At 42.8% G+C, this 144,179-nt stretch overlaps 3 protein-coding genes across 7 annotated transcripts; 2 read left to right on the forward strand and 1 right to left on the reverse strand.

Annotated features, from left to right (window-relative positions):
- The first annotated feature begins 8,705 nt into the window (after positions 1-8,705).
- LOC142087366 (hepatocyte nuclear factor 4-beta-like) lies at positions 8,706-32,278 on the forward strand. Its single transcript, XM_075161523.1, has 10 exons — positions 8,706-8,871; positions 15,350-15,521; positions 17,443-17,537; positions 25,106-25,212; positions 26,329-26,484; positions 27,035-27,122; positions 27,946-28,098; positions 29,981-30,217; positions 30,854-30,967; positions 32,002-32,278. The coding sequence occupies exons 1-10, from the start codon at positions 8,757-8,759 to the stop codon at positions 32,136-32,138; spliced, it is 1,374 nt and encodes a 457-aa protein (XP_075017624.1). The 5' UTR covers positions 8,706-8,756; the 3' UTR covers positions 32,139-32,278.
- Positions 32,279-36,192: 3,914 nt separating this feature from the next.
- ZDHHC7 (zDHHC palmitoyltransferase 7) lies at positions 36,193-59,357 on the reverse strand. Of its 5 annotated transcripts, none has more exons than XR_012675425.1 (9): positions 59,157-59,293; positions 52,513-52,598; positions 49,366-49,688; positions 46,485-46,609; positions 41,397-41,493; positions 40,840-40,921; positions 39,462-39,592; positions 38,151-38,412; positions 36,193-37,711 (listed from the first exon to the last, which is right to left on the reverse strand). XR_012675425.1 is itself a non-coding variant. In XM_075161520.1 (8 exons), exons 3-8 carry the CDS (start codon positions 49,669-49,671, stop codon positions 38,236-38,238), a joined length of 918 nt encoding a protein of 305 aa, XP_075017621.1. In that variant the 5' UTR covers positions 49,672-49,688; positions 52,513-52,598; positions 59,157-59,357; the 3' UTR covers positions 36,193-38,235. The 5 variants fall into 5 exon arrangements, 3 of the variants coding, with proteins under 3 accessions (XP_075017621.1, XP_075017622.1, XP_075017623.1); XR_012675426.1 differs by having other exon boundaries at positions 36,193-36,521; positions 37,562-38,412; XM_075161520.1 differs by having other exon boundaries at positions 36,193-38,412; positions 59,157-59,357.
- Positions 59,358-64,523: 5,166 nt separating this feature from the next.
- Positions 64,524-76,290, forward strand: LOC142087368 (uncharacterized). Its single transcript, XM_075161525.1, has 11 exons — positions 64,524-64,892; positions 66,890-67,024; positions 68,275-68,399; positions 68,717-68,785; positions 69,376-69,489; positions 70,320-70,435; positions 71,360-71,415; positions 72,877-72,929; positions 73,563-73,690; positions 74,215-74,371; positions 75,775-76,290. Exons 1-11 carry the CDS (start codon positions 64,689-64,691, stop codon positions 75,875-75,877), a joined length of 1,260 nt encoding a protein of 419 aa, XP_075017626.1. The 5' UTR covers positions 64,524-64,688; the 3' UTR covers positions 75,878-76,290.
- Positions 76,291-144,179: the final 67,889 nt, after the last annotated feature.

Below are 144,179 nucleotides of genomic sequence, written 5' to 3' on the forward strand. Positions count from 1 at the left end.
TTTTAGACCCACAAGTAGGAATTTGTAATATACAAGCCACAATCTAAGTCCTAGGTTAATTTTTGGAAATGCGGGAGATTACATTTTAAGATATATGAGCATGACTTTGATAGAAGAATACCTTAAAAAAGGTGCTTTATACGATAGAAAAGGGCTTATAAAATAATACGGGCATCCCCTAAAATAGAAAGAACAACAGCAACATAAAAACTCATCGTGTTTTCAGTGTGAAGTGAGAACTTGCACTCCTAACCTCCCACATTGGATCTGGGTCTTGAATAGCATTTCTGTTTTCTCTTCAGCGGAGCTAATGACAGATCTGAAGAAGTGTCAACACTGCAACCGAAAAAGCTCGAAGCGGCAGGAATGTCGTTCGCAGGGGAGATGGGAGTCATAGTAAATACTCTTTTCAAGGTTGGTTACTTCTGACTAATGGCATGTCATTTTCAACAAGAAAAACCCAAAAACTTGCCCACAGGCAGCGGAGTGCTCCAGATGAGTCCCATGCCTACTCCAAGCAGCGGCCGGTGAGGTAATGCTGCTCCTCTCTCCTCTCCCGCTGCCAGCCCCGGTTCAGGCTGGGGGATTTGCTTTACTCAGAGGTCGACGTCACCCACGGCTGAGGAATCCAGCCTAATTCTTGATGGCTCTGGGTGTCATTTTCTCTGTTGGCAGGACGAATTCATCTTATGTGACTTCACCTTCCAAAAAAATTCCCCATGCACTCTGTTTAGACAGATTGACATTGCTATGCAATTCATCGCCGGTCCCTTGGAGACCTGTCTTAGTCTGGGATGAATCACCCTCTGGAGATAGGACAAGAGGAAATAGCCTCAAGTTGTGCCAGGGGAGGTTTAGATTGGATGTTAGGAAAATTTTTTTCACTGAAAACGTTATCAAGCATTGGAACAGGCTGCCCAGGGAAGTGGTTGAGTCACCATCCCTGGAGGTATTTAAAAGACGTGTAGATGTGGTGCTTAGGGACATGGTGTAGTGGTGGACTTGGCAGTGCTAGGTTTATGATTGGACTCGATGATCTTAAAGGTCTTTTCCAACCTAAATGATACTATGATTTTATGACATGCCAATTTTTCTTTAGTGACTGCAGAGATACTGATGTTTCTAATCCAGATACGAAGCCTTAGTCTGGGATGGTGAAAATTAGGAGGACTGAGTTGCTCGGTGCAGTAGACAGTGATCTGGAGCAGGTGGTCTGCTGCAACCCTGTATTCCTCTGACTGGCATAAATCTGGATTAGCGTGTAGGGAACATCTCATCCAGAGGGCAATGAAGTGGGTGAATGAGGGAAGGACTGGAAAGTTGAGTACTTCTCCTTTGGTTTTCTTCATATGTTTTGGTTCTCCGGATAGCATGCTCCAATGTGTGTTTTCCATTTTCCATTCGGTGTTGAATATGTTGACAGTTTGGAGGAGTTTGGGCTGGATTGGTCTAAGACAGAGCAGAGCTTGGCCCAAACTCTTGTGATTATTTGAGTCTGGATTTTCCCATGTAAGCCCAGCCTAGAAAAGACTCGTGTGGAAAAGAAGTGGATGTCATCTTTGTTTTGTTTCTGTCTTTTCGATACTTTTCATTTTGTTCATTACTAAATATTTTCATTTCCCTCCCTTCTTCTGTGACTTTCAAAGTTCAATTACAAATGAGAAATCCTTTTGAAACCAACAAATATTCCTTTCCCCAAAAATTATTTACTGAAGTTTGTTCCATTTTTTTCATAATTATTTCAAGTGTTGATCAGCTGATCTCTTTCAGGAAAGGAAAAGAAACAAGAAGTCCTCTGAAATATCCCCGAGGAATACCCACTGATAGAGGTATTTGTTGATGTGAGGAAAAATATACCGTTTCAAAAATACTGCCGGCATTTCCTCTTTCTGAGAACTTACTCCTGCTTATGGAAAACAAAGAAGAGAAATTCAAACTGGTGCATGCAGGCATCAGGTGTTTGCTATGAGCAAGGGACAGGTTTGCAAAGGGCATCGGACTCTAGGAGACCCCATGTAGATTGGGAAATAAGATTTTATTCAGATTTTACTCAGGTGTCCAAAAAAGGGGATTTATTTGTAAAACACCAGTGACCTGTGGCTACAGGAAGATATCTTTGGAAATCCAGTTGTTATTCCCAATGGGAGCTCCCGTTTCTCAACAGATCTGAAATTCAGGCTGTTTCATTTTTAGAAACTTAAATGAGCACTTAGCGCTTCTGAAATTGAGGCCTTGGCCAAACACACTGCAGCCAAGAACAAGTTATATGAACTCAGAAAGAATAAGCCATCAGGTTAACCTTTGGTCATCAGAAGAACGTAAAACATCTTAGATTTATTCCCCAAATCCAATTCAGGTTTCACCTGCACTGAATAGTCAGTACATCAGTGAAATAACTGGGAATTTCATGAATTAACCAACCTGAAGTCATTGTTGGCAGTAGGGTCGTCTTTGTGTGATTTGTGCTTGACAATTTGTGAAGACCAGAATCCGTCATTCAAACCTGGTGAAAAAAGTTTTGTGGTGGGTTTTTTGTTTTGTTGGGTTTTTTTTTAAATAATCCTAAAGGAATTTTTTCAGCATAGTGATTAGAGCTTGCTTAACTTTCTATTTTCCCCGAAGGGTTGAAATGGAAGATTGAATCTATTTGATCTAAAAGCAAAATGAGTAAATGGTAAACGAATGTGTTGGGCAGCAGTAAAGCAAAATAAATTTGTCTGGAGAGAAAAGAGGTGAAAGTCCTGATCTTTTGCTTTTCTCCTCTCTATCCTCCTGTATGACAGGTGATGTTATCCCAAGTCCATCACGTCATTGTCCATCATGTCATGTTCATCATGGGGTCTTGAAGAAGGCTCTATGGTTAATGCCATCCCTGCTGGAGATGCTGTCAAGCTGTCAAGTCATTGCAGAGAAAAGTGTATGTCCTTACTCAGATTTTGTTCACCACCTCGGGGTGTGACTCATGACTACTCCAGAAATTTGATATGTCTCTAAACAACCCCAGATTTGGTGGGTTTGGACTCTAAAGGATCTCTGTCATACCTGGAGGTTTTTGAGGCACAGCTACTGAAGGATGGGTTTCCAGCAGGGGATGAAACGAGCACTAAGGCAAAAATGCCACCAAGCCAAACCCAAGACGTGTTGAGGGTTTTGGCTAACGTTTTTGGGGGACATGTTATTTCTTGGTCAGTTGACATTAGCTTTAATGGGAATGGTATGGAGCCTTTTGGAGACTGTAGAGAAGTGATCAGGGGATAAGACTGGAGCCAGATCTCATTCCCCCTTCCTTGTTCGCATACCTCTTTCACAGCACTGGACGAAAGAAATGGTTCAGCTTCGATGTCACTGATGGAGTAATTTGCCTCTGTTGGGTTTCCACCTATTCAGAGAGTGGATGAGCCTGGAACCGGTGGTGGTCCATATGGCTGTTGCCCAGCACCACAGGATGCTGAATGTCAGCCATAAACCGCATCAGCATCCTCCATGATCAGCCCTGTGACCTTCAGCTTCGGCTGCCGTGACGCTGACACTCCTAACAGGTACCTGCGTGACTGTCCTGTTTTTTAAACATACAGTGAATTTAAAACACAGTAAATTAATTGGCCTGATGCTTTTTGGAAAAATAGAAAGATGTTACCCAAGAAATTTCTTAAACTATTTTTATTTTATGAATAATCACTACACAGACAAAATGTTTTTAGGAGATAACAGCTGGAAGAACAAGCAGCCCCTCGTTATACTGTCAAAGTCACAGCACTGTGGAAATGTAATGTTCATTGTAATAAGAAATACCTGAAAATGTAAAGAGAGATTTTGCTGCTAACGGTATCACAAATATCATTCAGTGATATATACCATAAGAAACTGCACCCATGAGAGGAGGGAATTGATTTAACAGACATCTGGTCTAGATAAATTTGTCGTGTCTGCTGTTGTAATTATATGCTAATGATATGATTTCACACTGCTTATAATTTCAGAACATACTGTTTCTAATTATACATTACCCAGAAAAAAGGCCTTACTGGCTTTTGTCTTTCAATTATTGTTTTTATCCCTCTCTCCAAATAGGTAATTTTATGGCTACCGTTGCTTCTGGGACCTGAGAACCGCCTCAACATTGGTGAATTTATGCTCACTAATCCCTGCAAGTTCAGGAAAAGTATAATTATTGCTGCATTTCAGATGGAGAAAATCTTCGAAACAGTGGTAGGGCTTTTAAATGTGCTTCTAAGAATAAAAGAAGAAAACTTCTGTGCCAAAAATACAGTTAGTGACTTAAGTCTGCCTCATCATTTTGCATAGCAACAAGTCTTTCGTTAGGTTTTAGTGACTCAGAGACCTCTCCCCATGTGCAGCATGGAGTTACTTTCCTTTAAAAACCGGCCTCCAGAGATCGATGTGCAGCTGCCATAGCTTGCAAACATCTCCTCCCATCGCTTACCTTGCCAAAGAAATGTTGTTTCTGATGGCTTGCTCGCAGTACTTTGTGTTGTCTCTTAATTAATCAAAGAGTTCTTATCTTTTCTGCACTTCATCTTGTCTAACAAGCATTCCCAAAAGCATCCAAATTTTATTTCTAGGAATAAGCGTGTTGTCTTATTGGGACCATGTGTTCGTCAGAGCCTGCCCTCGGTCCTCTCTGCAGTACTTATGAGAAACCATATTGATTGATTCCCAGAGCACTACCTTTGAACATTCATACTATTTTTATTAAACATAACTCTGGTTTTTTCTCCCTTCTCCCCTTTCCCCTGCACCCTCCAGCTACATCCAGTCTCACTGAGTCAAAAAAGGAATAAATGGAAAACATATTAAAAAGAGGCTTATGTCCATATGGAGGAGGATTGACATGAATTTGCAAACTGGGAAGACTGCGTTATACCGTCCAGTTTTGCCTTTGGTTACCCATACACGTAAGATGCCTGTGCAGGTGAGTCAATGCCCGAGCACCCAGGGAAAGGACAGATGCCCCCAGTCCTGTCCCCTCGCTGGAAAACCAGCAAGATGTTTTGCAAAAAATGCAGTCATCTCTGTATGCAATGCATTGTGGTCAACTCACCTATGCAAGCATCAGTTCTGCAGCCCAGAGGGAGTGCTCTTACATAGAAGCTCTTCTCCTCTTGTAAGGCTGCTTGCTAAGACTGGCCTGTGGGGCGTAGGATCCCCAAGGTTCACATGTGGCCCACAGCTGGGTGGCTGCTCCCCCCTTGCAGCCCCAGCAGGAGCATGGGCATCTGCGCTGAGCATGTGCTCCCCACACATGCTGCTCCTCCTCTTCCTCTGGGCGAGAAAAGGGAGCAATGTGGGACAGGCAGATGGTTTTTTTGCTTTCCTGATCCGTTCTGGTGAAAGCTCTTCAACCCCATAGATCTACTTACTGGGGTTAATATCTCTGGATCATGTTGGAGTTACCCTTACCTGTGGTCAGCTCTTGGCTTATGCAAGGACCTGAGCGGCCCCATCTTTTCTGTGCACTGACAGAAGATAAGAAACGGGTGGTGGAGAAAGATTGGAGCCTGGTTTGAGTCCCACCAGGTCTCCTCTCACCCCAGAAGCTGGGAGTTTCTCCCAGAGCCTCGTGCATTCAATGTAATAGTCCTTGTTTGACCTGGTTAGCTCTTCTCAGCACTGGCACATTGCAGGGAGGGCCTGAGCGCCCACAGCCACACGCAGATGTAGCTGAAGTAGCTCCTCGAGAGCTGCCATGTCGGTGTTCCATGGGGAGCTCAAGTCCTGGGAACAGTATCTCAGCGGAGAGCTGTAGATCAACCCCACAAATCTCTGCCTTCAAAACTTTCCTTACTGTTGCCCCACTCTGTGAAGGATTTGAGATTTCTTCTGTCCCCAAAGTGCCTCTTGTGTGCTTGTCATCTGTTTCCACCAGAGACCGCCCAATGCTGATGCATGTCCTGTGGACACTCTGGGAGATGACGGTGAGAAGAGCAAAGGGACTGCAGGCTTGATGTCCTTCGGGGTGATGCCAGAGCACTGAGAGCCAAACACCAGCCCTCTCCCACCTGCCACCAGCCTGTTTCCCACATCAAAGGTAGCTTTCCAAGAGCAGGTTTGTATGTCTAACACTTGCTTGAGGTCAACTGGAGAGAGATCTCTCCCTAGTTCCCCAACTGGTCCACTATGTCAGATTAAATCATTGTAAGCTAATGAAGAAACCGGCTAGAGATTTTTCTGGTTCTCAGCTAGGTGTTCTCTCTGTTGCAATAATGAACAGCGCTGAGTTGACGTGAGGGCACCTCAAAGTGAGCTACATTTCTCCTGATGTTAATAAAATTCAGTCCCAGCCATGGATATATCACAGTTGAATTGCAGCTGTGACTCAGAAAGTGATGTAAAAAAGCAGGGAAAGGAAAAAGAAGAAACTGTTCAGCCTTCAGCAAAGTTTTGGTACTCTTCAGGGCTGCTTTTGTGCTGGAGTGGTTTGGAACAGGGCGCTGACATCTGTTTGAAATAGATAGAAATGCCGTGTAGCATCACTCCAACACCACCTTCCATAACAAGTCAGTCCTGATTATCAATATGGATGTGATGTTGAAATCTGGTCCTGAACTATGAAATTTGCTCTGTAACCTTTTCTCGTTCCCAATACCCTTTTCTCATTCTCAGGATGAAAAAATGTCCAAGCGCATCCTCACCATCCAGCTTTCTTTGGAAGTAAGCCTTAACCCTCACTTTGGACTGAGAAATCAGAGCATTGAGGGATCGCTAAAGCCAATGTCTGTCGATATCAAGGTAGGGGCCCAAATGTCTTTTCTCTGGGCCACAATTGCCCAAAAGCGTGGTGAATACCAATATGACTCTTTTCACAGTGAGAAACCCATACAAAAACCCCCTGGAATTGTAGAAACCTGAGAACTCTTAGCTGTGATATAGCAGAGTGCTGAGAACCAGGCAGGATTGTGCCCATAGCTCAGTTCAAAAAAATGTGCCAGATTAATACGCATAATCAAGACTGACATTGAGTAAGAGGCAAGAATGACTAATCAGATGCTAATTTAGCTGATGCTGGCATTACTGAAAGCCTGGGGGCATAGTCCAAGGATAAAAACATAACGTCTTATCTAACCAAGGAGTCATTTGTGCACCACTAGTTACAACATGTTCTTAAAAAAGGAAAGAAGGAAAAAAAAGTATCATCTATGATACATTAAATTATTTTATGCCCCAGAAATGATAAGAAAATAAAGCTACGTGTTCCTGCACCCCATCTTTATAGGGGAAAAGCCTATCTACAGTTAACCCATTGCAATGTCCACTGTAAGTCCCCAGTGGAAAAACACATTTAAAAAAAAAAAAAAAAAAGTAAAATGGGGATAAAATCAAAATGAGTATATCTAAGACATTTCAAAACTCAGTTTTGGTGTATTTCTTGCTATTTGGAGTTTGCTAGGATACACGGGGCCGCCTTACTCCTCGGTTCAGTGAGAGTTCAGGCAGTCTGGCAATCCCCTTCTTTTGGCCAAGGCTCCTTTTCTGGCAACGTGTCTCCCGATTTCTCAAGACTCTTCTTTTCCTCCAGATTCAACAGGATGTTGAACTGGATCTTACAGAACAGCTCATGGAAAGGAAAGGCCCTCTGACACAAAACAACGTCACTGGAGGGGGAACTGTAATGTCAGGGAAGGCATCTGGAAGATGAAACCAGGAATAAACGAAGCACTTCAAGCTATATCACTTTGCATGGCTGTGTTTTATTTCCAGTCTTTTGCGGTACAGCTCATGAGTCTTAACAAGGAAAGAACTTCTGTGCAAAATTCAGTAAATTAAAAAAAAAAACAAAAACCACAGTCCTCTGGGGAAAAACTGGAATTGTACTTCCATAATACGGGCCTTTCCCAGAAAAGCCAGGCATGGGTCAGCGTGAAATGCAACACCACACATCTGCAAGGGAGTCTGCCCGGTTCCTTCCAGCCTTTTCCATTTTCATCATTTGCCATTGCTTGAAATCTTCTGCCCTAATGACTCGCAACCACAACCGAGCTCTTTCTCAATGGGAGCTCTGGGAGATTGGGGCTGCTGGAGTCAGGAAGGAGAAGATGCAGGTGATAGGGACAGTGGATGGTGGGTGGGAGAAGTCACCTCCTCTCTGCCTATGGGGCAGGGTGAAACCGCACGGACAGCTGCAATGAAGCCTCATTTTTCCCTTCAAGAAGTAACTCAAGGTGTAATCCGGTGTGCAGCACTGTTGGTGTCTTATGGCAATGCCTCAGGTTCTCAATGCTGACCTGTCTTGGTAGTCTTCAACCAGCGGTGAGACGGACTTATTGTCTTCACCAGCTCCAAGTGACATCATTTGGTCTTTTCCCAAAGGCTGGTAGCCGAGCAAGGTGACATCGGCACGGGTGTTATTTGACGTGACCACTGCTTTGCCCTGGAAGAGCGGCGCAGGGGCGCGAACGCCTCTCCGCAGCCCTTTTCAAAATGTTTGTGCAGGAACAGCCATAAAACGGGCTGTATTGACCCGAAGATGCAATCCAAGTCGTTTGAGTCTAGGCCTTATCTACATCATATTATCAGGACCGAGAGACCACAGATGCACCCCGGGAAGGGAGGGACTGCGTGCGCAAGAGGGAACGGCTTCGTCCCCTCTCTCCTGGCACGGGGAGGGGACTGCGGGCAGAGCTGGGTAATGATTTGTCATCGCAAGGGCTGGGGTGTCTCTCTTTGCAGAGGAAACCTTGGCCGTGGTTGACAGCAGGGCTGTTTTTTGCTGCTTCCCTTGCTGTTGACAAGTAATAATGAAGCTTTGTCAGTCCATCATGGACATGGATATGCCAGATTACGTCGACTCCTTGGACTCCTCTTACACCATGCTGGAATTTGACAACCTTCGGGTGCTCCCCAATAACACTGGTGAGATTTCTGTTCGCTTCCTCTTGAATAACCTCCACTACCTTTGTTATAAAGCTGAGCGCCTAGGAAAGGCAGGTAGGAGGTGTGGGGCAAAGGGTGGAAGGGGTAATATTTAAGCAGCTGACCTGTCAACTTCTGTTGCATCTGCAATTATGTTTGGGCTGAAATGGGACCCTTTCACTTGCTGGTCCTATTTTGAGTTATTCTTTTTCTTGGTGGGCTGAGCGTCATGTCCTGAAGAGCCCACAAGGTATTGTAAATGTTGGTAGAGCTCTTCGTGGCACGCCATAGGGTTGTCCCCCTGTATGGCTTATAAGAGGAGTTATTACCAATATTTCTTCTTTAAAATGTGTGTTTCATTCCCATATATGACTTAGGTTCATGTTTAATCCTTGGAAAAAAATGCTGTCTCAAATGGCCTGTGTCCATTACTCAGACCATACGCCATGTGTCTAATCTAACTTGCTCCTAGGTACTTGGATTGAGAAGCAAATCGTTACTTGCCTTATATTTTGTTCTGGCTACCAAGATGGTCTAAAAGTCTTTACAGCACACAAAGAACTTGGCTGCGAGGCGTGAGTGTTTATATGCAAAGACTTCTGCTTTGTTCACAGAAATAAAGCGTATTGCACGATATTTAGGTTTTGAGTAGTCACAGCTGACAGAAAGTGAACAGTATTCTGTGAAATTAACTGTCCGCTGTGTGAAAAATAAAGGACATTTGAGATATATAGCATGAAACCAACCATGTAGCTGAACGAGATTCCAAAGTTAGCAATGCCTTTGGAGGGTTTTGGCAGCATTTCATTTAATTTGTTAAGAAGCTTAGTGAAATTAAGATGGGATTTTCAGGGTCTCACGTTTGCTCACTAGCTGTCTCATCAGAAGAAATCAGAGTTTCAGTAGGGCTATTGTCTAAAATACAAAATTATTAGACATATTATTGTGGGACATGGGGGAACGTCAGGAGACAAGTAGAGTTAAAAAGCCCAAAGAAATCTGAATTTAAAGTTGACTTCAAGAAAGAGTCTGTCTGTCCCTAAATAAAAGATTTTCAATTTTTTTTTTTGCCAACTCCAGATACACTGAATCTTATTTCTTATTCTTGCAGAAAAGTTTCCATCTGCCATCCTACTCCAGAAATGTTATTTAACACAGATGTTTCTGTCACTTGCTGATGAACAAAAAGATACTTTAAACTTTTTAGAGTGGTACAAATTTCCTCAAAATTCAATATAATTTTGCAAATTAACTACCAAAACCTGTTTGGGGCTCTCTGTTGTTTCATGCTGTGGAACTGACAGGTTGATTTTTTTCTGAAGTTTATCTAGATCAGTATTGTGTTATTTGTCTAGCTGTTAATGAGTAACCGGTTCTCTCAGGAACTAGCTGTTTTGAAATTAGCTTGTTTGTCTTGGGTAAGTGTCCTCTTCTACAGTTTGTAAAAATAACTTCAAAAAAGACCTGAAATGTCCATGCATGGAAATATATTGCTAACCAGCTGAGTTCAGTTCCCATAGGTAACCCAAAATAACAGTTCACGCAAATACTCTGTAGTTTCAGAAATGTTTTCAAAGTTGTTATAATCAAGAAATAACCTCATTTTAGGTATTTTTTAAAAATATACTGCATTGTTTTAAACCATATCTTTCCCACTGTGCAAGATTATTCTGTATTATTTCCCTTACTAAAACTAATGGCAGTTTTGCCTTCTATATAAACACGAACAGGAAGGGGTGCAATATTTATTTTAATGGACTCAGGACTGTTTCTTACATTCTGAACAATTTTTAAAGTGAAAATTAGAATATTTTCAAATAAGGTCATGCTTTCTTAAAACCGTTTCCTTCTTTGGAATATTATTTCATCAACATTTTGGGTTGATTAATGATGTGGAGCACTTCCGGTGCTAAGCTTTCTGCTTCAGGAACCTGTTATCGTTTTGAGATTTGCCTAGATATATATTTTGGATTTTCCATCGTTAAGTAGCCCATAATTTGCCAAATATTTTGAGACTAATTCAAAATAAAGAATAGAATCTATTATGGGAGTGGAGGAGGAGTATAAAAAATTGTCTGTTTTAGATAGAATAGCAAAAGGAAATGAACAAAAATCAATGCTAATCCTGTCTTTCCTTTATAAAATATGTGTTGTAACTGCAGAAATTTTCCCATTCTGTACAAACTTGTTTCCTTTACCTTGGCTGGCATTACAAGCCATATTCTCACTTGGTTTTTATGTGCTGTTAATACCCATTTCCTCACGCTCTTGTCAGAGTTGTCATTTTGCTTAAAATATGAAGCATTATTGAAATATTGCACTAATTCTTTAGTCGAGTGTCGGCGAACACTTTCTCCCACAGTGGTGCTCGTTTTCCCATCTCAGCACTCAGACATCACGCTGATCCTTGGGACTTTGGCACAATGTTGGCGAAACAGCGTTCCCAGCCCCGCTGCAGCCTGACCCAATTCAGACCATGAAAAAGCCATCAAAGATATTTTGACAGTGCCTGACCACCCCTCAAGCTGCACACAGAGGTGTTTGTGAGGAGCTCTGGCCTTTCTGGCTGGCCTTTTCGTCATTGTCACTGTAGGATTTGGGAACACTAAACCAAAGCTATGTTTTATATCTCAAAAACTCCCCCTCTATTTGCTAAAAGCTGATGTAGAAAGTGGCTGACCTGCACATGGCCAGGGCTTCAGAGCCAGCCCACGTCCAGCCCTACATTGTATGCACAGGTTTCGCAATGCTGGCATTGGCCACCAAGTTTGACTACGTGTGCATGCCCTAAACCCGCATTTATGTTCTCTTTACATTCTAGCCCAGCACATGTAATTCTGGGATTTGTTAGCTGCAAATTATGTGCACCACGACTGGCTTGGATTTCTGGGTAGATAAAAGCAAAAGCCATTCTGGAAAGTATTGCAAGGTAATTCTTCTATACAATACGCATCTAGAGGACATGTAGCCAGTAACATAACTGAAAGGAAAAGCAGCAAAGAGGTCTGCAGTGGTCAGGTGTCATGCAGAACTCCAGCTCTGAATGGAAGCCAGATACCATTCCGCAGCAGCATCCTCACTGAGACCATCCTCACCGTCATTTCTTATCACTATACAACTTGGCATCTTCATTTCAGCCCTGGTTAGCTAATAACTTACATACAGAGGCATCAGATAACAAAAATTTGTATGCATTTTGGTTGACCCCAAAGCTGGTGAAGCCACTGGGAAGCTCTCATCAGCATTAAGTAGTCTGTAGTTCCCAATCTGCACGCTGCTTATATATAACTCACAAAAGATGGTTGAAACTTCAGATTTTTCTGCCAGTGAATGTCCTAGTGAGGAGTCTGCCCACAACCACAGGTCTTCAGCTCAGCCTGGGACCCACGCAAGGTCAAGATGAGTTATGGTCTCTTCTTGGAGAACATCATCAGTTGCACCTCTCCAGGAGGAATTTCAGTGGCATGGCTGAGGAACTGTTCTGTTATACCACAGGGATGAGCATCTATAACCAATACATGTCTCTGAGCGTCTCTCTCGAGGGTGGTGAGGGCAGTTGTGAGCTTGTTTCAGTAGTTGTGAGCCAGCAGGACTCTGACCAGACCCATCCTAGCTGCTCTTGAGCCCATCTCGGTGCGGTGCTGAGCTCCAGGTAGCAACCCCTCTAGAGAGGCACAACACGTTCCATGAAGTTCTGAGCAGGTTATCCCCTTGTGTCAGGCAGGGCTGAAGTAAACGGTCTGCAGTTTTCAGCTGATTTCTTGGGCAGGCGACTGTGCTGGCAAGGATCCTGGCGTTCCTCTGCCTTTCCTAGCAGTGATCAGACCAGGGGAAACCCAGACACTCCCCAAATACTGGGTAGGTTTGAAAGCCACATCGAAACAGTCTTCAGATGCGTGCGATATTGGTTGTGCCTTTGCTCTTCTCTGAGCTAATTCTCATTTGGAACTCATCATTACTTGGTGACAGGATTTTGTAATTACAATTTATCATCATAATTAACATCTGCTTACTGGCTTAGGGCTTTCCTTTGCTTTGTTTTTCTTTTTAAAATTCTGTTCATGTTCAGCCAAGCTGAAAAGGACACGTGGCTACCTAACAGGGACTGAACTTTTAGCTATGTATCTGCCCTGACATAGAGCCACCCAACTCAGCCGTAGTCCATGGGCTTGCCTGTGTTTTCATGGGTACAAGCGAGGGCAAAATTTGGTTTGCTAACTTCCGTGGACCCTCACAGGTTCAGTGCTGATGGTCCTTCTTCCAGTAATACTTGGTTTAAGGCCAGGTTATTAATTTCTTCCTTATACCAGCAGGCAGCTCCTCACATGTCCTACTCACATAAGCGAAAAAAGTCTCCTCTGGTGAGTAAATGCTTTCCAGCATCAGCAACATTTTGCAATCTGGACACAGCTGAAAGATGAAGGGTCGATTGGAGACCCAAACTGTATGACCTCGGCTTGATTCCTCTGAAGTCAGTAGAGAAAGCATGAGTGGAGTGAAGGGAAAATTGGCTTTCTTATCTTTATTTTTGTTGTGCAATTTTTTAAATGGAATTCAGCACACCCGGCGTATTTGTTTATGGTTTATCTGAGCAACAGATGCACGAACATTTAGCAGGACAGTTACCCTCAAAGGAATATTCTTGTACAGCTCATTTAATACTGAGTTATCAAGCAAAATACAATGAAGAATCAATGTAAAAAAAAAAAAAAATCAGTGCAAATTACCATTAAGCACCTCTGATACAGAAAATGTTCCCAAAGGACCCAAGTGCCACTGACAAATGTCAGAGCTGGGAGCATCTCACATGGATTTTCGGAAAGGTAAATCTCAATTCCTGTCATTATGACCTAAGAATGATTTTGATGTTGTCATTCTTTCTTGTCATGTTGCTCCCATCTTGCTGCAACCTACTTATTTATTCATCCATATGTTAGAAGGTGAAATATACATCAAAAGGGTTTTTTGAGGGAGCGAAAGGAAGTCTGACCTTTGCATTTGCGAATTCTTAGCTAAAAATGTCTTAGTCTTAGCCTTAGCTAAAAAACTTTCCAGTTTTTGAAAAACTAAAGCTTTATTGGCTTTTTTTTTTTTGGCTTTTGATTACAATTTTCATTGCATAGCAAATATTTTCACTATAATTTTTTTATGTGTATTCATATACAAAAATAGCCTTCTCTCTCTCTCTCTGTATATATGCATGTTGTGTGTGGATTACCCCAAGCTATTTTTATGCATTATGCATTAGAAAACTTTTTCTAGACTGTCCAGATCAGATGCCAATTCCTTCCCTTTGAGTAATTTTCTCTAAGATTTATCATTGCTCAATACAACAGCAGCAGCTGAGCTTTTCTCATCACCGCCCGTCTCTTCTGCGAGGCAGGATGCGTCTTGTCCCAGAGACTTTGCCGAGGTCACTGTAGCACGAGACCGGCTCCCCTGGAGCGAAGAACATGCTCCCAGAGGTGCGATGAATTCATAAAACCATCCTGCAGTGAGTGCCCAGGTCAGGACAGACTCCACAAACATTCCTTCTCTCAGCGAGATGTAAACACTGTCATCTGCGTCTTCTCAAGTGTCTCCTCTTCTTTTTTTTCCTTCCCCAAGCTGTGCCTCAAATTAGGAGGATTAAGAGGGCAGCGAGTCTGGTGGTTAAGGCTAGGGGAGAGGTTTAAAGGGGAGTTTTCAGCAGTGTATACACAGGCCAGGCAGGGGCAGAGCTATTCCTGCCCCAAATGAGTGGGTGCAAACAGAGGACATGACAGAGGGCATTCATATGACCTAATTTTAGGTCCCTAATTTAGAAGGTCGATCTTCCTGCACCCCTCTATTGCTGTCCAGTGGAAAGCAATGAGCCTCTTCAGAGGGCAATTCAGAGCAGGAACCAGACTTAGGAGAACTAAAGTGACCCCTGTGGAGCTGCTGTCTCTGTCTTCCAGCTGCAGAGGAGCTCTCAAGAGCAGCCTTTTATCTCCAACACCTTTGTCGTGTTCATCCTTCCTGCCTCTGCTGTCTCTTCTCTGCTTTCTACTTATTCAAGTTAATGATGTTCTTTCCACTGCTTTTGTGGGCACCAACTTTGAACCACATTCTCCAGGCATCTAACTGGGGAGGTGGCTCCCCATCCCTCAAAAGCATGTATCTCACATCCAGGTAAGGTCTCTGCATCTGTCAAGAAAAGTAGTGGTAATTGTTAAATTCTCATGAGCATGTTGGGTTATGCAGCTTGAAACTCTCTGTTCACTGGAGTGAAGGAAAACACCAATATCAGAAGACAAGCAACTGAGTTATTCTCAGTTGAGGTTGAGAAGAGCATGACCATCAATCTGGAGGCTTTACTAGCAACACATACCGCGTGTGCACACGTGTGTGTGGCTGGGTCAGTGCGTGCTTTGCTTAAAAGAAGCAACTTGCTGTCAGCTGATTCTGGTTTCCATCACAAAGGGATCTTCTAATGGTCCCTGTTCTCTGCCCGCAGAGGCCATCGCAGCCGAATCGGCAAACACCAACCTGCTCACCAATGGCATCGGCTCCCTCTGCTCCATCTGCGGGGACCGGGCGACCGGCAAACACTATGGGGCATCCAGCTGCGACGGCTGCAAAGGCTTCTTCAGGAGGAGCGTCCGCAAGAACCATGTCTATTCCTGCAGGTACCTGCCCCTTCTGCAGTAAATAAATACAATTTATTGACGCTGTAAATAATTTGGGGTGGAGGTCGGGTTGTACAACGGGTTCCCTATCCCAAATGTCGAGTTACCATGCCATGAATGCTAACAGTAACACTGCAGTTTAGTTTCTGGCTGGAAGACAGGGAGCTAAGGCGTAAGCTAAGTCCTATCTCATCTTGGACTCTGACACCTTTTGTGACACTGAGCAATCAATTTCATGAGTTCACTGTCGTTGCTTTCCCCACGGTGTAAATCAAGGGAAACTTATAGACCTGAGGTTTGACTGGTGTGTAAAATACGTAAGTACAGATTCTGGGTGTGGAGTGACACCATGACCTCGTCACAGCCCAGCAAGGGAAAGCCAAGGTGGCAGAGGACCAAAGCTCCGGAGATCTCATCTCAAACGCAGTCTTTCTTGATTTTCCCAGTAAAAAGCAACAAGCATCCAAGAACTTGTCACCTCCGAAACCTCCACCTCCCCCACAGCCTCCACCTCCCCCACAGCGTCTCCATTTTTGTTTTGAAATACATCAAACTAGCTATGCTGACTGATGATTTTACAATCATTCTAAGAACCTAGCGTGGACCAGCGATGATTCATGTCCACTTTGGCACACAGGTATACATTTGAGAGAATTTTTTTGCCAGGAGGAGGCTATAAATTATACAGCAGCTATCTTGGTTGACCTTAGAAAAATGGTGTTTATTTTAGTACAGGAGTAAGCAGAAAAAAACCCAAGTACACTCAAGCCCTTCATCTCTAATTAAACCCTGGAAGTTTTCTTTCTGTTCCAGAGCTCTTCCTCCTTTAAGAGCATTCCACATTTTTGCAGCACAAGTGACCCTGTTTGTTCAAAATGCTCCTGGGGTCCTTATCGCTCCAGGACACACCAGCCATGAAAGACACGTGGGGTGACAGCAGTGTCCGCCCGCACGGTGCCCATCCCAGGAACCATGGGATCCCTGCAAGAGGAGGCAACAGCTACTACTGATTTCTTTGAAATTTCAGCTATCAGTCTCCTAGGAGGGGAGCTGTTGCCCCTCCCCAGGAATCCATGAATCTTTGTGATATTTGGCAGCTCAGGGAAGATCCACAGCATCGAAGCCAAGCAAATGGCAAACGCTCGCTTGTCTGCAAACCCTTATTTGGTGAGCCGTGCTGTATTTAGCCCAGCTCGGAGCTCTGTTGTTTATCGCAGACGTGAATTCCTTGGAAAGTCTTTGGGCCTTTGTACCTTTGGCTTTTTACCAAACTGGGAAAGTGCCTCAGCTTTTACAGCCTGATGATGGTCCCGGAGCAACCCACACTGTCTCCTCCCTGCATGGCAGATTCCTCTTCCATCGCTTCACCCACTGTGGCAAGAGCTGCCAAGTCTACGTGGGCCACCCCTTGAACAGCACATAGGTTCTTAAATCCCCCATTGAAATGAATAGAAATTAGGAGGCCACGTGCCTCAAAACTAGGCTGAAGACACAAAAGAGCTGGTGGCCCATAGTGTAATTACTCTATGCAAAGCAGGACAGTGTTAACAAACGGGATCAAACGAGTCCCGACGCCGAACACCCAATAACTGTCTGAAAGTGGGAGAGTTCCTACACTGCCAGGCACCAACACAACTTGAGTCACCATCACGCTTTCACAGCCAAAACCATCACAGTTCTCGCAGGGTGGGTGGTCTGAAATCGCTGCGCTGCCAGCTGGCAGGAACGGCGGTGGGGAAGATGAGGAACCGGGCCATGCCAACGTTGATTCAATCCATTTCATGCAAACCTTTGGCACTTCTCTAGGTTCTGGCAACGCATAGCTTGGTGAGGTCTGGGATTGTATTTGGGGCTGCTCGAGGTGCGTGGGGTGCAGATGCCAGGCTGATTGCTCCATGTTCTATTTCCCACCTCCTCCCAGGTTCAGCCGACAGTGTGTGATAGACAAAGACAAGAGGAACCAGTGCAGGTACTGCAGGCTGAAGAAGTGCTTCAGAGCTGGCATGAAGAAAGAAGGTAGGTGCAAAGAGACATTTCAAAACTGCCTGCTGCTGGCTCTGGCCCTGCTGCCACTGCAGAGTATGGTGGAGAGCAGCAGCAGCCCTGGCCCAGGGAGATGATGCTCATGTGTCGCAGTGAGAGATTTCCTGTTGTCGAAGCTGAAAGCCCCATTTCCTATCTTATCAGACGGGAATTTCAGTTAGAGCCTTGTGACAGTATTCTCCCTTCCTGGGAGGCTGGTCTCTTTAGGATATTTTTATACTGCGAAGGAGATAGGCTTCTTCCGGGTTTATTTAGCCTCTAATTGTTTCACAACAGAAATTCCCTTGCTACATACCTGCTAGCGCGACTCCTCATCCCAGCTGTGACAACCGCAGTGAGGACCTGCCGTCCTCAGTCTCATGAATGCCAACAACTGACTACTGCAGAGTAGCGTTTGGCGCTTGACTTGGCTGATGCTCATGTAGCTTGGTGCCACCCTTAGGGCAAAGCACAGCCTGACCACGATGCCTTGTGGTGCTGAGGGGCTCCTCCGTGGCTCAGGGCAGATGGCTCCTGTGTCCCCTGAGTAGGGACCTGACTCAGAGTCAAACCCTCTGGTAGTGCTGTCCTCACGGTGGACTATTGAGCCACCATTAGCACGAGTACTGAAAGGCCAATCCAATATTGGCTGGTGCCTTTTGTTGGCCTTCCCATTGGCTGTATTAAGAGGGAGGTGGAGCACTGTAGAGCATTTGGGTACCAGTGACCATCGGGGAGTGCCCTTCCAACCACTAAAGGAAACACTAAGTGTGACAGCGCCTAATGTTAAGCAAGAGAAAAAACACTTCTGTTCACCTATGCCTTAATTCCCTACAGCCAGCTTCCCTGGGAAACTTTGGGCCCTATCACAGCATTTCTGAAACTCTGATCATGCAGTGTTTGCACAGTGGGAGAGCACGGGTGATATTAATTTACTTACTCCAAGCTTTCTGGGCAGAGACTGTCTTTGTACGCCGCGTGTTTAGCAACGCGGGGGCCCAACCCACAACAGATGGTACATCCCCCTGATGTGCAGGTAGTTGGGTGATGGTTTCAGCACGCTTCACCCTCCATTTGCCCTGTTTTCCAACCCACCGACAGCTAAAGGGTGAGGGAGCTAGAAAGGAACTTGAGAGTTTCTTTCCATGCCACCGAGTTAAACCTCCCTTACCCAAGGGGTGAAATCATGGTCCCGCTGAAACCAAGGGAAAATTTGTCACTGATTTCTGGTAATTCATAAGATTTCACTGGTGATGAAAAAATCTTTCCAACCTTCTGACCATATGTTTTCCTGGAGAACAAGGGTGTCTTGCAATTTGGCATAGGTCATGGATGTAGCAAAAATGCCTGCTGGTTTAATTTAGGAGAAATTGGAGTAAATAGAGCAGATGGAAAAAAAGTAGCCCTCAAAGTAATAAAGACCAAACGGAAGCGTATCTGGTCGGTTCTAGACGGGGATGGAGCCAATTGCCGATGCAGCAAGCTCCACAGCTTGGAAAGGCTGAATTCTGGTTATCAGCTCCATTCTTTGAGCTGAAGCATGATTTTTATTGGTTTTATGGTAAAAGTTATAAAACCTTGGCTCACGCCTTCATTATTGATTGCAGCCCGATGGAAGGTGACTCATTTCAAGTTCCACATAGTCACATTCTTTGAAACTTTTTTATAAGTGCACAGTCAGGTTGTGTGCTCACAAACTGCTCCTGTGTTTGGTAAGGAAGATTATAAAGCACCTTGAGCAACTGCTTTGCAGAAATCAGCTTAGCTGACCAGAGCTATATCCAAAGCATGTGTGCAGGAAATTTTCTTGCACAATTGTGTGCACAAAAAGAACACGGTTATTTGCTTTGGGGTGGTTCTAGATTAATATTAAACAGTATTGCGAAGCATTAGGGGAAAAAGAGAAGCCATGTCTTGGGATAGAGCAGTACGAGGATGATACAAATGTTTGTGCATAATTTTTTGGTGGCATGCACCGATTCATGTTGGGAGACCGCAGCTGTGACATCCACACTCAATGTGTCCCGTTGTCCCCGCACTGGCACGCAAGGGCTTGACACTCTCTCTCTGGCACACCACTTTCCAGCCAGCCCATGTAATAGCAATCAGACTTTCCAGGGTGTGGTAATAGCGTTGTTTGTTCACAGGAGAGGGGAAGAAGCTGGAAACGATCCTTTTTCTAGCCTGTCTGTGACAATACACCTGGGGTGGGGTTAGCAGGGTTGTGTCACCCTCGCACGCTCCCCACTGCCGGCGTCCCACTGACCCACTGCTCGACGGGTGTGCGCGCAATATGGGGAAACTTGCTCTTCCCCAGCAAAACTAACTGATAAACTGGAATTTTGGATCCAGAGTGTTTTTTTTTTCCAATCTTCCTGTGTTGTAAGACGTGACGTGACACATTTGGATCTTTCTTTCTCTCTTTTTTTTCCCCTGTTGGAAACAACTCATAAGAGATTGAGAGGGGCTATGTTATCTGGCCTGGTAGAAGGGAAATTTATGCCTGAAAAAAGCCATATGATGCAAATACCCGAGCTAGCTTTAAACTGGCTGTCTATAGGGGCAGCAGCGTAGGTGCAGGACTGAGGGTCTCAGCGCGGGCTGGTCCTGGGAGCACAGTGCAGTCGGGCTACAGGTTCCCTATGGATTTGGGGCAGCTGGGCAGGGTATGTTGAGAAAAGCATCAGTAGGGTCCTTTAGATTGTCTTGTTTGTACACTCATCCTGCTTTTGGAAAGGACCAGGACCATCCCACACGAGCCCTACGCCTCCAGGCTTGTGCATTGAGATGGGATCCAGGTTCCATCAGCGCCAGCGAGAGCAAGAAAGGGCCAAAACTTGAGTCTTGTGGAAAGTTCAGTCCCCAGATTTCCTAGAAATTAGCTCATTCAGGAACACTCCTATCCCAATTGCATTTTTGGTATCAATAATTCACTTCAATAACTACAAGTAAACAATCATTAAAGTTGGGATGAGGGGAGAGGAAAAGGCTTGCTTGAACGCAAATCCCTTCTTGTCTCCTGAAACACCACCATGAACAGGACTTAAGGTTTTTACTGGAGATTCACTCCTTTATTCTTGTTTCGTGGTTAAGGCTGGGACTGTACTGCAGGGCGGTCTGGGTGTTTTGGGGATTTTCTGGCTCTTCTCTCTGATTTTCTCTCTTTGCACAGGGGAAGGTTCGATTTCTATTGTTTCACATATCGTTACTGGTCAGTTTTTTGGTCACTACAGCATCAGTGAATGAGGAGTGCACCAGCTACTTAAACATCCAAAGAAAACAGCAGGACACTATTTTTAGCATCTTACTGGGATCATGTTTAACCTTGACTAAATTAGCAGGGTGTGATTTTTCAAGTGAGCCAGGTCATCTACTTACATGGACTTGAGCATCTGAAAACCTGGAAGCCTTTTGAAATGCCAGCGCTGCACTGTCAGGATTCAGTTTGCTGGTGAAAAAAAGAGGGGTTAACATTTAACCTCTTATCCCCTTTAAAGTAATTTATGTGTACATGAACTCCTTTAGTTTTACGCAGAACTAAAAAGAATTATTGTATCACTTACGGCCACAACACAGTGGGAGGATTTGAGATTATTTTTTATTTATTTTTGTTAAATTGGACAGGTTTATAGGACAGTTTTATTAGCGTTTCACAGGACCTCTATCTTGTTTCATGCCTTTTGTTTGCACATCTCTTCTGCCAGCTTTTAGAATGCTGAAACTGCAGTTTATTGCAGAGATGGATGGAAAAGTTAAAGGATCTTCCCCACTTTGTGATAGTCATAAATCAGGCCAGAAGCCCGTGAAATGATTAAATGTGCATGTACCATTGGGATTTATTTGTAAATAATATATACCACACCTACAAAATCAGAGGTAGCCTGGGGAAGAAAATTATTTGTGCATATAAATTAACCAGGCAGCTATTGGTGGAGACAGAAACACCGTGAGCGCTGGTGAATGTCGGCACCGTGCTGCGGCACTCGCACCTCCCTCCTCCTGCTCTCTCTTTATGCCATTTATTAATACATTTCCAACTCCATCGGCGTTAAATGAGGATGTTTTTAGTGAAATAATAATGGAAACGGTAACTCCCACGTAGGCAGGGCTTTAACCTCTGCAGTTGCCATGGAAAGTTACTGGTTTGCTGCTGTCCCCTTCCAATCAATGCCTGTGCCCATATTTATTGGCCTCCCCGGAGGTTCCTCATCACAGGCTCTGTACCTATGTGGCAAGGCAGCAAGGACAAAATGTTTGGGAAACACGGGTTTGTTGCAATCCCACAAACACACCGCTGTTTGCTCAAGAACCGCCGTGCGTGCTCCGCAGCCTGCCCGGCCGCCGGCATCCTTGATGTGCTCGTGGCAAAAGGACCCAGGCTTGCTCTGAATAACAAAACCCCTCCGATGGCTTCTCTACGTCAGACGGAGAATATGTTTGTTTTCCCGTCCGCTTCCCACAGTCAGGACATGCCGTAGCCGTGGACAATTCCCTGGAGGGAGATGCGGGAACCATCTCGCCCTCTCTCCCCTTTTGCCGGGGGAAAGCCCGGGTCGGGGCCACGCTGGCCCTGGCCGGCAGCACCGCGGGGGCTCGCTCCCGCTGACGTCCCCTCGTGCGGGGCTGCAGTGGCCCTTCCCGGTGCTTATTGACTTTGGGAACTGGAACGCTGTGCAGAGGACAGGATTAGAGAAAAAAAATAGGCGAGCAAAGCTTTTGCCAGGCATATATCGGAAATAGTAGTCTCTGGGAGACAGTGGGATCCAGCACTGGGATTTTAGTCCTTCCCGCAAGTTTGCTGAGTTTTATTGACTGCAAAGCCAAGATCACGTCTGAGCCCCAGCCCCCTCAGCGCCAGCACACCCCTCGAGCGCTCCCGATGCCTCACCACGGCTGACCTATCCCTTCCCTTTTACAAGCACAATAAATATAGCAATATAATTACCACACAGTAATAGATTCATTTTGTGGCAGGTAAAAGATTAACTCCCTTTTGTAGCTAATTCCATCACATCTTGGGTACTTTCAGCGATAACACCCAAATCACCTTGAGAAAGTCGGTCTGTACCATCCACTTACACTTGAAGATTGAGCTTATCAGAGCATGAGGGAAGCACTGAAATATGTGCCATAAAAGGACCCGGGAGAAAAACAGGCTGAGGCTTCTTAAAGGAGTCTGTCATCGGGGACCAGGACCAGGTCTGCTTGGGTTTGCGGGACTTAGGTAAAATAACTCAGTTGGAAAGGCAAAATTTGTTCCTTTTCTTTTAAGTGGGCAGAAAGAGCCAATCACCCCCAGAGAGCGACGTGGGGGAGCATCTGATATGAAACCAGGCATAGAAGGTTGGGTGGGGACTTCCCAAGGAGGTCAGCGATGACATGGATTCGGGTGGGCTTGGTTCTACTCAGTGCTGGATGCTGCTGCTCATCTTTCTGGTGTACCAAAAAAAGCCGTGAAGGGTTAATCTATTCTGCAAATTAATCATAGTTTATGGTTCCTATAACCACCTTCACCTTCAGACCGGTGGGGGCTGAACAGCCCTTTCCATCCCCCCCGCCATGCACAGGGTAATGTGTGCTGCTGGTTAAGGTAGGTAGCGGAGCCTCCCAAGGGCTGTAGTTGTTTTTTCTTTAAATTGATGTCTAATTGCCTCTACGTAGTATCCATAGCCTGAAAAAGCTCCAGTAACACATACGTGTGTTGCATCTTTTACAAATCGATGTACCCACCCAGCCCCCTGCAGATGTTCAGGCAAGGTTGGCTCCGAGGCGCAAAATGGCTTTGGTGGCTGGACCCCCGCAGCCCCCCAGCACACCCAGCTCGGCAGCGAGCGGGTCCCGACTGACAGCAAGGCTGAGCCCCAAATCATGGAAAATAAATATTATGCTCCTGCTGATAACAGGAGATATTGATTTTTGTCACTGATACTTGTTTTCTGCCCTTTTACTTTGTTGGCCTCCCATCAGAGGCCGGTTAGGAAAAAAGATCAGTGGTTGGACCCGAGCTGACAAAAGACCCCCCCTTCCCACCCTGTGTGCGAAACGGTGCCCGCGTCTCCTCCTTTGCGTGAATTCAGCGAAACGTGCCCCGTGCAAAGAGTGATGCTTGCTCTGAAGCAAGGCCCAGCAGCGAGGTAAAGTCTCGAAAGAGTGATGGCGAAATGATTTTGCTGACTCTGCAAAAAAAACCCGTTGCTGGAAAAATCTTCTCCAGTGGCCACCTTTGAGGCAAAACCCCGCACTGTTTCACATCCAAGGGGTTAAAGCACAGAGTGAGTCGCGCTTTGACAGCTATGTCTGAGTCATTCCCCCTAAATAAAACCAAAAGGAGCCTGGAATTGCTGTACGCAGGAGGAAGGATGTGCTGCGTTATCACCACATGCTAAATCTTCCCTCTCCCTCTGCTTTAAGGACCTGACAACTGCCTTTCCGAGCTTTACCTAGCCAAGACATATGAGCTGTCAGGAAAACGCTGAGTCTGCGTTCAGGCTCCTTCCTCCAGCTCCATGTGGGCTTGTTTGCTGCTGGACGGAGGCAATAAGGCTCAGGGGAGAAACTAACACTGAAACCAAAGTTGATCTAAGTCTAAATTCTGCTTTTTCCTCTGCTGCTGTTTTACTTGATGGCCGCAGCGGAAGCGAGTCGGCTCTTGGATCCTGTGTTGCAAAAATAAGCTGCTGAAGTGCAATAAATCTCTTGCATTCAACACGCAGGGTTGACGGAGCATGGGGCTAGATGTGGTTGTGCTTCAGGGAAAAGGATGGTTTAAAGGGTGGAATGGACCTCAAAAAATCAGCATTTTTTTTCTAATTTACCGTGGCACGGCTGTACCTTTCTGTTTGCAAAAAGCCCAGGGCTGATCTTCACTCTGCAGTGGTCACTCTAGTGTGTCCAAGTAGCGTTGTGCCACTGTTATTAACAGTTTGGGACACTCTGATTTGCACAGGGTGCCAGCAGAGCTGGAGACAAACCCCAGCTTGGTTCGTAGCCCGGCTGTGTGCCCGCACTGCTGTCGGGGTTACGGGCTCGTTGAAATCAGCAGTGGGATGGGGAAGGCTGAGGGAATGCTTTTAAGGTGGGATCGGGGAATTTAAGCTTGCTTTCTTTGGAGCTTCCTTAACGAGGTGACTCTTCCTGCTCCCCGGGAGTGGTGGAGATGTCCCCTGGGGACCACCACCTGCGATGCCTCAGGGGCGGGGGGCATTTCAAGGCTGCTTTGAGGTGGGATCAGAGGTGGTTTTTCCAGTGCTGCTGTAAGTCGAGATGCGACCTCAAGGACATCCCACCATACCAGGAGCTCAGTGGGACCAGCTGATGTCCCACGTGGGTTGCTCTGACTGCCAAACAGCTTTATCTCCCTCTGTTGCTCCTGTGCTTGGTCTTCTCCCTCACTGGTGGTCTTTTCCTCTCCCTGGTGCTCTTATTCCAGCATCCAACAAGGGTGGAGGGTCTTGCAGGGACTAAAGCCCCATCCACTCCGCTTTGGGGACCACAAGTATCAACAGCCATCGGTTGTGTGGGGAGTTTCTTGCTAACACAACCGCTGCTCGCTCTCATTTCAGCCGTCCAGAATGAACGCGACAGGATCAGCATTCGCCGGAGCAGCTACGAGGACAACGGCTCTCTCTCCATCAACGTGCTCACTCAGGCCGAGGCCATGGCGCAGCAGGTATGAAACGCGGGGACAGCCCTCCAAAAAAGCACGTGGCCTTCAGCTCTTCCATATGGGGTTATGAACTCACTAAACCAACCAGGGCTGGATCTTTTTCTGCCCTTGGATGGCTTTTGCACAAAGCCCCAGGGAAGAAAATGCATTAGAGATATCCAAAAGCAGACAGTAAAAATCCTTGGTGCATTATCAAGGCAACATGTCCTGCAAGGAGCAGATGCAGCTTTTGGCGTGCGAGATGCAAAGCTGAAATTCCAAGGGCTGAGGGACGTGACAGACCCCGGGTTCCCTCTGCCCCCATTCTAAATTGCTGCTGTACCCCTAAAAACTCACTGCATTTCATGCAGAAGTTGATCTCTCCTTGCTGCACGTTATGTCCTGCTCAGAACATACCGTTCCTGTCATGGTCAATTATATCTTTTCTTGTAACTTCTTTACCAGGGCAACAATTTTAGGGGAGAAAAATAAAGCTAATAAAATTGCTGGGCTTCAGCTAACGCTGATTGCTTTCTTATTTCATGTTCCACAACGAATTTCACCCTGCGCCTCCTTTAAATTCTTATGCAAATATCCTTTCTCCACTGAAACATACGGTCCAGATGTTGCATATTACATGCAGCGATGCGTCCACTTCCTTTTCAAAAATTATTGTGTTTTAACCCTCTCCCCCCCATGCAGCTCTTTAGAGATGGAAATGTGTGGTTTGTGTCCCAGACAGCTGCTTGGGGGAGGAAGGCTGGATGCATTTCATGCGTTTGGCTGATTTAAGGGATTGATGGGAAGCTGAGACCCAGTGCTGCTGGCTACTGCTAGGAACGGGAATATTAATCAGATTTTGTCCTGAGCCAGCCTGGAGGGTGGGGAAGGAGGCGGAGGAGGGAGGGGTGTCTGTTGGGACCGAGCACCACCTCGTGGAGGCTTCACCATGGGCTGTACATTGGACAGTATACACCGCCGAGCAAATATGGGTGCAACCGCAACGGCAAACATCTCGTCAGCGAGCTGATGAGGTTAACGTCTGCGAAGGCTCCCCATGTTATCAATGAATCGTTGCTATCGAGGATGGCAAAACGGCACAGATCTGGTCCCAGTGCAGCCGGGTTGTTTCTCTTTCAGTATTCATCGCTGAGCCCGGTGCACAGCGCGGACATTGCAATGAAGAAGGTTGCAACTATCAATGACGTGTGTGAATCCATGAAACAGCAGCTTCTGGTGTTGGTTGAATGGGCAAAATACATCCCGGCGTTTTGTGAGCTCCCACTTGACGACCAGGTAAAATGCAAATGCCTCTTCCCTGCAAACCCACCGCCTTCGATAGGAATTCCCAGCCATACCTTCCAACAGGAGAATCTGACATTAACATATAGCTCACCCTATGCAGAGCAATAAACCAGCAGGACAGGAAGAACAATAAAGGACAAGGGATCAATCAAAATTAGTCCTGTAGCCAAAATCCCCCAAAATATAATAGAGTCGGTCACTTCAGTATGCACAGGGATCCAGACAAAAAAGGTCTGGTTTTCCCTTTATTGATACCTGATAGTTGAATATAAAAGCCATTTATTTCCTAAGAACTCAAGTTACTCGAGCCCTTCTTTGCTCTTTCAGTCGAAGACAACTTTTTATTTAATTTGCCATGAACGTAGCACTTCTGAAAAGTGGAGATATACTAATAATTTCTAGCTCTTAATGGTTCTTTATCTGTAGATCTGACATACCTAAACAAACATCAAATTTGGCTTAATCTAGACAGCAACAGCTCACCATTCTGTTCTCTGCTTTTCAAACGTGATGTTATTTCTTCCTGCTGTGCCATCTCCAGGTTGCCTTGCTCAGAGCCCACGCAGGGGAACACCTGCTCCTCGGGGTAGCCAAGCGGTCCATCCCGTACACCGATTTTCTGTTATTAGGTAAAGTAGTGAAATAATACACTCCTGCTTTTATAATTCGCGCACCCGAGTCATTGCCAAGTATCCTGCCTGCCTGAAATCCTCTCTGCACTCCTGGGCATGGTCTGCACACCCGGCTTAAGACCGAGTGCTTGAGAAAGTCTCTGGAGAAGCGTAAAAAGGAGCAAGCAAATTCACTGGGACTTTTACAGCCATTCCCTTACTGCTTTGAGACTGTGGATGAGAAAACCCCCAATATTTAAATGGCATCTCAAACTGTGTTGCCTTGGTTTTGTAACTGAAATTGCCAGGACACAGGCAATGAGGTATTTGGGTGTCGGTGCTTAAAAACTTAGCAGAAAGGTCTATTAAAAATTATAGTGCAAATACAGGCATTTCCTTTTCATGTAGCTCTCTGCCACCAAAAACACAGGTGGGATTATTCTTGGAAAAATGAGAATACTGACCTTGAACGCCACACATTAAAGAAAGAGGGAGGGAGAACTTTGTTTTAAAAAAAAAAACCACACCAAAAATAAAGATGCAACACCACTTGCAAACAGATGCTAGGTACAACGGAGGGTAAACCAGAGCTGAAGGTGGAGCAGGCTTTGTGTGCAGTGTGGGTGCACCGACATGTGCAAATGAGATAATTAAGCACCAAAGAAGGAGATCCACAGCTTGCTTTTCAATCGTGAATCTGAGTACGAAGCTGCACACTGGAAATCTGCTGCACATGGGCACTGGGACTATCTGGCAACATGCCCTGGGGTAACTTCTGGATGAGACTGTGTCTGCAGAGCTAGAGCGAAAATCTGACGGTGAATTTGTCTTGTCTCCCCAGGGAATGACTTCATCATCCCAATGCACTGCCCAGAACTGGAAATCGCTCGTGTGGCCACCAGAATCTTGGACGAGTTGGTGAAGCCCTTGCGGGACATCCAGATCGATGACAATGAGTACGCTTGCCTTAAAGCCATCATCTTCTTTGATCCAGGTAAGCTTCCTTCCTGATTGCCAAGCATGAGGCTTGAAAAGGAGTTGAGGGCTCTGCAATAACCAGGAAAACCCCTCGGCAGCAGCTCTACATTTCACCCTGCCTCTGCTGGAATGAGCAACACAGCAACAACGCAGCAAGGACATGTTAGAAGTGACTTATTCCTGAACACTTAACTATTTAGCAAGTATTAACTCCAGCCAGACCGATGTGCAAGACTCTGCAGACCCTCGAGGAGTTTTGCTGCTTCTGTAGCTTGGCTTCAGGAAAGTCCATCGGTCTGAAATGAAGATGACTATTAAGGACATATATGCCTGTAGTGAATTATGCATAAGCGAAGGGAGTCAACTGAGCAGCAGTATAGAGCATCCATCAGAGTTCAGAAAGCAGCATTAAAAACCACAGAGAGCTGAACCCTTCCGAGTACCCAGAAATATCAAGGCTGTCTGTTAATGGATCTGGCAGCCAGTACCGACCGAGGGCAGGGCTGATCCGTACAGGATGGAGAAGAGGGAAACACACAGAGGCAAACAAAAGCTTGTTTTGAACCTTTGCTGTATCTCATTCCACAAACACGGGGGTTTCTGTCCCAGCCCGGGTTCCCCCAAGCACTGCTGTTTCTACATGCCTACAGCAAACACACAATCCCCCCTACAGCAAACACACAACCCCCCCCTACAGCAAACACACAATCCCCCCTACAGCAAACACACAACCCCCCCCTACAGCAAACACACAACTCCCCCGGTACAACACTCCTGTCCCCTTACTGTGTATCGCCTTGTAGCTTGGGGAAGAGATGGGGAAATGATCCCAAGTCCAGAACAATGCCCTTTTGTCTTTGGCATCTATTAGCACGGAGAAATTAGAGCATCTTCCATGAGTTATTTTTTGCTGTGTTCGCTGATTTGAAATCAAGATACAGGAGTTTTACAAACATCATGAACTTTGGCTCGCCAAAGAGCCTGCTGCAAATCTGAATAAGAATCGCGTTATTAAATTGAGTTTGACAAATTACCTTCTCGGCTGATCGGTATCTCAGTGAAGCTTTAGATCATTGCGACAGTGAGGTGCTGTGATTTCATCTAAAATGAAAGTGTGAAGCTCTACAGAAGTGAAATTCGTTCATGCTAACAAGTAGGCATGTCCATGGAATTACACACTGACATACAATAATTTGTTAGCCACTTTGTCTAATCTCTTGATGGTCTCTAGAATGTGGTGTGGATTCTTTGTAGACAGTGAAGGAAGTGGTCCAGTGAGTCAGAAATCTGTTTTAGATAGCAGAAGAGGCAGGAGTGGAAAGCTGTAAACCCCGGCACTTCACCCTACCCAGAGTGCACATTTACTTGATGATTAAGCAAAACTGGACCAGTGGCCCATGAAAACCGGATCGACCACAGGTCAAAGACAGGAAATCAAGAGAAGAATCTGATGCTGCAGTGGGTGTATTTGCAACAGATAGGCACTAAACCTGCATGGATTTAGTGGCAGTAGTCGGCACTCGAAGTTTTCACGGGAAATTCCAGGCTGTTTCCTTGGAAGGACAAATACGGTTCAACTTCTAAATGCTTCCACTAATGGCAGAGCCAGACATATCCATCTGAAGCAAGCTCTTATTTTCTTACTGTTTCCCCTCAAATTACTGTTTCCCCTCAAATTACTGTTTCCCCTCAAATTCCCCTTACTGTTTCTCTATTCCATATGAGGTACGAAATGTGGCAGCCCAATGCTAACCTGTCCGTTAAACTTGGAGAGTCTGAGAGATAATTATCAGAGGATCACCAGCATCTCATCCTTTTCCCTCTACAGAGCCCGACTGACAGGGTAACACTTTCTGGTTACACAGGCCAGCAATTAACCTCATTTTTTCCCCTCCCAGACTGCAAAGGCCTGAGCGAGCCCGGGAAGGTGAAGAACATGCGCTTCCAGGTCCAAGTCAACCTGGAGGACTACATCAACGATCGCCAGTACGACTCCCGAGGCCGGTTCAGCGACATCCTCCTCCTGCTGCCCCCGCTGCAGAGCATCACCTGGCAGATGATAGAGCAAGTCCAGTTCGTGAAGCTCTTCGGCGTGGCCAGGATCGACAGCTTGCTGCAGGAGATGCTGCTGGGAGGTACAAACCCTGCTGAGAAAGGACAGCAAAGTTCTTTTATTTCAAAGCCATGATGGGGCTTTGTGTCTGGGTGGAGGATGTGTGGTACAGAGAACTTGATCTTGGGAGGAGGGAGGTGAAGGCTCAGGTTGAATTGCAGCTTGAACACGGGTCCTTCTCACTCCAGTCCCATCCCCAAGACATTTCTTTCCAGCCTATCTCTGAAAATCTGACCTAGGCACAGTTTTATAGAAGTGGGTGCACTCTGTGGTGCTTCACACCAGCGGGGCACTCGAATTTTAGGCAACCTACCAAACTTTGCAAGAAGACAAGACTTTTTTTGTTAGCAATATGCAAAAGTGATAACTATATGGGAAACCCTGATAAGAGCAGTAACTGGGACACACACAGGGACAGATGAACAGCGCAGTCGGTTGTGAGCTGAAACCCCAGCCACCCGGGGAGGTTGTCCCTAGACAGTGAGAAGGCTGAGAGCAGAGAGGACAGCGGAGCAGGAAGGAAGCGAAGACGAGCCAGGACGTTAACCCCCACCCACAGAGGTCTCCCACAATCTCTGGAAAAAAGAGACTTGGCCCAGCGCATCTGGCTTCTCGGTAACTATGCAAAGAATGATGTCTTTTCCCACTTGCACTGCAGGAACCACCATTGATCTCCAGTACCAGTCAGGACCTCCCAACCTCAACCTGGAACCGCTGCCAGGACATGTCCTCCCAAGCAACATGAGCTCTGTGATTCACACCGCTCCAAACCGTACGTGTCCATTTTTTACGCTATTAGTGTCAGCATAATGAAGGGACTGAATAGGAGAAGCAGTTAAGAAAAAGAGCTTTAGGTTTATTTATATGTTTAAGCGTTGCATTTGAATGAGCGTTCACAGCCCCCCATGCTGAATTCTTTACTCTGAAGTCTGGAAATATGCTTCCAAAAGAGAAGCTGAGATTTTCATGTAATAGCGTGATCCAGAGGGATTCTGAGATGCTACTTAACATCACAAGATTAAAAAAAAAAGAAATCAAGATTGCCTACGTTTCTATGAAGGTAGGCAGCGCTGGGACATACCACAAAGCAGCACACACAGTTATTAGTGGCAAGAGTTTCCCTACGTAAAGCAGCTTGGTTGCTGTCAACCAGAACACAATATGACCTAAATACAAGACCGTCTTCAACCACTCTGGGCACTGCTGCTAGGCAATGGCTATTTGTTAAGCCATTTATCCGCTGTAGTAGCAAACAGACCATGCTATTAAAAAAAAAAAGAAGTAGAACATGAGTTGCAATTTAACAACCGCTGCCATGTAATCACAAGGTCTTGCACACACAGTCTCCTCCTGCCAGTTATGATCATCTACCTCTTGTAGCATATTTTGCTATTTCTCGGCTATATAAATGTTGGCATCATGTCTTTTAGCTTGCTTTTTTTTTCAAGCCACCTTGCAATAAGGGAGATTAGAGAGATGCTGTGTTCTGTAAATGAAGTATAGTGGCCAGCAGGTTAGGCTTTCCTCTGACGTGGAGAAGAAGGATTAAAAAGCAGTTGGGGGCATTTCCCAAGTGCCAAACACTGAGAAGAGTTGGTCCGTGCCTATCAGTCCACCCTGTGCCTCATCACAAACCAGAAAGGAAGAATATGCCTGAACATGCCTGAATTTGAGATGGATCCCCCTGCCCCTTCCCCCAAGCTCCTGCTCCTTGGTCCATAGGATGGTTTGCTGGTTTTATTTGGGCACTGCTCTGTTGAACAGCATCCAGGTCCGTGTTAATTCTGTTTCTTTTCTCTCCTACAGCATCTCCTGAAACATCCCTTCCATCTCCTTCTACAAGCACAGGCAGTGAAGACTATAAACTAGGCTCTAGCGCAGGACCCAACACCGTAGTGCAGCTCTTGCCTCAGACAGTGATACCCAAGCAGGAGATTTTATAGGGAGAGGTGGAAGGAGAAGCTGGGAGCAATGTGGAAACCGTACTGAAAGTGAAACGGGCCCTTTCTCTTTGCAGAGGCAAAGCACAGCAACCCCCTGCCTGTAGCCGGACCTGTCAGTCACACTCTTGCCCGTCCGTGAGTCGAGCACCAGGTACCAGACTGCAGCAGGAGCCTCGCCACGGGTCTTCCCACCACTCATTTCACAAGTGATTGGGGTTAACGCTCTCTTCAGTCGGACCGAGACTCTAAGCTCTTTGAAGCAGGGCTTCTGATTGCATTTGTTATCACCTAGCTCGGTGTGATCACGACCCTTTTAAAGCCTTCAGCCGCTACCTTCATAAAACCAAATGCCTTGCACAGCTCCTGGTAATCGTTAATGAGTACAATGTGTCTTGAATTGTCAGTATGAAAAGGTCTATTCCCATTAAAAATTTAATTACACTCCCATTTCTCCTGCTGCATGTTAAGCTTTAGGAAGAATATCTTCATAACCCTTAGCAGCCCAACGCTTTCTTATTCTACACAGATGTGTCTTGTTCCACATAGACCAGCTAACACTGAATGCTGGTCAGTTATTATTTGTCATCAGGAATGCCAACATTTGGTTATTTTCCGTAATTTCCAGTATACCTAGAGTCCAGTTGTGAGTCGTTTGATGCATCCTCTACTTCGTGTGCACATCTAACGCAGCCCCAAGATGCCAGCAAGGATCTCTGCATCAGACCGTGGCTGCTGGGTCCGATAAAACCCACAACTGGCAGGAAGCTGCTGACTTACCAAGCCACTGCTTTGTATCTTCTGCAAACATATTTGGAAGAAGCAACAGTCATAACAAATGCCAAAAAACCCCTTTTCCCAGTACACAGGTATGATTTTGCTGTAGTTGTATATATCTTTGTAATGCCTGCAACCTAAACTTCAAAGCTCTAAATTAGCAAAAAAAGGGAGAGGCAGGTCTCCTATGAGGCATGTATTTTAAAAAATGTTTGTATTTTAAAAAAAGGTGCTTCTGCACTTAATGTAAATCTTAATCAGCAGTAGGTGACCAACTATTAACCATGTTACAACTATTTAAAACGATCCCAGCAGATGACTGTACAACCTCAAACTTTCCTAAAGCGCGGTCACTGTGGTACGGTGTTTATTTTGCACAAATTGAACCTCATTAGAAAGCAGACTGCTGGACTTCTACAAAACTTATGCTCATCTGCATAGAAGTCCCACGACTTCCATCAGACAGCTCTTGAGGGGTTACAGGCGGCTGTACGGAACAGTAGGACACGATGGAGAATTCTTAGTTCTGCCACATCGCACAGATCTCTCAACCACCCCTGTTCAAGGCAAAAATGAGACAACAGTGCCCAGCTGTGGCTTTGTGAGGCTTATTTCACTAACGCTTGCGAAGCGCTTTGAGATCCTCGGATGGAGAACACTGTGGACATGCAATCTCATCGACTGAAAGAGAAGTTGGGAAGAGCATCGAACCTTCACCAAAATGGGAATACTCTGTACTCAAGCTTACCTTTCATTTGCTGGGGAGGGATTTTGGAGTTGCCGTTCTACAGCGTGAGAGAGATCTGAGAACCATGGAAGACTGGGTTGAATTTCACCTAGGACCACAATGTTTTATTTTTCTACCGCCTATGATGAATTTGATCTGACATTACATGCTGATAACTGTGCTTTGAAACAGCTCTATCTGGAAACCAGGTTCCTCTGCAAGCATTCCTGCTGCGTGACAGATGCAACTATACTTACCTGAATTGCTTCCAGTTCCTCCGTCATATATATTACATTACTTTTCTAGAAATTAAATGTACATTTATACTCGTTAATGGTAAGAAAATAAATCTATGGGGGAAATAAATTCCATATTCTCATATTTCATTCGGACAGTTTGCCTTTTTTCTTTAATTCAAAACCAAGTTTTCAAGTTTTCCTATTGATTTTTCCAATGCAAATAACCTTAGGGATTTTCACTTTAGGGATTTATTTTTCTTATTTTTCATAAGAAAGAATCATCTATGGCTGCAAACCCCAGCTTTCACTTGAGACTGACGTAATTAACAATCTAAGATATCTGATAGAAGAAAATAAAATTGTCCAGGAACAATCAGGTATCAGACTCAGCCTCCAGTGTGAAGGTTTACAGCAAGAAAAATTTACTGTCTTACAAGGGGCCTTCATAGCAAAGGTTTCCTTCTGGCTTCCCTATGTCAAACCCAACTCTAAATTAAACCAATATTCTTATGCAAACACGCCTTGGAAGTGACTATATTATTAGATTTCTGCTTTATCGGAATCATGATTTTGTTAACAAAAGAAATTCAAAGCCATCATTTAAAACTATTTTAGTTGTCTGGCAAGATGCCAGCTGCTTTGTCAGAATCTCAGGTAATAAAAAGTCTTACCTATTTCTCTGCAAGTTATCAATTTCCTTGCCAGTTATAACATTTGGCTTTATTAACACTGAATCTAGGTCTCATTTTAACTTTATCCTGCACTACAGTATTAAGAGAAACTGCAGAAATATTTCAGAGATGCAAAGTTACACTTATGTTATTAAGAAGCTAAGACTGTGATTGCTTTGATGCATGCTGGCTATTTTCGAGAGCTCTATTTGGGTATGACAAGACTAATGTGCATCACAGTAGCATATATGCTACTGCAATACAGTCAGGAAATACTGCAAAAACTGAATGAAAGTATTTCTCCATGAAGAAATTCAGAACACAAAAAAAAGAATGAGTAAGTGACACAAGCAAAAAAATTTAACAATCTCATCGATCAAGAAGCACCAATCCATGTTCAACCACAAAGTACATTGCATGAATTGAACTGTTATTCTGTCAGAGGAATAACACTTAAAAAATATACAGAACTGTAATGCTGCTGCATTTCATTTTAGTGTTATTAACAGATTCAAGAATCGTTTTACAGTCTGATTTCTGTATTTCAAAACCTCTTATGCCACTTTCTTTCTCCAAAAGCATTGAATACATTCACATATTAACACAGTGCCAATAGAAAAAAGTGAGAACAATCATAGAAACGCACCACTTCTGCACAGGATAGGCACAAAGAAGTCCATAAATGAACTCTCACTTGTCACCGCTGCCATCTAAGACTTCAGAAAGGGTTAATGAAATAACCTGACATTGCTACTAGTAATTAAACAAGAAAAAGGAGATAAATTAGCAGGAACCAGCTGCAGAGACATCTGTTCCATTTGGACAGTAAACAAGCTCTTCCCTAAAACATATGTAAATACAGCAGAGCCTAACCATTGTGTCATACAAGTATAATCAAATCATTAACCTGCTTAAAAAATACAAGAAGCAGTGGCACAAAGTTTACATGAATGTATTTGGAGCTATTTTCTCCATAGAAACAGCAGTGTACAAAAGTGTGATATTATACCCAGGAAAGGTACCGAAGTATTTTTTAGAATTCTTGCAAATGGGAAATAAACTGCTTCCAGTCTCTTCATCCTCTACTGCCTTCGTAAACCTTGTTTCCTCCTCGCCCTCACCCTCGCCGGGTCAGTTGTTCTGTTGACAACTACCTGAACTGATGCTTTCTAGGCTGCATAATTGGCTGTCTTTGTATCTGAAGCTGCAGAACTAGTGGAAAAAGTCAACATCTGCACAGAGAAACTAGGGAGTTCAAACCTGTATTTTTACACAAATACCTTGAAAGTGCGAAGCCTGAGATACTCTGTTAAGAGTTTTCAAATAGGAAATATTCACCACATTTTCCCACTCACCTTAGACAAACAGGTACTAATAAAATAAGCAGTTACACCAGAGGACGCAGAAAAGGAAATGCCTACGAACAGCTGAGCAGTTAGCATAGCTTAAAACCCTTAATAAGCAGAGTAGCATCTTTAATTTGGGGCAACATCATCTGTTACTTGATATACATGTACATATAAATTACAAGCCAAAGGATGCAAGACCATTACCCTGAAGTTGTTGTAATCTAAATATATGTGAATATGCACGTATATGTGCAAAAAAAGTGACATATAGAGCAGAAGTTAATCAACTAAGACTTCAATTCATTACTTTATTTTTTTTACATTAAAAAAATTACAACGTAACAAGGGTTTGAAAAGCCAAGTAAACCTGATTTCACACACGCACACACTTGCTAAGTCACAGGGTTCAACCGCTTGAAGTGATATTTTCTGATTTTCATCGGGATATTTTATTAAACAATATACACATTAAGAGCCTCATGACAAAGCCAGACACATTTTTTCCCAGTCTTTAAGACGTGCAACTGAATATGCAAAAATTCTTGTGGAACTTCCAACTTTCCCCTCGGTTACATGAGACGTAGTTTTGTCCATTTGACTGCAATTTCAATGGATGTGTCCACCTAGAAATTGTCCAGCGTTACACACCATCTCCCCAGGCAAAGTGAACATATTACATAGTATTGCACAGTTTTGTTCGCAGGGCCATAGACAATAAATGGATCCCTTAGTAATTTCACCCACCGAATGGTATAAAACCTAATGAAGCTGGAATCAAGATGCCACAAACAGTTACAAAAAAGTGGAGGTCACTGAAAAAAGAAAGTATAGCTTCCGTAGTACGTAAACTTTATAATGCAAAATTCTTCAGCACATTTAACTGCTTGAGGTGGGACAGATCATTAGTGCTACTGGCAAAGCAAAAGCAAGAACAGGACAATTTTAAGGCAAGTCCCAGAACAGGGAGCTATTTACTTTCTAGGCACGATATCAAGCTATGCATCAAGGCTCCTGCTTTATCCTTTATATTGTCGGTAATTTATAGAACAGATTAACAATACAAAAAATAGTCTAAATATAATTTTTAAAGAATCCACTTTTAGCTGAATTTCATTACTTGCAGCTTGTATTTCATTACTTGCAGATTTATAAACATTTCTTAGCACTACTGTTATTTGACAGGCCCACAAAAAGCAGTTCTAGATCTATATTGCCCTCATTTCTTGAAAGTAGTTTTGGTTGGAAAATGGTTAAATTCAAAATAATTCCTTCTACCGCAGATCTTTCTACATTTAAGATCTGTTGTACTTGAGAAAAAGGCAACCTCCCTCGTTCCTCTGATGTCTTTGTTCAAGGGATCATTAAGTTAACAGCCTTCCTTCTATGAAAAGTCTGTACAATAAAAAAGGGGCAGAGCAAGACCTTACAAAGACAACTGTTTTCAGTCAATTAACTCCGATCTGCAGTACATTCATTTTAATCTCACAGAGGAGGATACAGTCACTGCTCCCACTTACGCAGAAGACTAGATACAATCCTCAAACACCTACCCTTATGTTCCTCTAGAATCAATGCATTAAGGATTGGAGATGTATATCTGAGGGCAGAAATTGGCCCACAGCCGTTAGTTAAAAGCGTTGTTTACTGAAGATTTAGAACTTACCCAAATGCCATATGAGATTAATACTGCCAAACAGAAGACATGCTTTTGTGAGCCTGGGAAGACATTTGGCAGGGGTGTAACAGTGCCTCTGATGTGTTATGCTGTTGTGTGCACCAGTCCTTTGAATCGCTTGCATATGAGGATGTGTGCCTGAAGTGGGACACAAGAGTACAGCTCTGTTTATTAGGACAAGCAGAAATATAAATTAAAACTAAACAAACCACTATTCCCTGAAATCTGAATTTAGAAGGCTAGGTCTCATTTGAGATCAACTTTCACCGTAATGCTCCTCCTTATGATTGACAACTGCACCTAAGTATATACTTTTTATAAAAACACACAGGTAATTCCCCAAACATTTATCAAATAAAAAGGGTTTAACAAAAATGGATAATTAATTTCAGAAAATAAATTACAGTAGCATGACAACATTTGGCTTCTTTAGTGTGACCACGTGCTTTTCCTTTGTTATCTTGCTGTTAAGACCATTACAGATCCAGTTCGCGTCTCTGAAAGTTAATGAGATGTCTGTGACGATAAACGTATAAAACTCTGCTTGCTACAAGCAAATGTCTGATATCAGTTTCACCTGGTCACAGATTATATGTAGACAGCCTTCTCTGGCCCCAAATAAATATTATATAGTATTCTTGCAAGTTCCAGCATAGTTAGATTCAAACAGAAAACTCAGGTCCTCCTTTCTTTGCTCTCAGTAGAAGTCGCCTGATTCGAAATCCTGCAAAAGGATTGATCCACAGGAGTGAAGGCTGACCCCCAAAAACAGATTTCATTCCTTCCCAACGTAGTCTTCGCTCCCATGTTGGCTTTTCACTCTTCAGTCTTTCAATCTCCTGTATATAAACAGACATGCAGTGACGCACTGTTAAGTCTGAAGTTTAGTAGTGTCTAATAGCAATTATCAGAACATATGACTATTTTGCATTCTTTTGATTTATAGCTAGCGAGCTGATTCGTTTCTTACTGTTATTTATTTAGTAAGGAAGAAATAAGAATGGCCGATTTAGCCCTGTGGGTACAGGGCACCAGACTTAGAACATAAAATGTGTACAAGAAGGTTGGTCTACCTCTTCCTCCCTCAAACTAAAAGACAAAATGACCAGAAAAGCTGATGTTAAGGAAGAGGATCTGCAGGCAATATACCTACACTAGAAGTTGTTTACTCAGTTAATGAAACCAGACAATAAGGCTTCCAAGAAGGCTCTGGTACTGCAATTACTGAAGCTAGGCTTACTCTCCCAAATGCATTATTCTGATGATAATTTTTTGTACTTCACACTAATGAAGGCTGGATATTTACCAATTGTTTTTCACAGTTACTCTTCAGTACAGAAGTACACTTTCAAACAGCCTCACATGAGAAAATTCTGAACAGCCACAAGATTCAAATTCCTTATGTTTCCAGTCAATTATCCATCACAAAACATCCTCTCAAGGCTTAACACTGAAGGTCTAAGGGCAAGGGGGCCAAACGTCCAAACTATGGTTATACTCTAATAAAGTGTATCAAAGTAGAGGAGAGTGTGATAGCTAGTGTGCGTGTAAACCTGAGAAAAGCAGACATTTCTCATGACAGGTATCAGGAGTTTGTGACACTTGAGAAGTGCAAGTACAAACTGAAGCCAGAAGCTGAGCAGTCTTTGTAACTGAAAACCTAATTATAAAATTTATGTCAGAAAAGCAAATAATGCAAGAACTTCTGTTAGAAAGCAAACCCCAAGAAAGTATTTCAATTCTTACAACTGTAGAAAATAAAAATGATGAGCTATTTCAGATTTGGGGTCTTCTCCAAAATAAGAGCCTCCCTTCATGCAAATAAAACAACATCTAATCACATCTTCCTAGAATAATCGTTACAGCATACAGAAGTAGAAGTCTTTACCGTTTCATCATTGCATATTGAGTGGATTTGGGTGCCAAACATGACTGCAGTGAAAGTGAGAAACAGAAAACCCTCAAGGCACAAGAAGATCATCAGGATCACAGTTACAGGTGGGGAAAAGTCACTGCATTCTGTGAAAACAACATATGTAGTTATAAAAAAAACCAAACCAAACAAAAAAAATTTATAGAGCATGTTCATACTGAGACATCCCCTCTTCAACAAACAGCAATACAAGCTAAATATCTTACATATGAAACAACATTTCACAATTATGACAAACTTCTAATTTCTAGCACTGCAAGCAGCTTTATTTGCTGCCCAAGGAAATTAAGAATTTTAACAAAGTAAGACTTTTGGCTTCCTATAAAGCACATGGTACTGCATTATTGCAATCCTGCCTCAATATTTCAAGAACATCAAATAAATGTTTGCACATGAGATGATTTAAGTACTTGGAACTGCACATATATAAAGATGAGAGCAGCTTGAAGTTTCATGCCTGACAAAGGCTGTAAAAACCATCACCACTGTCAGCTCTGACTTGCTAGTTAATCCAGATGTTCCATTTTGCTGCGATTGCTTTTTTTTTTTTTTTTAATTCACCAACAAAGCAACCAGGTTCTGACTTACACTTACAGTCACGTCTCTGGAGATCCTCTGATCAACTGATTAACTCAATTATAGTTAAACAAAGAAGAAATGGGATAGTATACAGGAAGCAGAATGTTTCAAGTAAAAAAAAGGACTAAGATTCCATCCATTTAATAGAATATTCAGCAAAAAACAGTCACGTGGATTCCCCTGTTGCTTCAGGTACCAGGAAGAACATATGATCAACCATCTTCTGTCAAAAGCACAAGATCAGAATGAGCTCTGGCATACTGGAACATTAAGACATGCAAGTCAGAGCCCTAAACAAACAACTGGGACAGTTTAGGAAATTTCTTTTCTACAGGAGCCCCACAGTTGGCTCCAGTAACAGAATGAAGGAGAAATTTTCAGCTGTCGTTCACAGAACTGTGGTGTGACACACAAAGCCCAGCTGGCAGCTTCAGGTAATATAGTGCTGAGGCGGTTTGAGGACCAGCTATCTGTTTCCTTCTTATTACAGAGGTGGGAATTTTTTACTATGTGGAAAGGAAATTAGAATGCCCTTGACAGCCACAGCTGTGGGGAAAGGACTAAAGGAGGGGAAAAAAAAAAGAGAGAGAGAGAGAGAGAGATGGGTAAACAGGTATGAAACATTTTCAGGACCTCACTTTAAAAAGATCAAAGTCCTGTAAGATTTCATACACGGGACTGAAGTAAGTGGAATGCTATGGCTTCCCCTTAATATCTGCTAGATTACGACAGTGAAAGTTAAGTATTTGCTTACCAGTCCACTGCCCTCGGACACAGGAGAAAAACTGAAACCCACACAGTATGAGCGCATGAGCTGAAATTAGGGCTATATACATCTGGAAATAAGAGAGAGTGCTTACTTTTTACTGCTGCCAGGTAGTAAACCAGACATTCCTTTCAGCCAGCCTTCACCACTGCATGGTGAATATACTTTCCTATTTCAATTTTTAATTCAATACAATGATGTAAAAACAAATTCTAATTAAGCTTGAATCTAAAAATGTGGGCAACAATGAAAGTTTAAGGATTAGCTCCCTAACTCACAGTACCATTTCACTAATTGTTACTATATAAAACACAGCAAAATTAAGATAGTTTAAAATAACAGCACTTTACAAAACACATTAAAAATGAGTATGAGTAGAAATATCTTCCTGCTTGGAGAATATCTTGCATAGAAGGAAAAAAAAAAAACCCAACAACACAACACATTTGTGCCTTTAAGCCATTAGTCACTAATAAGCACAACCAAAATTGTTATAATCAAGGTAGATTCATACTGAGATCAAGCTGCTGTTGATTTTCACTTACCGTAAACAGAACAAAAAATCTCTGATTTTTCTCCCCCACACAATTATTCACCCACGGGCAGTGGTGATCCATCTTTCGAATACATCGTTTGCAAATACTAAAGGAAAGGAAGAGAGACTTCTGTTGAGAAACAATACTTTGCATTTTAATGTAGAAACAAGGGTATCCAGTGGTCATAAGACGATGTGCTGAAATCTTTCCTGACAAACTGCAGCAGTGATTTTATTTGTATTTCTTTAAAGAAACTATTTGCTCACTTACATCTCAGCTTTTGGTTGTTACAAAACTGACTGTGTAGATAAGATCTTCTTCACTAAGAAAAACGGTATTAATATGAGAATCACACACACAATCAAGTGAATACAGTAACTTGTTTTGGACACTTGTGGCACTGAATGAGTAAACTTCAGTTCTTTCCAGATTCAGTATTTAAAAAACCCTTCCCTTCTGGAGAAGCTTTTTTAGACAAAGTAATTCTTTCAAGTTTACAGACTTTCAAGTTGTAAATTTAGTTTGAGAATCAGACAAAAAAAAAGAAAATCACATCTTCAAGACAGAAATTGTCACTCTTGAGGTTTCAACTGGCCATACAAGTCTAAACATATGCTATCAAAATCTCAACTAAAGAACAGCTTACAATGTCACACCTCACTTTTTCAACATAAAACAAAAATATTAAAACTATAAGCAGCACACATTCTTTGCCTACTCATTAATGAATACTTAAACACTACTGTTCTTTGCTAGTTCTGCAACTTATTGCTTAGTTTCTGCCCAGTTTTGAGTCAAGGTTATTTCCAGAAAGAAAAGTCAAATATTTCAGTAAGTCCATTTTACATGTGCTAGGCCATACAGCACCAGAGGGCTCATTTCTCTTACATTCAGGTCCATCTGCAGCCAAACATGAACAATTATACAAGAGAAACAGAACAGCTGCAACATGTGTTGAAGTTCTGTAAATCAATAGCTTAAGTAATGCTGATATTTCATTTTCCTAGCTTTGTGCTTAAGATAGCCACACACTCAAAATGTTACAGATTTGCCTGCAGAACATCCAAAATACCAAGCATTTTCATTTCAGCAGTTACAAAGCCAAATAAGCGTAAAAAATGCAGGCACTATTATTCAAAACCCTTTGTTTTTAACGCATGCTTTTTTATGTATGATATCTATGAGCGCTGCAGTGACAAGCCACAAAGTAAAGCTAGATGATCATCACTAGAGTGAAGAAAGGACTGGGGGGAGCAGGGGGAGTCAAAAAATAATATTTAAGTCATCGCATATGCATGATTAGAAGGTAATTCAGCAAGAGGCAGAACATACTCCTGAGCAGGTTGTATGAGAGAATCCCAAATCTCTCACTGCTCCTCTGAAGCTCCCTTTGCCCTGAGCTATTGTAACCCAGCCCCTACGTTCCCATTGCCTCTTGTTTTATGGACATTAAGGACGATTCATCCTGTGATGCAAATTACTTTTTAAATACTGCCAGTTACACACAAAAATCCCAATATCACAACTAAACACTGCAGCCATTCTGTAGTGCAGAAGAAACAGGCATCATTCAAGAGAAGGCATTCAGAAGGCTCTCCATGAGATTTTCATTTCACAGCCTGCCGCCTGTAAGTTCAGCCTCTCATTAATTTCCCGAGCTCTGTGGGAAGGTGAGCTAACTCCAGTCACCACAACCATGCAAGCCTCCTAATGTAACAGAATATATACTGTCACTCTAAAAAGAATATTAATGTGAAGTACTGAGTAAAATCATATCCAGGCTCAATCAAGCCAAACACTGGAGGATGTGAGGTGGGCAGGACACACTTTTCTCATTCAGTATTTCTCACAAGCCCACGCAGAGCTCTCCAAGACATCAGATGTCTGGAACCCTGCCTTCATTTCTAATCTCACACCAAGATTCAACCAACACTTCCAGCCAAAAAACTTGCAGCAATGCTGAAAACAGCGGTCCTGCCTTCTTGCTACCCCCATCACTTGTATTCTATTCCTCCTCTTGTCCAAGCACAGATGTTCATGTGGCAAGAGTTGGGGAAGTCACTCCATTAGCTGCAACCTGGGTCATTCCACTGTGCATGAACACTCACGCCTACACAGAGGAAGGAGCAGTATGGTAGTGAGAACAAGGAGCTGTGGACAAAGGAAGGTCTTCTCCAGCTTGGCACTGCTGCTGAATGCACTCGGGCAACTGCAGGTACAATTACGGTTTTGAACGCCAAAGATAACATTCAGAAAGGCACAGCTAATGGCTTAAGAGAAATTGGTCTGGATAACAGAAATTCACAGGAAGACTGATGCAAACATCTCAGTGATTTGATTCGGAATAAGTTTCCCACACACAAACACAGGCACTCAGAATAGGCCAGAAATAATGACAGCTGTGCTCCTTCAGTGAAAATGAAATAGCATTCAGTCCGGATAAGCCTCTTCCTTATGCTGAAAATGTTAACTGCTTAGTAAAATATCAGTTTAATGTAGGCTAGATATTTAGCTGTAAATAAAGGTTCCTTGTTCTTTTTCCCATCACTAATGTGTATTATGAAACTATTTTTCTTCCTCAAAAGAACTTCTGCTGCAGTGTTGCACAACAATTTTCATAACTACATTATAAGAGCCTCTTCTGTTAATAATTTACTACTCAAAACATGCACTGTGGCTTTGAGCGTAACTATTTCCCAACAGGAACCAACTCAATTTCCATTTTCAAGTCTCTTCTATCAGCAAATTGCCACTTCGACTACTTGGGACTAGACCATCCTTTTAATGTCCTTGGAATGGGTTTCTAAGCCAATAAAATGTTGGCAGTATAATCAAACAAACCTTTTTTCTGTTCGGTACACTTCTGCAGTGCTAAATCTATGGCAAAGAATCAGATTCTGGTAGCTGCTCTACGCAGTATGTATTCAACATTCAAAAAATTGCAGAAAAATCTTTTGTTTTACTTAAGAAAAGTTAACAGCAACTACTAGTAGCTTGTATCGTATGAGTAACAGAAATGAAGGCAATTAAACCAGATATCCAATTGCTGAGAAAAACATGACAGCAGGCTTACAAAAGGACAGCACATACACTTTCAGGCTCTGGCTTTCTCTTTCAGATGTTCTGTGAAGCCAGCTATACACTGTGCAAGCATTAAAATGCATCCTTTGCTCTTATGTGGAACATCTCACAGTGTATTTTACCAAGGCATCGAAAAGTAAAACAATTCACAAGACATGCAAAGGTCCCTGAACCAGTGGTTAGTAAAAACAAACCCTTTGAAAGCATTGCAGATTTCCTTCATTGTAGACACTATCCATTCTTGCCCTGCTTTAACAATAAATGCCACTCAAATTCTTGCTATAAACAATGCATTCAGAGTCCCTACTTAGTTTATTTTTATTCTTCTTCCACGAAGAAACAATAATTTTTCAATCAACACCACCTTATCTGGGATGACAGGCTACTGCAACATCAAAGATAATACAGTGCCTGCTGAGGATGATGGCCCAGATGTACCCAGGGGCCTCTGCAGGGCACAGAGCTGCAGTGGCTCTGGGCTCTCCAATACTCCAGTTTCTTTCCTCATATGTAGAGTTCAACATAAGATGCCTTTATTTAGGGCTACTTCCAAATTAGTAAATCCTATCAGGACCGAAGATGTGGGAAACACTTTACAAAGATACCTGCAAAGTCTCTGTAGGAGCCAGCCTAAATCTGAGATGAGAAAATTAGCAAGATCCAACCTACACTCAGCAGAGGCTCTCAGGTGTCCCTTTAGCACACCCCATGAACACAATGCCAGGATATCTGAACAGACTGCACAAAGCTGTTTTGGATCCCCAGAGATTAACAGCTTATATTCTGCCACAAGAAAGCAGCTGCGCTGCTTCCACCCCCAGGCCCACCAAGCAATCGGTACAGTTGTGTCCATGTAACACTCCACCAGAGCTAATACAGCCAGCCAGAACCAAACTGACTGCACATGAAGGCAGGCCTGGTATCTGCATCCATGCAAAAGCTAACCTACAACACAGATAAACTAACTGAAGATAATTCCATACTTGACTATTTATACATGAAACTTTTCCCTTCACACTCCAGATACAAAAACCCACTCACATCTGAGAGAAGACCAAGATTTCAGTGCCAAGGCAGAGTATTTCTAATGGAAATAGCTTCTCAGCCATAACTTTCACACAGATAAGTGACATACACTGAGACATTTAATTTAGAAACCAGAAACGTACAGAATAATTTGAGAGTCCTGACAAGACTTCACTCTGCCCTTTTGACGGGCACTAACTTGGAGACTTAAATGTAATATGCCACACAATTCAATACACATAACTCCTCACAGCTAGAGAGAGCCACCAGGAACATTTACATATTTATGTAAGTCTCAATTATGCAGGCATATCTATTTTCAACTCTCACATAATAAACATTACAAATGCATATCCACAGTGCCTGAAAATTCAAAAGATTGAGAATTGAAAATGGATACATTTACTATCTCTTTCATAGCATGTTAAGTTCAAATTATCATCACTTCTGTCCTTATTAAAATGAATCCTCAATAAGCAAAAGTGCATTTAACCAATTATGCATACAACTTTGGGAAAATAATCTGCCAATTCACATATAACTTCAAATGACGCACTATGAAGACACAAACTAAAGTGGTAGTTTAAAACTAAACTGTATATTTTCTTAATTTAAGATTGCAGGAGTCATTTCTTAAATCAGCTTCTATCAGAAATTTCCTTGAGATTCTTCCCTTTGCCCTGCATTATCAACAGTACGGCACAATAATTAGAATGACACACAGGAAAAAATATTCACAGATCAAAAAGTATTTAAGACCGCACAGCATAAATATTCTTAAAGACTCCCGAGTCTCTTGCTTCTTTCCCCTCATCCACATTCATTTTTGGCCATAGTATATTATATTTATAAAATACTCTGCAATGTATGCATTTGAAAGTTTACTGGATACCAAAAGAAATTTGTGGGGAAAAAAATCAACACATAAATAACAGGAACATTATTCCAAGACTCAATATGCATAACTGCTTTAAAGAAAACATGGCCTACCTGCAATGGTGTGCACGTTCAGGTTTGATACTACAGCACTTTGGACATTTGTAGATCACTTCTCCTGGTTTCAGTTGCAAATTATCCATGTATTCTTTAGTGGCATTTCCTTTGGGTACAGCCCCCTGAAATCATTTTAATTAAAGGAGAGAAAGCTTCTTAAACGGTATGAGAGCGTTTAAAAATACCTTTTATAGACTTCATAGCAGTAATCTCAGGATTTACTCAAAGCTAGTCTGCATAAGTCCAAATCATTTCCAAATGAATAAATTACCTCCACTTGACCTCAAGTTCAGTTTCATTTCAGCAAGACTCATCTATGGCCAAGTATTAGGATAATTCTGATAGAATCTGCTGTCACCAGCACACACAAAATGACGAGGAAGACACATCTTTACATGCAGTTACAAGCACTACAGGTACAATATTTGCTGAGAAGTTACTCTGAATGAGCACTACTAAAAGAGACGTGCTTTCTTACAGCAGCGTATGTTAATTGTTGCGATGTTCGATTATTAGGCCAAGCCATCCACTAAAATTAGATCAGCAACAACTACTTGAAGGATGTTATTTCAACCCTCTGAATCCAAGATTTAGCCACCTGCCTCATGTACACAAGTTTTTGAGAACCAACGGTCATTCTTTTTTCCTTTATACTTAAGTTTTTAGCTTGGACACTGTCACCATGAACCACCACTGGCTTCTTTATTCTACATCTAGTATCCTCTGCTGCCTTCTGCTACTGTGAAAGTTTGTGTAGCTACATGGTAAACAGTTGAAGGAACTGATCCAGGAGAAAAATAACCCATTAGGAAAAGGCATTATTTTTTAGTGATTAGTTGTCTGATCTGTTCCAACACAATGGGAAGATGATGAATGGACAGGAATAGTAGGCAGGATTGCTTCTTCCAGTAACAATATTAATCTAAAGCCTCGTGAGATCGGAATCTAACTTTGGATTACTAAGAAGAAAATAATGGAAAGTACCACTGTCACCTTGCTTATTTATAGAGCTAAAGGCTTATCTGTGACAGGAAGGGATTGTGAAATAAACCGGGATGTGAAATGAAAGTGCAATGGCCTTTCTGTACCAACTCCTCCAGGCCAGCACTTACTTCACACAGGGATAGTCTTCTCCAGGTTGGCTTAAATCATCTGCAACATTCTATAATTATTTCTCATTCAAAAAAAGCCCACTGGCAACATCATTACTTTACACAGACCTACCTGAAGGAAGTTTTGGGGACAGAATTAACAAAGCAGCAGGCACTTCAGATTCAATTGCAAAACACCTCTCTACTTAGGCAGCAAGTTTTTGTTGCCTATTGCCTGGAATAACAATCTTGTGTTTGTATTGCCCGAGAGTACAGCCCAGGTTCTGCCCCAGATGAACTCTTTGGCTAAGTGGTGCTTCAAACCTGAGCCAGCTGGCCTTTGCAGGGATACGAACTGAGAGTTTCTTAAACACTCATGTTGTATTGCTGAAGCATCTTTTGCAATATGAATGTTCTCATTGAAGTTAATACTTCGGTGTAAATGTGGTGAACTATCTCAGAGAGAACTCCTAAAGCACAAATTTGTCTTGTTCCAGGTAAATTTATGCTTATAAAACACATCTCACATTCACCTATTCACCTGTCACTAAGGACAAAAACTTCAGGCCATGCTTTTAGCATTTTGCTGATAAAAATATGCTCTATTTCAAAAACATCTTTCATAGTCCCAGACGGTCACCAATTCCTTTCAATGAAAAATCTATTTTTATAGTTATGAGTAAATTTAATTCACACATGTTTTGAGGCAGTTTATTCCTTTTTTCCTTCAATCTTAGTTTCTTTCACACAGTTGTGTCTTCCATTCTGGGAGTCAGCAAGAAAGGAGTGGAGAAAAAAAGGTAGTGATTCATCTCGATTTCTATCATGTTTTATCCATAAAGAACAACATAGGTCTAGAAAGACACACAGTTTTACCAGGAAATATTTTTAAGCAATCTATCCTTAAACCATTAACTTTCTTAGCTGTCACAGTCTGTAGAAGTCATAACATTTCATCACTGGGTGTGGGCTCAGGAGTAAATCAAAGACCTAGAAAACCAGTAACTACAACACCCTGCTGTTTTTCTGAACACTCCCATAACTTCTATATACACTGTTAGTGTCTCAAAAATCTGGAGAAATGTTTTTCCCCTCACCCCTTTCTCCCCAGATTTATTCCCCAAGAAGAGTAAGAGATTTTAATACAAAATAAACAATTTTGTCTCTTGAACTCTTTAATTGAAGAGTAAAAGTCCTAAAAAATTAGTACTTTCAAGACCTCTTATACCTACACTGTTCCAATGTGGGTTCAACATAAATCTCCCATCCCACTGACTCCAAATGCCTAAACACAAAAATGCATGAATCATGTAGGACAGTAGTTCTTACTTTATGTCAATATGTGATGGAGGTTTTTCAGCATGTCTACCTCTAAAAGTTCTTTCATGTGGCATAAATGGAAGATACATTTCAAATGATACAACAGGATGAAGCTACAACATCTTATGAAGTTTTGAAAATCTATCTGACGAAAAAAAGTAAGAAAAATTAGGACAGCTTCTTCAGAACCTGGGTTAATATTTAACAAATAAATTGTATTTCTCATGACCCTACCTCTCCCTTACAAATTAATTTTATACTGCCTCCTCCTCAAGTCAAAAATTATTTATGGATTCATTAACAGAACAACAGGAAAAGCACAGATATCATCCCTTCAACTTGAGGGTTCTGCATCTAATACTACTTTTCCTAGCAGGAGGAGACTGATACCACTTCTCCAAATTTCTCTGCAGATGATGAGCTACAGGAGAGAACAATCCAACGTCAAGGAACGATCGCATACTTACTGGATCAGTTAGCATAGTTCTCAGATGCGATGACAAAGCTAGTACTGCCAAGCAGTTAAAGAGAACACCGTTGATCACAGAGTACCAAAAGTCTTTGGAAGGCAGCAACATGACAAAAGTCACTACGAAGTCTGCATAGACAACCAGAAGCCATGTCATTATAGCACAGACCATACCACAGCCGTCTCGGATGAACCAAACCCTCTCTGCCATGTCGGCCTCTGAGGAAGAGGAATCGTAGCTGTCATTTTCAGCAAGAAGCGGGTGGTGCTCAACATCACGGAATCTGTGCCCTGATGACTGCATGGTTTTCTGGCCTTGCCCTGCAGGAAGCAAAGATATCTTTATTAAGTGTGACGAAACGGGAAATACAGGTGGCTCTCATTTTTTATTTCTGTAAGATAAAACATATCCAAGTTCAAAATAGATTACTGAGATTTTTTTTGATCAAAACCCGAACTGTTCTATGACTACATAAAGATGAAATATTCCCGTAATCAAAAGATACTAATTTACAAAGTTTCATCAACAATTTTGTAAGCCGTTTACTGAGTTTTATAATCCCATAACTTTTTTTTTTATCATGCAACTTCAATGCTTGACAAAGGGATTTTAGAATGGTTTCATTTCCATCTTGCTGTGCCCATAAAAGAATGTGCCCATTCTTCCCCTTTTGTTAAAAGTGCAACCTCTTTCTTTTATCTCAAACTGAAATGGCAAAGTCTTCATTAAATTACAGCTCATGTCTCTCAGAAAACAGCAAATTATGGCACCAGACTGCTGACTTTTCATACTGATCCAGCAACCCGGAGAAGAGTAGAAGGAAAAAACAGAATGGAAATAAAGCTGCTTTAGTACATTGTTCACAACAAAAAACAGAGCAAGTTAGAAAGCAGCTAAATTTGTTGACAAAAGCGCTATGGTGTTGAAAAAAACCCGAACCTGTTACAAAGATATATTGGATAACTTACAAAATGGTCTCGGATCAGATCAAACTTAAGGGAAACAAATGGTAGTGGTTAAATTAGCATGGCAACGGATTAAATGAACCAGATTTTCAAAGAACACACTAATTAATTTAATTTAATGAAAACTCTTTTAGGCCTTTGTTGTTGTTCCAACATGGAACAAAAACAAGACTTGAAACCTTAATAGTTTTCATAAAAACAGAATTTCCAGATCTCTCTAGCAAGCAAAGATATGGAATAGCAGAACTGAAGTGCTATCAACAAATAGGAGACAAATTAAAGCTTAAACATTATGTATCAAGAATAGCCTGCTATTTTAAAAGCATACTGGGTTCCAAAAATCATATTGATTCATCCTATTAAAGGCCATTTCTGAGATAAACTTGAAAGCATTATATTGACTGATGACAGTCACACAGATATCTCCGGTTTTCCCCCTTATTAATGGTAGCCTATATATATGACTGCTAGGAATTATGGCACTTCCATTTACATCCCGAGACCTTGAATATAGGATCACTTTATTAGTCTAAAATGGTCAAAGTGACCATTACAGGTAAGAGACTCACACAGATCGTTTTCAGATGAAGTTATGGATTTCTAAACCCTTTAAAAAACTCTCAGTCCTATCTACCAGGAATCAGATAAACATATTCTACCCAGTAAACCTTTCTGATTCCTAAGCCTTAATGCTAGAACTAGGCAGGAATAATCCAAGAGACTAGAAATGAAAACAAGTATATGCAGATTGCAGTGTAGAGATCCCAGAGCAACAGTTAAAATAGCTAGCTGCGATACTCATAGGACACAGTTAAGTGTGGGCTACATTCTCTTGTTGTGAAACAGAACAAACTGAAACACAGCTCTGGTGCTTGGATTTAGTCGCTAACAATGCAATATTACTATTTCTAGTCTCTGTGTTTTCTATTCACATGTTGGGGTTTTTTTGATTTTTTTTTTAACACAGAAGTCCCCTCTCTTACCAGAATGCGGCTACTAAGCCATGGATGAAAGTAGTCACATACTAGAAAAATACCTTAGAAAAGAATAAACTTCACTTTCCTTAAAAGCAATTCAAGCTTAACTTAACCTATATAAGGTGCTCTTTTTAGCCACTTTAAGTTATTCTAATCTTTCTAAATGTTTACGGTTAAAATTACGATCTATGCCAATTAATTTCAATAGCACTTTGGGACATCAACCACCCCTTGTGGTCAAGACTTGTAAAAGAAAAGTCAAGTTTCATGAAGCCTACAAAATTAGCAGCTGGAACATGAAGATAGCTAGGCAAATCAACTATTATTTCATCAAAAATGGGCATATAAAACTTTTAAGAAATGTTATTGTCTAATTTTTTCTCTCAAAAAAACAGGACCCACAAAAAAGTAAGTACAATGAACTATTTCAACTAAGCCTTGAATTGTATGAAGAGCTGACAGCCAAAGTTATCACACACACAAAACACCCAACAAATGCTCTAAAAAGCCAAACTTCTTCTAAAGACATAAGTGGCAGTACTGCAGAAAGTGTCAAATACAGTGCATTCACATGTTAGTATTTTGTCAAAATATTTTTTCACTGGCAAATTCTGTTTCTGTTAACTCAAATTTAGGATAAATTCAACCAAATTTACAATGGCAAAAGTACAAGCTTTTTCCATTTTCCCTCCCAATCTTATCTTTTTGTTTAAAAAAGTCAATACATAGTAATTTGGAACATTTTTTTCAAACAAAATGTCTTTTTTTTTTTTTTCTTTCATCAAAGGACTGTTTAGAAAGCCCAATCCTTCAAGACCTCCTGCTGCATAGATGTTTTGAAGCGTTTGAGAGAAATCAACGAGCCAAAACCAACCTCCCAATTCTGAAACTTCCTATAGAACACAAATTTGGAATTCCTTCCAGCTAAGGTGCAATACCTCAGAAGAAGAAATACACAATTATTTTTCAATCAAGGCAAGTTTTCAGCTGCTCAAATCAACAAGTTACCTTAAATCAGAACAGACAGCAAGATTCCGAGGGGAAAAAAAAAAAATCCGTATTTGTGTATGTCACGACAAATGTGAATTTTAGATCAATTCTGCAAGCAACTCCTTTAGCATACAAATGAAATGGCATAAATGTTTAACTGTATTAAAGACAACCAAGAAATTTTTTAGCACAACAGAAAAAACCTCACATACCTCACAAATGTTTTGTACGTTATTCTGACATCATGTCCTTCCTTTGGGCTATCCTAGGCTATTCACATAGTCATATCTGATGTAATCTGAAAAGACATCATCAACAAACTGATTAGTAAAGCACTCTTCTTTCATCAGGAAAATAGTGTTAAGCACAAATAATATACATATACATGTGTGTATATATATACACACATATATACCACTTTGAAATACACTACATGTACTTACAGCAAACGAGCTTCTGATCAAGAGAAAAAAACTTTTAGATTAAGCTATCAAACTAAAAAACTAAACAGCGTTTCAAGTAACATTATATTTGTCTTGTTCGTTGTTTTTTAAGATGAGTTGGATATCCAGATTTTAGCATTACAGACTAATGTATCCAAAGACCTACCTCTTTTTTTTGTTTGCCACTCCTGTATGACTAAGAGAGAGAGTATGCAAAAAATAATACTCTTACTTGATTGTCTTCAGAGCTTACAGCAAGGTTTTTGGTAGCAGGTTATTAATAACAAGCATGCACACCTACCACTGTTTTTATAATTGTAAGGTAAGATAGGAAAAAGATTGTTTTAACTCTAATTATTAGACCAAGCTATGGCCAATTTAAAATAAAGAAGCTACCCACTGCAGAATCTGAGGTATCTGCAGAATCTAAAAGAAAGTGACCCACAACTATCTAAAGGGAATATGCACTTGGAAAGTTCTCCTTGCTAGAATACCACCATATAGGCAAATAATTACCACACGACTTAAAATATACAAATCAGTATAAGGAAGGACTGAAATGCTAGCATAAGCCATTCTAACCATGCTTAATTTTAAAATACAATTGTTCCACCATCTTGAATCACATTCCTTCCTTTTCACAAGGACATAATACTCAAATCCAACACAGACTGTGCAAAGTAAGAGAGCACCAGTAGTTTTAAAAGTGTAGAAGATTTCCTTTTTCATAATGAGGAAGAGGAACTTACTTTCTTTAGAAAACCAGGTGCTTCAAAGCTTGACAATTTTAGTAGTTAACTTGTGGAAATCACCACATGGCATTTGGAGCAGGACTGCAGCACAAAACCTTGAGTTAGATTTCCATTTGGGGAAGAGAGCAGAAGAGGTGTGGGCCTGAATTTCTGAGTGGAAAAGTTCGTGACCACATGCGTGATGCACAGAAAGCGCTGCTGCACTGGTTTCTGGCAAATTAAGTCGGGAGCCCTGTTTTGCGCAACAACATTGACTGCCGTTGCCGTTCTCTCACCCAGTCCTACTGCTGCAAACTAGAACATCTGCCTGGCAATTAAATCCCCAATACGTGATCAAGGAAGATTTTCTTGCTTTTATATAGTACAGAATAAAATTATTAGCTTGGAGAAGGAATTTCAAATTTGTGTCTGATTAAAGTTGGCTAAAGAAGTACCTCGGTTTATTTCTTCAGTTGTTTTATTTTCTAGTATTTAAAATAAGCTTTGTGACATGGAAGCTTCACTCTTTTATTTGGAACGTTAATTTAAATTAATATATTTTGAGAGCAATGTACGGATTCTGACATTTAACAGCTATAGAAAATATGAAGCCATTTACTTCTAAAGGAAAGCTTCTGACACTAGCTTGTTACAAAAAAATATTCCAAATACAACAGTACTGATGGAGTTCTTCAGTACACATTTTCAAATTTTCCCGATTCAAGGGGAATTATACCAATGCAGACTTCCCCTGAAAATGAGAAGCCTCTTGTCTTATTCAAACTCATATATTCTATTACAAGCCTAAAAGGTAAAGCAAATGCTTATTATGCACACATAACTGCATGAAGCTACTGATTGCTTTCTGTTTTGCTTTATAAATAAGCTTTCATACTTTTGTTAAACAAGTTTTCACAATATTGTGAAATCCACAATCATTAAGCTGTCATTGACATGGCATTTTGTGGAAGCTAAGTAGAAACACACAAGAAGAAGGCAGGCTGAGTGTATCACATTAATTTGCAATGTCACCCACCCATTCTCTGAGTCGAAGATGACTAGCAATAGAAGACGACACGCTAAGCCTCTGCAGGTGAAATATTAAAGTCAGAGTAATCATTTGAAATTGTTAACAGAGAATTCATTGACAAGACAGGGACATGATTTGTTCAGACAGTTCCCTAATCCTAAATGCAATTCTGCGCAAAATTTCAATGTTTATTGTAGCCTCATCAGTTATTGGTTTACATGGAAGTGCCACCATAGTTCAGTTTTTGCGAGAATAATAGATTTAGTCATTCTCATGTGATTTCTTCCTCCCCTCCCATGTCCCCTGCTCCTGTACGTTGTTCTCCTCTCAAGCTGCCTACACCATTATCCCCCACCTTGGTCCCCTTCAAGGGGAAGAGGATCAATGTTTGAAAGCACTTAGACTTCATGAAGAGCTAAGCATCCCCACTGAGATGCTCACAGCTTCTCTCTAGACTATTAATTTATTTGCTTCAATGCCTGTCCTAACCAAATTTATATTGAGTCTTTGTTGTATACTTAAAGCACAAACCTCCAGGACAAAGCATGACACTTTGATCTCTAATATGCCAAGCAACAGTTTTTAATTTGACCATTTAAAAATCTTTATCTAGCATAGGAAGATAAAAGTAAATTATTCAATGTTTCATGCAAAATGTCATCTCTTTGCACAGGTGATTATGTTAAACCTAATCCGATGCCGTCCTACTCTTAGGTATTATTTGAAATTCTCAGATTGAGAATGTCTAATCTGACTTGCACCTCACTGTTAATGAAATGTAGGCCCAAAATGCAGGTATGTTATTGGAATAAAAAAAAACTTCTGAAGAAGTTACATTACAAACTCATGATCACCGGAAAGATGATCTTATAAAATGAGTGTGGCTCAGATGTTTTTAGTTTTCTGATGGGGCTAAAGAAGAGCCACTGCAACAGCAAATCTTCCTTCTCTACGTTTACTGGAATAAGGTTACCAAGAGCATAAGGAAGATGAACAATACAACACAACTATTGCATCATGAGGCCCCTGTGCTGTCAATTAAATAAAAAATAAGGGCACTTCAGGGTTAAGCACAGTCCTTTTCCCTGCTGTTTTTTGAGGAAGAAAGGAAGAACATTGTTGTAGGGAAAAAAAAATCTAATTTTTCTTTCTTCTTTTTTTTTTAAAAAAAAACAGATATACAGATAAGAATTTATATACAGACTAAAAATCCATCAGCTGTCAAAGCCTAAATCTTTTTTGGTCACTTTTTCCTTTAAGCTGTACAATGGACAGTTCCTAAGATTCCTCACATTTCAGTTAAAACACAGTAAAGAGAATGCTTTATTTCACAATTTCTGATTGCATACTGGTAAGTCAATAGTTGTAGGGACACTAACAGATATCACACACTAGAATAATAATCCCGCAGCACTTACATATGGTGGATTCAAATCCTACCTAAAAAGCACAGCATCGATGGCAAATCAAAATCACAGAACTGTAGTCTCATTAAAAGGTTACAGTGTAAACATTAACTTCAATAACTGCAAAAATTTTAAGTAAACCAAGCGGGCAAACCTACTACTGCATCAAATTCTATGGGCAATTTGGACCATTCATTGCTGACAGATAAATATCCATCAGATAATGTTTAGACATAATCACGCCTAATTTAGGTGAGTAACCTACTTTTTATTACAGATACATGCAATCCAAATTGCAAAGCCATTTAATAAGTAAACTGTGGCTTGTTTCAACTTCTTCTCAGTGACTGGTTTAGCAAACAACCTCAGAGCAAACAAATAAAACTACTCCAATAACTACATCAACCAGTAACTGTACTGAAAACGCTTTAGCTCAGCCCCAGCAACAGCCTAGCTCTGTACAAGGAAACTCTGCCAGGTAAGAGGGCTTCAAGGCTGAGCTTTCTCAGCAACCATAACACGTGTAAGAACTGCTAGAGTCGCAAGCATTCAGAAGAACCAGTCCATCAACTACAATCCCAATCTAGCCCTGACAGACTCAACTTTTGCTACCTGTAATTACAAAGAGATATGCTCAGTTTAAACAGTCTGGGTCATACGTAACACAGTGCACACAACTCTGGAAAAGAACGGCTGAAATAGGTTGTGATGGCATCCCATGATACAACCTCAAAGTGTTATTATTAACTTATCCCCAAATCTATCCCAGACGCTCAGTGACACAGCTCATCATCTCTCTAAATCCTTGTTGCTTTTGCTCTAACTTAATATATTTTGTACCATATTTATTTCATGAATTTCCTGTTTATGCCTTGTAGCCCTTCTTTGTACTGACCCGTATCAGCTCTCCTGCAGGCACACAGTGACACTTTACACTGGAAACACGTAACCAATGTGATGCTTTTTACATACAAACACCTGGCAACAAATTCAAGAGAAAATCTTCAGGAGGTACATATTTAACACAGTCAAGTTTTACGCTACTGTAATGATTCTCCTTATGCCAGTCTCTTACTAAACAGCAAGTGCCAGGCCATACTACGACACTGGAATTGTTTCTTTTCAGCTGTGAAAAGGGGATATGCTGCTTCTAAATAATCTCAGAAAAAGGGTATATAGAAGAAGTACTTAAGCATAAGTATGGATCTTACTGGGAAGCTGGTCATCTAATTACTTATGTCTTTATGCTGGTAGCATCTGTATAAACATCCTCAAAACCGAGCAATGAGAATTCAGGGTAAAACAAGTTATGCAAAATAAAAGAAAAAAAACTATGCATGTCTTCAGAACACATATTTACCGAAAGTATTAAAGAGCTTTGCTATCAGCAATAAACCCGACAAATTTGCGATACCAAGTCACTTTTCCATAAGCACAAAAATAACATCCGAGATGTTCAGCAAGGTATCTTCTCAATAACAGATTTTTTCCCCCACAGATGTGGAAGTCAAAGAAAACATATTTCACAAGACTTTGGTGCCCAGCAAAGATACACACTGTGCGATACACAAAGAGCTCACCAAGCTACAACAGCAAGGACAGAACACTTCTGGATTAAAGAGCAGCCTTTACTTGAGGGGACACGAACACAATCTATGGCTGGGCTTTGTATCTTACCTCTTTTGGAACAGGGCCACAAACTCAAATTCAGATTAGACTCCAGAAAGCTAGATGCTTAAACCAATATCAGTATTGTTATGTGGAAACTGAAAAGTTTTACTCCTTTGCCAACAGCAATTGGATGAATCACATTCTACTTTTAGCGTATAATTTTTCAATCCTAATTTTTAGATTCATCAATATATGCTATATCCTCACACTCAACTGAAGATAGCTTGCGTATCACATTTACTGATTGCACTGTGATACCAGGTTGGTAAGCTCATTTTTCTGTCAGTTATTATACCCATATCCACATGTGATTCTTCCTTCCAGGCTCCAAAAAGTAATATCATAGATCAAAGCTGAACTGTTTCCACCAGCAATTTTCAATATCAATTACAGGAGTGTTAAAACCTTTGTTTCAATGGTTCGCATATCAGACACATATAAAGCCTCATATTTCCTCTATATTCTTCATCTTCAGCCTTTCAACTGCTATAGAATTCTATCAATTTACTTCCCTTAAAAGTTCTGTCTTCATAAAAGGCATAAAAAAGAAATCCATCAGATACATACAATACAAAACATACTGCTTTGGAGCAAAACCAAGGAAGTTTTAGAGAGATGAAAAGTATTAACAGTTTATTTTAGCCACAAAGAGCTTTCAACTATTTAACTCTAATCTAAAACCACTAAAATTTTACAACAGTTTCATCTACTAATGAATTAGTACGGCTCTACTTTATCTGTAGATTTTCAAAGTCAGAGAGCATCCACTTCAAAAGATCCAATTTAAGTCTATTAATGTGAACAGTCACAGTGACTTCAACCTAATTATGTCTTCAGCAAAGCGAACAGTTACATCACTCTAATTCAGCATCCTGATACCATTATACAACTGTATACGTAGTACAGAAAATAGCCAATGATTTCCCAACCCTTTTTTGATGGCACCGACCACTTATGTGCTGTACTGCACGAACCTACCCTCTCATTTCTCAGAGTGTGAACTATTTGCATTCCCACTTCCTCTAAGTGCTGTTCTTCCCTCCTGGAAATAAGGAAAACAGCAAAACTCCCTAGAGCAAGTGCCAGGACATTACTGAAGAGCGTGGCGTGTCAAATGATTGCCGCTCCCTCCCCTTTCAGCTTCCCACGGCGGCAGATGAGACTCTACCACACAGCCGCGCTGGGGCACAGGGACACCTCCATGCACTTGTTTCCATGGCTGCTGACAGATGGGTTTTATTTTTTTTTAAATAACTCGAATAGAGGCAGGAGCACAGTCAAGACCTAGAAACACCCCATTAACAACTGACACCGAACACCGGCAGGGACGGAGGCTGACGAGGCGCCCAGCCCTCAGCCCGACCTGCCCCCGGAGAGGAGGCTGATCCCCGCTAACCTTCCCCGCTCGTCCTTCGCCGGGGCTTCACCGGGCCACCGCGCTCCTTCCCCGCGGGGCCGGACCCCCGCGAGAGCCAGGGGGAGCGCAGGGAAGGCCCGCGGCGGCGGCGGGCACCCTGAGGGGAACCGGCTCCGTGAGGGGAAGGTGGTCCGGGGAGGGAATGGGGGTGGATTTACCTCAGCGGCGGCGGCCCCGCTGCCCTCAGAGCTGCGGCTGGCGCCGTGCCGGCGGCGCGGTGGGGCGAGCCGGGGCCGAGCCCCCGCCGCTGGACCGTCGCCGCCGCCACCGTGCCCGTCGCCGGGCGCTCCGCGGAGCCGAGGACTCCCGGAAGCGGGAAGGGCAGCGCCGGGGGAGGCGGAAGCCGGGCGCCCCGCACTGCGCAGGCGCCGCGCCGGGCGGGGCTGGCTCCTGGGCGCGATGCGCAGGCGCCCACGAACGGAGCGGGGCACGGCCCGCTGTGCGCATGCGCGCCCCGAGCGGGACGCCCTTGGCGCCGAGTGTCCGGCCGGAGGAAGGTCCGCCGGTGCGCATGCGTGCGGCGCCGCCGGCGGGCGGCGTGCAGCGCCGAGCACCGCCTCGCCTGAGGGCCCGAGGCGGGAGCTGGCCCACATCCAGTAACCGCACCCCCTCCGGCCGCTGCAGCTAGACGGTTTTCCCCTCAGATTTTCAAATAATCATGATGTGAGGATAAAATTCGATTCGTAGGTTTCTGAAGTGGTATCGCCATCTTAACAAGGAGTCACAGAGTGAAGGCGGGCGGCCTGCTGACAGGGCGGCCTCTGCCCCGCGCTCCCCAGGCAGTGCCCGGGCCGTCAGCATGGGGCACAGCCCGCGGCCTGCCCGGAGCCATGGCGGTACGGCTTCCCTGGGGGAGCAGGCACCCGAGGCACAGTCCCGCCTCCATCCCCCTGAAGTCTTCACCACCAGCGGTGTTGCAATCCAGCAGCAGCACATCTGCCTGCACCTGCGATAACCGAACACGGATCCAGAGGTTTTACTTCAGATCTAAGGAAGGGTTTTTGCTTTATGTCTACACACGTTTTAGTGGTGATGTTTCATTACAGTCCCTTGTTACTTCAGGGAATCTCAGGAGGGTGATTTGGCACCTAAGTCAAGAGCCTGTTCTGTGGCTATTTACTAAATTTGGTCAACTTAGGCTTCAACATCAGTAGTTAAATTAGACAAATTGGTTTATATGGAAATACTACTGCATGACACTCATTCAGAATTTTCCACGGCATATTAGGAAGAATACACCCCCAGTAGCTTTAAAAATGAGATGCAAAATAGCAAACCTTGCAGTGTCTAAGCTGTTAATACATTTAAAACACATAAAGATAAAAAAGCTGAAGGATGACAAACAGAAATTGTGACCGCTCGGGCACGCTTCTGCATCCTCTTTTTTTTCTTGTAGCATGAACACCATCTAGTGGGACATGGGCAGCAAGCACGGAAGGGGTTGTGTATGCTGGTAAGCACAAAAAAATACAGCTGCCCACATGGCTATGTGTGTTTCTACTTTTTTTTTTGCATTTCCTTCTTCTGTGCTGAAATACTAGGGACTTCAGAAGAGCTTGCTTTTTCCGTAGTCTTCTATTTCCCAACAGCTGGGTTTCACACACTACAAGAAATTAGTTAATCTAATGCCAACCTCACTGCTGTTCAACTGAAAGTATGTAAACATCTATAGACACAAAATCATAGGAGCTGATCTTTTTCCAAAGCTTCCTTCTCCCTCCATGTTTTCCCTTAATATAACTTACATGTCATTTATCCAGGAATAAAAACTGAATCAAAAAAAGCATTTTTTCTTGGGTACATACTTATGGGGGTGCAGTGCTGATTATAGTGAGCTTAACCCTTGAGAAAACTGAAACACGTTGCCTTCCTTGTGCTTTTATCTCAGGATGGCCGATACATGACAGTTACCCAGAAGCTACAAAAAAGTTAGGTACTGTGTTGGGTTTTTTTAACAGTATCAACTAGACAGGACTCTAAATGTTGTCATGCCCAGGAGGTTGTATACTTCAGCAGTTCCCACGCACGCTGCATCAGTGAGAGCTTTTGATTCAGTGGAAGTTTTGCAATCGATTTTGGTGGAACTGATGTTTAATAACTTGTCAACACAGTGTAGCTAGTGCGTTTGTCCACTGGATGGTGCATCACTCATTTCTGCAGCCCTGGGGCAGCCTAAATAGTGTTTGTCGTACTGGCCATACGACACTGGCAAACGGCGTGTCTCCAGATGCAAATGCAGGGAGAAAAGGTTTATAGACAAGGCAGTTATTTGACTTTTTTTTTAAAGAAACATCACATATAATGACATGTAACTTAAATATAGGCTGAAACCAGGAAATTCTCTCCCAGATCTGAGCTTTCTTGAAGTACAGGCATGTCTGGGTCTCACGCTACGGATGTGAGTGTAGCCATTATTTCTGGATGTAGTTCTGAAAATCCAGTTACATTTGCAGCTCTCTGAGGAGAAGAGGCCATGGTGCATGTTTTTCCTCTTGGCTCTGATTTCTGCTCAAACACCGCTAGAGAGACTGGATAGCTTTGCACAGCGAATACAGTCAGTGCTCACTGCAGTGCAAAGATCTTGAGAACCACTTTGGACCTCAGAGCTACACTTAAATCTGATTTTGCAGGCCCTTGATTTCTGAGGGTGCCAAAGTATTTTTTCTGATGGAATGCAGCCCTAACATACCAATTTCCTTTGCTAGGCAGCTGGATTTAAAAGAGGCAGTGCTGTTTAAAGAGTTCACTACGCAATGAGAAGTTTGATGGTCAATATTGCAGATGCTTAAGAGCAAATTAGCAAATTTATGCTAACCAGAAATTCTTAAATTCAACTTGCTTTGTTTTCTGTATTTTTAGCACCACGCATCAGTCGCAGGTTCCTCATTTCCTCCTGAACTTAAACAAACCAGTTGAATACATTCCTCCCCACATTTTTGCTAAGCGTGTGGAGCAGATCTTAGACTTGTTTTAATACGCACAGCATTGGTTTTGCCATGCTAAAAACATTACCAGACATGTCAGGACTTTGGTTCTTCTGCAAGTCCTGCTGGTTTGGAACCCATTTCCACAGCAAACAATATTGCCAAGATAAATTGTTTGCCAGAGAGAACTTCAAGTCCTCAAACAAATTACCTAAGAAATGTTGAAACATAATGCTGCACGAAGCAAATTGTTTCCATGCTTCCTGTCCTCGTAGGAAGGAACGGAGCTTATCTCTGTTACAGATTCCATAGAGACAGCCACAATACCTTAACCGATGCGTTGTTTAGACTATGGGGGTTTTTGAATACTTCACATATCAGAGGGACATACGAAATATTCGTGCCCCATTTATCCTCCCCTCAGAAATGCAAAAGCTGAAATTCAAATGATTTGCATAAGGACTCCAACAGTTTGGCAAAGTGCAGGAAAGCTGCTCGTGGATTGCGTTAGGAAAAAGGGCTTTTTTTACAAGTTTACAAGAATATGTCGTTTGCCATAGGCCCTTACATCTCAAGCAGACTAATGCTGCTGAGGGTTTAATTATGCGCATGTTTGTAGAGTCCCAAAGGTTTGTCATTTGTATGGATTTTTCCCCGTGGAGTATTGCTTTGTGTCAATACTGTGTTTAAATTTTAACTAAAAATGAAAGCTGTTTTTCATAATCCATTCCCTTTACAGCCTTTCTCTGTACTGAACCACATCTGCTGTGCTGCAGGTGCAGGGTGATAACTTTGTGACACGTCTCCTATTTTTAGACCATTTTCAGTCCCTCGACGACACAATCTGAAGCAAGAAAATAACCTTATTACCTCTCTGGCTCTCTGCCTACTCTAGGTGGTTAACTTTAAGACGTACCCCTTGAATATTAACTGAAGCAATGGCGATTTACAGAAATAAATTTCTGAACTTCATTGTCTTAATCTCTGGTGCCTTCTGCTTTTTAGTTCCTGCCCTTCTACTTTTGATGTGGTCCATGGGTAGCAATAAAGCAATACAGAACAGTTGTGCCCGGTCTCAAAAAAGGGGAACTGTGTAAAAATAAGGAAACTTTTTAAGAAGAAAGTAAAAGGAACATCTAAGACACTGAAGGCTTTTGAAGGATAGATAGAAACATGATCATAGAGGCAGAGTAAGTGCACATCAGTACCAAAAAAGACTAGATAAAGGGCAAAAAGAAGCAGCAGAGCCAAGGAGGTTATTAAAAACAAGTTGTATTCAAAGAAGAAAATCGAAAGAACCATAAGCATTGATCTGTTAAACACAAACTGCAGCACAGGTGGTTTTATAGCCAAATTAAGGGACAATTGAGACAGGGCATAAAAAATGTAAAATAAATGCTTTTCCAAGGAACAAGAAGTCCATTGAGAAGTCTGTAGAGCTAACAGGGAGTCAAAACACTCAGAAAAAAAGGAAAGCATGGGTTCCGAGAGCCCCATTTTTCTCCAAAGCGAGATCAGCTACACTTCAACCACTCCTGAGAGGTTGGGTTTATTTTAGTGTAGGGAAATGAGACTAAATGCTTGCTAATTGCAAAAGGAATAAAAAGATCTATTGTGCAGCCAGCCAAAAGCCTCCAAAAATATGGCCTCTAGAAATGGTACCTACGAGAGACGCTGAAGGGATGCCCGTGATTTTTTTTTTTGGTGCCTTGGATGAAATGGGCTGGCAAGCCTTTTCGCTGCCAGTTGGCTGGAGCTGGCAGCGGGAGCAAGCGAAGGACCTGCTTACGCTGAAAGCCCAATAAAACAGGGTCAGGAACAGAATCATAGGATCACAGAATAGTTTGGGTTGGAAGGGACCTTTAAAGGTCATCTAGTCCAACCCCCTGCCGTGGGCAGGGACATCTTCAAGCAGATCAGGTTGCTCAGAGCCCCATTCAACCTGACCTGGAATGTTTCCAGGGATGGGGCATCTACCACCTCTCTGGGCAACCTGTGCCAGGGTTTCACCACCCTCAGTGTAAAAAATTTCTTCCTTATATTTAGGCAAAATCTACCCTCTTTTAGTTTAAAACCATTCCCCCTTGTCCTGTCACGACAGGCCCTGCTAAAAAGCCTGTCCCCATCTTTCTTATAAGCCCCCTTTAAGTACTGAAAGGCCGCAATAAGGTCTCCCTGGAGCCTTCTCTTCTCCAGGCTGAACAACCCCAACTCCCTCAGCCTTTCCTCGTAGGAGAGGCGTTCCACCCCCCTGAATCTACAATGGGAACTGCGAGCCGAGTCAAAGAGCTGGGAACATCCACAACCTTCAGCCTCGGGGAAGAGCCGCTGATATTGCGCTCATACCCCCTGATAGCCCCAGGGGGGAGACCCCAAAACCCACCTCTCCTGCACCACAACACTTAACCCGGAGGATTTCCTAGAAGCTTGGCTGTGCCTCTCCAGGGGAACCGCCTGAACTTCCCTCTAAGCGCTTCCATACACCTGGGCGAAACGCGTGCTGAGATGGCGTTTACTCGGGAGAAAAATTTAAAAAATTAAAAAAAAAAAATAAATAAAAGGAGCAAATGCAACTTCCCCGAGTGACCTCAGCGCGCCGACAGCCGGGACGAGCCCTCGCGGAAATGACCGCCACCGGCCCCGCGGCACCACGGTGAGCGGCCCCGAGGCGGGGTTTGGCGGCGGCCGGAGCCAGCACCGCGCACCGCGCACTGCTCCGCCAGCGCGCACCGCGCACCGCTCCGCCAGCGCGCACGGCACACGGCGATGCTGGGGCTGCTGGCGCTGCTGGCGGCGGGGCTGCTGGCGCTGCTCGGGGCGCGGCGGGCGGCCGCCCCCGGCGCCTGGGTCCCGCTGAAGCGCTGGGCCCTGGGCTGCCTCCTGCTCTTCCACGGCGCCTGGAGGCAGCGGGCGGCCGGCGGAGGTCCCGCGGAGACACGGCGGCCGCGGCCGCTCCGCCCCGACCCCCACGTGAGTGTCCCGCTTGCCCCCCCCGGCATCCCCTTCCCCGGGACTCCCTTCCAGGACACCCCGTTCCCTGGCACCCCTATCTCCCCCATCCCTCACACCCCCATCTCCCTGCACCCCTGGCACCCCCTGTTCTCCTGGGACCCCATCCCCAGCATCTCCAATCCCCGGAACCCTCATCCCCTGGGACCCACGTTCCCCCAGAACACCCATTCCCCTTGGACCCATACCCCCCTGGACCCACACCACCTCTATCTGCAGAACCCACATCCCTCAGGGACCTGCACCCCTCTGCATCCCCTGGACCCCCTTGCATCCCCCCTGGGACCTGCATCCCTCAGGTACCCCCATCCTCTGCATCCTGGTGCTTGGCACCCCCCACCACCCAACCCCTGAAGCCTCGGGACCCACATCCTTTCCCTCCCACTTCAACACATCCCAGGGAGGGCAGGTTGGGGATGTCACCTTGGCTGTCCCTTGCAGGAAGAGGGGTTACCTCTGATCAGACCAGTTGATGTTGATGGGAAAAAGCAGATACACTGTGGGACACAGAAGCCTTTTATTTTAGCCCACTTGGTGAATTGAATCTAGTTTTCCAGGTGTACTTGTCTGCTTAATAAATAATAAACCCTCTGTCTACAACCTGTACCTTGCCTGTGTTCACGTACCACCCTGTCAAAATACTCCCCGTGCCTAATGGGGAGATTTGGGTGGGCTTTGCTCTATTATCCGAGAAGTGAGAGGGAGAAGTGGAAAGGCTGATGAGACAGGATTTCCCTCGGTTTTCCGTGCCTTATCAAGATTCGGCTCGCAGATGCCAGCTGAGATTTTGGATCCTAAGTAATTTCTGTGAAAAATCAACTACTTGCTAACATTTCCTGGAGCCTTCTAGGAATCCTTAAGTCATATTATTTAACAAATGCATTGAGGCTTCTGCTTAGCCTTTAAAAAAAGAAGCTGTTTTGTCTAGCTTTTCCTTTCTACTAATTAAGCTGCTGCTTGGAGCACGTTGAAGTGTTTTGCCAATCTCCACCAAATTTGACAGGGCAGGAGTGACACCATCTTCCAGATCAAACTGACATCCAGGTGGTTTGAGATACGGCCAAGGGGTCTGTGATTTCCTCTCTGCTCCCTCAAGCAGCAGGACTGGAGCAACACTTACAAGAGAGGTCAAAAACAGATCTGGAAAATACTTCCAGAAATGATGTCTCTGAATTTTTGAATTGACATCCAATAGACTCACTCTGTGTGTATTTCCAGGCTCTGTGCCCTCAAAATCCCCCCTTATCTGTATGCACAAGGGCAATAATCATCTGATTTTAGTATTTTTCTGCATTTTACAATGAATAATTTTTCAGAAGCAGAACTTCATCCATGCCCAAAAATGCATGCATAAATGTTAACTTCCATGTTCCAACTTTTAAAACTTCACTTTGAGTGAGTTCTGCACAAATACGTGAAAATATACATCTGAATTTGAGGTTGTGGACTTCTGTGCCTAACAGTTTTTGAGATTTGAGATATTAACACCAGCCCAGCTGCTAATCATGTTAGTAAAGCGCTGGGTTTCCTATGACTTTCTTCCTTTTTCCTTTTTAGTTCTATGTTTCCCCTAAGTATAAGTTGTCCTACATACAATTTGGAGCTAGATGGGGAAACAGCACATTTGTGGCTCAATTTCTTCCTTGCAGACACTTTTTGAGGACACATTTCATAAGGATTTTGGTCAAGGGAACTTCTCATTGCAAAATAATCATCTTAATTCAGCATAATATTTTACCTTGTCCGTGGCTATCATGCAATAATTATGTTCCCTCTCTAAAACTGCTTCTCATCTGCTCCCTCTCTGGCTGTTTGCTGGGATGCCTGCTATTAAATATAAAAAGTGAAAGTAAAATTTCATTCCTGAGAAGAAACCTACGGAAAACAAAGAATTACTCACCTCCTCCCCCTCCTTTCCTGCCTCCAGCTGGAGTTGAAACCCATTTCCCTTTCCCTAGGCTCTTGATTCGGTTTACTTCACCGGCTTTGCAGAGATCAACAAGACCTTTGTGATTGCTCGTCTTGCCAAACGTCCTAATGGGATCTGCGAGATGTGGCTCTTCCTGAGGGTGGATGGAATAGGAGAGTTTGAAGTAAGTGGTGGACGTGGGATGACATTCAAGAGCAGCGCTTAACTCCTATCTTGAACCTGTGTTAGGATCCCAAGCAAAAATCAATGTTCTCTGCATCTTCACTACGTTAATATCCTAACAGTAAGACATTGGTGCTGTGATTAAAGACAGTGGTAGAACTGGCCAGATTACTGGTTATGCCTAATTTTTTGAGTAGGTATCTGACACTCATTCCCTTTTTCTTATAATGTGCACAAAACATAGCATTTTTTCTAAAAAATGTCTTGGTAGGTCTCCCAGGGAGAATTCGAGCATTCAGTCTTTCTGATAATGTGGGGCATGTGGTTGATAAGTTACCTTGTATGGTTATGGTTGATTTTTTCCCCTTTTTAATGAGAGAATGCTTTAAAACCATTGTGGAATTGCCTCTTTTCAAAGAGAAAGGAAAGCTTTTAGAGAGTTGTATGTGCATCTGCTTCATTCTTGCTAAAAGGAAGACAGTATTAATCATATATTTTGCCTGTGGATTTTCTTTTTTGAGTATTTTTTCTTTTTGTTGAGTATGTAGTAAAGAAGGAGGGAAGATCTGCCATAAAACTCTTTGCACTCCACTAACTATCTTTATGTTCACAAATCTGTTTTGCTAAGTAGCAGAAAAAGCAGGAGGCGTCCTGTTTGTGGAAAACCAAAACAGAGAAGATTGATGTGCATTATTTGGTTTTCTAGTGATGTTTAGTATAACAATACTACTTTGTGGCTTTGTCATTTAGAACTGCCGGCCAAGTTCAGGACCTTCTTAGATCCTTCAGCAAGAGGCATAAGCTCTCTTTTAGAAAGGTGGCAGCTTTAGGAAACGAGGTATTTTTCAAAGGGCAGCTGATGAGTTTTGGGAGCTTGCATGCACTAGAAATTTAAATCATTTTAGAGGTTCATCAAATTCAATCTAAAAATAAATTTACCCCCAAAGCCCTGCATCAGCGTGGCTGTAAACTTGACAGAGTCACTAGCGTAAGGAGCTGAGCTCTTGTAGTGCCCTCCCTTCACACAAGTAATTCAGTTGTATTACCTGAAACAATAATGTATTATCTTATAACTCAGGTGTTTCAGATGCAATTTTCCTTCTCTAATAATCTGATTACCAGAAGTAGGTAGAACTGAAAAGCCCATTCAACCAAATGTTCCTCCTGCAGAGGACCATCAGAGCAGGAATTCACCCGCGTTGCATCCCCACAATTGAATTAAGCAAGTGTTTTCCTTAAATGTCTTTTTAGCACCCACAACATCCAAACATGATGGTGAGTGATGAATCTGAAGAGATTTGGAGTGGAGGAGGGCTCACTATTGAATACGTAGAGCCCCAAACATGCTGGAAAATAAGCTTCGACGGATTACTCAGGTATTGCAGCACTCTAGAGTTTTATTTATCTACACTTAAGACCAAGGCTTTTTGAACACTATCTGGAAATATATTTAACCGACTTGAACCAAAAGCTATTTGGTAGCAATTGCACGCATTGATTTTTACGGAATGAAAATACAGCTAGTAATATCTGCGTCCGGTGTAGGGTTGTAATATAGCATTACTATTCTGCCTTAGCACTCAATAGCGTCGTTCTTCTGCAGTGTCTCCTGTTGCATCCACTTCCAATCATGTAAGAAACATTTTGCTGTTTGTTTAGGAGTGATACAAAATTGTAGTGCTTTGCCTTACAGAAAAGGACCCTACCGACAGCAGTGGAGTGAAGAGGAAGGCGAACTTGTACCAGTTAAATTCTCTTTCCAGTAAGAGCATTTGGCTTTTGCTTTGGGATGTAGAGTGAGTCCATGGTTAGAGATTCGGTTACTGTTTTCAAAGGGCCGTGGGCACAAAGTAGCACATGGGACATGGTGTAGTGGGCATGGTGGTATTGAGTTGATGGTTGGACTTGATGATCTTAGAGGTCTTTTCCAACCTTTATGATTCTATGATTCTACGAAGCCCTTGCCTCTGCTTTCTCTTTCTGTTTATGGAGTCTGTTTGTCTGATAAAAAATGATTTGCTGTCAAAGTAACACAGCATTTCTGGAGCAATGCCGCATGTGTACCTCGGAACAGAGTACATGAGAGAAAGCAGCACGCTCTCGCTGGCAGCTCTGCCCTGCCAGCGTCCCTCCCTAGGCAATCTGTTGACTCTTGCAGGCCGTTGTTGCTCTTTGCGGTTTCCTTTTGTTTGCTTTCTTGAAAAGTAGTAACATTTTAAAAATTACGAAAATCAGAATGAGCCAATAATGCTAAAATACAAAGATTGCCATTGTCAGAGTAGCAAGTGTACAACTTGGTCTAGTTAGTGTCACCTGAAAGCTAATAATTTATTTTTTCCCCTCTTTTCCTAGTTGGGAGAACTTCACAGAAATCTTTAACTTTAGTGTCGACAGTCACCCCAGAACATTTGCACGTGCTTTTGCCCAGGAACCATGGACCATCGAGTTCTTCCAGAGGGTCAAAAAGTGAGAGGCGAGATTAATTTCTTCTGGGGTTAATAGTAATTTTTCCACAGATCTCTTCAGGGTCTGTCATGTGTTGTTTTAGGTGATTTTAGAAGGTGGGTTTAATTTGAAGTGAGCTAACGAAGGACATGGCTCCCATCAGGAGTCTCCTGGTTTCATTACCACCAGACCTGGCAACCTCTAAGGAGGATCCTGCACACGGATGGGGTCTTACTGAGACGTCGGTGGAGGGACCTGCCCACAGTTTGCTCTGTGAAACCTTGAGCATTAGGCATATTTCTTATTCTGTCTTTTTTTCATTGCTAACAACCTGATTTAGACCTCTTCCAAAACCAATGGTGCAGGTATATCTAAGCAAAGGATCAAAAATAACTGTGTGAAAGGAGGGCTAAAGGGGGTGTTTTAATTACTATGCAAGCTCCGGAGAGCTGAAAATACAGGAACGAAATATGAGTATCAATAGTGTGTTGTTTAATACTAGCAGAAAATACGTGTATCAATAGTGTGTTGTCTTTGGTGATATCTGCTGACTTCTAAGCAGCAACTGTTTGGTAGTACAGCATTTTTTTTCAAGCAAAGGGCATTTTTATAGATGTCAGCTTGGGAATTTGCTGCTGTTTCATTCTCAGGTGTCTCATAGACGTTATGTAGCAATAACTGGGAAATGTAAAAGTGGTTGCTAATGTGCAAAATCTGGCATAGCCATTATCCAGATGCTCTGAAATCTCTCCTTCATTTTGGGATATAAGTCTATCAGACTGGGTTTGGGGCTGCCTTGATTTTGTCTTGTTGATTTTGTTTGTGTCGATTCACTCTTTTCTTTCTCCCAGACAAAGGGACCAACATTTCCGACATGAGCAGTGGGGCCAGTCTGTTGGAGAAATTGAAATAGAAAATCATGAGAAAACAGAACTTTCCCTCAAAGGCGTTCGGAGCCACTCTTACGGTAACAGCACCAGAAACAGTTCCCTCGCTTGGCTACCTTCACTATAGATGGTACTGGCAGGACAGGGGGACTAAAGGTTATCTTTAAAAATAACCAATTTCATGACTGGGCATGGAGTTAAGACATTCCAGAGGAAATACTCTTTTTATGGTAAACTTCACATGTCGTAACGCTCTGAATTGAGGCCTTGCAGTTACAGTTTCTAAATGAAGAAGAAACATGACAGCTTGTTCCTAAGACACCCCCGGTCCTGGGATCACTCCTTCTTGCTCTTACAGCCCCTAAGGCTGAGCGCCTGTGGCAGAGGGGCTGAGGACCAAACAATTTGCCTTTCCAAGTGCTGGGAGCCTATCTGAGCAAAGAGCTCCTTTCATCCTTGTTATCCATCAAAGGATAGGTACCAGAGGACGTAGACCCAAGTAGGCATGAAGTCTCCTTGAACTACAAATCCCACCTTCCTCTCTTCACCTCATTAAAAGTTGACGCTCGTCAAGGCAGCAATATTCCTGTTTAAGGGGGAGATGGGGTATAAGGTCACAGCTGGGTCAGAGGGGTGCAGAGATTCATGATGAAGGGAATTTGGTCCATTCATGTCTTGTGAGCTGCAGCAAAGGTATTGACACATTTGGAGCTGTTAAAATGTTTTGTGACATTTTCCTGGATTTGGCCAGTATGTAGACCTGTTGTCAGTCTGACTTGACCTATTACTCTGCTCCCCTATGACTTGACATATTACTCTGCCATTAGGCCTTGAACTGATGGGAAAAGAGGAACAATTCCATTATTGTTTTGGGGACATGTTTAGCCTGTTATCAATTACTGGAGAATTTCTTTACTCAAAGTTAATGTCAAGTCAGGTACCATTATTTCATGTTTTCCAGCAACGCTTAATTTTAGGTTCGGTGATTTTGTTCTTTTTTGCAGGAATCAGGAACTGGTCTGAGATTTACCGGTATGTCATGATTTTGGCACGCTTTGAGGTAGGTATTAACATGCCAATATGCTACTTAACCACGAAAAGGGAGGTGTTCTGAACACCTCATATTTAAATATCCAGAAGGAAGCCATTGGGAGCATCCACGATATGCAATCAGAAGTGCTAACATCATTAGAACATATCAGTGTTGGAAACAGCTCTCAAAAGCAGAGCCATGTGTGTAAAAACTGAGATTTTGCTACACTGGTTGAACCAAAAGTTGTTTTGGTAACTTGAAACTGTTTGTTTTGGCTTTTTTAAGAAAAAAATAGGCAGCTTTACAGGACAGATTCTCGGCTGCCGCAGATACCCAGCGCTCGATGGAGTTGACGCAGTGCTGATTCACATAATTGAGAGCCCGAGGTGTTTGAAGGCATCCTAAGCTTTCATGACAGCAGTCGGCAAATATTTCTGCCTGTGCTGAGCTCTGATCTGTGCTTTGCCCTTGTGGCTGTTCCAGAGGAGTGTCTGCGCTCTGCCTGCCGGGAGCACGCAGCCTGGGGAAACGCTGGCCTTACAAGCTGGCATGCAACCCCAACAGATGCTCTGAAAAGGCATTTCCCTTGCCAACACAGACGTAAAGAAATCTCAGCTCTCTGTTATAGGCAGCATTACAGGAGTTAAGGCTGAATTCAGAATAAAAATTCTTTTCCCAGATATATGTTGGCCAGCACAGAAACAGACCTTGGAAAATCCCACATATGTGCAGATCCAGTAGCTGCTGTGGTTTAACGTATGCCTGTGTTCCTTTTCATAAGGCTGTGCTTTTGCACGGTAATGTGTATAGTCAGGCGGTAACCTCTCCCTTTTCTTCATAGTTATTCAGGACTCAAAATAACTGTGGCTCTTCCTCCCCTAATTAAAAGCCACCTGAGTGTTTGTTAAGGAACTAAAGTTTGTCACTGATTGAAGTTTGCAGTCCTCCTACCCTGAGTGTCTGTACATATATAACATCACAGCGTAGGCTTATATTTGCCTCAGAGCAGCCCAAGTGGAGCATGAAGGGATTCAGACTCAAGGATGGAAGAGAAATGAATAAAACCATGAGATTCCAGTTCCTTCTTATTTTCCCTCTATGCTGCTCTCAGGCATAGAATAATATAGGTTAGAGGAGATATCTGGTCAAGGCAGGGCCAACTTTGATAGGTTGCCCATCAGTTTTGAACATGGCTAGCTGACACCTTTCCATGCATTGTTTCCCTCCTCCTCTTATGTCCACTTGCTGTGGATTTTCTGTTGTCCTTAATGTCCTTAATTTGCCCTTAACGAGTCTGGTTTATATTCTTGGACTCTCATTTGCAGCCAGATTTTCATGGAAGATATATTGAGAAGGCTTAAAAGTATAAAGTCATAGCACACTGCATAACCTGAGTTGTATCCAGTGTCTTCTTGATCAAGTCAGTCCATGATCCACACAAATAAGTCCACACAAATTAGACTGCTTTTTTTTACCGCTCTCTTACAGGATGGGACTGCGGCACATTTAACAGTTATTAATATGCCAGCTACCACAACTAAGTAAGTAACCAAGGAAGTTTATGCTGCTAAGAACACATGTCTTAAAGGTGGCAGAAGCTGCCCTGCAGGACGCCTATGGGCACATTATTGCTTTGAACCTGTATAGCCTGATTTCCATCCGCGCCCTCTTGCTTTCCACTCCCTCCGCCCAATTTTCCATTTGCAATTAGTCACAAGGACAGCTTTTACCTTCAATTACTTCCTTCCCATTCAATTACTGTTTGGCTGATGCAGCTGCCTGTCTTACTGTCTAGATGATTTAGAGGTCTAGATTGAGCACTCCCAGCTGTTTCAGAAGGTGTGTCTGTCTAATGGGGCGTCCCGCAGGGAGCCCTGCGTCGCTGACTGGCGGGCTCCAGAAGCTTAAAGACCAGCATCCATGGCCCTCTGACCAAGTGGGACCAAGTGACCTGCCTGTCCCACCTGCCCACCACAATCCATCCTGCAAGCCTCATCTTTCCTGCATGCGTGGCTTCCCCCGCAATATCCCACAATATAACCTTTTTTATTTATTCCTGCTGCTTTCCAGGGCTGAAGGCCATGCTCAGCGTTGAGTTGCCCTGGAAGGCCAATGTGCTGGTCCATTTGAGTTTTAGTTGAACTTTAATTCTGCTCCATTTCTTTCCCCTTCAGCCTCACTGTAGGTTATGTCTTTTTTCCCGATGGGAGGAAGGCTGGCATTGAGTGGTCCAATGCCTCGCTGGCTGAGATGGCTGATGATGGTGTTATCAAGGATGAATACGGAGTCAGTTTTACTGCTGGTAAGCTAAATGTAGCCCGCCTATGTCTGCTTTCAGCCTTTGGGCAGTTAATTTAGTGGAGGAAAGACTGTTCAGTGAAATTCCATGTGATCCTTGGAGCAAATTTGAAAGCTAAATGCATCATCTTACAGCCTGAGGAATTTTCTTCTGTGCTTAAGTCGTATGTGTAGTCGTATGTATGTGTCATCGGTGAAACGGTGTGTGTCCACGGCAGGGCCAGGGCCACAGGCAGCTGTATCAGAGGGAGAGTGACTGTTTCTATTTGTGGTGACTGTTGCTTATGCCAATCCAGATAAATGATGTGATTTTCATTTTTGGGGTGTCAAAACGTATGTTATGAGGTGGATTCAGCTGCTCTGGAAAGACGGCTTGATCAAAGATTGTACTTAATTTACAAAGCAGACGGGAAAAATATCGCTCTTTAGAAAAGCACAAGAAGAAACCCTATGCAAAAATAATAGATTTTTTGAGATAAAATACTACTGAAGGTGGGAGACATTCTTCCCTTTTTATTCTTATCAAAGGTGGCAAGCACTTTGATGTTTCTGCAACGCTGGATAAGCAGGCTTGCCCCGTGGTGTATAACGGCCTGACTGGAAGCGGCGTTTTCCACGAGTGCATTGCAGATTTCCGACTGAACGGGTTAACACAAGGCTGGGGCTTGGTTGAATTTTATTACAGGTAAAATAATGACAAACAAGAAGACGTAAAGAATTCCCATACTCCTATATTGACCTATGTGGCTACAGCTCCATAGATATTTGAAGTATAAATGCACAGATTTTTTTATCTGATGTAAAGAAATGTTGCTCATTTAATGCTTAATGTGTTTATTAAATTGACAAAGATGATATATATTATTCGAGAAAGAATGATTGTGCAAGCACTTCATACATGCAGGCAAACCATGGGCACTTGTTCAGTTGTTTTTTATATAGGTTTATGTAGGATTTTATGTAGATCTCCATATAGGTTTATGAGTTGGTGGATGGTCCATTCTGGAGACTGTCTTATTTAGGCAATCTGTCACATTATAAAATAATAAGTCCTCTACCCCGCACAGCAGAGTAACCATTTACAGAGTGAAATTTGCTCACACAAGTATTTGTCAGACTAGAGCACAGAAGAGATAAATGTTCAGAGAATCAATACAGGAATGCCTCTTCTAGGCGAAAGGATTATACCAACAAAATACGTGCTTCTCGGTGAAGTGCTGTTTCTCCTGCCACATGATTGTCACAGTCTTTTACTGAGCCTTTTCCCTATCAAGTCTTTTCTCTCATGAAAAAAAGGCAAGTTTCGTTGTTTACATTTAGTTTGCTTTTTAAAATAGACGTTAATTCTTGGCTGTCAGAGGAAATGCTGTAGATGGCTTTCAGAAGACTGAGCGCTCAGCTTCTTCTGAAAACCGGACACATTTAAAGCACATAAAATAGGCCACTAAACCCCCAAACGCCCGCCGGTTGAACTTGAAAACCTTGACCTGTAGCTGCTGCTGGTACTTGCTCCACTCCCTTCCCTGGCTGTCAAAACCTGCACGGTGGAGGAGATGACCCAGCACGGAAAGTCTCTGCTACCCAAACAAGGCACCCTCTGCAAGTCATAGAATCATAGAATCATGGAATCATTAAGGTTGGAAAAGACCTCTAAGATCATCGAGTCCAACCGTCAACCCAACACACCATGCCCACTACACCATGTCCCTAAGGGCCTCATCTACACGTCTTTTAAATACTTCCAGGGATGGTGACTCCACCACTTCCCTGGGCAGCCTGTTCCAAGGCCTGACCACTCTTACAGTAAAGAAGTTTTTCCAAATGTCCAATCTAAACCTCCCTTGGCGCAACTTGAGGCCATTTCCTCTCGTCCTATCGCTGTTACTTGGCAGAAGAGACCAACAAGTCCGGACAGTCCTGGACATTTCCAGATCTGCCCCAGGAAAGCTTAATTTGGCAATGCTGACAAAATTCCCGTAGGCTCCCATCTCGTATCTGCTTCCAACCGTGTTAGAAATTAAAGGGTGGGTGTCTGGTTCTTCCCCTTCCCCGCAGAACGCCAGCTCAGCATCGCTGCTCTTCTTGCAGGGACGAAGCCTCCCAGCTGGTTCCGAATTTGCAGCTTGGTTCAAAAGCCGAAGGACCCGACCTTTCCTCCTGGCGCCCTGCAACCGATGGCTCTCCCCCATGAGCGTTTGCAAACTTGTCCCAGCAACGTTAGCAAGCAGCAGCTTTAAAAAAAAAAATGTTATTCCCCGCAAAATGCAACGTTTTGAGTGTGGAACTCGTTGTCACAGGATGCTGCGGAGGTTGAGAGTATAAAAGGATTTGGAGAGAAATGAGATACATCTTAGTTGTGCAGCTCTTACTGGTTGCTAATCGTGGTGACCTGGAGGCAATTTAAAGGAAACCTCAGAACAGCTGATTGCAGGAAAAGTGCACTAGGAGGGATCGCTCTAGGCTCCGTCTTTTGGTATTTTTCCTAAACTGCCAACTGCTCCCCACCATGAAGAGCAGGGCGCTGGGCTATGTGGATCTCTGACCCCATTTAGCAGTTCCTCTGTTCTTTCAGATTTGTTTTTGAAATAAAAGCTCTATCTTTCCAAACCCTGTGGTTGTTATAGTCGTTAAAACACGGGAAAAAGCTATTACAGGAAACTACACTGATGTGATAGTCTTTATAACTGTATGAGAGCTGAACTGGAAGAAGTAGGAGAAAGCACATCTAAATGAGATGTCCTCTAGGAATAGCATTAATGGCCAATGAAATAAGTGATACAAACACATTTTTCCCTTGTCTGAAGGGAAGCCAGGGTCTGGTAGTCCGATTTAGAAGACAATCAGAATTTCTCATTGTTCGCTTGAATGTAGATGCCGTATTCATCACAACATCCATGTTAGTCCCTGATAGTTGCTGGCCCGAGGTAACCTACAGTGTATTCCCTACTTAGATGCTTTTTGCCATTAACTACTGAAAATCAAGCATACTTAACGATATGTCAAGAAAAAATAACTACGTGGAAGATCTGGACAGAAGGAGTTAAGGAAAGATGCCTTGTTCTCTCTACCAGGCAGCAATGCCATGCAACGGCTGGGAGCATCACAAGGATGTGTTATAATAGTACCTCCACCCCATTTAAGAAAGTAGTGAAATCTGGGTGCATATATATATATTTATAATGTCTGCTTAGGTTGACACTGGAGGAGACTTTCATGGACTTTAAAGAAGACTTTCTCCTTTCTGAGGTAGTTCTTACACTTACTACTATGACAGCGTTATATGCAGAATAGGTGCATGAATGTAAAATTATTTAGCCTATATATATCACAGCAATGCCTGCATGTTCAAATTTGGGATGCGTTACTGAACAAGGCTGGAATGATGCAAGCAACAGCCTGATAAGATGCAACAGGCTGATTTTATCAGCAGTATCTTCTGGAGCTGTGCAGCAGGTAGGGAGATTCCCACCCCCGAATTAATAACTTTGTCCCTGTTCTGCGTTTGTGCCTGTGAGCTGTACCCCACCAAACACACAGATTTGTGGGGCCAGTGCCGTGCCCCTTCTTGCACCCCAAACCATCAGCTGTATGTGCGAGGCAGACTTACGATTGCATTTCTTTTGGGATAGTCATTGATTCAGAGCCGGAGTTCTCCTATAAATACTTCTCTACTACAGTGGTATTGAGAAACACATTCTGGTGAGTCTTGCACAAATTTAAAGATGTCTTAAATCTGCCTGGAAGTCTCAATGCACCGGAACAGGGAGCTTCTAACTTACTAAAGACAATGGTACTTTGACAGAAGGGAAGGCCTTATGCCTCTTTTTACACATAAGAAATCAGTCAAATAGGTAATTTCAGAAAAGTTAGAAAAATAACTATGTTATACGTCACAGTTTGTTCCTACTAAGTATGTGGCTTGTTTTGCTATGATCTCAGGAACATCTGTTCCTTTTTTCTGTGGAGTTTTTGTCATCTCTTTCCTTTTTGGTTTTTTTTTTTTTTTTGCTTGAAGACTAAAACATTAACATTTAGAAGAAGGAATGCAGGCACGTAATCAAGCAAGGTCTTTGGAGGTGTCGGAGAATGTAGATAATGAGAAAAATTGTTAATTATTACTCTGGAACGATAATTAGAGAAAATGCTGTAAAAAAATTCCCTGTGCAGGTGAAAAATTAAAAATCCATCCCATCAAGGAAGGTATTGGTCTGGCTGTTTCTGACTCACAGAAACTGGGCTGCAACTGGGGATGCTGTGGGGCAAATGGCAGGTATCTCCCCCGACTCGCAGCCTCTGAAGTTCATGTTCCTGCAATGGAGGAGGCAGAGGAGGATGACGTAGCCTTCCTCGCTCTCCTTTTGTGCTCTTTATTTGTTTCTTTTGGTACCAGTGGATGGAGAATTAGAGCACTCCGGAGTTCAGTTTGGAAAAGTTCAAGCAGGGTACAGAAAATGATTAATAAAGTTTTGAGCTGGCAGGTTTATTTGCCAGGTGATGAACTACTGGTACGGTATTTCAGCTTGAAGGACTGAAAAATTGACTGTTGGGGGTTTTCTCCCTGGATTTCAAATTAGTTTATAGTGAGCTTGTGTCCAGGACACATGGAATAACTTATTTAATTTAAAATAAATCTACCAAGCCCCACGCTTTGACCATATGAAGTGGTCCTTCTCTTGCGGCTCCTTTCTCGGTGGAAAAATCCATCTTGGGAAATGCTTCTGCAGCCCAAAAGCATTAATTTTGAGCAAAAAAGTAGTAAACGGAGGTAAGTCCTGGCCAGAAGTGAAATGTAGCATATGATCTGCTCTCGTCCGGCATGAAGGGAGGCAGCTGGAGCCTTGTCGGGATGAGCTGCTTTCCAGGATCTGCGTTTTGCACGCCTGGGAGGAACTGAACACCTGTAATTCCTGCTGCTGTCAGTGGGCCAGCGCCTGACACGAAAAAATACTTGCACAAAATACTTGCACGTCCCACTGGAGCTCAAGGCATGTTGAATTTCAAGATTCAGGCACTTGTAAAGAGGTCATTTAAAGGCTGTCAGCCCCAAACTAAGCATTTCCCATCAATCTGGCCTTGGCTACTGATGTCTAGAATGGTAAATATTTTACTAGGCTTATTTATTCTCCTTCCTTTTTGCAATCTTTCATGTATTCATAGTATAGATATGAAGGCCATTTTCAGTGACATTGTATTTCACTGGCAGAAAGAAAGGCAGAAAAAAATCTTTTTTCTGTTTGGATTTATGTCCTAGCTTTACAGTTGGTGAAGCAAAGTGTAGCCCAGGGAGTTCTGTAATTTATCAAAAAAAATGCACTATATGGGCGAATTATCTCTGCAAAGCAACCAATTATTTCAAAAGTAGACTTTTCCCTCCACAAGAACAAGCTCAGCAGCCAAATGACTCAAAGACATTCCAGACGAAATGACTGATAACCGCCCACTCCCTTCTCCCATTTACTGGAACCCCGACTGCCTCACGCTCCCTCTTGTTTACCATAAAAAGCCACATCAGTCTTTCTCCATCCAAAATTGCTCTTCCCTAAATTGTGGCTTTTTTATTGTTGCTGCTCTCCTAACCTGTAGACTAAGAGCTCAGGTGTCTGAGGCCTCCGAAGGGATCTCTTCTGGCGGGCTTTTTGGGTCCTCCCCCCCATTTTGAGGTATTTTCCTTTCCTGGTTGAGGCTGTAATTAGTTACAGCATTGATTTTTGCTTTTATTCAGCACAAAAAAACCTTACTAAAAACACAGTGCAAGTGAAGTTCATTCTAATCTGGCTATAAAATTTTACGAGGGATGTAAATCAAAGGGAGGAGTGGCAGCTAATGCTCTGGAACAGTTGAGCCCTGTTCAAGCTTTCTCAATAGAGTTAAATCCCTCCAGGAGCAATTAGCCTAACAAGGTCTTTGGTCCACTTATAAATAACGTCACCGATGGAGACATCTGGAGGTGTCTGCTCTGTGCACAAGAGGCTTTCCAAATATGCTGAGTGGTGAATGAATTTTTGTTCTTAATCCACAGCAGGGAGATGGAGATGCATATCTGACATGTCCCAGTAGCTTTGCTCACATATTTATCATGTTTTCCAGGGAAGATATAGAGGGGAAAGTAGGAGTGCCATGCTCTTCCGGAGTGTCCTCCTGCATTGCTTGGTTGCTATGCATGGGACAGCATGTCTTAAGTGCTCACCCCAAATGCTTTGGTCAAAGTAACTTAGAAATGGCCCTGTGCACAACAAACCTCGAATGCTTGACGGCTGAAGTCCTTGTCATAGCCCCTGTGACATCTGAGACGTTGCTGTAGGCGTTAGAAATGTGATTTGCAGAAGGAGGTCCACCAGATGCCATTTGAGCAAGAAGGTGTTGACAGGAGTGAGGGTCTGGGTGCAGCCCATGGCTGTGCCAGCCCTGGAGGGCTGGGGCATGGGGGAGTGAAGTTTTACCACTACAGAGTGTCTTTTCTGATAGTATTTGCCGGAGGGACTCAACAAGGTGCAGATTTCTTTTGCATGTGACCAAGTGACTTTGGTTTCTGCATTCAGGGGCATCTCTGGCACATCTGGGCCCCACGACCTCAACTAACACTATGGCCTCATTTTTTCCTTCTGCTTGAGAGCTGACCTTAGTTTTCCCACCCGTCCTATTGGCTTGAAGCATCTTCTTGGGTTTTTTGGGTTTTTTTTTAATTGTAATCTGTTTGTCTTTTCTTTTTCTAACATACATTGTACATTTTAGCCTTTGTGCTCTTATGATTATGGAGGAACCTTCTGCAGCACGTAGAGAGCTTACCCCATAAAACTGGTGTTATAAAACACTAAGTAGAAGTTTTCAATTGCAAGAATAAATAACTGCCCATATCCCTTTAAAGTTCGACTTTCCAAAATAGGGCTGAAAGGGGCTCTTAGCCAATCTCTGCCAAAGCATGAACTCCACCATTGGTGGAAAAAACACCCACACAAGGAGAAAACAGTGCTGGCTAATTACAGTAGCCTTAAGGTGGTGTCTTTAACCATAAAAATGGAGATTTTCATAAGCAAATAAACCTCAGCACAGATGCTGCCTTGGTTTCAACCATGACTCTGTCATTTGAGTTTGTTCACCAAACCCAGCAAATTTCCATGTGTCAGGAGCCATGAATGCTTTTGGATGAAAGGATGAAAAGGATGGGAAAAGGATGAAAGACCTTTGGTCTCATCCTGTTTGCACCTTGAAGGGACAGATCTGCATTCTGCATATTGCATCCAGTGCAGAAAAAGTGCTGTTGTGGGCAACTAAATATGCTGATATCTGGGTACAAGTGAAAATGGTGATTATTTCTTTCAGAAGGAGTTCCACCATAAAATCTAAGTTGATTGAGGCAGGTTTGGTCAGGTCTGATGGCAAAGGAGATGATAGGATACAACACATCCAGACAGGACCATGAAGCTCAACACCCGTAGGATAAAAATTGGCCTGCCCAGAAAGCCCAGTGAGCCACGGTGCCAGGGCAGGGTCAAGAGCAATGTCATGGTTGAAGGCACGATGCCAAGCACACATCGGTGGTGACATCAGCCAATATTGTGTATGTATCTATACACACAGAAAAAGTGACCATGAGGACATCTGGGAACTGACTCACACCTTTATGCAGATCAAAAATGCTATTCTTGTTCTTTCTCTACTCTTAAGGCCAGTAAAGTAGTAACTATTCAGGCAAGGAGACACTGGTGGTTTTTACTCCCATCACCCCTGTTCCTTGGAAATGGCAATCTTTTCCTTCTGCAAAACGACCCAAATGGTGCACCCTTGATACATTTTGATTAACTTTTTAAACCTTCCTTTTGGATGAAGCACAGGAAATACCACTGTTTGTTGCTCTTGTTGTCAATCCTAAATGTCCTTCAAGTAAGGGCTGGATAATCAGTTGATAAGGAATTAAAAAAAAGTAATTACAGGCCCTCAAACTTTAAGAATATTTAATAGCGTTTTGCAGAGATGAGGAGTGGGAAAAGCTCTGAGGTTACACAATGTGCTGTGCTGCTGGTTGTCTTTACTAAAGCATCCAGATCTCAATGTTTCCTTTCCCAGTCTTGTTTCTGCTGTTATTCTAAGGCATGTAGGCTTCTACCACATGTTTATAAGCTGATAAAACCATAATGTCAGGAATGTTTTCCTTCCTCTATTAGATTAACAAAATAAGTGACTTCAGATACAGCCCTGTTTACCATTCTCTCCACACCAAAACAATAGTTGTGAATAAGTGTCGTAATTCATGGAGAGGTGAGAAAATAAGAGTCGCTTGGCGTAAATGCCGATGTAAGATGTATCTGTGCATCTCAGTGCTGATGAGAAATGTTCTGCTCTCCTGACATGCTCTCCTCACGGGAGCCCCAGTATCACACCACCGCTTTGCTGGGCTGGCAACGCTCAGCTCTGACAGGAGGGATGAGATAATGTTTAGTCCAAATATCTAAGAATAAGTCCCATCAGACATGACCGACTCCTTCTGCAGCCACTGTTGAGCAGTTCATAATTGTACATGTCAGGCAGCTTTCTGACGACATGGGGTTTGACTCCCATTAAGACAAAACAGCCACACAAAACACTTCTCATAATGAAGAAGGAGTATTTTAAATGATTTGTAATGAGATTTCCCAAAGCCATAAATACGCTCCTCTTGATCTGTCGTGCACTTAATACAGCCATGTGTTGTGTGAGGCTTTCAGAACAAACACCGACATAGAGAAGTTTTGGGGATGGGGAAGAGCCTTGAGCCATCAGAGCCAATTACGCTAAACTCCCAAACTCTACAAAGCATTTCATCAAGGGAGATCAAAGTGCCTTTCATGGGAAGGAAGAGCTATAGTCTGTCTTTTACCCATGGGAAAAATCTGGGGAAGAAATTGTCTGGCCAATTCTATAGCAGCATTCTTTAAATGTTAACCCAAGAGTTTACTTTACGTTCATCGCAGCTTCCCACACGCCCTCGCAGCCTCTTGTGAGCTCTGCCCAGACCTACAGCAGCCTTTACACATTTTGGGGTGGGACACGGAGCAGGCAAGAAGAAGAAGGGGGGAAAGTCTGCAAAAGAAACAAAGCGCAGACAAACCCATAAACAAAACAAGGTAGCACCCACTGTAGATACTTGATGTGTTGCCTCACGTAAATGCTGTGCAATCGCCTCCAGTAAAATAGTTAAAACTTCCTGTGACTGCAGAGAACAACAAAATATTTTTGCAGTTGTGTTGCATGCTATCGGTTGGAAATTGTTGTTTTCGACTGTGAAGAGCCCAATGGCTATGAAGAATCCTCAGTTTTAATATACATTATGAATATACCATGATGATAATACCAAGGTTTTTCCTTCAAATCACTGCTAGTCTTTGGGTTTCATAGCGATGACTGGATCAGCTCAAGCAGCACAGTTAGCGTTATCTGGATATTTAGTGGAGCGCCTTGTTCCTGGATAATCTGGTATTCTGGAAATGATGGAAAAGCAGAGAAATGAGTGATGATTAGTTCAGTTATCCCTCACCTTAACGAATTGTGGATAAAATGTTCCTTAAACATTATTTCCATTTTGTCACATTTGTCTCAGAGAGAAAAGGACATAGTGGCAAAGCATGCAAAAGAAGTCCAGCCTTACACACAAACAAACAGGCATGGAACGATGCTCACAAGAAGACTCGGGATCTGCATTCACATTTATGATCTCCAAAACGCGGTAGTTTCCCATGGACAAACCAGCTCTGATATTACCAGAATACTAAATGTTTCTGTTGTCATAGGGCAAGTGAACACTAATTAGGTTGATGGACTTCATCAGACTAAAACATCTGGTTCTTCCATTGTTCCACCTTTTGTTGAGTTTCCTCCACCAGAACCAGTCTGGGCTGAATTCTTAGGACACTCATTTTGCTCTAATAAATACACAGGAGTTACCAAGAGGCACTTAGTGAAGTCCAGGTCTTTGCTGTGTCCAGTCTCTGCTGACTAAGAGGACTGGAAGTGGGAAGTGGTTATGGAGTTTGGTTTCAGCTCGTGGGTCCTGACTTTGGCCAGCGCGAAGCCCTTCAAAGGCGCATGTAACGTTTGGGAAGTGCTGGAGCACATAGAAGCTCTGCTGATGTTTGAGGCTCTTCTGTAACTGGTATAAGCTGGATGATGAGGACCCATTTCTAACCATCTCTTTCTCCCTCAGGCTTTCTCAGCTTCCTTGATGAGCCGTGATTCTGCACCCTCTTCTACATGGACTTGACTGACTCTGTCTCAAGGAAAAAATATCAAATCATTACATGGAGATTCTTTTCTGCATTTATTTTATTTAAATCCTTCCTCACTCACCAAACATCTGATTTAAATGCTATTTGTTGGCATTATTTAGCAATATTTCATAGAAAATGATATGAACTTTATTAGTTCACGCTGACTGAGGAGCAAGGACCCTGGGCGATTTTGTGCAAGTACATGGACAAACTTGTGTCGGGAGCAGGAGAGCACCCAGATGTGTTTGTTGCCTTCCACATTAGCTGGAGCTGCGTTGACACAGCAGGGTCATTCTCGGCGGAAAGCTCCTCTGCATCTATCGGCGATGCCGTCCCAGAGGAAAGCATCACCCTGGCTGGCTCTTTGCTCACCTCACGTTGCTGCTTTCTCCTTTCATGAGTTGGGGATGGTTTTGCTGTCTCTCCCCCTTCAGTCTGCTGGGACTTGCACTTCCAATTTGTCTTCTCGAACGACTCCGGAGCGTGTTTCCGGGAGGACCTTGTCTCTTGAATTTGTTTCTCCTGTCTGATTCACAGAGCCTGGGCTTGTTTGATCTCCCAGGGCCGGCGTTTCCAGCAGCTCCCTGGGGCTCCATGAAAGGGGAGTAAGGAAGAAGAGTTCACATATGCTACGCAGAAATCTCCATATTTTAAAGGGTATCCTGTATCCCCGCTGGAACATTTTTAATGGTCCACAAATCAGAAAAAAAAAAAAAAGTTGAAAACCACACTTAAGGCATTCATTGTTCAAAGCCCAGATCTTCTGGGGGCCGCCGTCTTCATGAAGGCTCCACGGGGCCGTGATCTGAGGAAGTCTGTGCTGAGATCCGACGCGGAGACCCGCTCGCCCGGGGTGGGTGGGGGTGCCGCTCTCAGGCACACAGTGTTTATCTTTCAGGGATATGTTTCCATTTTTGGTAAAGGAAGCAAGCTAAAAGATTTCCAAGGAAGAATATGCAAAGGTATTAGCTGTGGAGATTTATGCCCTGCTTGTGACAGCCAAGGGGGATTTGGTGAAATGCATGTTAGAAGAGGTAAAGGCTTATTTTATTCCTCTTTAAAACTCCTAGAGCATAATTCTGCTCTCCTCGTGACATCCTTTGATGAGACTTAACAGTTACCAAGCCAAAAATGGTTGCTGGCATTTTCAGAAGTGCTTGGTAAAACCAGCATTAATTCAGCGTGTTGCAGCTTCTGTCTTCCCTTCGTGTTCTCCATTCGTACCCTCTGCGAATCCCAGTCACTGTGACTAACAGAAAAATTAAGAGCTCCAAAAATAAAGTCTGCTGTCTTTAAGTGAGCTGTTTCATGTGTCTTCTGCTTCAGTCTTTGGTCACAGGGTGGTAAAAGGAATCGCCAGGTGCTGAGAATGCTCCAGCTCTTCAGCAAGGAGATACATTTTGTGGGAATGATATATATAATCTGGGTTTTGTTCTTACCTGTACTCAGAAGAGCAGTTACTGAGACTGAATAAACAATATCCCACAAGAAGTAAATGATGGGACTGGCCAACAATTTGCAACTTATCGTTTAGACCAACAGAAAGAAACATAATCTTTTCTTGTGAAATTATGAGAGTAGATTCTCCAAATGTGTCCACTATCATCTATAAATACTTTCAGAATATGTTTGTTCTATAAAGTCTTCTTGGAATGGGGTTTACATATAGAAGTGTTTGTGCTGTAAACGTTTGGTAATTCTTCTGCTTCCTGGCCAATAACTGACTAAAGCAGAAATAGTTGGTAATTTTACAACCTAAATGTAATTTCATTTGATTTCTGAATGTTCTGAATCAAAATGTACTTACTATAACTATTCTGCAAGGATAGGACAAATATTTGTAAGGATGTCAAAAATCGATATTAATGTTTCAATAGTAAAGTTGTGCAAACTCTTAAAAATGTTGGCAATCTAGAAAAGTCAACAGCTTGTAGGGAATTCCCATTGTTTCAGCACAGAAATTGCTAAAGTAACTGCTCATTTGCTAAGATAGTGTCTTTTGCAAATATCCTCCAGCATATTAGAGATCTCCAGTTAAAAGTATTAAAAAAGGACTTGACACTTTTCCCATACTCTCCCCAGCTCGTAGTGCCAGCAGTGCCACCACCGATTGACCAGTTCTTTGGTACTAGATAAGATATTTTCACAAGGAAGAATACCTTTTCCCCTGTTTATCTATGGGATAGGAAGCAATACTTGCTCTTTTCCTTAGCTGCTCTCGTAAACCATGGGCTAATGTGTAATTTTTCTGCCCAGGGAGAGCACGGATGCAACCCCTTGCTGCCACAAATTATTCCTTTCTCTCCTTTGGAGACATTTGCCCACCCCTCCTCCAGATGCCCTGTCCATCCTCCTCCTCCTCCTCCTCCTCCTGGCTGAGGAAGGCCAAAATGTGCCAGATCCAGAGGGGGCACACATGGGGGTCCCCATGAGCTGGTGAGGGGACGTGGGCATCCAAACATCCATCTCGTTTCAAAGCAGGAGAAGAGGAATACATGGAAATATCCTGTGATTATACAGGGCTCTGGAGACCTCTCGTGGACAAACACATTTGTTTCCTTCATGTTACGTGTTTGCATTAGAGGTAGGTTGCATTTATTTCCCCAGCCTTAACCCAGTTTGGTATCACTAGCGGTCCATGGTGATGCAAAGGCTGATTCTGGTCCTGTGGTGATGATCGAGCAAATAACATTTTGAATATTTTTTATCGACTTGCTCACTTTGCCTTATTCCGCAATTTATTTTTATCTTATGATCTTTGTATTCTGAAGTGGTATACGGCAGTGAAAATCATTCCAATTCACATAGCTGCCTTATTGCTCTTGACCAAAATGGGTTTGTTTTTTTCTTAATATTTTTACTTGTTAGACAATACAGATTCTACAGGAGGAAGAATTAGAACAGCAACACTAAATTTTATTCCTGTGTACTTATTGTTGACCAGAAATTATTTGGAATGTGCTATTTTTTCTCATCCTAAAAACCTATCAAGGTTCATCGATTTTGTTGACTCTTTCCCCCCATGTTTTATTGACAATTTTTTCCTCTGTCACAAAGCAGAAAATTTCCATCAGCCAGAGAGAAATCTGGAGGTTACTGAGCGTTTCTCAGGCTGGCAGAAGGTGTTCAATGGTTGAAAACCACCACTTTTAAAAAATAAATAGATCAGTGATTGAATTTTTACTTACTAATGAAAATTCTTCAAAATTTTTCCCTGAGAAATGTGTTAAGCTGGTTGGGTCACAGCCCTGGGAGGTGCCTCCTGTGAGATGAGCATTATACCAAAATCCACATGTCTACACCCATCTGCCAGTGCAGGTTTAAATTGCTTTTTCTCCAGAGATTATTCAATTTTTTCCACGATCCGCCTCATTTTCCAGTTCCATCCTTTCCTCACTTAGGTGAATTATTGGTGACCCTTGATGTTTTCACTTAATGAAAAGCATAAGGAGAAATGGCTGTTTTCTTCACTGCCCTGGCTTTGCATGAAAGTGCCGTGAAATTAAAGGCAGACAAAAAATTTTATATTAAGGAGATGTAATTAAAGAGTGCACTCGGTTCTCAGTGCTTATCTCCAGCCTCTGTGAGCAGCCCACTGTGTGGAAGTCAAAGGCAAGGTAATTTTTCTTTTTAATATTGCAATAACTCTAAGCTAATTTAAGAGAAAATCTGCTGACAATTTTGGACAGAAAGCTACATTTCAAAAATAAATTAAAATCTTGGCAGGAAGCGCCTGATTTCGCAGGAAAAATTTCGATGTATCGGAGAGCTGCACACCGAACCAGCGGGACGTATTTCAGCTGAATACGCTTTGATTTTTGCCAGGGAAAAAGAACATATTGGGTGCTTCTTTTTTAATTCTTTTCTGCCATTTTTCTGCAGGGGAAAGGACCCGGCAATACCTTTTCATCGTCTTTCGTGCCTTTAGTTATAGGTACAAAGCTCTAATGGGGGAATTGGGAAAAAGAGGATAAAGCTTTTAATTTATTGAAATAAATTTTCTACTTTTTAATTTATTCTTGTCCCTGTGTTGACTGTAAACTAGCATATTCTCCCAATAAAATTCTGGGTATTTTTCAGACATCAGGGAAAGACTGGAGCAATGTGATAGTGGGGTTTTTTAATTTTATTTTTTCTGTTTTTTCTCCCTTTTATTGCAATCCTGGATATCAGCTGTATCCAGGCCAAACTTGGATCTGGAATCCCAAGTTCTTGCCCCATTTTTCTCTCTATCTTTGCCTAAAGCTTTCTCATTTCAGTTTGACAAACCACCAAGAAGTTTGATTCTGGATATTGTTTTTTGTGCTACATCTTATCGCCCAATTAGTGTTTTAATTTAAATGTACAAGTGCCTATCTCTCCGTTCACAGTTATTCTGCCTGATATAAAACAATTGTTTGGTTACAGACTTCATGAATCAATGTTATCACGACTCGTGAAGTATCTTATTTGCTTTGTGATATGAATGTTTAGCGTATTTTTAAATTCTATTTTCTTGGGTTTTACTTTTATGTGCCATGAAAACCAGAGTGATCTCAGCAGGCTATTTTCCTGTTGTTAAGCCCTGAACCCTAATCTGAAGGAAACAAACCCAGCTCCTCTTATTTTCAAACAGATAAGATTTGCGAGGTTATTAATCACAGGTTCAAATGGCTACGCTGGGAATTGAAAATGATATACAGTTTTATATAAAACTTGTCAACATTTATTACAGAGACGGACCATCCGTCCAGTGGGAGCCTTAGAAAGTCATTATGTGTCTGGTGTATGATAAAGAGCGATTTAACTGCATAAACAGCCATGACATCATGCTGAACTTACATGTTCTTTCATCTGCCCCTAAATGATACCGTTTCTTTTTGGCTATTGCCCTGAGCTTTGATTTTGGATGGGGGAGTTCTTTCTGCTCCCGTGTATCATTTAATCTTTTTTTTTTTTTTTTTTTTTTTTAAATAGAGCAAATAGCCGGTTTTGGTTTTATTTTTCTCAAAGAACTGAAAAAGCTTTCTGGCTGGATTCAGAGGATTAGCTCCTGGGCAGGTGTAAATCAACATTATCCCACAGAAGTTGACTTCCGTCGGACAAGGGTTTAGCTTCTGGTGTCTAATCTTGGTGAATTTGTGCGCTGGAAAACATGAAATTATATCCTCCCCCACAAAAACAGTCCTGGTAGGTGCTGAACACGTTGAAAGAAGATAATTTTCTGATCGCTTTATTTCCATTCTCAGCTCCTCAGACATTAGACCTATTTTATGGGTGACTCGTACGTTAGGGCTACCCAACCCACTGGTTATGCCGACAATTAATGACACAGATAACTTAAAAAGGAGATTAATTTCTTTTTGCTGTAGCTGCCATAAGCATTATGAGTGCTGAACAGTCTTTAGCTGGAAGGGCTTTCAGCATGATGTGTAACATCACCATTACTATGACAAAGTAGGTTAAAGCCCTCATAAATATCCCATCAAAATCTTCCAGGGACCATTTGGTGCTGAAATAAACTGCCAACATTGCTTGAAAAGGATGGTGTGTATATATATATATAGGTGCAGAGGTACTTTGCAGAACCTCGTGGTGGGAAGGTCCCCTTGCATGGATGCCACGGTGCAATCACAGCCGCTGCGGGATGCCCTGGACGCCCTCCCCATTTACTGCCAAGGACTGTGCTGGAGTAGCTGGTGATAAGATCACAGTACGCAATAAACCTCCCAAGTCCCTTCCAAGGGATAAAAGATGGGAAGCGAAGTGTTTTAAGTGCAGCCAGATTGCTGTCCTAGGCTGGGGAGAAAAAAGAAAAAGCAATGAAACTGGAATTTGGAAAAGTGGTCTCTGAACCATGTAAAATTGTGTTTGGCATTGAGAAATTAAGTTAAGTGGAGACTAATAAATACGGCTTTTTGTAACTGGGGGTGCTGCAGCCTTGAACTGGCATCCCCGGGGCTGCGGATGCTGAAGGGCAAAGTTGTGTCAGAAGTGGAGTGGAGAAACCGAGATAAGAATCTTGCAGAATGACAAAGATTTCTCCTGTTTCTTTCTGTGATTCCTCACTCCAAGAGGACAAAGTGCAGGAAGACTGCTAGAGAACTGATGGATTTTCCCTCATGCGTACAAAAAGGTGGTTGTTAGAGCAGAGGGGAAGAGCAATGTGTCTTACAACAAAGGTGTCAGGGTGTTTTTTGCAAATTCACAAAGGAAAAATAATAACAGATTATTTTTTTTAATCCCCTATTTAAAAGAACAGTCTCCTCTGACCACTGGCCATTCCTCCCTCCTGTGTATGCTTCTTAAACACCGATTAAATTGCTGCCTGCAGCTCCTGTACTCCACTCTCATCCCTGATAGGGCTTGTGTTCCTTCTGAGTAGAAACTTCTTCAGAAATCATCCTGTATCATCCTTCAGAGCATAGGATAGTCTCCATTTTCCATTTTTTCTGGAGAAAACAAAGTGTTTTCCATTGCCCTCTGAACCTGATGAACATCTAGTCCCTCTTCCCTGCACAGCTGCTGCAATGGCAGAATGCTTTTATAAGGTTGACTATAATCTGGTAGAAAATATCCCCAGACTTTAAAAATCTCAAAATATCGGTAAAAACAATGCAAAGAGAAGAAAGAAGATCTTGTCGGAAGCAGGATTTCCACAGGGCATTTCCCTGTCTTCCAAGAGATGGATGCTCAAGTCCTCTTGAGATCACAGTCACAGAAGTCCTTGGGATGTGACCACGGTGTGGGTAGATGTAACAGTGTCAGCTTTGAACCGGTCACTAGCTAAACTCCAGAATATGTACCTCGCATCTCAGAGGAGTTTTAAAGCCTGCCCTGAGCTTCACATTGTCATAGCTAAGTACAGCCCAACTCCAGGTGTGAAACACTGACAGCAGCATAGCCCTTCCCTGCAGCGTGGATATTCCGTGTAGATAATCCTCCCTGCAGCCATCGACTGAGTTTTTCCTGCTACTGCTGTTGTTAAAGTATTATACTTGCTGTTATTTCAAAGAAGACATTTTCATGAGCTGGCTGCTCCTGAAGTCCCTGGTGGTCATAAGTACCTGAGATGGCTGTATCTGAGGATAATATTTTTTGGGAATAGGAGTGATTTGCGTGGGTAAAGCACCTACAAATGGGTTTTATCACAGTCCGCGTGCTGCCTTTAAAGGGAAAAGCATGTATGTGGGAAGAGATATTTTGTTAAGGCTTTCTGTTACTGTTTTAGTCTTACTGTAGGTCTTTTCTGCTGAGATGTGCATATATTTTTGAATTTCAAGATTTTTGTAATGCAAAAGACAACTTGATTATTAGCCAAAGCTGATGCTATAAAATGCTCTGGTCCTTGGTATAAAAAGGTTCACTGTTTATGCAATTCTAAATTCTTCCTTTTAAAATAAAATTTACAGCCTCCTGAAATGGCTTGCACAGACCTCCCAGGCTTTGATTTCTCGCAGAGTTTTTGAAATGCATATTAACCTGGAGACTGGTAGCAGCCTGAAATAATTACACTCAATGGTAGGTGTTAATGCCTTTGACATTGCCTGCCAGTTGTCTTCATGCTCGTGAGAAATTTATGTACCAGCCGCCCAGCATTTTACTGCCAAACTGTACTCTTTCCATTCCTCTTAGGGATTACCCTCCATGCCATGAATCTACTTGTTCATTTATCATAGCAATTCTTCAAGTCAGATTTATTTCAAAGAAGAAAACAAGGCATGAGCTACACATTGCTCAAATTGTGGTGAGGTTTTCGGAGAAGGTTAATGCACAGCACCAGGTGCCCTGCGCGGACATGGCATTGCCTCATGCATTTGCTGTGCATTGATTGCAGGACAGAGGAAAAGCTGGTGAAGATAGCTGGGGTGTGCTGTAGCTTCAGGCAACGTGCTGAAAAGCAGCCTCCAGATCTGCCGAGACATGGATTTGGAAGGACATCTAACAACAGCAGCTTGGTAAACCTCCACCTCTCAGTCTTTGTCTTGGCTAGGGAAGATGTTGTCATTGGTTTTCCAGTCCCCTGGGTTAAACATTAGTTGTCCCACTGCAAAACCATAATGGGGATGAGAAAATTCAGTGTTTCTGTGGAATAAACTCAGCTATGGTGGCACTCAGTCCATCTCCCAGATGGAGCTCACAGTCAGCACACCTGGAACCTCACCTCTCCTCGCTTGGTCTTATGAAATCCATTTCTTCTCCTCCACCTCCATTTCAGACTTTACAGCCCGATCATGCATGTGTTATCTCAGTGTTTAAAAACAAAACAGACCAAGAGGAGGCTCAAGTCCCTGTGCCAACACACCATGGTCTAGATGTGTCTCTGCCTTGTGGGATCATCTATCCCCAGACCCCCACAGTAAGAGCTGAGGAATGTGCAGCTGAAGACAACTCAGAAATCAGCTCTTGTCAGGTTTTCAAATGCTGGAGCCTAAACCTGCCTCTTGGAGGTCTTCTGTGGCTTTTGGAGAGGGAACGGGGAAGGTCAGCCTGGAGGGAGGCAGGAGGGGGACATGTAGCAGAGGATTGAAACCTCCACCCCAACCAGGCTGTGCATTCACAGGTAGTGTTGACTTCCTCTCCTCTCAGCTCGGTGCTGGGTCTGTGGTAGCTTTGTAAAGACAAAACGATGAGAATGTACTGGCAGGTCGTGCCCATTGCCTGTGCTTTATTGGGTTTTCATCCAGGCTTTAGGTATGAGGTGGATCCAAGGTGCCACTGCTGTGTGTCTTCTACCCACCGCTCCCAGCGAGGCACCGAGGCAGGGTCACAGCAGCTCCCAGGCACAGATACTGCTGTGGTTTTATAGCAGGGTGGGACCACACAGCCCCTCTGATGTCTAGGAGTGCTGAGCCAAAAGGTCATGACATGAAGCTGTATGATTTCACCGCCCTTTTGATTGCTGGCACACGAGTGTGTGCACCATGGTGCAGGAGCAGGTTTAACCTGCACACGTCGGGTGATTTGATTCTCCTCTTGGTGCTCTCACAGTGGCTTTGCTTCCAAAAGGCAAATATGCAACTGCACAGGAGTCATTTCCAGTTTGGTCATCTAAATAGGGGCAGGGAAGTGATGTGTTCCCTTCCAATAAATGATTTGGAAGGGAGGGTTGTTCATGCAGGTAACTGGCCTTCAACAGAGACAAGTCACCTCCGTTGGAGAAGTCAGAGCTTGACGAGGTTTTGCATTGCATCCTGCTTCCAGAAGAGTTGAAAAAGCTGCTTTTTAGTCCATGAAAACCAGCATTGAGGTGTGGCAGCATCTGCCATCCCGTGTGCCAGAGTTGCAGATTGCAGCGTGAGGCACTAATATCTCTGCAGGAAAGGCTGATTTGTGCTGGGCAGATTGGATCTGGCCTTTATTTTTCCAGGTGGTTGTGGAAGAGGCTGGTTCTGTACATCGTGGTGATGAATGCGGCAATTTTCCTATCAGGTTCTGACATGTTAGACATGCTGAGGAGACTATGAGAGGATTTAAACACCTAAACAATTATAATTATCTGCAGCCAACACACTGGTCTGTCGATACCGACGTTCAAAGCGAAAGCGTTGAGTGAGAACTGAGTAATGAGTAGCAAAAAAAAGAAGCATGGAGAAGGAGGAGCAACATCTCCACGCTTTCTGTACTTATCAGAGGGGATTTGTTGGGCGTATGCAAGTGTCCTGTAAAGCAGCATCTGCGGCCCAGGTTCACTGCTCTGGCGTGTTTGAGGACGTGCTCTCCAGGAGCCCGCCTGGCCTCGGGACGCCTGTGCGCAGCGCACACAAACTAGCTGCAGGGCTGGAAAATAAATACAGCACGACGGAGCATTTGTCACCTTCCACAAGTGTTTCACCAACTGCCTTACGCCTTGGTGACATCTTGTTTTGACCATTAGCTTAAAGAAACCTGATGCCTCGTGAACGCCTCGAAGGGCATGTTCTGCTCTGCAGGGGCACACTGCTGCTCTTTTCTCTTTTCTTCCTGGATAGGGGCTTTTCTAGTCACCCTGGGATTTAGTTATTTCAGTGTCTACCGTTCATGTACCATAGGTAACCCAAACAATCTTTTTGTAGACTATTTCCAGAATTTTAGATTTGTTTTGAAGTCCAAAAAATTTGATAACAAGTATTTCATAGCTCTTGCTTTTAAATTCAGCAGAAGTGAGGAAAGGGAAGATTGGTGGAAAGCTGTTTTCCTCTTGGTCCAGGGAACTTGTAAGAGTTTTGCTAAAACAGTAGAGCACTTTAACAATGTTTTCAGCTACACTCCATCAAATAGTGAGGCTAAACAGGGAAATGGCCAGACCTTTGAACTGTTTTTGGGGCTCCTCATCACTCACTTCTGTGCAGAACTCTCTCATAACAATGATCCCGAATAGAAAGGCAGGAGACGTACTTAATACATGAGCAGTGTTTCCTGCCAGACCTCAGCTGATCTCAAAGAAACTGTAAATGATCCTACATCTAGGCAGAACCACGGGTTGCGTCGCAGTTATTTTATTTTCATTAATACCTTAGTTGGGTGTAAACCCTGAGGAGGTCCTTTGGCTTAGACCTCTGCGGAGGATGCGATACAGATGAAACCTCCCTATGGGTTGAAAGAGACCCTGTGAACCAAAAGCTATGGGGCTTATGTTAAAAAAATGAGAACTATCCACAGACTCATTTATCTCCCCCTGCAGTGAAAGTGCCACGGGGATTTGGTTCCTTTGAAGTCTGAGTTAAGAGAGGAGCGGGGAGGTCGATGTCTGGGGGAAGGCATTGCGCCAAAGAGCAGTCTCTCCTGGGTTACGCACAAAATAGCAATGGGTGAGCTGGTAGGAAGCAGCTCTTTTTGGACACGGGGTCCACAGGGTAGTCACGCAGAGCTGAGAGGTCTCCAGACCTCCCATCTTCCTCTGCAGGAAGCTCGTGTAGAAAACCAGGGTGTCCCAGTGTCCACCTTCCACCTCCCCTGCCAACTTAGCACCAAACTATCTGTAAGCCTTCCTGGATGAAGGAGACCGAAAATATTAATGAGCCTTTAGCTGAGTTTGCAATCTTCATCCTGAGGTTGGGAGATGCGAGTCCCCTTTTGGGCACGTGGGAGCTGGAGGGTGGCCATGGCCATGGCCATGCTCAGCAGAGCCAGCACAGCCCCGGCTGTGGCGGAGTGTTTTGGGTCCGGTTGTTGGGCAGGGGTGGGAGACTGCATCTCTCTGTTTAATACGAGATAATCAGCTCTTGTGGGACGCAGGCTCGCAGGGCTGAGCCGAGAGCAGCGGTCGGCACCGCTGTGGCATATTTCCTCTTGTAGATTAAAAGCCCTTTCTATAACCTCAGCAACACCCGCTGCCAAAAGCATTGTTTTACAGAGTGCCGTAGATGCTGCCCATTAAACAGCAATTAGTCTGTGTTGGATGCATAGCCCGCTCTCTCTCCCAGATGGCTAGTTATTAAGATATTTATGGTTAATATGAATTTCCCCTGCCATAAATCACCAGCCTTTATACCTGCAGGGAAGTCATGGCAATCAGCGACCCCGCTCAGTCGGCCTGGCCAGTGAGCGTTGTCTTGTAAAATAAAGATTGTAACAACTTATCGTCATCATAAAAACAACAGGAGAGGGAAAAATCCCAGTGCTGGTATCTGATAACGTGCTGTAATCAAGCGCTTGCATATCCTCTTCGAGGAGGCTGGTAAATGGAAAGTTACACAGATTCATTTGTCACTCGGGGACTTCTGGACAAGGAGCCAAAGCCTGTTGCAATTAGATGGGTGGGAGGATGGAGGAGCTGTAATGTGGATGGGTGGGAGGATGGAGGAGCCGTAATGTGGGCGGCTTGCAGGAGGACCGCGTGCCGGCAGGCGTGGGGTGCACCTCACCCAGCACGGGGAGATGCGGAAAACCTCGGATTTAAGGAACTCTGCTGGGAACTGGGACACCACCCACTGGGACATGCTACTGTAGGTGCTGCAAGCTAAAGTTATTCCCAAATCAAGGCTGTCCTGAGATGTGGACACGTTTTCTATGCAGTTTATATGCTTTGAAAACCTGGGTTGTATGTATATCTCGAAACAAGCCCTCCCCAGCAGTATTAGGTATGCACGTGGCACGTTGTTTTTCTCTCATGGTTGGCATTTGGGCGCAGAGTGGTTATGAGCAACCTGAAGGTATGCAGAGTATTTCTACCTTTGGGGCTGATCTCAGTTTCACCCTGTGACTTCGGTGTTATCAGAAACTAATGTTCATATCAACACTGACCGGCTCTAACCGGGGATCTCCAAACCAGGGAAATCACACTCCCTTTCCTCTTTTTTTTAACCTCTCTGGGAAACGTTAACTCTGTGAAGTAACTTTCATTAACTGACAGCGGATGGCAGGAGATGACACATCCTCCTACGCAGGTGTGCAGCTCCCAAACAGACTTTTTTTTCCCCATATCTAAGACATCGGTGGCCCCGCTCATGTTACTGCCGCAAGCCACATCGCTTTGTCTCTGGTCCTTCCCTTCAGGTGTTTCCTCTTGTCTTAAGTAACGTGACAAGGGATTTCACATGCACCTCGCACAACAACGTGCCTTTTCCATGGGAGCTTTGAGCATTGCTGAAGACAACTAACCATCCTCGCGTTCCCCGTTACACCTTCCTGCGCTTTGCAGAGGAAAATCCAGACCTGCACGATATCTTCGCCTTATTATTAGGGTCTCTGGGTTGACACCAGCAGGTTCTATCCCTTGCAACAGCCCTGCCAGCACTAGTGTATTTTCTTCCAGTACCAGTTTACGGCTGCTTTAGTACCATCTGAGCAGCATGCCCCGCTTAGAGAGTTAATACAATGATGAAGGGAGAGAAAAATCAGCTTTTAAGGTCTCACGCTGAGTACACAGGAGTTGTTTCAACTGTCTGGGGAGAGTATTAAAATGCAATGTCAGTAGATGGCACTATTTTATACTTTATGAGGACACAGAACAGGTAGGGAGGGAGCAGTTAAGCTCAGGAGATGTTGCAAACACAGCTTTCCTCTTCTCACTCACTGCAAAAATGCTCCACCAAGATCAGTGCAGAAGAGGTGAGGGGTTTGCTCTGCGTGATTTCCTCTCTTCCCTTTGCTTGTACTGAGCCTTTTGCAAAAGTTAAGGTTTAAGGACAATCTTTGCCATTGGGGATTCTTGGGATGATAAGCTCCCATCGTCACGTGAAGGCAGAGATGCGTTCGTGTGCTTATTAAACATCTCTAGCTAAGTATGCTCAGAAAATATTCGGATTGCTGCAAACTGCTGCAGATGGTCTCGTTTGTTTCCAGAAACTTCCTAAAATTGGGCTAAAAAGGGTGACATTTTTATCCCTCTGAGGCCCACAGTGGCTTACGGAGTGATAGAAAATAGCTTTTTTTCACCTGGGCTGGATTTAAAGGTCTCACTGATGTAAAATGGCTCTGGGTGTTATATACCTTGGTATAAATTATTCCACAATTAATACTGTGTTGTAACCTCACTCGGGCAAACTGGAGGAGGGAGGAAAGGCGCAAACTGGGGCAAAAAATGACTTTTCGGGTATCTGTTGTAAAGCAGAGATACTAACAGTCTGTCCCCCCAGCCTAATGCTTTCACCCGCTGCCGTAATGCTGGGATAATCCTGGAAAAATCCACCAGGTGACCCCGGCTGGAGGCTGGGGCATAGAAGCAGAGTTTGGCCGCTGTCTGTCTGTCTGTCCGTCCGTCCGCAGGAGCCGCTGCCACCGCGGTGGTGCTGGACGCAGCCAAATGATGCCGCGGGTGTACGACCAAAGCCACCCGAGGGACCGACTCTGCTGTTTGTTGCCGTTTCTTCGGAGTCGGCCAGGGTTTATTTTGCAGGCTTTAAAGGTCAGAGAGTTCAAAGTTCAAAAATGCTCGTCAGAGTTAACATATATTTTGCCTTTAAGTTAAAAAAAAAAAAAGGAATCTGTCCTTCACTGCTAAATCCCTTACATTAGGAATTCCTGTCATCCTCTGACAGTGACATTTTAATTCCCTTTAGTAATTGATTTTTTTTCCTTTCCCCAGAGCCTCCCTTGGTTTGATTCTTGCCATTTATTACTTTTCTTTTTACTTGGCATTTCGGGGAACGGTCGCCATTCCACTAGTGTGCTGCTCCGTCCCTTCGTACATATGTTGTCTCTTTTGCTGTACTGAAAACAAATAAAAGAGCAGTAAAACCTCCTGGCCTTTGCTAATGCTGGTCAGCAGAAAGACTAAACTGTGCCCATTTACACCCAAACCATTTCCCCCTCTCTGCCCTCCCACCCGGTCCCTTTCCATTGCTGATGCAATGCTAGATTTGTAGAAAATCCTGACTACTATACTGTTTTTATCTTGAGGAACATCTAAATCACTTAGAAGTCTGTTGGCTGAACTCAATAAATAAATAGCAGAAAGCTCACTAGTAGCAGTGAGTTATGGCTTTTCTGTCACTGCGACGCGGGGTTGTATACAGCAGCTGCACTAACAGCAACCCCTCTATTAGCATATGTTTCTTTTAATCCAGTTCAGAAGAATTAAAGCAGTGTTCCCCGCATTGGGGAGCGTGGCGTTTTATAAACTATCCCGATTAAGGTCTACCCAGGCGGCGTTTTGCTGCCGGTAAAGAGTCACAAGGGTTTGTCCGCGGTCCCCTCTTGCTGCGTGCAGAGGAGATGCTCAGAGCTGATCACACGTGCAGCCCCACTTTGATTTGATGGAGAAAACCGTGAACATCTCCAAGAAGCTGGCAAAGCCCAAACCGAACCAGAAAGTAAGCAATGCCCTCTCCTGCCAAAGAAGTAAGCCCAGCTTCACGAGAAAAGGAAAGTAGGGTCATGCCTGATGCTCTGAATTTCTTTCCATGTCTCTGTACGTGTGTGTGTATATCATATAGATGAAAATGTTGGCACAGATGTCATTAAGTCTGTAGCAAAAAGTGAGCACAACATATGTTTATCCCCACTGTGATGGTACACACAATTAGATTATAGAATATAGGTATGATCTCTCTCCTAGCACATCCACTACATTTATTAACTATATTGTATCTTTACAAGTCGTTCTGGACATTTCTATATGTGACAGAGATCTAGTGTAATGTATGTTTGTATTATATATTGTGTCAAAAGTACACACGACATCTGTGATTTAAGGAAAGAAATAACTCATTATTCACTTGTCTTCTCTATACTGGCTACAAAAAACTAGTTTTTAGTTATCTACATTTCGAATATGTTTTCTGTGCCACTGAAGAGTAATGGCTTGTTTTTTTAAATATTCTGAATTTTTGACATGCAAAAAGCATACTAAGATATAAAATATTAATTTTTTTTTATCCAGGATAGCAGCATGACTTGATCCTCTTCTCAACTTTTGACAAAGCTTACAGTTTTAGGTTCATTTACAGGGTTTTTCTATTACAACCCCATAAAAGTATTTACAATATTTCATTATATTTTAAACCAAAAGCACTGAGAGAAAATGCATTAAATAAAAATGCCTATAATTTTCCAGTTCCCTTGTCACTGTCTGAAAACCTTATCAGAGTTCCTCATTACTTTAATGGTATAGGATTAAGGGTAATGAAGAAACATTTAGGGTTCTGCAAATCACTTTGATTTCATTGTATAATGTAACAGCACTTCTCTTTGATTTACTACTCAGTTGTTTGAAATAGCCTATGGTATTTATCAGTCTTGGAGGAAACTCTGCTTCCTTGAACAATTAACTACTCAGACTGAAGTTGCGTAACTCTTTTCTTTCATTCTTTTTTTTCAGAGCATTTGTGGATGAGAAATAACGAACCCTCCACTGGAACCTGCCTTGAGGTTTAGTGGAGTAGAGATGAGTATTTTTATTGCCAATTTTCTTGCAAACATTTCGATTGTCTAGACATTTTTCCCCTTTTTGAAGGTTAAAGTAAAGGTCACTGATCATTATGAAATTGGGTTTACTTCTATATTTTTGGTAATTTTCATTTACTCATTTTGATTCTCATTTTTCATTTGGTTTTCAGTTCAGATCTGTTTTCCTCATTGCCCGCATGGATTTCTCAGTTTCCTCACTGAGGGGGGTGTTTCTCAATTTAAAAAAAATGTTTTGAAATAAAACACTCGCATTCAAACAGAACAATAACATTTCTGACTATTACAATGCTCATAAAATAAAATAAAAAATCCAAAGAACTCTTAAATCACCCATATAAAAAAACCTTTTAAAAATGTTGCAATTTTCATGGCAATTAATTCTGATCTTTCAGCTTTTCCTATTCATTAGCTACTGAAGAAAGAGTCCTTTCTCCATTGAATTTACCAACTTCTGCAGGAAGATGCCCTGCCTCGAGGTGAGGATGGTGGTATAAAACCAAAAAGAGCTGGTTTCTTGGCTTATACTTCTGTCAGCTCAACCCCTGGCACACGGTTTCGGAGCTGTGCCTGCTCCTGCGCTCCCTGCAAAGCGATTTCTTCCGCTTGGGATTCAGACTCCTCTGTGGTCTGAACCGATGCTGCTGCATGACCTGGGTGTTAGGAACGCCGAAGCCTGAGTTCATGGGTAGTTCAGTGCATGCGGCGGCACGCAGGGCTTCAAACAAATTGCTGGCGTCATGTCTAAAATGTTTCAGAGTTCCCCTGTGCAATAAACTCCTTTAAGCAATTTAATAATTGAGGATTAAAATAATGTATCTGTGGTTTTGCTTTTACTAGGATGAGATGAATGTGTAGCTGGACCAGTTCTTTAATTCCCTTTGATGAATTTTTCCCGTGGTATGCACTAGCCAGGTAAAATTCACTGTCAGTTTGGAAAGCCTTTATGTAAGCACAGGGCTCACTTGAGGTTCAGCTCTTCCCAGCAGGATGATCAGGAATCGACCCTGACATATTTGTGGTTGTAGAAAATGAACACTATGGAATATCTCCACCCGTAAAGTGTTGATCAACACAACGTCTCTGGAGCTGGAGATAACCAAGTGGAGCCGGTGGGGAAAGAGTACCAAGAGGTCCAGGAATGCCTCTGAAGCCTGGAAAGCAGTGAATATTGTTAATAAGGCAGGTGTGTCATAACAGGCACAAGAAATTTGGTATGGAGGAAAGGGTGCTGGACATGACTCTCTTCCCGGTCCACTTTCATAGAATCATAGAATTATAGAATAGTTTGAGTTGGAAGGGACCTTTAAAGGTCATCTAGTCTGACCCCCCTGCCGTGGGCAGGGACATCTTCAACTTCATCATCTTCTTCAACATCTTCAACTAGATCAGGTTGCTCAGGTTCCTTAGGGCATGAGTTCATGTTGTAATTCCTCCACTTCCAAATTGGGTGGGGAAGGCATCCATCACGTGGTTGTGCTTTGAGTTCTGTAAACTACTGGATAGATATACACCGTGAAACAGCTTGAAATGCTTGTGTGATTAAAACACAATTGATAATACTGATTCGATAATCTGTCACCTGGCAAAGATACCGTAAGAAACAGCCATCCAAAGCTTTCAAAGCAGCTACCTACAAAAGGTATCATAGGCATCTCATGAATTTTTTTTCCCTTGAAAAATAAGGAATATCGAACATAATCTTAAATCCAGCAAGACCACTGTCAAAAGTGTATAAACAATGTAAGAGCTTACAACCTACACAAGGTCTAGCTCTGTAAGTCTTGGAAAAGTTTAATCCCATGTTTGTTGTCTGGAAGTCTCTTCACTGAATTCACTGAGCTCAGATTAGTGTCTGTTAGTTTCTAGCTACTTGCTTTACAAATTTTCAATGGTTTTTTTTAATATCCCTGGTCTTGTAAGCAGAGGGGTAGCGTAGGAACCATAATATATCATGTGCTATATTATACCAGCGGTATAATCCTATTTTGCTATTGGGAGATAGCAATATACTTAAGAACTTCAGGAATCACAGAACAATTTTGCAGTGTGATCAGTGCCACCAAAACCCCTCTCTCAACATTTTTGGGAGAGGGGCAGGAGGAGGGAGAGATTTCAAGCTAATTCTTTCCATCTGGGCTTCATTTACGGATTATGTGGGAAAAGGCGAGATTAATACATCGGAGGAATGAGCACGCATTAATTTGCCATCTGTGGAAGTAAACAGGAAGCCCAACGCGTTGTGCCTTAATGCGTGCTTATTGGTTTAGTGAGGAACGATGAGTTGACGCCATGGGTCTTATGCTGAAAATATTTTAGTAAATTCTAATAAGATATTATAAACAAATGTCAGTCCAAAGCTTTTCCAAAAAGGGGAAAAGAACATTGTCCTTGGATACAAGAGCAGATGATAGGAGGGAAAAAATGCTTTGAATGAATTTGGTAAGAAAATCTCACTTGTTTGAGATTATTTTTCTTGAAGTTTGATTTTTTAAAAAAAATTTTCTTTGAATTAGGCGTGTAAATGAACCCCGGTGTTCAACTTTTGAGCTTCTGCTCCTTTTAAAATGTAATAATTGGCCTTGAGGACTGGCAATGCTTTTAAAGTGTAAGTTTAAGAATAATCCTTTTGTACTGTGATGGCTGAGTGAAAGAGGGATGATTTTCTCCCCTGGCCTTTTCTTTTCATTTCCCATGTGTTCATTAAGACTGGCCCAGACCACCTACGTGAGGTGTAACCCGAAGGTCTCCCTGCTTTGCTCCCAGGTGACAGGATCCCATCTCTTTCCACGGTTTCACTCCCTGAAATACATATCCCTATCTTTCCTGAGCACATTTCTCTGGAGAGGTGGAAGCTGAGTAGTTAAACAGAGGTGACACCAATTCTTCTTTCCCAAGACCCGTAGCTTGACTCCCACCTTCCTCTCCCGCGGCAGGGGGTGGCCGCTCCATCCCCGCTGCCCCGTAACGGCAACCGAAACGCCACGATGCGGTTTCCCATCATCTGCACACGCCGGATGCCGGCAACACCCCGTGGCAGGGCAGGAATGGAGGCTCGGCAAGATCCCGCTGCAGCATCACACCCCTGCAAAATTGTGGAGGGGTCCCATGAAGTTGGCAGCGTTTCATTTCCCTTAGGCTAAAAAAGCCTGCATCAGGCTGCGTTTGCTCCCAGATTATCCAAAGGATGATTTTTGTCTGTCCGGGAAGCGGCTGTCACACTGGGTTTCATAAATACTCCCAGGGAGAAATACTCAGGTCTCTGCAGACAACAGATTCTTTCAAGCCAGGAGTGTTTATTTGCTGTCCCTGACTCGAGACAGTGATCAGGGCTGCGGACAATAAATGTCAAGCCTTGGCATTCATAGCTTTATACAAAGTTCATTTGAGAAATTAGGACAGGTTGCTTTTATGGCTGGCTACAGAAACGGCACAGTCCCTCCTCCTTTTAACCCATCTATCCAGCTCTCGGGATCCGCTGTGGACGTGGGCATTCCCATCCAGCAAGCTTTGCAGGGTAGGGTGCTCCTCGCACGTGAATAGGACGCCCTTCTGTCATCCCCATGCACCCCACATCGCTCTTTGCCCGGGAATCTGCCGCAGGGATGTGCTTGGTGTGGCACGTTTCATTTTTAGGGAATGTGTGAGGCTCCTCGAGTCTGCTAGAATCCCACAAACCTAGAAGATAAGTCATTTAAACCTCAGAGCAGTTTCCTTTCCTGTCCATATCCCATAATTATCCTCTATATTAATATTTTTTCAAGAACATATGTGTGTGTGTGTGTATGTACTCATCTACCATTAATTGTGGGGTTTTATAAATTTCCATTCCTGTCTAATGATTTTTTACAGGCAATGTAATTACCAGTTCTTTTTATTGCTATTATAATGATTCGAACATGCACACAAAAAAGGGTAGTCCAGCTAAAGAAATGGCTGCTGTAAAATTCTATATATATTTTCTCCACATAGCTTTAAATTAATCCTTTTTTATTAGGGTGCTTGGCAAAAAAATTAATCGGAAACTGAGTCCAAACAGATTAGAATTTATTGCAGCTCTATAACTCTGAAGAGTGACTTGATGGATTTAAACCATTTTTACAATAAAAAAAAAAATAAAGCAAACAAATTATCCTGGCGTAAAAGCTGGAAAACCATTCTCCCTTCTTGTGCTCTGCAATTTGAACCAGCTGAGACGATAAACTCCAACTTTGAGTCTTTGAGCAAGGAAGACCGATGAACTCGGACCTCGGCTCTCAGCACTGCGAGGACTCCCCATTTCCCTGCGGACGCTGCTCGGTGTCACAGCGCGGCTGCCCGCGGACCTGCGGTGGAGAAGTCGGGGGGCAGAGCTGCATGCTGTGTGGGCAGCACCTCAATCCGGGAGGAGATTCATTGATTTCAGTTTTTGAAGGCGGTCGTTAATCAAATATGCGGCAGGGTATCGAAGTTTAGCGATAAGCACTCTAAGCCTCAAGGATGCTAAACTATTCTTTCCACATCTCTTTAAATATGGCATAATTTTGTGCCCCTTTATTTGCTTTTGGGTTCTTTGGGCAGAAAAGCAAACCCAGTTAAAGGGAGGAGATGCCATTACGTCTGCGATGCCCTGTAAGGTCCAGTGCCTCTTTGTACCCCATCTCGGTGAAGGCTAATCCTGGTGGCACGTCGGTGGGTGCTGAGGGCTCCTAGCACCGCCTGTGGTCGCAACGGGCTGGGCAAGTGTTAATTAATCCTCTGCTCCTTTGGAGGAATGTTTTCCAAGACTCCTTTTACATGCTTTAAATCAAAGCACAGAGAGTTTCCTTTGTATGCTTTGATAAATGCTTTCGTATTATTTATATTACTGCGGTGTTCAGAGGCCTTAGAAGAGATTGGGGTCCTGTTGCAATAGGTGCTGTACAAAACTCTCTGAAGAGCTGACAATTTAAACAGCTAAGGCAAAAATCAGAGGCATGGAAATACAGGGAAGTGATCTGCCAAAAATATAAGAAGGCTGGGAGCAGCGCTCCTTCCCCACTGCTTTGGTCACCCAATGGTCCAGCTAAAGACAAGACCCAGGTGCCACAGGTGTAACTGTGGCCAAAGTCATTCCTCTTTCTTAGATGTTGACTTTAATACTGCCTTGGGATCCCCTTTGGAGAAAACAAGGTCTTGCGATGCCGTTCAGCGTGAGTTGAAATTGAGGAGCTGCAGGGACAGAGCGTATTGGCATATAGCGGAAGGAGAAATGGTTTACAGCAAACTGGGAGTCACCCTGCTCATCACATTCCTCTGAATATCTCATTTCAGAAAATGAACTTCAAGATTACAATACAAGGATTTTTCAACCTTTGGAGAACTAGGAAACTTTTTCTATACACCCTGAGCAGTCCTTCACCCACTAAACAGTCACTCAGCCTTTGCTTGCCCCAAGGCAGCCGCCTGTCCCTTGGCCGTAGCAGCGTGCCTTGGACCGCCACACGCTGCAGTTGCTTTCTCTCACACAAACGAGCAAATCAAGTCACTCAGCCCTCACTGGGGACTTGGTCTTCATAAAGGAGCACAAGGTCATTTATAATAACTCGCGGGGGCTGACCCACACACAATATGTGAAATCCCAGTGCAAATGTACATCTGGCCATCCTGGTTTTTAAATGATGTATTTTCTTGCTTCCCCCCTCAACGTTGTCCGTTATCCCGACCAGTGTGGACAAGACAAATAGCACCACACACCAATGTGTCTCTGTCAGAGGACGGAAGCGGCAACGAAGGCTGCAAATGCCTTCTCAGAAGTCACTGTTGACCTTACTACTAACACAGACGTTTCTGATTCAAGAGGCGGCTCCCCCTGTGCTCCTAAGCGTTCCCAATTCCTGTATTTGCTCGGTTATTTTTCTTTATCTCCCTGCTTTTTTCTGTTAACTTCTTCCACCGGCAATGACCATCACTCACTGGGTCACCCCAAGTCGTCCTGAATTGGAGCGTTGGCAGCACTTCACTTATTAGTCAGCCAACTCATGGGATCCTGGCAACCTTTTTCTCTCTATAAGGATAGGGTCCAAGCTGCTCTTTGATGTTGTCAAACCATGACTTCCACTGGTCTCCCCGCTGATTTCTTTGCTCTTTCTCCCTGGGAGTAGAAAGCCACAGGGAAGCATTTAGTGTTGTATCAGGCACCACGCCAATATGGTTTCAGTCTTTGTTACTGTGTGGAGCAGACAGCCTGTCCGGTCCTGGATCTATACGGGGGATGTTTTCATCTTATAAGAATGCTGTGCATTTCTGTCGTTCAGGTTGTTCCACCTATAGAGCCCATCCAGGCAACCTCGGTAATAGTCAGCCTTCCTGAAATCTGAAGGAATAACAAAAATCTAAGTCAAACACAGAGATCAAAGTTTGCCCAGAATTTATGTTTTATGGATCCAGAAACATAGAGGACAAGGTGAAATCTGCATTTCTGATGGGATATTGATTTATTTCTATTCCATTTGCCTCCTAAGGCTTGAAATATGTGGACAAAAAGGAGTCATTCACCATATCTGAGGCAACGCGGGTGAAATTCTGGCCCCCGTTAAAGTCAATGGCAAAACTCCCATTGACTATGGTGGGGCCAGCATTTCACCCCATGATTTCTCATCTTGCTTTATTTTATTGACCTTTCTCTTGAATACTAGCGAAATGCAAATATTTTTTTCCAGCACAAGTCTTTGTACTCTATGAACTCTGCTGGATCCAAAGTACTTCATATGTATGTAAGAAAAACAGTTAAAAACGAAAGAGAGAGCAGTTAACTGTACAAATAATGATCTCCACAATCTATAAAAAATGGCCATGCTCAAAAAGAGATAGCGGTTTAAATGGTCAGAATAAATAAAACAGGCTTAAGGCTAACTTTGGCACCACAAAGAGCATTCTTAAGCCCACATGGTACAGACCACACATCTTGGGAAGGCAGATCGCCTCCGAGGCCACCTCAGCATGGCTCCGTGGTGGCCATGAAATCACAGACACTTTGATATCATTTTAACATCATGCTGATGTACAAAGCCTAAGGAATCCAACAGTTCTGATGTGAGAGGATGGGGGATGCTCCCATTCTTTTGGCATTATTCTGGCTAACTGTTCACAGTGGAAAAAATGGATGTTTCTTTCTGTGTGGGTTCAGTCTCAACACGGAATGAATAAAAATAGCTGATTGCAGAGACAAAGAATTGCCCTCTTTGCTTTCGCCCAAAGCCTTGTCTCATCCTTAAAATACTGTAGGATAATCCCCTCTGTGTTGCGATTCTGAATCCAGGTAGCATCACAATTAATGCAATTATTATTTTGTTTGTTTGTGGAAAAATGCAAATTGTCAAAGCTGTTTTTCACAATAATCTCACTTTTCATAGTACCCATCCCTTGCCCACAAAATCCAGAGTTTCATCACAAAACTTTCAGCCAGCATCGTTCATCATATCAAAGGGTTGTGATGGACCAGAGGTGCAAGCAGCATGATTGGAAGAGACCTTCCAACAGCATCTTAAGCATTTGCAGATGGTTTGCACGGTTGAGACAGTCCACAAAACAGTAGAAGGATGCGACCCTCACTAAAACAATCCTAATTTTACTACAAGCAAATAGAGGCACAAGAAGTCGTGTAGAGTGACAAGCCAAGTAAAAGCAGATGCGGTAGGAAGAAAGTAGAAGTCTTGACTCCCAAAGCAGACATAGTGTTATAATCAACACCTTGATATGATACAGAAATGAGAAATTATATGACCCGATCATTTGGAAAGCTTGCTGTCGCTCCCCGTGCCCCAGTGCAGAACGAGAGCAGGCAGCTTCTCTCATTCCAGTCTTCATCTTCATCTGCTACCTCGGTGCTTTTCAGCATCCTTAAATCCATGGACAACCTCACCTTTGCAGGATGTAAAATCCAAGGGCCATCTTGTGTGGTGCTGCTGTGAGGGCTTTCCTTTATAACCAAATAAAAATGAGGCTAAGTTTTAAGTGCTTTGGGCTTACATTTCCTCCCCTTTCATTTATTTTTGTTTCAGAATGTGCCTTTTTATTAAAAAAAAAAAACACAACAAAGACATTTCTATCATCTCTTGGGCCATGTTCTGATGCTTCATGGACCACCAGTGGTTTGCAGACCACAGGGTGAGTAATGGTGCACGAGAGCACATTGCACGTTAAGTCCTCCGCTCTGAGTCCTTCTGCCAAAGTAACTCTGTTCACACCAGCGTGTTCGCCCATGCTTTGTCAGACCCAATTCTGGAGGATTTGAGTTATGAAGCTTCCATCACGTCTCTGGGGAAAATTATTTCACTGTCTACCAGGTCTCTCAGGCCAGAATATGGATTCGTGAAGCCTGCGGTGTGTATTTAGTAGAAGAGCCCTTTGAAATTAATAAGGTTGAGGAAACGGGGCCAAAATTCTGTCCTCAACTTCACCGGTGTGGTGCTTGTTAGAGCGCAGAGGAGCCGGCTGAATGACAAGGGGCGAAGGATGGGGGGCTTCTACGGGGGCTGATGCATCACTGAATTTTGTGACCTTTAGGAAATCCTTTGACTTCAATCACCCCAATCGGGAAACGGAATAAACCATCAAACCCTTGCTAAAAAGTCAGCTTCTGCACTTAAATCGGTGTTATCACTTACATAAATAACAAACAAATCATATGGTTTGGGCTCTCTTTCCTGGCTGGAAGGAGCGTGAAGACTGATCACTCACATAAAGCAAATTTTATACCAGTTTTGCTTTATAACAAGTGCTGTATTGCACTTGTGAACATGGGTTAACAATATTGTTCTTTCTGAAAATGTTAGCGCTCACTGAAATGTTTCAGACAAACATCCTATGAAGACTTAGTGGCCTCAGCTTGTTTGACTTGGAATCAGACTTGATTTCTAATTAGCCAATCTTCAGCAGTCTGTCAGAAAATGCAATGAGCTGCCAATTTTCACACCTTAGCCCAAAAAAAGATCCCAATAAAAGTCTTAAGAAAAATGGCCTATCACTTCTACTGCTAGGAAATTCCCAATACTTTCAAGGTTCTTCTTCTCCATTCACACACATGTATGCATGCATACATACATGCATATAGAGGTATGTGCCTACACATTCATATATGTCTACCACCCAAATCTTAATATATATTAGCTTAGAGAGTCCAAGGTAAGAACATTTTCTTAATTTCCTGCAATTTTCCATAGAAAAGGAAAGTTCCATGTATTTAAACAAGCCTCAACCATTTAAAATAACCAACGTTAACCAGCATTTTAGCTGTTTAAATCAAAACACATGCACTGATGTTTTTATAACAAAAATCTATGGGGAAATGAAAAAAAAAAGAGAGTGGATAAAACATGCTGAAATATAAGCTATCAAACAGCTGTTTAGGTCAAGCATAGAAGTGGTATAAGTAGCATAGCTCAATGGAGTTGAAACTGTGCCCATCATTATTTTAAATGTCTTTTAAAAATTCCATCGCAAGTCCCAAATGCATCCATAGTATTTTCCTTCCAAATTTCATTCATTTGGATTCATTGTTGATCATTTTCCATGGTCCCCAGATCTCAGATGTGAGTGGCTTCCAGGGGGACACCAAATTACAACCGCTTCCAGAGAATAAAGAAGAAAAGCTTGATAATTTTCATTCAATCTCTTCTCTGGGTTTTCTCAAGATTTCTCTTTGGTAGACATTTCATTATTAGTTTTCTTCACTTTTGAATTGCTATTTATCTTCATGCTTTGATTTTAGAGCCTTCATTTACAAACATATAACAGTCTTCACTTCAGCATCTTGCTTAGAGAAATGGCTGAGAGTTTGGCTCCATCATGAACATATATAATCTTGACTCAGATCCAGCTCAGAGGGAATCCTTGAAGGGACTGGGTATATCATGGACCTCATGTGCTGTCCTCTTCTACAAATGTGCCTAAGAAGCAGCAATCTATACTCCGTCTGCAGATAAGCTACCTTTGGTACCCAAAGGATCATGGGCATAGCTTAGTTCCCCTATACTCTCTGACACTTCTTCTTTGAAGACGTTGTTTGGAGAAGTAACTTTTTCATCACGGAGATTAAAAATCTGAAAGCCCACTAAAAAACCCCAAAGCAAGCATTACTGTCCTTGCTCCTCAAGTGGTTGATTTTCATGGAGGTTATTTTGCTGCCTTCACCCCTGAGCACCAGAATAAGTTAACGTATTGTTTTATGGGAAATTGTGGAAATGGAGATGAAACAGCAAAATATGTGCTCTTAATGGTGTTGGCAGACCCAGAGATGTCTCCATTTAAATTTTTGCTTGTGTTTCACATTTTCGGGTATGGTTCTCTCTTCTTTTCTCTCTCTAATAGTGTTCAGATGTGACGGAAAATACTGTTCACTGTCAGCCACGGTGGTTGTACAACTTCAAGCCCGTATACTTTGCCTAGAAACTGCCTTGTGGGGACTTCTTGGCAATCAGAGCATCTGGTACAAGAAAGGGCAGTGGGTTTTACTCCTGAAGACCTTTTTCAGCTGTTACGGAGCCCCTAACTCAGGCAAATTCCAACTGACTTCAAGAGAAATTTTGGCCAATTAAAGTCTAGGTGAGAACTCCCAGATTTGGCCAATACTAATAAAATTAGAGAAATGTGACTCGCTTCCTCAGCTAATGGTTTCCTTAAAGGCACTACCACATGCCGCCACATTTCTCTAATCTCTCTCGGCAGCCCAAAGCCGGCTCCCCCGGTTGCAGTGCCTGCTCCCATAGATGTCAATGGCAGCCATGTCTGCTAGGGATTATTTGCATTCCTTAAGCAAGCATTCAGCCCATAAATTACGACGAGAAAGGCTCTTCTTTGAGCCCTCATTTTTAAATTCCTCTTTAGGAAGGTTTTCACTCATATCACGACTCATTAACTAAGCCATATGTAGGATCCTCCATCCAGAACCATTCCACTCCCAAAAACACAACTTCTAGGGAGAAATGAATATTTGGATCCATTCTTGTTTTCCTTTCTGGCTGTTTATTTAACACCGGAAAGATTATTGAAGATGTTATCTCAGAGAGAGTTCACTGGGGCATTTTTCTGTGACGGTATTATTGCAAGCGCAGTCGGCTGGCTCTTATCTTCAGCTAATAAAGGTGCATTAAGCAGGCAAAACTGATCAAATGTGCATTGACCGTAATTTCATTTGAGCTTTTTCTGTAAAGTAAATATTCTATTTCTTACATCTTTTGTTCAGTTTTAAATGGTTCTGCTTTGCTTTCCCTACCTAAAACCAGGCTCCAGGCCCCTGCAGAAAATGGTCTTTCTGCACCTCCAATCTCCCCTGAGACTCCTGCCTGTTTGAGGAGGTGGAAAATGTATTTCCAGTTGCAGATTTGGCTAATTCTAGTCACTCAAATCTGCTAGGGCTGCCACGGATTTGTAGGCGTTTTTGGTGCCCCGCAGAACTCCATCACAGCCTGGTCCAGCCGTTCTGACGCTTCAGCAAGGGATTAATCCATGCAAGGATGGATTAGTAAGGAAAGTAAGGAAAGTAAGGAAAGGAAAGTAAGGAAAGTAAGGAAACATGGGGTTATTCCTATTAATACCACATAAATAATGTGCAACAAGTATCACGCAGACTTTAAGAAAAGCCTCAACATCACCTTTTGGGCAGATGAAGTTTAACTGTACTGGTTTTTTCTGCATTTCCAGCATTTTTAACAGACCGAGGCTGAATTTCACGGTCTGTTGGTAATTTGTATGCATTGTTACCACTCAATGACCGTATTCTTTCTGGTGACCCCACTTGAACTTGCTTCCCTTGAGTCCATGGCAAGTCCAGGAGGCAAGGGCTTGGTTTACTGCAACAAGCCCTCACTGGGACTACACCTTTGGACCACCCAGGAACGGCAGCGAGCCGTAGCACTTCTGGTATCTGGAGCACACCTGCGCTCCTTGACCCACATTGGCTTCCCCTTCATTTCTGGTCTCATTCAGACCCACCGTGCCCTGAATGGTTTAGCTCACAGGTACCTCAGAGACCTCATCTCTTTCTCCCTCCTTCTCCCTCCTTGCAAAATCGACTGCAGCGGTGGCGTTGACTTTATTTGACTTAACTGAGAGCAACTGAGTGCAGCTGGTGTGAATGCGGCAGGCTTTGCTGGAAGCCACGGGAACTCCCATGCCAATTTGCATCCTCTAAGAGGCTGGCCCAGGATGTTTTCTATTTTAATTTTTATGTCTGCACCTAGCATTCCAGTTGGATGTATTTTAAAGTAAACAGAGTTGATAAATAAAAACTTGTGCATTTCCCAGTCATCCCAGAGTATTTCTGTTCCTCCCTCCTTGCCTCCCCCCTCCTAGTCTTTTACTGCTTGCACAGATACAACACTTAAATATTCAGCTGGCATGCCAGTTTCTTCTCGCTCAGTTGATTCATCCTGAAATCTGGTTTTTGAATGGACTTCTTCTAAGAGAAGTAGTGCCAGAGTGGAGAATTTAGGTTCTTGGGTGGAAAACTCCTTATGCAGGACTTTTCACCCCAAATTAGTCATCAATCATCAGCAACCAAGTACCTTGGGTTTTGTTGAAGCCAAAATGCAGAGGTTTAATGAGAAGGATAGGAACAGAAACACCCAGCCGACCAGCAGCCATCAAATAGCTCCGTGATTTCTTCTGGATCTGGATGGTGGAAACAACAGGGGAGCGTGCCCACGTCCCCGGTGAAGGTGAAGGGGCGGGTGGGAATGGGTCTGTCTTCCCCGGCAGCCCTTGTGATGCTCACCTTCCCTGGCCTTCTGCACCACCAGCTCCGCACTGTGTGTTTAGGCGCTTTTCCAAATCTGTGACTTCAAGAGAATTTGCCTTAGTTTGAAGCACCAGCCTTTGATCCCAGTAACCAAGGTCTTTATTTGTTTAAGATGGTAATTAACTGAAATTAGTAATGGAAAGATTTTTTAACTTAATGGGCCCTTAAGTGTTTGAAAAACACTGTTGGATTTTTTTTTAAAATATAAATCCCACCCTTTTCCCACTTTGTGAAACTGCTTTCTGTTCATCCTTCTCATTAAAGACCTCAGAGCTAAATGCTGAGGCTTGTGACTTGGGAAGCATATGGATTTTACAGTCCATGCAAACTGAAAGACGAAGCATTCATCTGCACAGACCGTTCCTGTTTGTTTATTGTCCCAGCAATGGGACTTCTTGGCTCGGCAGCCATCGGAGCGCAGGTTCCAGACTCCTGGCTTTTCAGGCTCTTGCTGTGTGTCCCAGCTGCATTAAGACCCTGGCAGGTCTAATTCTTCTCCAATGGCCACCTTCCTTCACTTAAAACAAGCCTGGGGATCGTCAGGCCTTGGTTCATTTCCAAAGTCTATTAATTGAACCTGCAGGGCTTAGTTCTCCTGACACACAAGGATCCCAACTCTGCAAGCTCCACGCAGCTGCTCTGACTATTGCAAATGCAGAGCACATGCCAGCCTTACAGCTCTACGTGGGAAATAAGGGACTATTCCCAGCCCAGAGGGACTAAAAAAAAATAATTTAAAAAAAAAAAAATTTTTTTTAAAAGAAGGTCTCGTTGAGAGTATGTTTCCTGGCTATGAAGGAATTATTCCTACAGAAAAATTGTGTTTGTGTCCAAAGAGTGCTGTGGAAAGGGTGGGGTGAGAAAGAAGCTTGCTTCAAAGGCCCGCTGAGTAAAAGGAGACTTTCTCACACCCCGACATCTGCTGCCCAGAGTCCATCCATCCCTGCCCATAGCCAGAGAGAGTGCTTGGTGTCGGGAGCGTCTGGGGGAGGGACAGGAACTAATTGTCCAAAGTGGACCTTTTGATGCAACGTGTCACAGCTCAAGCGCGAGACATCCCAAAGCCAGCAGAGAACCTCTGGAGGCTTCTGAGCTGCTTTGCCCACTTCTCCAGAGCTTGTCGTAGCTGCGGTTCAATTTTTTTCAGACACATGGGAAAACAGAAGAAGGAACTCAGGCTTTGTATTGTATCTTCTCCGAAGCAAAGGGCTCATTCTGAGGCAGTGTAGAAGAGCTGCAGGTTTCTGCTGAATGATGACTGAGCGAAACAGTCTCCTAGCGGGGTCCTCACCCCTCCGAGGAGTCTTCATCTTTGCTGATGAAAGCAAACACCTCCTGCTTCTGTGCCTCATTTGTATTTTCCTCTTTCAAGCAGTGGACACATCTCTTTTCTGTTTATCTTCTTCAGCTGGGGATTTTCTGAGTCTCCACACTTCCAGCCAGCCTTCGGACAGAAGGTGATTAAAGGGTTCAAGTTATCAACCCACATGTAGCTGTTTAATGTTATTTGGGATCTCCTCGGGGTCTCTCTGGCCCCAACAGTTACTCCCAAAGGATATGGGTCCTGTATCAAATCTGGTAACCCCTTGTAGGTGCCTCAGATATTTTAGGATGTCTCAAGGCAATATATTCAAGCCCCAAAAGTCTATGGCTGGGTCAGGGTCAATCCTTCGTTGTCCTACTTGGATGTAACTACTCAGTGTCCATGACCCCTTGCAAGCCTTGCTTCACCTGCTTGGCCCCAAAATAATGGAGGTTCCCATTCCAAGCCAAACCGAAAAGGGGTGAGAGGCAGGCACAGCCTTCTCCCACCGCTGGTGAACGCAGGCGAGCTGTCTCCGTCAGCCTTTGCCCGTGTAGAACCAGATCCCACAAATGACTGGGGAAGGCAGAGAGCAGAGGGGAGCGAATACACAGAAAGCCATTTGTTTGAAAACTGGGACACACATTGACTGAAAATGTTTTGCAGCATTCACTCAGCCCTAATAGGAACTCACACATTCCTTGAAATGGGCTATTCATTATACAGCAGCTAGTAAAAAGAAGGGATTTTTTCCCCCAGCCCTTAAACATCAAATTTTTAGCTCCAACAAGGACTTTACGAAGTTCACGGGGAGAAACTTCACCAAGGGCAGCGCGTCCCGCCGTCGGCCGTGTGCGGGGCTGGGGCACTTGCTCGGGGCTCGGCAGTCCTGGCACAAACCCGTGTTCATGGGCCCCTTGTGCCTGGGAAGCCGTGCCAAAGTCATGAGCTTTTATTAGCACTAACTTTCCATTTAGTCGGGAGGGACCTTTCCATTTGCTTCCCCGGCAGTATAGCACTGGCTCCACCTCAACATTTGCACCTTATAAAGTGTTGTCATGACCCGACTAGAGCAGTTTATACAAGGCCCTTCAAGATCCCCAGTAATGAAGAGTAAATAACCGAGGAAAGCTTTCTCTCACTTTGCAGCTTTCTTTCAGTCTCAAAAGAAATAAAACAACTTACTTAACAGCATTCTTTAATCTTTTGCACCAGTGGCCTCCTTTATAGGGTGTTATACAGAGCCAGTGTAAATCCAACCTCTGTAATGGGGTCAGTGTTTCTCAACAGGTGTTGGGTGGATACAGTGTAAGATCTATTTTTTCAATAAATGTCAAGCCAGAAAGCTTGCTGTTCATACACAGGCAACGTTAACATGTGGTTCTCTCACGTGCTCGCCCTCCCCTCCCCGGTACCCCTTTCCCAATCTTTTTTTTTTCCAGCAGCCCACCAAGGTCTCCAGTTTAATAAAGGAAAGCAGTGAATGCCCATTGCCCAGTCGTAGGAGCAAGAGCCCAAGAGCCGCTGAGCTGCCGTGCTTTGGGCATGACGCACCCCAGAAAGATTAGAGAAATCCTTCATTTTCTGGAAAGAAATCCTTCCTCCCGCTCCCCTTCCACGGAGGGGCTGCACAACGCGGATGGTGCAGGGGAAGTACAGCAGACGAAGTCATTTGAAAAGACTCGCTGCATTGTCTGGGAGCAGCCCCGGGCCTAATCCTGAAGCTCTTAATTATTCTTTTACTAAGGCAAAACACTTTCCGGAGCCAGCAGAATAAGGATGACATTAGTGAGCCCGTGGCCATCAAGTTACAGCCTGAACCGAGTTTGTTGACCAACGGGTTTGTTTCAGCAAGGGCACGATTTTATGTCTGCTGTGCAATGGTCCAGAAAACTGTATCACAGCGGCATTAGGCAATATGAGAATTAGCTATACAATTAGCTCCCAGAGAAGCAAATCATCTAAATAATGCAAATTTATGCTCATGCATACAACCATTATTTTAAACGGGTCTTTTTAAATATTTGCATTTTAATATAAATGGAAATCTTTGCATGTGTCTTCTTTGGATCAAGCTAATGTTCCTCAGCTGGTAACTGCCAGGTGATTAGTAATTAGGCAGCTCCCTTGGGGCTGCTGCTCCTCCCTGGTGCCAAAACCTGCTGGACTCCTCATTCCCCAGGAGGTCGGCCCATGTGAAGGATGGGTCCAGAGCATGAAACCTTCTTTGCAGTGTTTACTTGTGGCTACAGCAGCCTGCGCTGCCTCCCTGCTTGCTTGTCCAAATACTGTATGGGAAATTAATGCAAAATATTTCCGTGAGTATTCATTTGAATGGGGGGGGGGGGGGATCACACTTCGCAATCATTTGGGCTTATTCAGCAAAGTATTTACTTATGTGCTTAGCTTTAAGCATGTTCTTAAGTCCATCTCCTGTTCATCAACACATTTCAGCATCTAAACAAATCCTCAAGTACTTTGCTTTATAAGGGACTATAAGAATTGAAGTATAGTGGGAAAATATTTGTGGAAAGCAATTTGCAAGGTATTATGGAAACCAGACCTTAAATTTGCAGGTTCAAATATCCTTGCTATACTTTTTCAGTGAAAAATACTATGTGGTCTGTCAAAACTGAGCAACAACGTTCTAATTCCAACATTTCTGAACAAACTTAGGGTCTGATGAAATAAAATATCCGTATAGACTGTCATCAAAGCAAGCAGGAGAACAAGTAAATTCAAGGACGTTGCAAACTGCTCACAGATATTCCATGGGCCAGCACAAAAACACATTTCAAGACATATTATATATTTGTTGTTAATTTTTATCTGGTGGTAGGCATAAAATTACCAGTGGTATATAGCAAATAAAAAATCTTTGTTTATATCAAATTTGATTATAACGGTATTTTGTGGCCACCAATCCGGTTTTGTCTGGCTGGTTGTTAGTCAGTTAAAAAAGAAAAGGTTTCTTTCTGCTCTGTTTTTATCTGGTAAACCAAAAACCAACTTACTCATTATACATTCTGAAAGCATTTTTAATAATCTGACTAAAGTGCTGCAAACATTTATATATTTTGGGAGGAAGAATGAAACCGGTGAGATATAGGATCATGTGGGCTGGCTGAAAATGACATTTTCTTTTTTGTTTTCTTTTCTAATCCAGTTTGAATAGTCAAACTACCAAGTGAGTTGGTATCTACCATTGTTTTTGCATCGACGTTGCTCAGTTCCAGTGGGTTTGGATCATGTCTCTACTGTTTAGTTGGCAAAATTGCTATAGAGTAGAATGTAGTCCAGGGTTTAACACACTTTCAAACTAGTCAGGAGGAAAAAAAAAACACAACCCATGGACAGAAGTAGTTTTAAAACACAAATAAACAACAAAAAAAAAATCCTATGCTTCAGAAATGTCTGCAGAAATTTCGTTTAAAGGATTCCCTTCCCCCAATGAAAAAAAGGCATTTCCCCCAAAAAAACATTCTAGTTGTATCTTGGTGAATTTGATATTTCTTGAATACTGATGATTTACACAGAAAAACAAGACACCAATGCTGTAGGTGCCACCAGCTTTAACTCTTTCTCAAAGCCAACTTAAGGAGCACTTTTTAATAAAGATGAGACTTTTCACAGTCATAACCAATTCCACCACATACTAATGTTTAGCTCAAACCAACTGAGGTTGAAAGTGAAGTGTGATGGTAACATGACTGTCCCAGTTGGGCAATGAGAATTCATCCCAGAACAGCTATTAGTGAAAGTAAAATTAGTGAAGGAATGACATAAGTAAGAGCTGTGGGATCAAGATTGGTAACTTTCAAGAATGTTTGGATGACATCAAAATCAGGAAGGGCCTCCATCTAAACAATTCCATGGTTGAGTAATGATGACTGTGATTTATTTCTAATGAAGATACAGTAACAGATATTAGAAGTCACATGGGATTCTGAGGCTATCTATCTAGTGTGCTATTGTGAATATCTTTTTTTTCTGATAAAATTATGTTTGATTGAAGAATCCAGTCTTGATCTGAAGACTTCAGAGTTTCAAGAGGCATGAGAAAATACAAACACTTGTGGAGATGCAGCAGGATGAAGTTACTTCTAGTTTTAAATTAAACATGGATCATTTGTAATAATAATAATAATGCTCTATTAATAGCAGACAGTTACTGGTTAGGGAAAAGAGGTTAAAAACAAGGACAAGAACAGAATGATCCTTTCCCTGGTTTGTCCTTCCAGCTCCCAGCAGCTTAGGAACTAAGTAAACCAGACATTGCACCCAGGCTCCCATGTTTAGTAGCCACCAGTGAACTTATCCACCATTAATTTGTCTAATCCCTTCCTGAATGCATTCTTTTGGCCCCCATGACATTCTGTGGCAGAGATGCTGAATAAATACCATCTCTGGATATTTGTTCAGATTTTGCAAGCATAAAACAAATAGTAACATAGGATTAAGTCATGATTGTGCAACCTCAGCCCTCATGGATCTCAACGGGAGTTTCAGCTGTTCAGTTTCATTTGCAGTTTGGTGTTTCTGTAGGACAGGAGCTGCATGTTCCTCTAAGTTCTGTACAACACTCGGTGAGCTGCGAAAGAAAAACGGAGCTTGTTTCAATACAGAATCTGGACAAGGGCATATTATTAACCCAAAGACATGTTTGTAAAAAAAAAAAAAAAAATTTGTTTTCCTAAAAATTACTTATGCATTTACAAACTTTTGCCACGAAAGCAAAATGCTACTATAAATGCAAAAATTTAAAAATTACTAAGAAAGCCCCATCTTTCAGTTTTCATTGGAAATATTGCAGAAACCTTGCAAGCTTCTAATTGAAAATGAAGGCAACCAAAACAGACACCTTTTGGAAAAACTCACTAAATTAAAGCCTTTAATTTTTGGTTAAGTAATGGTTTGGAAGAATATTTTCAGGCAACACAAATAATGAGTAACTTTCATTTCTTTACTTCCTTATACCGATCAAACCTTAGACAATATCATAGAAGTTTCTTTCAAGCAAGGAAGTTGTTCCTGCTTTCAAGCCATGGGATGGCCTTTCATTCAAGTGCTATAGCACCTCTGAAGTCAATAATTATACATCTTGCTCTTGCTATATATGTGTGCACAAGAGATTTAGAGAGTAATTTGGTTTATTCTCTAAACATAGGGATTCAAGTTACTGTGGATGTAAACAGCCATATCATATGAAGGATCTTCCCCGGTTCAATGCTGGTATTGTTAGATTTTGTTGGTGAGCTCCTGAGTCAGAGATAGTTTTATTTTATTGATTTATAACAAGTTCATGCCCTTGTAGTACCTTGGTCTGTTGTTTAAGGTATACCATGTTATCCGCCATCATGACAGTATCAAGCTCAAAGTAGTGCCATATCTTTTAATTTTCAGAAAATCATTCACATTTCAGGGTTTGAATAAAGATCTGAAATGGCATTAGAAAATGTAATAACACAAGGAATTGTTTTAACACGTGAGACCATAACTGCCAGATACAGGTGGGAGGACAAACACTACTAGTAATGGCAAGACCTGGTTACCCAGAGATGCGATTACCAGCAGATACTTTTACGAGAAAAGCACAAAAGTAAATACATTTTAAGCCTTTTTTTTTTGGCACTTAGAGATGATCTTCTGGAAGAGGAGATTGAGAATCGGAATAAAACTTCAGCCACTGTGAGCTGACCCAAAGAAGGAGAAGGAATAAAAATCCCAAAGTCTGTAGATATCAGATCTGCTTGCTTGCTTGATTTTATTTGAAAGAGTGATCTCTGATTAGGGCAATCAGCTCCAGCTAAGCTTTTGCTGACTTGCATTTGCAGGGTGTTTGAAATTTCTGTGCACCAGGAGTGGAAAACTGACGTGGGACTCATATTGCAAATAAGAGAGGAAAAACTTGAAGGGTCCAGAGCTAACTGGCTCACTGCATAGGGTCTGTTAGGGATTGGAATGGAAAAAGAGATGAATCTGCAAAGGAAGCTGCATTTTAGAGGTCAGCAAGCATAGGGGTAAAGTGAGAATTGCCAAAAGTCAAGCTGAGTTAGACCTTGCAAAGGATATTAAAATAAACAACAGAAGTTCTTTAACCAGAAGAATAAAAAGAGAACCAGAAAAGAAGACGTGGGCTTGCTATGCAGTTAGGATGGCGTTGAGATTAAAAGAAATTGGGTATAATTCCCAAAGTTAAATGAATGCATTGCATGTGTTTTCGGTAAGGAAGAATATATGGAATATGGGGTAAAGGCTGGACGGCTCATGAGTGGCTGGGAATGGAAGTTACCACATCTGAGGTGGGAAGAAAACTCAGAGGACTCAATATGCTGAAATCAGTGTACAGAGGGAAAAAATAATCCAGAATAGTGGAAAAACTGGCACAGTCCATTAGCCAGGATAGAAATAAATGTATCCAACTGGAGTGACCTGAGCTGCTATAGATGCCTGCAATTGTCCTCGGTAATCTGAAAAGCTTCAGGGAAAATAAGGAGAGAATAAGAGTGATTACAGACATCAAGGTAAAGGAAAGAAACAGAGTGTGATGTGAGTTTATCTGAGATAATTCTACCATAAAGTCTTTCCCTGATCTTTTTCCATTCTCTAAGCAGAGCTAAAAAAGCATGTAGTGCTTCAGAGGAAGACCTTGGTTACAGTGAAGAAGGTGGGAACTTGTACAAAATTATAACCCAGTAAGAAACCTGCTAAACAGGACACCATCATGTTGTCTGGAATGGTTGGATGGTGGGAGGTTACAGGCAATTCCCAAAGATTCATCTTGAGACCAATTTTAAGTGATGTTCTCAAGAACCATAGTACCAAAGTTTAGACAAGCTTAGACAAAGAAGCAAAATTAAGCCTGGAGACCTAATCAGTACAAAGGAGGCTCAGCATAGAAAATAGAAGATCCTTAAGGTTGAAGTACTATAAAAGACATTAGATTTAAGACCGCAAGATATGAAGTTGAGGGAATAAGAGTGAGAATTTCTGGAAGTCAGAATTTATTCTATTCTATTCAATTCAATTCTTATTGGTGGGAAAAGATAGAGGAAAAGGCAGCCCTGACGTATATACTCATTCTCAGTAAGACTACTAGTGCTAGTGTGACTTGCTTTTGAAAGAGGCAGATGAAACACTAATGAATGCATTGAGAAGAGGAAAATAGGAATGGGACGGTGAAATACACTGGTCCTCACCTGGAATACCACGTGCCTTCAGTTATCTGATCTGAACCTGAATGGATGCAGTGGGAAGGAAGGAGGCTGTTTGGTGGAATAGGGACCTTACTCTCTTTAGCTTAGCAAAGCAGAGAAGGAGCAGGGACACAACTGTCCCCTGAGATGGCATCCAGGGAAACATGCCAGCGAGGAGGGAGAACTCTCTGGATAAAGAACAATATTGGCATACACAGCACATGCTGGCCAGAAAGGCATTTATGGGTTTAGAGGGAAAATAAATGATCCGAAAATGTCTAGTTCACTGAATTTGGTGGTCTCTTCAGACCAAGTCATTTCCATTGGCAGCAAAAGGCTCTGGAACAAACTTCCTGCAGAAGTAGCAGAGTAAGGAGCAAAGTAATTAAAAAGAGGAAACGGACCCCAGAAGTTCTTTGCAGTTCCTTATTTCTGGACCAGTAATTTGAGGCTTTGTCCAGAGCTTATTAAATTGTGCAGAATTCTCCATCAAGGCCAGCATTTAATACCTGTCCGTATAACAGCCATCAGGGATCAGGAGGTACTAAATATAGATATTAAATAGTCTAGTGCTCCCTTACGCTGGGTTTCCATTCCATTTGAAACTTCTGAAGTCCTCTCCTTCCCTCTCAACCCTGCTTTTCAAACAGACACTTTTAACAGAGAATCAGGACTGAGCCATAAACTAATTTTCACGGTTTCTAAGCCAGTTGGCATAAATCATTGCCACCAAGCTGCTGACTAAAAGAAGCATGTATTTAACAGATAATCTTTGTGAAACACAGCGATAGTTACAGTTTTACAGAACCACATATTTTTAACCTCTAACAAATATTACAAGGAAGGCTTTATCCTGTTTAACCTTGAGTCACTATCAAGAGCTTAATTTTAGTGTGTTTTTCTCTGTTTACTACCCTTCCTAATATCATCACTGACATTCAAAAAAGTTTGTAGAGCATTGACATGTGGAATAATAAAGAGAAGATCAGTTTTTAAACACAGGAAAAAATCTCTTGCCATTCATATGAAATATTTTCAAATTAAATAAAACAGTTTGCTCTTACCAAGTTTGCTTTTGGTTTTTCCCAATTTACATTTTATGAGCAGCCCCTTTCAATGTTTTGAAACTCATCTGCTGAGTTCTTTTTAACTGAGATAAAATCTTTTAAAATCAAGTGAACTATGAATAAAATCTGAGGAACACAGGTCTAACTGATCTTTCTTTGTAAGCTCTGTGCAAGTCAGGATACTGGATAGTCACTTCCTGACTTGAAAAAGCAATGAAACATTGTCCCAACATATATAGACTTAAATGCTCAGTTATAATGAATTGCAGCCCAATATTAAATCTGTGCAATTTCCCAAGCTCCAAATATGCTGACCCAATCACATGACCAATAAATAAAAAAGAAAGAACCCAATGAGGATTTCTCAAGAGAAAGCGTCTAAGCGCTTTTTTAACTGTGCAGACAGGGTACAAGGTGCCTCTTCATGATTAAAAGCTGTAATTCGTTCTCTCAGGCTAGACGCTGACTGACACAATGTGCCCATTCCATTCCATTCTAAATTCATAAAATTTAAGACCAAGAGGGACTATTAGATCATCTAGCAAACAACCCAGGCTCTTGCATTTCACCCCATTACTCCGGTATTGAGCCCTGAAGCAAGTCCTTAGTTAAATCATATCTGTGCTCAAGGCATCCCATCCCTGATATAAGACCATGGAGCTCATTAGTTCAGGAGATAACACGGCCCTTTGGACTTGAAGCTCTTGGGCTGATAGCTTTGTGTTTTATGGGATGGCAGCCTTAAAAAGGAAAACCCACCATCAGCTCCAAGGTAACTGATGGGAGATGGCAGCAGACTGCCTGCACAAGCCCACGAATGCCAAGCCCTGAGCCAAAGGTTTCTCTCTGTGGCCAGCGCTGCTGTAAAAGAGTTACAGGTCAACCCATAGCTGTGGGACCCCAAGAGTGTCCTGATCTTTATCTCTGCCTGGGAAGAAAAAAATGCTGAATGCAACGCATGAAAATGAGGTCTCCACGCAAGAGGACGAAGGTTGCTTGTTCGATGACCGCGATTTGGGGAACATGCCTTGCATTCTGCAAGGGCAGGGACATCATTAACCTTCCTTTTTTTTTGAAATCTGTAATTAAGAATATCACTCAACTTTCTGTTTTAAAACAGTGTGTTCTCATGAGAGCTCCACAGGTTGTTTGAAATCTGGGCCTCTTCCCAGTATTTTTCAGCCAGTTTCCTGAGCTTGCTGACAGAGCTGTCTGGACGGCCACTGGCTCACATTCCTCGCAGTCTCTGCTCCAAGCCAGCTTCTTTGGGCCCAATTTCAACAAATACAGACGGACCACCACAATCCAGAGCTCAACGTGGGACTGGCACCACATGCCTTCGAGATATTAAACATAAATCAGCTGTGGCGAGCAGAGACAGATGTGGGCGTTAAGAGAACTGCCAGCTCTATATGCTAAATATGGAGTTTTGCATAGGGAATGCCAAAGATCGCAGGTCTTTCTTTAATGCAAATTCGGCTGGAGGAGCAAGAACAGCAGCCAATTAAGCAGCTTTCAATAGAAAGCAGGCACTTTCTATTGAATTTGCAGCTGGGAGGCCTAGGTTCAAGTCAAGAGAGGGGACAATACTGCAACATCGAGTTGCTTTGCTTGAGACCCAGGAGAAAGAAGTCAATTTTGTGTTACGATAGCTCACGCTGGGAGAGCATCGCTGCTGGGGACCTTGGTAGCCCTCAAAGGGTTTCTGTGCCTCTATCCTCCAAACTGGGAGAGCAGTTACTCCTCTGAGCCCTTGGAGGAGGCACAAAAGCAAACCTCTTTCTGGAAACCTGCCTGAAAGGACATGACTTTGTCAAGTACGGTATGAGACTAAGAGGGAGGTGGAGCACAGCATCGACTTGATCGTTTCTGGAGGTTTCATGGGATTTGTAACTGGCACAGCGAGCGACCCCTGATTCCCGGGAGAAGTCACAGGGTATCACGCAGTGGGCAGCTGAGGCTTTTAGGCACAGGCTGCTGACTGTCTATCCTCATCACAAAAGCCTGCAAGAGTCAAATGCAAATATAGCCTTGTGGTTTAGGTCAACCTGGTATTCCTGACACACCGTTGACTTCATTTCCAAATCCCTGCTGAATTTGTGATCTTTGTTTTCAGGGGTGTCTTGTTCACATCTCACCCTTGCACACCTGCGAACACCAAGAGGTCGGGCTGGGCTATGCCATCAGATGTACCGCTCTATTAAACAGCTAGTGTGGCTCCCAATAAAATGACACAAAAGTGCTGTAATAAATCGTGCCTAAATATAGTGCAGAACAAATATATATTTTTAACGCTGCTTAATTATTAGTTCATTTATTGACAGTGACAACAATACTAACAAACATCATCTGCGAACACACTGAGGGTCTCATTTGTAAGTATTTATGCATGTGAATAACTTTTCTCATATGCCTCAGTCCGACAGAGGCTGACAGCTTTCTGGCATTAGAGAAACCTAAACCAAAGCTTATGGGTATGTATCAACAGGACTCGGTCTGAGATGCTGCCGATGTCGATAAGGCTGTGAGATGTATTTTGGTTCCAAGGTACTCCAGCTGTGCTGGCTGGTGTCTATTTGATATCTCACCTGCTAGCTCCATCCTGTTTTAAAAAATGTTTGATGACAAAAGAAGATTAGAAACTGCTCTCATTTCCAGAGCTGTAGCTAAAGCAGGGCAACGTTATGCTTAGACAGAAAACGAAGCACTGAGTGTTTTTATTCAAGAATCAGGACGTTCCACCAGATTTTGTATGGGAAGTTTACATTGATTACAGACCAGAAACATCTTGTTAAAGCTCCTGAACCAAAAAGGGATAGAGCAGCCAGCAGCTGGCAGATTACGGAGGTGGACTCTCATGTTAGCATCTTATTACCATTACATCAGGTGGCTTATAAACACAGAAATGCTGACACGCTCTCCTGAGTGCCATTGCAGGCTGACAGTGCTCCACAATCAGCTCTCACTTGCTGGATTTCCCCTCGTAGGAAAGTATTCTTACTGCAAAAGAAGTTGCAGCGAGTTGGAAGCTGGCACAGTTTTAGAAGAGGTCTATCTGCATTCGCAGGATGGAGGGCAGTCTCGCCTCGTGGCAAACATTTCTGGTGTCTGGTGTCAAATTTATTGAAAAAGTATCGCCGCCAGTGTCAGCTCCAATCTTTGTCAATGCAAAAGTTGGCATCGGTACCAGTTTCTGCCAGAGATGGAAAGCTGAGACCCGAAGGAGTCAACAGGGGGCTGAATATAGATCCACCTTTTAATAAGATGACAAGGTCGGGGGAAGGTGACCCTGTCCTTTGTGCTTCTGAAACCTCGCTTACCCCTGTGGGTGCCTTGGCTGGAAGCTAACGAGTCCCCTTCAGGCTCAGCTACTGAGCATCAAAACTCACCTGTAAGAACTGTCCCTCTTCGTTACAGAATTTCCAAATTTTCCATCCTATCTCAACATTACGGCATAGAACTCAATAAGAAAGGAGAACTCACGGGAAATGCATTTCCCCCCATAGATAAAAACATTAAAATTCTTCGGGCATGAAGATGTTGTCTTAATTTCTAAAAAGGACTCTACCACTTCCTCACCCTCTTTTCTCTCACCTCCAGAATAATTTGTCTCAAACATTCGATATGAAGAATAGGAAGCACTCTACAGAACATTAAAAAGGAGGTGCATTTGGAAACCCTATAATTATTCAAACACTTGCATAGTTCTGCAGTTTGTATCTGTGACTCCCCCCTCAGCGGTAATAAGGTTTCTTGAATTCTCAGCAAGTGAGCAAAAAAACATCGGAGGCTTGACTTTAATATCTCTTAGCAAAATATTTTTTCTCTTCAACGAAGACAGCAACAAAGATATCTGTCCTCAGGAGAGCAAACTTGGTGTATAGGATACGCTCTGCTGTCTGGGAGGGTATTGCTATAGATTAGGGTGTTTCTGAGCTGGCAGGCAGATAAATGCCACAATCTTAAAGCATGCCAATATTTTCCTTTTTTTATACCGGGCTTATTTTAGATATACAAGTTTGGAAGGTTTTTATGAAGTGGAATTAAGACAGTGGACAAAACTTGTTTTCCAGTATCACTGCAAGCTTCATACACGTCCATTTAATAGAAACCAAATTTTGTAGCCGAGGACTAAAAAAATAAGAGGACAGGATGCTGCTAGGGTTCATTACAGAAGGTGAGCCCATCAGTGGTATTTCTAAGGAAATAAATGTTTTCACTAATTTTATTTGTTGAGAGGTATTGCTTTGCACTCTTGGTGGCTTAAGAAGAGAGAGAGCAAATTTCTTTTTAAACTGGAAAAGATGAAAGAGTGGAAGTGGCAGCTCCTTCTTTCCTTTTCACGTAAGGAGAGCAGTAACTTGAAATTATCCCTGCTGCAGCCTTGGGCTTGTACCTCCCTGCAGCCAGACGCTCACCAGCAGAACAACCGTCTCATCTCCGTCCCCTGAGCACAGTTCTCCTCCTCTAACTTTTAGCATGTTCCCTGAACTGGAATTTCCCTCCAACAGCGTATGTGTGAGACACAGGGAATAAGATAAGAATTGTAATATTTCTGTCTAATTTCTTTCCTTCCAGTGAAGATAAAGAGATACAGCTGAATTCTTTCCCCACTCCCCTAGCAGCAAAAAGAAAACCTTGAAAAAAAAAAATCCCTTTTGAAGAGGTTATTGGTTGTTAGAGTATTGCTGCAGCTTGATTGAAGCTGGAAAGACATACAAAATATCTCCATAAAAATAAAATCTGAAAAATAAAGTTTCTGAAGCTTTAGTTTTCCCCACTAGGATCATAAAAATAGTTACTTCCTTGGAGACAGAAAACAGAAGCGATTTCCTTTGTCAGAAAGAAAGAAAAGGAGAGTAGATCTGTTGCCTGCTTCCCAAGAGCTAGTTATCAGCTAAGCTTGGAGAAGGTACCTGGCACTAACTTAAGGGCAGTCTCAGACAAAAAAAAACCCTCAGCATTAGCTAAGATAACCCTGCAACAGCACAACTTTACCACAGCTCTTTTGGCCAGAGGCTGCAAAGAGAGACTTGAGCAAATTTATAAAGACCTCGTTAAAGTCTAGGAAATAATGGAGAAAACTCAGAAAGCTAATGCCCTGGTTTCTTTTTTTTTATCCTGTCCCCATTAATGCAGCTATGTGCAAGGGGCAATTATTTTGCAAACCTGCCACACCTGCTCTTTCAGTAACGCATATTAGTGCCAAGCTCTCGCTGTTTGATGAAATAAATTAGTATCAGTGGTGGTTCCCACTGGAGTGTCATGGAAGCACCTTTGTTGTTAACAGGGTTGGACCTACCGGTGGGGCATGCACTGGTGATGGAAAGTCCTCCTCTTCCTCCCACCTAAGGCATTTCCAGGTGTGAGTCTGACACAGGGGAGCTCTTCCACAAATAAAAGGCTCTGCCCATGCCTCTGGTTAAAAATAAAGTTCATGTGCCGGAGAATGACCAATTTTGCCATGGTAGAAGTAAAAAAAAAAAAAAAAACCAAAAAGGAAAAAAAAAAAGATAAATCTATAAAGTTATGCTAATTAGATAAATAAGGATGCCTGATGAGCATATCCACTGCCTCACCACTCTGGTGTTTGGGGTAAGCTTTAAGGAATGTTAGAATTAGGGAGGCATTAGCAATAGATTTTGCTAAATTGATAACTTCTCCTTGCTAGATTTCTGCTCATAGCAGACAAATTTCAAGTGTTATGATCATTTTTAAAGCAGCTCAGGAATCAAGTGCAAGATATTAGAGGAGTTTGACCATATGATGGGTCTTAGAAGGTAAATAAGCCTCCCATATGACTTATCCTGCATTTTGGGAAAACCTTTCCTACACCAAAACTACCTGCGGGCTCAGAGTAGCACCTTTCTCTGTCAGTAAAAGCTGAACCATGTCCCGTCTTGCTCTCTGTTATAGTGCAGTTCTGGTTTTGAACATGTTTGCTTCTCACCATTGCTGAATTCATATCTGTTAGCAGCAAAGCTATGGAAAAGAGGTGAAGAATACCATCGCCTCCTCAAATTTTGGGTTTCTTTCTCTGCTTTGTACCATTACAACACCACTGGATAGTTTGAGCAACTGCATTATTTCAGATCAAGTCATAAAGCATTTTGGATTAAAAAGGCTAAGGAGTGATTTATATTAGCACTATTTAGAAGCATTAGGGTGTGCCAAGAGATTATGATATGCCAAAAAGTTACAAACATTCAGTACAAAAACAAAATCTATGGTGATGCTGCTGAAAGTCAGGTTAAATATAGAAACCAGGTTTGCTAGGAAAAAGCATTCAACCAGAAAAATGAATGCAATTTTTTTTCACTGGTCCATATAGAGACACAGGTGCTACGAGGAGAATTGTTATGCCAGATCAAAATAGAAGCCAGATTTTGGAGGTTAATAAGGTCTCATGGGTCGAAACCCTCACTAGTGATTTAACCATTGCATTTTGGTTCAATATTGAGCCACTGTGACTGAATTACTACTAACAACTGCTGATGAAAAACTTAGCAAATCTCATGGATAATTTGTAAGGTCTGAATCTTGGATCAGCGACTTTGTTATCTGGAGGCCAAAATTCTCATTCTTTTTCTTTTGGTTGAAGTTGTAACAAATTAATTATCTCCTGTAAAAATCAACAACACAAAAAAGGCTCTTCCTTTACCCGTGCTCAATGGGCCTCTCAGCTTGTAAATCAACGTTGCTTGAGCTCTCAGTTTTACCCTTTCCAGATTTAAGCCTTTTGCATTATAAAGGCTGCTCTTCTTGAATGAGATTCCTTGATTTCTGGAGTTTAAGTTTCCCTCTCCAGTGTTTTCAGCTGCTGCTGGTTTTACTAGTGGGTATAATGGATGCTAAATTTACCATGAGCATGATATTTCCAGTTTGAGCTGCCTTTGATTAACTGGCACTCCAGTAATTCAAAATGCTCATGGTTGTTGCACCTAGCAGACCTTTGGCAGCTTGTGTTGGCTGCCCATTTTTCTTGGGAGCATTCATGGGGAAAGGAATTTTATGTTCGCTAAAGCCCCTGATGGTGAAAAATAAAACACAGCGCAACACAAACCCCCCGAGAGGTCAAGAGGGCAGCGAAAAAAGTCCTGACACGATCATCCTTCGGAAAGATCTCCGCGTGAGCTGTAAATAAGCGCTCTGTTTCTCTGCATCTCTGAACCTCACGATTCACAGACTGCTCGGAAATTGGGTAAGTGTGTTTTTTTTTTTTTCTTTTTTTTTTTTACCCAAACTTGAGTAACCGCTTTTAAATGTATGGTTGGAAAATCTGGCTTGCACAGCAGACCTCACAGTCATTCTCCCAGTGAAATTCAATCCTCTTGGTTTATTTCATTTTACCTAAGACACCACTGAAGGAAAAATGGTTTTGGAGTAGATAAATCTCTTTCCATCCATGTCTATGGTTTTTTTACAGAAAATCTTAGCTTTTTCTTTTCTCCCCGCCCCCCTTCAGCTGTAATTCAGATATAGTTTATTTTCTACTCTCTGTTTCCCACTGAATACAAGGGAAGGCCCCTTGCAAGGAGCAGGCCACTGGACGTGCGATTTCCTACGGCCGTGACTGGGTGTCTTTGCTTGCTGTATTTGATAAGTGATCCAGACAGCCAGGAATGATTTACTGCAAGTCTCCGTTTGCCCTTGTGCTAGGATTACAATCTGGGAGGTTTTTCAACAAGCATTCTCAGCCCCCATTTTTAATCAGTCTTTCACCCGGATAGGCCAAGAAAAAGTTGTAAAGTCAGAAGAAACGCTGGCATCTGTTCTGTGACTCAGAACAGAGCAGAGGTTGTCTCCCTTCCATTTTCTGCAAACTCCAATTTTTTTTGTTGACCACACACAAATGGTTCTAATCAGCTTCCAAAAGGCTCTTGTTGGCATTTTAAGATGTTTGCTCTTTGCATTCTTCTCTACATCCCCCTTTCCTTTCTCATCTGAAAGCAAAGAGGATGTTGAGAAAATGGACAATTTTTTTCTTTTCTTTTCTTTTTTTCTGAGCAATTTCGGTTTTCCATTAGCTGAACACTTCTATTGAAGGGTGTTGTGCAATGAAAGTGCAACGGATATGGAAACCTCTTTATTATGCTTGGAATGTCAATTCGGACATTTGTTTTAGTTGGACCATGCGAAACACGGTCATGGCAAGAACAAGCCAGCAGTTTGCTTCTTTAATGACCCTTCCTCCGCTAATGGGGCTCAGACTGTCAAGCAGTGATGCATGTTCCTCGATCGCAGGTGAATTCAGGTGCTTGTCCATCCAGGGCCAGCTGGGAGCTGACAATGCCCGTGTCAATCAGCTACCCAAGAGGCATGATTGGGGATGCTTCTTCAAATGGAGCATCCTTCAATCATACCACCAGAGAAAGCAGTTAAAGGCCTTTTTCACCTCTGATGACACTGAGCTGTTGAAGACAGCGAGAAAAGTTGAAAGCTCCTCAGGAAGGAGAAAAAGAAAGATGGTTGTTGGTGTAGGAGCTGTTGCGACTTCCCGCAGCGAGAGAGCACAGAGGTTGCTGAGAAATAGAAAGCAAGAAAAAGAAGAGGAAATAATGCCCAGCAACTGAACACATATGTCTCTTCCAAAAGATTTTCTTCTCTGCTATAATATTGACAGTGAAATATATTCCTTTATATAAACAAAAATAACCCCCAAAAAATGAGCCCTTGGCATAAGCCAGTAAAATCACACATTCTGAATAGGGCCAGGCCAAGATGGAAAAATACTCAGTCTATTTTTCCTAAAATCTACCATATTTCTCCACTCGCTCTTTTTTTTTTTTCTTTTCTTTTTTTCCCTTCCCCGGCATGAATGTGTATGTAGGATGCTCAAATTTTGCAGGTATGTTTCAGCGACGTGCAACTGCAACCCCATCGGGTGAAACCACAGTGGCCCACAGTGGACTGACTTCTATGAAGTGAAGTCCAACAGATCTTATTTTGGCTTGAGGAACATCAAATGTTAAGTGCCAAACAACTCCAGAGAAAGGATTCACCACTCCTCAGTGGCCGAGGAAGGATTTTCACAGATGGCCCCCATGGATATCACAGCCTCTACGCCGAAGTTCCTGGTTTTCTGAAATAATTTTCTACCTGAGAGATCCTTGGTTCCAGCAGGGTTTTGATTAGACCTTACACATGAGCTTCTACTGAAGCCGATAAAGTTCAGTCATTAATTCACAGAATTGATCAAAAGTCCAGAGAAGCCATGAAAAGGCTCAGATTTTGGTCCATGACAAGATGCAACAGATTGGTATGACAAACAGGAAGAGAAGCTGGAGAAGCTAATGGCTCAAATCGATGTAATTCACAGCCTTGAATAAGGAGGACAAAATTTAAAAGAAAAATATTTTTTCTGAAATTTCAAAGGGTTATTTGCACATGTGCAGTTCAATAAGAAACTCGGACAACAACCTCCCCTGTAAGACCTAAGGTGCTAAGCATGTCTTGTGTGGCATACCTGAAAGGGAAAAAGGCTGGAGAAAACCCAGCAGTAGTTCTGGTTTTGGCAGTCCCCTCCTGTCTCCATTGCCCAGTGTTACCTTTTATCCCTTGTCTGCTGAGCTGCAAACCCTTCAGGAAATATCTGTGTGGGGTGACCAGTGTCCTGGTGCCCCAATCTCATCTGGAAAGTTTGGATGTGTTAATACAACTCAGAAGAAAATACTGAGTTCTTAGAAACTATTTTTTAAAAACAGTAAAAAAGTGAGATTTTTTTCATGAAAATACAATCCAAAAAAAAGAAAGGGGCAGAGCAGGGAGAAGGAGACCTAATACCCCTTGCTGCATGAAGAGGTGGCATGCTGAAGGAGAGAATAAAATGAGTTATATGTCATACCTGTAGGTATTATTTGTGCACCAACAGATAAACATTTGGCTTTTTCAGGCTATCCAAACTGGATAACGTTAACTAACACCTTCATGACCAGGAAAATAATCAGGAAGAGACAATTTTATTGACTAATACCCCCAAAAACCTGTTGATTCAACATCCAACAGGGACAGTTAATGACCAGTGCAAAGTGTTCAAAGCAAAGGAGTTGCTAAAATTATCAGGAATTATTCTCATACCATAAAGAGGATTTGCTTCTATGTCTTCCTGCGAGTTGGAGAAATCTGGTTTATTCTGATGAGTCATCGTTTTCTCCTCCGGGCACAGATGAGCATTTCTGAAGGTAACTGCAACCAGCTGGAAAGTGTCCTCTATTAATCAGCTTTAGCAACCCTGTCCTTCAAATTTTTCCCCTTTGCACAGTTTTTTCCACCTTAGATGGGACTTGGGATGAATCAAAGATTAGTTGGCAGGGTGGTGGGGGGGCAGACTGGTGTCTGGATGGACAGGGAGCAGGCATCTCTGTCTCCATCATCTTTCTCCTCCTTTAGACACCCACATGATTTTAGCTTGAGTGGACTCAGGTCTATGAGGCAATGCACACGTGACAAATGGAAATGGTGACATATCTGGGAATGACATAAAATTGTCATTTTCTCTGATCAGATGAGCTAAGGTGTCTGAAGCGACTGGTGTACACAGAATAATGAAAAACTGAAACTTTGCCCAAAAAGGTCTTTAATATCTACATTCTATTGGCAGTGTCAAACAATTTTGTTTGTTTGTTTTTCGTTTCTCTCTTCCTCAATGCCAGCTATTCAGCAACAGCACCGTGGGTAGCATGACAATATAATGCTTTGGTTTCATTATTTTGAACTAATTTTGCTTTGCTATTTTTAACTGCTGTAAATGCTACTGCCACAGGGAATAGGTAGAATTATTTTGCCGTTTGAGCAGACTGGAAAGAAATTGAATGAACTTTTGCATACAGTGGGATGTTACCCTTGCCAACACTTAAATGAAATAGGTTTGCCTGTGTTATTATAGGACCATAATAATGTAATTACGTAGTACTAGCAGTGTGTTTTACATCCCTGCAGTAGCCTGACATTTATCTGTGCGGTAGCTAAACATTATCTCCATTTTACAGACTAGGAAAGTACGGAGAAGAGTAAATCTCTGGGACCATAAAGAACATTAGTGCTACAGTGCAGCTGGGAGGAGGCAGAGAGTATTCCCTGCAGGACTAAAAGACAAGCCCTAGGGATGCTCTACTGCCTTACGCAATTTTTACAGTAAAATACTCTCTTGGTTTTCTTTTTTTCTCTTGACACAGACATATCAACCCATTTCAGAATCTTTACAGGGATGATGCTGACCGTGCATGATGAGTCCTCTACCCTCTGCAAAACTGGACAATTGATAACCATAATGCTATGTTTAATGCATTTATTCTCTATTTATTCTCATTTATTCTATGAAGAGAAACCTGGGCAATGAGAGACTATATGGTTTACACAAGTGCCCGAGATAATTGGTTATAGGGACTACTCAGCTTCAGCCAAACACGCTTGCGTCCCTTCTCTCCCACAGCCCCAGCAATTACAAGAGTGTTCGTGACCAAGCAGAAGGTTTCATTCAGTTTTCAAGAACCAGTATTAAATTCCTTTCACGGTCAGCACCCAAATTCATCCAGCACTGTAGAAAGCATGTGGGTCAGCGAAACCTTGGCGCCCATGATGAGACTCCTGAAAAGCCATCCTTTACTCCCACCAAATTCACATCCCATCTTCAGGGACACTCCCTCCACTCCATAAAGACAGCCACCTTTCTTGAAAAGCCTGTCTGCATTAACCCTAATCAGCCTCAAGGGCTCTGGATAAATGCTCTCATGAGCATCTTCTCCTTCTTTCCTGGACGTCAACCAGTGGGAGAGTTTGCAAAGTAAGCTGAATGCCAGCAGCCTGGTCTGTCACTCTTGGTGGAAGGACGTGGGTAGGAATTTCTTGCAGCTTCGCTCGTGAGTGAAACAGCCTCTGTGCATCTATAATGATTTGTCATTTCCTCATTCCTGGAGGCCCACTCTTCTCCAGCATCCATGTAAGAGGCCATTTCTATTAATAGCTCTCAGGCTTTGCATTTCCTGCATCCAAAGTGCTAAGGAAAACTCCTTCCTGGTACTTCTCCAGGGGAAAGGCAGTTTCCTCTGTCTCCTCATCCCTATCTGTACATCTGGTCATCCGACCTTCTGGACGTTTCTGTCCTATGGCAGATTTACATGAAACATCTGCCGCTTCTTGTTGAGGTGGGTATTTTACAGGGAAAAACTGCAAGCTGTTTCAGGACAATAAGTGCTTCTCCCTGCCCAGATGACTAGTCCCATTCTCTGGAAGGGAAATAGCAATCAGACCTTTTGCCCTGGTTGACTTATCATACTGCTGCTTCTGCCCAAGTCAGGCTTCCTCTAGGGTCTGTTAAGTGAAATCCTTCATCCTGCATAATTATGACTTCATCCTGATGCTGAGGGCTGCCTTGACAGCTCAAAGAATGTGAGCTGGGGATTTTGGTCTCTGCAGATGTTGATATAAGAATCACTTGTCAAGGATAAATGTTTGAGATGTGTCCTGCCTATGTACAGCTTCACCGAGCAACAGAGCAGCTTTCCATGGTGGCTTTGCTCTTGTCCTTTGTCATAGAAATTTTCTTGATATAGAATACAGGTACTGATCAACCCCCTTCGCCATGCAATGTACACCAAAGCTACAAACAACTTAGGCCAGGAGAGCAGACTCCAGCATTTTCTTAGGAGTCGTACGGTTACACATGCCTCACTGCAAACCAAGGGCTGTGCCACCAGCACCGCTCAAGTTAAACATTAACACTCTGAATGCAAGTGAGCTTTCATCTTCTGTTGACCCCAAAAGCGGTTTCTAGAGCTGGTTCAGGTGATGCAAGAGTTTATCTTCTCTCCCCTCTGCCCCCCTGGCCTCTCCCCATCCTCTCTATGCTATCAGACTTCCTGGAGCGATTGTCATCTCTCTGGGAATTGCACAACTGGGGCAAATCCTCACCCCATCTCAGCCCCGAGGCCTCCCAGTGATGCTGAACCATTGCGTTCACATTGTGTCCTTGGCAAGCGAAGGGCTGCCTGGGACCAAGCTGCCTGCCGAGCCAGGCCAGCGACTGTACCAAAGGGGATGCCATCAAATCCTGGGGAAGGGACAATTTGCAAGTAATTTTTGGTTTCCACTCATTTAGGAACCAGGGGGGAAGGGAGGGGATGTGTTTTGGGAGTCTGACAGAGTCTGGCACTTTTGAGGTAAATGGAGTAGCAATTTTTTGGGGGTACATTTCCTATTTTTTGCTAAGTTTGTATTTTCTGCAGTGAATGTGATACCTAAAATGCCAGCAACATTTGGTTTCTATTCCCCCCAAAGAGACATTTGTCTCCAGACTAATAAATCTGAATCTGAATGTGCAGCCTGGTAAAAAAACTGGTGCCAACATGACCTGTTTATGTCTCCCATGTCTCAGTTTTCCCATTTGAGGAACAAACTTGCTGTTATAAGGTTTTGTAGGGTTTAAAAGTGACAGGTTTTGTATCAGGTAGGGGTTCCAAATCAATACATCCACTGAACTAGATTAAAAAAACACATACAAGGAACAATTTATTGTATAAATGAAAGTATTTTTATGAAGGATCTGTCACCAAGATGGTTTGGACGGTTTCGCCTCAGCAAAGTGTTGGCTGTTGAATATTTTCTCTTGAAAAGAAATACCTCGACAGCAGCTAGTTAAATATTGTGATTTCATATGGCGCCTTTATTTACAATGTGGCATTATCTTTAACAGCATCTATTTATAATGATCTCTATGAGATAATAAACAGTGCTATCCTATTAACAGGGACCTCAGGGTTCAGCCAACAGCAAGAGGAGCCTGCCAAAAGAGCTAGGTGGCCTTCTATGCAGCACAGAGCAGCACAGCTGATGGTATTTTTTATGTCCCTATATTGCTATGTTCCTATTCAAATAAATATGCATTAAAGGTGCGAAGAGAAGTTTATTGATGTGTGTGTGACCCCATGACCATTCGGGGTACTCCAGAAGGGGAAGAGTGCCACTGACCCTTTCCCACCAGGCAGTTCCATAAGAGTAAACCAGCAAGCGAACTTAGATGTTTAATGAGAAAAAAAAAGTCATCTTATTTCCCTGAGAAAGCTCTCCTCCCCTCTAGCCACCCAACAGGGAGGAAGCATAGTCTCCTTCACCTTCTCCATCCTGAGGCCGGGAGATTTTGGCACTGAGGAGACCGAGGATGAGCTCTTCCTCATGACAGGCATTGGGGCCGGAGCCCATCTCCACACTAAATCTCTTTCAAATTATGAAATAGAAAAAAGGATGTATTTCTGCCGAGGCATAGCCCACCTGGGATGAGGAATCTCCTCACTTCAGCACCAATGGTTTGCTGTGAATGCTACCACATTTAAGAGGTCAGACAGAAGCAGCAACCGTGAGGGGTAACGATTTTTGGTGTGATTTCCATGCTTTTGGGGCTGGGAGGTGCTCTGCCTACTCCCTGCTGTGGCTGCAGCGGCTGTTGCCTGCCTCCCTGGCGCTGGGTCCACCCCAGCTGAAAGGGAGTTTTGGAAGTGGATCGGGCCCCCAGGGCAGCGTCTGTGACAGATGGAGGCATGGGTTGGAAACCTGTCTGCAGCAGACAGAAATCCCTGTGTTAAGCCAAACGAAGGGTTCCCCAGGCTGCCCGCACAAACAAGTCCCTTTTCATGCAAACGCCTGCCTGGAAAGCTCAGTGCCCCTGACCAGGGAAAAGCCCGTTCTGTTCCAGTGCCCGATGGATGACACGTCCCACCAGAAAGCTTTCCACTCCTTTCATCACTTTATGTATTGCTTTGTTCCATTTGTGGTGGAAGAGAGGGTTTTACCCAACATCTTCCATTTTCAAAGCCAAACAAGCCACTATAAATGCCTCCTCTCACTGTTGGGGTTTGTGCATGTTATATGTTTGACATCATCAACCATGGCTAAATGTGGCTATAAGCAGTAATTATGCGACTGTATTGCATAGGAGGTTGTGTTTTAATTACAGCCCTAACTCAAGCACCTTGGATCTGCTGCTCTTCGGAACCTTCAGGAGACATCCCTGTACCACACAGCACCTTTCATACAGCACCATCCTTAATATCAAGGTCATCTGGGAAGCAAGACGCAAGCATCCCACTGAAATGCAGGTCCTGCTGTAACGGCTAGAAATGTCCAGCCTAAATTTACAGGCAGATAGTTTATCCTGAAGCAGGTCCAGCAATAGTAAGGGTAGTCATGGGACAAAGCAGCCTGGGGAGGACATTGCAGACATAGGGCACAGGAAGGATTATGTTCTGTGTTTCTTCTCGGAGATAACACGGGAGTATTATCTGCACTGTAAAATAAATGATAGCTTGGAGAAATATGCAGCGAGCTCCTGTACGGGCTCCCAGGACTGCCTGCTGGGATTTACAGCAGTGTATTTCTGTGCTGGTCAGCAAGTCCCACGGCTCCACTGGATCTCCACTGCCATGCAACGGCCCTCCGAGGAGGAGTGATGAGCTCCAAACAGCCACTTCGCAGAAAAGTCCCAGCCTGCAAAAATCTCCACATAAACAGCCTGAGAGACCTCAAAGTGGGATGTATGACAGAGTGTTTGATGCTCAAGAACATCTGAAACCTGCCTGCTGAGATGCTGCTGAAGGACACAGTGTTTCTCGGAGTGAACCCTAATGAAAACTGAATTTCTGAATAGCTTCAGTTCCTGATGATACCATGGTCCTTTTCTCAAGAGGATGTGTGTGAATATTAATATATTATATATTAATCCCATTTTCCAAACTCCTTTTCAAGATGAGTTCAGTCCTCTTCTAGCTCTATAGTGGAAATGTATGAAAAAAATTAAAACCCTCACTTCTCAGTTGCAAAGCATCAATGAAAGCAGGCTGGGAAGAGTGGCCACCTTGAGCACATCATCTCAGATGTAGCTGAACGGGTGTGGTGAAATGTGCTCCACATCCAGGGGGTTCAGACTGTGCCTTCGGAACCCGTGAAGCATGAGATGTTAAGATGAGGTCTTTTTAAGATGGATTTGAGGGGGATTTACGACCGTGGAGACTTTGCTAAGCCTTTCCATAGGTTTCCCTGCAGTTCACATAACAACGGAGTCCTAATTCACAGCCCAGCACTAAAAACTTGGACTTCCCTCAAAGAAAATGGAGGAGAGAAAAAAGATATCAAAGAGATCAAAACTGTGTTTGCGTTAACATCAGAAATCAGATGGTGGCAAGGTCCTCTGAAGAAAAAAGGCTTCGATCTTTTCCTCTTACCGGTGTCCAACCTGTAAAAATTAATGTGTCAACATCTCCAAGAAAATATTCTCTCCATGACCTTCCTAATCGCCCCTCAACTGGAGGCTGCTGCTCATCATAAAAATGTTTTCTCTATGTTATTTCACATGATAGATTTGTAGGAAAAGCCATTACATTAATACAGTGTTAATTATTTTGCTGTGTAGAATTACCTATAAAAGATATTTTTATGCAGGGGCTAAAAAGACCTAAATTCCCCCCCTACAAACCCTCTCCTCTGCCACATGCAGCCCTGAAATCCTTTTGCTACATGGCTTGAAATAGTAATTCTTTTTGGGGTGGGAGGTAAGTTTATAATGTGGCTGAAAGGATACTTTTCATCTCCTAGCCAGTGGTATCTATTTATTTATTTTATTTTTTTTTAATGAGACTCCAGCTGAAGACTAACACTTGACTTTAGCAACTGCTGGGGAAAACTTATTAGCAGGGTGATATATAGGATCTTTCTACTTCACAGATGGGCTCTCCCTAGTTCAAAAGAAAACGAGGTCTCAAGTAGCCTGTTCTTAAAAAAAATAATAAAGCTTGACTTCAGAACAATGGTATGTGCCCTTAGGGCCGCTTTCCAGATCACGAGGGGGTTAGGGAGAGGCAAAAGATATGCCCTGAAATACACGGGTGAGCTCCTATCCACAGCCCTTCCTCTGCAAGCACTGCCAGGCAGGTTTGGCAAAAACACTGAAGATCTGCTCAAAAACAGAGCAGCTGATGGTTTTGGCCATTGTTCCCAGGGGGAATAAATCCTTCCAGGCTGGAATTAGCTTTATTCTGACCTAGCATAAATACCCTACACCTATATTCCCCTGCATTGCAAATTTTGGAGTCCTAAGACTTGACACACAAATTACCAGATTACTGATGAATTTACTTTGCAGATTGCTATGGGTCAACTTTTTATTCTTTGCAGGCTGAAGATGTTTGTCCCTCGATTTCAAGCCTGTAGGCTCTGCTGGGGCTGGAGCGTTTGCACACTTGCTGGAAAGATGTCAGACTGCGCTTAGAGCAAGGGGATACATTTTGCCGTTCTTCAGAGGTTACGAGTGTTGGCAGCGAGCAAGTCAGAAATTCAACATTTCTGCTATAGCATAATAACACTGTCTATTAATGATGCACTTATAAATAGTTAATAATGGGTAAGTTTATTTATCTGTACAAAATAGCCATTTTAATAAATCGCAAATCATTTTTATAGAGACCAGAAGCTTGCTTATAACCCCAGTTTATGACTAGCTATAAAAACTCAGATTGATGTGTTTTAACTGATGTTTGACACATTCTAGTCATGTTTGCAATTTTCTTATAAAAATCTCTTAAATATTTATTTGCCACTTGTCATTTACAAAGGGAAGCATTACTACAAAATATGACTATTGCGTACAGATTTCGGATACCTGAATAATTTAATTGTTTGTTTGCTCTCTGTTCTCATTTCTAAATGAACTGGCTCTACTTCTTTTTTTCCTTTTATTCATTTTTTCTTTTTTTTTTTTTTCTTTTAAGGACAGAGTCTCCAACACAAAACGATTAGTGCAACATTTAAGGTCTGGACTACCTCTGGTTTTGTGCCAATATTGTTGGTTATGGATGTGCAAATTTTTACCAATACTGCTATAAAAGTAGGCCTTAATGTGCTGTGACCAGTTTACAGGGGAAAAGGAATGACTTTAATCCCCCCGATTAGCACCAGTTCAAGCTCCAGGTCACATCACACCATTGCAGCGTCTCCGCCTTTTCCCCCCAACCTCTGCCAACCCAGTGCTGCGTTTGCAAGCTCGCCGTGTCTGTGCTCTTTTACACGTATCTTACACCAGAACAGCTTACTCCTTTCCTTTTTCATGTATAATCTGCACAGATATAACTGCCTACATGGAATGCTTATTCCTTTTTAACTGCACTGATGTATTTGCAGCCAGCCTTTTCCATCTGGCAGCTAGTGCTCTGAATGCCGCCAGTAGGATGCTTCCGTCTGGCCCCCAAACAATTTTCCACCATCATATAGCGTTATAAGATATTTACCATCCAGCCCCAGAGAAATCTGTTACAACAGACTCCCCAAGGGCTGTCCTTTCGCTTCTCCCCCCTCTCCCTGGCTGCCAAGATGGACCTTACGGGGAGCATCCACCGGCACATCCCCCCAGCGCCGGGGGGAGATGGTGTGATGGATCCCACTGTATCTGGAAGGTCGACTCTGCCTCTCGCAAGCAGCTATATAAAAGTATCAGCTCAGTCTTTTTGCCTCCATTTCTGCCTATAAATATAGTGATGTGATATACTTTGATGCCTCAAAAAGCCTTTTCTCCCTTCTATCCCCTCCCCATGGAAAAGGGGGGGAAAAATAGGCAAGAGAATCAAAACCAAAGACAAAAACAGGACAAGAAAAAGGGAGAGGAGAGTGGCTGTTAAGTCTAAGAATGCAAATCAGACAGAAAGTTCCTGTCCAGACCTGGGAACAGGACAGAGAAGGGGAATTTCCACTAAATATATCTCTTCTTTGCAAAGATCCCAACATCTCCAGTGGCTTTCTCAAACAGTCCCATTTCTGAAGAGTTTTGAAAAACGCCAGGGACACAAACAAGCAATTAGTAGTCATTTTCTGTGCTATTTACCTCCTGTGGCTAACACTACAAATCCTTCTGCTCCCATCCCATACTGTTGCAGGGAATTTAATCTGTCTCTCTCTAAGTAGACACATTCCAATTTTCAATTCTTCAAGAAAATTTGATGAGCTCAGGCTGCCTGGTGGACTCCTCTGTCTGCAATGATCCCAAAGTAGAGAGGGGGAGAAATAACTACTTTCAGGAAAATATAAATTTAAAATAAAAACACACATTCTGATAACAGCATAAGTTATTTTTTCCCATAACGTGGATCTCAAATCTATCTGTAGAGGCATAGGTTGTGTTGTTACGGGTGAGAAAAGATATCAGGTATTTGGAAGGACACAACAATACCAGGGCGTGGGTTTGGCACGCTGCCAGGATGAGGATGGAAATGTACGTTAAGACACTGAAACCATCCAGGGGGTATAGAGGGATGTGAAAAGCACAGAGCTCCCCCGCTGTACAGCAAACCAACACGCGTCCTCAGCATGCACAGCAGGACATTTCTAAGGAGGTTTTTAAAGGTTGCTACAGAGCTATTGAAACTACTTTTCATTTAACCCTGCCAAGAAAGCCAACACCCTCAATAACCTTTGATTTAATACTGCCCTTATTGAAGTCAGTGGTAAATTTTTTGTTGCTTACAGTGGAGTTCATGACTCCATAAGTATACAGGGCTCAGAATTACAGAAAGAGCAATTTCAATAAAAACGTCTAAAATACATTTTCTAGGCTTGTCAAGGCTATAATCGTGGTGTCTTCCAGAGTTGTAAGTGGTTAGGAAAGCTAAAGAATTTACCCAGGACCAAATCTGACCTCTTGTAAGTCTCCGGTGGGTACAGGGTAGGGTACAAACACCACATGTTAAAGAAGTGTAGGTATTTTACTGTGTATGGCTTGTTCTTAAACTTCTGCAAATTATCAGTACCATGAAAAGCTCTTTGTGAGCTAGAAAGGCCAAGTGAGAAGTATATTCTTCCTGAATTATTTAGCCTAGAACTAATAATAACAATAACAATAAAAATAAACCTAAAAATGAAAATGGCTGCTAAGCTCTGTAATCAATTCTTCCCTCATTGTAAATCTTGTGTGGTCTCATTTCTGTTCAGCGTAGAAACAGGAAATGTTGTTTTCAAAGGAATCGTTACAAGGGACCTCTTTGTTATTTGTCCGTGCAACGCTTCGCACAACGAGGCCTTAATCCTGGATTAAGTAGGTGCTACTGTAACACAGTAACTAATTACACCATGTGTGGGAGCATTATTATTGATGAGCATAACGATAGTAAAAATAACAATATTAGGGATTATTAAGTAGAAGAGCTTCACCTTGGACGGGGTTTCTCAGGAAATCAGGCCATGTGGCTTCTGAGCAGTTACAGGCACCAAAAAAGAAGAATAAATGTCCAGTGACATACCATGAACCCGGTGGCTGCCATTTCTGCTTTTCTTCTGGGATCTTCCTTAAAGGTTTTGCATTGGCCATATCGTGTTCTGGAGAGGACAAATCTGCAGCGGCTGCTTGTCCTGATGTCTACAATATTTTTGTTGGAAAGACAAATTTGCGCAGCAAGTGTCTGGTCCAGATAGGATGGGAGAGCTCAGGAGCTGAGCTCGCCTCTCTAATTCTCTTCTAAACCTGGGAAAGGGGTGTGCAGGGCTTTCCCCGGTGGAACTTTAAATATTTGAATCTCTTGCCCTAATAAACTGCTTTCCTAATAAACTGCTACCATATGTAAATGCTAACTCTCAATACCCACCCGGAGCTGCTCACTGGAGTACTGCTACCCTTGTACACGACACATACTCACATCGCTATAAAAAGTAGCAGACTGTGTCCCTTTAATAAATTACACCATAAATTTTACAGACTTTACCCCGGTGACTTTTTAAATCTTGCTTTGGCTATGCAACATCATCTTGCAATAGGAAACAACCTTCAAATGTTTAGGTTAGAGGAACAGAATTTAATCCACTCAAGTTATTTTAAAGTGTAATAAATAAATAAAATGTACCCTCTCTTCAGGATGAAATATGACCCACACAAAAAGGAGACAAGCAGCTTTGATAGCTGATAATAAGGGTCAGTATTTCATTTTCATTTTATTCAGCATCTGTTTTTTGTCCTAGTATCTATGACACTGACAAATGAACTTAAAAAAGTGAAGTACTGGAAAAGTTGTTTTGCCCTGAAATCTTCCAGTCTAAGAATTAAGAAGAATCAAGTTATTTCAATAGTGGTACAAGACTCCCACCCAGAATGAGACTTTCAGTAAATGTCAGTGCCCAGGACCTGAAGATGAAGAGAAATAGAAAGCTTCAAAGCCAAATGACAACTCTTCTATGGTCGTCTTCTGGGGTCTAGTAGTCCCATAGTAGGTGACTGTGGACCAAAAACTGAACAGCTACTTCTGCCAATACGGTGATAAACTCTGGGGCTGTGGATGAGCCTATTCTGCCTTGCGTGACTGCTACCACAAGTGTTTATAGCGATGGCCATGGTACTAACAAGCCTTGGTCTCCACCAAGGAGAAACAGGCGTTTGTGCTGACTCCAGAGGCAGATGGAAAACTAATCAACCTATGGAAACTTATGGAGACCTAGATACAGCACTGAAAGGAATGAGCGTCACAACAAAAAAGTTTGGCAGATCCAAAGTAACATTGACACCAGGGTTCATAAACAATATAGGTCAAATTCAAACCTAAGAAAAGCAGAAGGTATCCCCATTAAGACCAAGCCCGAATTTGGCCATGATTCTTGAGCTCTTGAGAAGAAAGCACAAGCTCTTCAGCCATTCATGAGTGAACACCACTATTTTTGTGACTTTCAACATTGCACTCGATCCTACTTTCCATTCTGCTGCGGTTTCACGGGCAAGGTTTCTGGGCATGGGTCCCAAGTCAAGGGGATGCTAATTGCTATTTAGGATTGGGGGAGGGAGGAAGGAAAAGCTGGTTGTTAAATACCACTGCCCACACAAACACACGTGTGTGAGCACCCCCCCACAGTGAGCATGGCACCACCACAGCCTTCCAGGGTTTTTCCACTTTTTTCATAGGTTTTGACCATTATCAACAATATTGTTTATAAAATGGTGTAATTGCCAATGGGCTTGCCTGTAATTTAATAAATACAGTTAAGCAATTGTCTTTTTTTCCAAGAAGAAATGAAGGGTGAAAGGTTTACTTTAGGAAGATGCAACACCCCAGAGTAAGCAGAAGACATGTTAAAGTCGCTCATAGTTGTTTCCATAATAAAACCTAAGAA

The sequence above is a fragment of the Calonectris borealis genome, chromosome 12, assembly GCF_964195595.1.
Source record: "Calonectris borealis chromosome 12, bCalBor7.hap1.2, whole genome shotgun sequence".
Classification (NCBI taxonomy): Eukaryota; Metazoa; Chordata; class Aves; order Procellariiformes; family Procellariidae; genus Calonectris; species Calonectris borealis.

Bases quoted from the DNA above. Each gene is read 5' to 3' on its own strand.
- LOC142087368 (XM_075161525.1), top strand. From the start codon at position 64,689: ATGCTGGGGCTGCTGGCGCTGCTGGCGGCGGGGCTGCTGGCGCTGCTC. The intron at 64,893-66,889 runs GTGAGTGTCCCG...CCCTTTCCCTAG, and splicing joins CGCTCCGCCCCGACCCCCAC to GCTCTTGATTCGGTTTACTT. The intron at 67,025-68,274 runs GTAAGTGGTGGA...ATGTCTTTTTAG, and splicing joins ATGGAATAGGAGAGTTTGAA to CACCCACAACATCCAAACAT.
- LOC142087366 (XM_075161523.1), top strand. From the start codon at position 8,757: ATGAAGCTTTGTCAGTCCATCATGGACATGGATATGCCAGATTACGTC. The intron at 8,872-15,349 runs GTGAGATTTCTG...CTCTGCCCGCAG, and splicing joins GGTGCTCCCCAATAACACTG to AGGCCATCGCAGCCGAATCG. The intron at 25,213-26,328 runs GTATGAAACGCG...TTTCTCTTTCAG, and splicing joins CCGAGGCCATGGCGCAGCAG to TATTCATCGCTGAGCCCGGT.
- ZDHHC7 (XM_075161520.1), bottom strand. From the start codon at position 49,671: ATGCAGTCATCAGGGCACAGATTCCGTGATGTTGAGCACCACCCGCTT. The intron at 41,494-46,484 runs GTAGGCCATGTT...CCTTTCCTTTAG, and splicing joins GAACGTGCACACCATTGCAG to TATTTGCAAACGATGTATTC. The intron at 40,922-41,396 runs GTAAGTGAAAAT...TCTTATTTCCAG, and splicing joins GATTTTTTGTTCTGTTTACG to ATGTATATAGCCCTAATTTC.